We start from the raw sequence: 138,756 nt of genomic DNA on the forward strand, positions 1-138,756 counted from the left end.
TCTAGATGATTCTGTGCTTCCAACTTTGTGGCAACAGTTTGGGGAAGGCCCTTTCCTGTTTCACCATGCCAATGCCCCCATGCACGAAGCGAGATCCATACAGAAATGGTTTGTCGAGATCGGTGTGGAAGAACTTGACTTGCTTGCACAGAGCCCTGACCTCAACCCCATCGAACACCTTTGGGATGAATTGGAACGCCGACTGTGAGCCAGGCCTAATCGCCCAACATCAGTGCCCGACCTCACTAATGCTCTAAGTGGCTGAATGGAAGCAGGTAGCTTAGTGGTTAAGAGCGTTGTGCCAGTAACCGAAAGGTCGCTGGTTCTAATCCCCGAGCCGACTAGGTGAATAATCTGTCGATGTGCCCTTGAGCAAGGCATTTAACCCTAATTGCTCTTGTAAGTCGCTCTGGATAAGAGCGTCTGCTAAATAAATAAAAAAATTAAAAAAAGCAAGTCCCGCTGCAATGTTCCAACATCTAGTGGAAAGCCTTCCCAGAAGAGTGGAGGCTGTTATAGCAGCAAAGGGGGGACCAACTCCATATTAATGCCCATGATTTAGAAATGAGATGTTCGACGAGCAGGTGTCCACATACTTTTGGTCATGTAGTGTAATTGTGATTCAAACCTCTCGGTAGCCACCTGGTGGTAGCAATGCGCGTTGCAGGTCAGCAGGAGGCGTGAGGCGTGAGGTGTTTAGTAATTAACCCGTTGGATGAAGAGAACTACGACTCGAACTGAACTGGAGGGTGAACTTCGGACTGTGTTGTTTTTTCTGCCCACCGCAACTTTCGGTTGAATGACATTTAGGTCACTAAGATTAAGAACATTTTCAGTATTTTGTTCAGTATTTTGCCATTAATTGATTACTAAATTTGGACAACACATGGTGAGTTGCTATGCCTTCTGCATTCATTGTCGAAAGTTTGAGTTTGCAGAGCAGTCCGTACTTCGTATCAGCCAGTCAATCTGTAAACTTGTCTGAATTAATAACCCATCCTAAACGAATAGGGCCTACATAACATAAAACGCAATTTGATAAGTATGCCAATTGTTTAGCGTGATTATTGTATTTGTATGAAAGAAAAGAACACAAGTTTTATTTGGCCAGGAGAGGGGCGAGTTGAGGTTACCAGCGGGAGTGGAGTGGACTGGTCAGTTGATTAAAATTAGGCCTCATTGATTCAGCGGGTTGAAAGTCCACCGGAAGTATTTTCTATTCCATTCTATTCTAATATATTCTATTCTAATCTATTCTGTTCGGTTCTATTATCATTTATTCTATTAAAGTGACATATGTTTTTATGTTTCCCAGGTAGGCATCAGGTAAAAAAAAGTTGGAACCAAGGAAAGTGTATTTCAGACTACAGAAGTGAGGGGTCCTCCTACAACACCGAAGATAGAAGAAGAGGAGGATTAGAAGAAGGTGGAAGAACTTAATCATGATCTCACAGAAGTCACAGTAACTGCAGTTGGATTAGTGACTCTGCCTGGAACATGGATGCGTTTGAGGGTCTCCACAGTGTCCAGCTGCCCTCCTCTCCAACCCCTGCCTCTGCCGCCAACCCGGGGTATGAGATCCTCGTGTCAGCCAGATCTGGTGTCCAGGTATATTCCAACGCCACGTTCTATGGTAAACCCAGTGTTCTGGAGCAGGCTCAGAGGAGAGGGAGAGCCAAACATCACTCCCACCGAGAGGAGACGAGAGAGGAGGGTGTGAGGTTGGATGGTAAGAGACCGTTATGGGTTTGATTTGATACGGTCCTTCACAGCTGTAGGTTGGTTCCAAGCCTGTAGCTTTTAGGATCGTCTTCGTATAACCATAACAAATCTTCATTTGCGCCACATTAATGTCATATGCCAGATATACTCTGAACGCCAATATTCTGTTTTGGTAATAATGTGTTAGAGAAATATTTGGTCACGTTTCCTTTTCAACTGGAAACGCGTTGGGATGGGAGGAAGGGTGTCATCATGTGACCTATGGCAGATTGACGACACACTTCGTCCTTTTCACTATCGGAAAGATCAGGAATGAAAAGAGTCTGTCCTACAGCGCATTGCAAACAACATCGTATACAGCGACTCAAACCTTGAGTAACAAAATAACATTCGACTAACTTTTATCTAGTTTGATTACTCGATGAAACATTGTAGCGCACAGCGTTGTCGTCCGCATTCTTTAATAGTAACACTGTTTTGAAACTATTGTGTCCTTCTAAATTGAACGATATCGTCAGCAAGTAAACGGTTACTGTAACAATTTCTGGAATTCATGGAAACGTGAACTGATGCCATCGAGGTCACGGCGGCGGTACGAGGTGAATCTTCTAGCCGGCTGGTGAGAGGGTAAGGGCGGAGAGCTAGAATGGGAAATCCGGTGAATGTGTGCTGTCCGACTGAAATAATGGCATTAGGAAAAGTTATGCAGAGTTCAGCCCTTTCATGTTGTGACGATTGTTATTGTTTTCAAGTATATTTAGGATAATAATTGATGTGATTTGATGATGATGTGCACTTCAAGACAAACGCGATCAGCACAAATATGCAGACGTTGGGAGTCATGTTATGAATCACATTATGATCACACATACGATATGGGCTGTCAGCCAATCAGCATTCAGGGCTCGAACCACACAGTTTATAATAGAGATATACTGTAGAACATATATCCTGATCCCTAGTCACTTTACCCATATACATATATCTCTCTATGGATCCTCTGTAGCTCAACTGGTAGAGCACGGCGCTTGTAACGCCAGGGTAGTGGGTTCGATCCCCGGGACCACCCATACGTAAAAATGTATGGACACATGACTGTAAGTCGCTTTGGATAAAAGCGTCTGCTAAATGGCATATTATTATTATTTCTTAGTTTTATATCTGGTGTGTTTTTGTTCTACCTTGTTATTTTTTTTTAGAATTACATCGTTATTGATTACTGCATTGTTGGGGTTAGAGCTGCTAAGAAAGGCATTTCACTATACTTATGCATGAAACTTGAGATATACACTGAGCGTACAAAACATTAAAAAACACCTTCCTAATACTTTAGTCAAATATTATATCTGTTTGGGCTTCTTGTGGTCAATTTGCAGTCTACAAATTCTTTGTAATTAGGTTCTGGCCCCCCGACCATCCGCTCAAGAAAAAGAATCGGCCGGCTGAATCTAGTTGATGATCACCGCTTGGTATGGCAAAATAGCCATAAGACCTGCTAAATAGTTAATTCAATGGTTACACAAACTATCTGAATTGATCTTGCACTGACTATTCACACTCACACAACTATATACACACTACACCGACACTCTCACAAAACCCACACACATCCACATACACGCACACACACACACACACACACACACACACACACACACACACACACACACACACACACTCACACGACTATATACACACTACACCGACACTCTCACAAAACCCACACACATCCACATACACGCACACACACGCACGCACACACACACACACACACACACACACACACACACACACACACACACACACACACACGCACACACACTTTCACACTCATCATTTGCTGCTGCTACTCTGTTCTTTATTTTACCCTTATTATTATCTATCCTGATGCCTAGTCACTTTACCCTGCCTTCATGTACATATCTACCTCAAATACCTTATTATTATCTATCCTGATGCCTAGTCACTTTACCCTGCCTTCATGTACATATCTACCTCAACTACCTTATTATTATCTATCCTGATGCCTAGTCACTTTACCCTGCCTTCATGTACATATCTACCTCAAATACCTTATTATTATCTATCCTGATGCCTAGTCACTTTACCCCTGCCTTCATGTACATATCTACCTCAAATACCTTATTATTATCTATCCTGATGCCTAGTCACTTTACCCTGCCTTCATGTACATATCTACCTCAACTACCTTATTATTATCTATCCTGATGCCTAGTCACTTTACCCTGCCTTCATGTACATATCTTCCTCAAATACCTTATTATTATCTATCCTGATGCCTAGTCACTTTACCCTGCCTTCATGTACATATCTACCTCAACTACCTTATTATTATCTATCCTGATGCCTAGTCACTTTACCCTGCCTTCATGTACATATCTACCTCAAATACCTTATTATTATCTATCCTGATGCCTAGTCACTTTACCCTGCCTTCATGTACATATCTACCTCCAAATCCAGGGTAGGGAGGGGAATGGCCGGCAGGGATGTAGCTCAGTTGGTAGAGCATGGCGTTTGCAACGCCAGGGTTGTGGGTTCGATTCCCACGGGGGGCCAGTATGAAAAAATAATAAAAAATAAAATAAAATAATGTATGCACTCACTAACTGTAAGTCGCTCTGGATAAGAGTGTCTGCTAAATGACTAAAATGTAAAATGTAAATGTAGTCACTTTACCCTGCCTTCATGTACATATCTACAGTGCATTCGGAAAGCATTCAGACCCCTTGACTTTTTCCACGTTTTGTTACACTACAGCCTTATTCTAATATTGATTAAATTGTTGTTTTTTCTCATCAATCTACGCACAATAACCCATAATGACAAAGCAAAAACAGATTTGTATACATTTTTGCAAATTTATTATTATTTTTGTTGTTGAAATATCACATTTGCATAAGTATTCAGACCGTTTACTCAGTACTTTGTTGAAGCACCTTTGGCAGTGATTACAGCCTTGAGTCTTCTTGGGTATGACGCTACAAGCTTGGCACACCTGTATTTGGGGAGTTTCTCCCATTCTTCTCTGCAGATCCTCTCAAGCTCTGTCAGGTTGGATGGGGAGCGTCGCTGCACAGCTATTTTCAGGTCTCCAGAGATGTTTGATCGGGTTCAAGTCCGGGCTCTGGCTGGGCCACTCAAGGACATTCAGAGACTTGTCCCGAAGCCACTCCTGCGTTGTCTTGGCTGTGTGCTTAGGGTCGTTGTCCTGTTGGAAGGTGAACCTTCGCCCCAGTCTGAGGTCCTGAGCGCTCTGGAGCAGGTTTTCATCAAGGATCTCTCTATACATTGCTCCGTTCATCTTTCCCTCGATCCTGACTAGTCTCCCAGTCCCTGCCGCTGAAAAACATCGTAGGGATGGTGCAAGGTTTCCTCCAGACGTGACGCTTGGCATTCAGGCCAAAGAGTTCAATCTTGGTTTCATCAGACCAGAGAATCTTGTTTCTCATGGTCAGAGTACTTTAGGTGCCTTTTGGCAAACTCCAAGCAGGCTGTCATGTGCCTTTTACTGAGGAGTGGCTTCTGTCTGGCCACTCTACCATAAAGGCCTGATTGGTGGGGTGCTGCAGAGATGGTTGTCCTTCTGGAAGGTTCTCCCATATTCACAGAGGAACTCTGGAGCTCTGTTAGAGTGACCATCAGGTTCTTGGTCACCTCCCTGACCAAGGCCCTTCTCCCCCGATTGCTCAGTTTGGCCTGGAAGCCAGCTCTAGGAAGAGTCTTGATGGTTCCAAACTTCTTCCATTTAAGAATGATGGCGGCCACTGTGTTCTTGGGGACATTCAATGCTGCAGACATTTGTTGGTACCCTTCCCCAGATCTGTGCCTCAACACAATCTTGTCCCGGAGCTCTACGGACAATTCCTTCGACCTCATGGCTTGGTGTTTGCTCTGACGTGCACTGTCAACTGTGGGACCTTATATAGACAGGTGTGTGCCTTTCCAAATCATGTCCAATCAATTGGATTTACCACAGGTGGACTCCAATCAAGTTGTAGAAACATCTCAAGGATGATCAATGGAAACAGGAAGCACCTGAGCTCAATTTCGAGTCTCATAGCAAAGGGTCTGAATACTTATGTAAATAAGTATTCAAAAATTCTTTTTTAAAATTTCTAAAAACCTGTTTTCGCTTTGTCATTGTGGGGTATTGTGTGTAGATTGATGAGTTTGTTTATTTAATCAATTTTAGAATAAGGCTGTAACGTAAAAAATGTGGAAAAGGGAAGGGGTCTGAATACTTAACGAATGCACTGTATCTCAAATAACTCGTACCTCTGCACATTGATCTAGTACTGGTATATAAACTCAGCAAAAAAAGAAACGTCCCTTTTTCAAGACCCTGTCTTTCAAAGATAATTTGTAAAAATCCAAATAACTACACAGATCTTCATTGTAAAGGGTTTAAAAACTCTTTCCCATGCTTGTTCGATGAACCATAAACAATTAATGAACATGCACCTGTGGAACGGTCGTTAAGACACTAACAGCTTACAGACGGTAGGCAATTAAGGTCACAGTTATGAAAACTTAGGACACTAAAGAGGCCTTTCTACTGACTCTGAAAAACACAAAACGAAAGATGCCCGGGGGTCCCTGCTCATCTGCGTGAACGTGCCTTAGGCATGCTGCAAGGAGGCATGAGGACTGCAGATGTGGCCAGGGCAATAAATTGCAATGTCCGTACTGTGAGACGCCTAAGACAGCCTACAGGGAGACAGGACGGACAGCTGATCGTCCTCGTAGTGGCAGACCATGTGTAACAACACCTGCACAGGATCGGTACATCCGAACATCACACCTGCGGGACAGGTACAGGATGGCAACAACAACTGCCCGAGTTACACCAGGAACGCACAATCCCTCCATCAGTGCTCAGACTGTCCGCATAGGCTGAGAGGCTGGACTGAGGGCTTGTAGGCCTGTTGTAAGGCAGGTCCTCACCTGACATCACCGGCAACAACGTCGCCTATGGGCACAAACCCACCGTCGCTGGACCAGACTAGACTGGCAAAAAGTGTTCTTCACTGACTAGTCGCGGTTTTGTCTCACCAGGGGTGATGGTCGGATTCGCGTTTATTGTCGAAGGAATGAGCGTTACACCGAGGCCTTTACTCTGGAGCGGGATCGATTTTGAGGTGGAGGGTCCGTCATGGTCTGGGGCGGTGTGTCACAGCATCATCGGACTGAGCTTGTTGTCATTGCAGGCAATCTCAACGCTGTGCGTTACAGGGAAGACATCCTCCTCCCTCATGTGGTACCCTTCCTGCAGGCTCATCCTGACATGACCCTCCAGCATGACAATACCACCAGCAATACTGCTCGTTCTGTGCGTGATTTCCTGCAAGACAGGAATGTCAGTGTTTTCCAATGGCCAGCGATGAGCACGGATCTCAATCCCATTGAGCACGTCTGGGACCTGTTGGATCGGAGGGTGAGGGCTAGAGCCATTCCCCCCAGAAATGTCAGGGAACTTGCAGGTGCCTTGGTGGAAGTGTGGGGTAACATCTCACAGCAAGAACTGGCAAATCTGGTGCAGTCCATGAGGAGGAGATGCACTGCAGTACTTAATGCAGCTGGTGGCCACACCAGATACTGACTGTTACTTTTGGCCCCCCTTTGTTCAGGGAAACAGTATTCCATTTCTGTTAGTCACATGTCTGTGGAACTTGTTCAGTTTATGTCTCAGTTGTTGAATCATGTTATGTTCATACAAATATTTACACATGTTAAGTTTGCTGAAAATAAACGCAGTTGACAGTGAGAGGATGTTTCTTTTTTTGCTGAGTTTAGCTCCATTCTGTATATAGCTCCATTCTTGTGTAGTTTATTCCTCTTGTGTTACTATTTGTATTATAATGTTTAACTCTGCATCGTTGGGAAAGGGCTCGTAAGCAAGCATTTCACGGTAAAGTCTACACCCGTTGTATTCTGCGCATGTGACAAATAAAATGTGATTTGACAACCAATTCCTTATTATATCCCTATTAACTCCCTAACTATCTCAGTAGCTCAAACAAGCAGCTGAAGAGGCAAGTTAGCTTACACGTTCATGTATCCATTGCACTTAACAGACACTGCAACTTTTTTAAATCTCGTCTTTTGATGTTTTCTAAAGGTTGGTAGACCTGGAGCCAGGTCCGAGCCCCAGGGTGGAGGGTGGAGGGCAGGGTGACCCCAGTCCCACCTGGCCCCAGGAGCAGTGTACCCAGGCCCGGAGCCAGACCAGGGGCAGAGAGGGCAGCAGGCTGGAGCGTGCTGCCCAGCTTGAGGGTGCCCGGGGCAGGGAGCATGAAGACAATGTGTCCCGCCTCCGGAGCTCTTCCCTGGAGATCAGAGAGAAGGGCACCGAGATACTCAGAGAGCAGCTGGACGCTGCACAGAAGGTGGGTGAGGCCGAACTTGTTATACACCTCTTCTATTCTGCTGTAGTTCTACCCTACACCTCTTCTATCCTGCTGTAGTTCTACCCTTCACCTCTTCTATTCTGCTGTAGTTCTACCCTTCACCTCTTCTATCCTGCTGTAGTTCTACCCTTCACCTCTTCTATTCTGATGCAGTTCTACCCTTCACCTCTTCTATTCTGCTGTAGTTCTACCCTACACCTCTTCTATTCTGCTGTAGTTCTACCCTACACCTCTTCTATTCTGCTGTAGTTCTACCCTTCACCTCTTCTATTCTGCTGCATACTACTGACCCAGTTCTACCCTGCACCTCTTCTATTCTGCTGTAGTTCTACCCTTCACCTCTTCTATTCTGATGCAGTTCTACCCTTCACCTCTTCTATTCTGCTGTAGTTCTACCCTTCACCTCTTCTATCCTGCTGTAGTTCTACCCTTCACCTCTTCTATCCTGCTGTAGTTCTACCCTTCACCTCTTCTATTCTGCTGTAGTTCTACCCTTCACCTCTTCTATTCTGCTGCAGTTCTACCCTTCACCTCTTCTATTCTGATGCAGTTCTACCCTTCACCTCTTCTATTCTGCTGTAGTTCTACCCTACACCTCTTCTATTCTGCTGTAGTTCTACCCTACACCTCTTCTATTCTGCTGTAGTTCTACCCTTCACCTCTTCTATTCTGCTGCATACTACTGACCCAGTTCTACCGTGCACCTCTTCTATTCTGCTGTAGTTCTACCCTTCACCTCTTCTATTCTGATGCAGTTCTACCCTTCACCTCTTCTATTCTGATGCAGTTCTACCCTTCACCTCTTCTATTCTGCTGTAGTTCTACCCTACACCTCTTCTATTCTGCTGTAGTTCTACCCTACACCTCTTCTATTCTGCTGTAGTTCTACCCTTCACCTCTTCTATTCTGCTGTAGTTCTACCCTTCACCTCTTCTATTCTGCTGTAGTTCTACCCTTCACCTCTTATATTCTGCTGTAGTTCTACCCTTCACCTCTTCTATTCTGCTGTAGTTCTACCCTTCACCTCTTCTATTCTGCTGTAGTTCTACCCTTCACCTCTTCTATTCTGCTGTAGTTCTACCCTTCACCTCTTCTATTCTGCTGCAGTTCTACCCTTCACCTCTTCTATTCTGCTGCATACTACTGACCCAGTTCTACCCTTCACCTCTTCTATTCTGCTGCAGTTCTACCCTTCACCTCTTCTATTATGCTGCAGTTCTACCCTTCACCTCTTCTATTCTGATGCAGTTCTATCCTTCACCTCTTCTATTCTGCTGTAGTTCTACCCTTCACCTCTTCTATCCTGCTGCATACTATTGACCTAGTTCTACCCTTCACCTCTTCTATTCTGCTGCAGTTCTACCCTTCACCTCTTCTATTCTGCTGTAGTTCTACCCTTCACCTCTTCTATCCTGCTGCATACTATTGACCCAGTTCTACCCTGCACCTCTTCTATTCTGCTGCAGTTCTAGCCTTCACCTCTTCTATTCTGCTGTAGTTCTACCCTTCACCTCTTCTATTCTGCTGCAGTTCTACCCTTCACCTCTTATATTCTGCTGTAGTTCTACCCTTCACCTCTTCTATTCTGCTGTAGTTCTACCCTTCACCTCTTCTATTCTGCTGTAGTTCTACCATTGACCTCTTCTATTCTGCTGTAGTTCTACCCTTCACCTCTTCTATTCTGCTGCATACTATTGACCCAGTTCTACCCTACACCTCTTCTATTCTGCTGCAGTTCTACCCTTCACCTCTTCTATTCTGCTGCAGTTCTACCCTTCACCTCTTCTATTCTGATTCAGTTCTACCCTTCACCTCTTCTATTCTGCTGCAGTTCTACCCTTCACCTCTTCTATTCTGCTGCAGTTCTACCCTTCACCTCTTCTATTCTGCTGCATACTACTGACCCAGTTCTACCCTACACCTCTTCTATTCTGCTGTAGTTCTACCCTTCACCTCTTCTATTCTGCTGCAGTTCTACCCTTCACCTCTTCTATTCTGATGCAGTTCTACCCTTCACCTCTTCTATTCTGCTGCATACTACTGACCCAGTTCTACCCTACACCTCTTTTATTCTGCTGTAGTTCTACCCTTCCTCTTCTATTCTGCTGCAGTTATACCCTTCACCTCTTCTATTCTGCTGTAGTTCTACCCTTCACCTCTTCTATTCTGCTGCAGTTCTACCCTTCACCTCTTCTATTCTGCTGCAGTTCTACCCTTCACCTCTTCTATTCTGCTGCAGTTCTACCCTTCACCTCTTCTATTCTGCTGCAGTTCTACCCTTCACCTCTTCTATTCTGCTGCAGTTCTACCCTTCACCTCTTCTATTCTGCTGCATACTACTGACCCAGTTCTACCCTTCACCTCTTCTATTCTGCTGTAGTTCTACCCTTCACCTCTTCTATTCTGCTGCAGTTCTACCCTTCACCTCTTCTATTCTGCTGCATACTACTGACCCAGTTCTACCCCTACACCTCTTCTATTCTGCTGTAGTTCTACCCTTCACCTCTTCTATTCTGCTGCAGTTCTACCCTTCACCTCTTCTATTCTGCTGCAGTTCTACCCTTCACCTCTTCTATTCTGCTGTAGTTCTACCCTTCACCTCTTCTATTCTGCTGCAGTTCTACCCTTCACCTCTTCTATTCTGCTGCAGTTCTACCCTTCACCTCTTCTATTCTGCTGCATACTACTGACCCAGTTCTACCCTTCATCTCTTCTATTCTGCTGCAGTTCTACCCTTCACCTCTTCTATTCTGCTGCAGTTCTACCCTTCACCTCTTCTATTCTGCTGCATACTACTGACCCAGTTCTACCCTTCACCTCTTCTATTCTGCTGCAGTTCTACCCTTCACCTCTTCTATTCTGCTGCAGTTCTACCCTCCACCTCTTCTATTCTGCTGCAGTTCTACCCTACACCTCTTCTATTCTGCTGCAGTTCTACCCTTCACCTCTTCTATTCTGCTGCAGTTCTACCCTTCACCTCTTCTATTCTGCTGCAGTTCTACCATTCACCTCTTCTATTCTGCTGTAGTTCTACCCTTCACCTCTTCTATTCTGCTGCATACTATTGACCCAGTTCTACCCTACACCTCTTCTATTCTGCTGCAGTTCTACCCTTCACCTCTTCTATTCTGCTGCAGTTCTACCCTTCACCTCTTCTATTCTGATTCAGTTCTACCCTTCACCTCTTCTATTCTGCTGCAGTTCTACCCTTCACCTCTTCTATTCTGCTGCAGTTCTACCCTTCACCTCTTCTATTCTGCTGCATACTACTGACCCAGTTCTACCCTACACCTCTTCTATTCTGCTGTAGTTCTACCCTTCACCTCTTCTATTCTGCTGCAGTTCTACCCTTCACACTCTTCTATTCTGATGCAGTTCTACCCTTCACCTCTTCTATTCTGCTGCATACTACTGACCCAGTTCTACCCTACACCTCTTTTATTCTGCTGTAGTTCTACCCTTCCTCTTCTATTCTGCTGCAGTTATACCCTTCACCTCTTCTATTCTGCTGTAGTTCTACCCTTCACCTCTTCTATTATGCTGCAGTTCTACCCTTCACCTCTTCTATTCTGCTGCAGTTCTACCCTTCACCTCTTCTATTCTGCTGCAGTTCTACCCTTCACCTCTTCTATTCTGCTGCAGTTCTACCCTTCGCCTCTTCTATTCTGCTGCAGTTCTACCCTTCACCTCTTCTATTCTGCTGCATACTACTGACCCAGTTCTACCCTTCACCTCTTCTATTCTGCTGTAGTTCTACCCTTCACCTCTTCTATTCTGCTGCAGTTCTACCCTTCACCTCTTCTATTCTGCTGCATACTACTGACCCAGTTCTACCCTACACCTCTTCTATTCTGCTGTAGTTCTACCCTTCACCTCTTCTATTCTGCTGCAGTTCTACCCTTCACCTCTTCTATTCTGCTGCAGTTCTACCCTTCACCTTTTCTATTCTGCTGTAGTTCTACCCTTCACCTCTTCTATTCTGCTGCAGTTCTACCCTTCACCTCTTCTATTCTGCTGCAGTTCTACCCTTCACCTCTTCTATTCTGCTGCATACTACTGACCCAGTTCTACCCTTCATCTCTTCTATTCTGCTGCAGTTCTACCCTTCACCTCTTCTATTCTGCTGCAGTTCTACCCTTCACCTCTTCTATTCTGCTGCATACTACTGACCCAGTTCTACCCTTCACCTCTTCTATTCTGCTGCAGTTCTACCCTTCACCTCTTCTATTCTGCTGCAGTTCTACCCTCCACCTCTTCTATTCTGCTGCAGTTCTACCCTACACCTCTTCTATTCTGCTGCAGTTCTACCCTTCACCTCTTCTATTCTGCTGCATACTACTGACCCAGTTCTACCCTGCACCTCTTCTATCCCCTCCCAGGAGCTGAAGCTAAAGGATAAGGAGTGTGAGCGTCTGTCACAGGTCCGGGATAAACTAGAACAGGAGCTGGAGGAGCTCACTGCCAGTCTGTTTGAGGTAGGAAGGAATGACTACTCGGCCTACTACAGCCCACAGCTAGCTGAACTGGTGATGGTACAAATACAGTTGATGTCGGAAGTTTACATACACCTTAGCCAAATACATTTAAACTCAGTTTTTCACAATTCTTGACATTTAATCCTAGTAAGAATTCCCTGTCTTAGGTCAGTTAGGATCCCCACTTTATTTTAAGAATGTGAAATGTCAGAATAATAGCAGAGAGAATGATTTATTTAAGCTTTTATTTCTTTCATCACATTCCCAGTGGGTCAGAAGTTTACATACACTCAATTAGTATTTGGTAGCATTGCCTTTAAATTGTTTAACTTGGGTCAAAAGCTTCCCACAATAAGTTGGGTGAATTTTGGCCCATTCCTCCTCACAGAGTTTCAGTTCTGTCAGGATTTTTCAATTCTCTATAGGATTGAGGTCAGGGCTTTGTGATGGCCACCCCAATACCTTGACTTTGTTGTCCTTAAGCCATTTTGCCACAACCTTGGAAGTATGCTTGGGGTTATTGTCCATTTGGAAGACCCATTTGCGACCAAGCTTTAACTTCCTGACTGATGTCTTGAAATGTTGCTTCAATATATCCACATAATTTTCCTTCCTCATGATGCCATCTATTTTGCAGCAAAGCACCCCCACAGTATGATGCTGCTACCCCCGTGCTTCACGGTTGGGATGGTGTTCTTCAGCTTGCAACGCCCCCTTTTTCCTCCAAACATAACGATGGTCATTATGGCCAAACAGTTCTATTTTTGTTTCATCAGACCAGAGGACATTTCTCCAAAAAGTACGATCTTTATCCCCATGTGCAGTTGTAAACCGTAGTCTGGCTTTTTTATGGCGGTTTTGGAGCAGTGGCTTCTTCCTTGCTGAGCGGCCTTTCAGGTTATGTCGATATAGGACTTGTTTTACTGTGGATATAGATACTTTTGTACCTGTTTCCTCCAGCATCTTCACAAGGTCCTTTGCTGTTGTTCTGGGATTGATTTGCACTTTTTGCACCAAAGTACGTTCACCTCTAGGAGACAGAACGTGTCTCCTTTCTGAGCGGTATGATGGCTGCGTGGTCCCATGGTGTTTATTCTTGCGTACTATTGTTTGTACAGATGAACGTGGTACCTTCAGGCATTTGGAAATTGCTCCCAAGGATGAACCAGACTTCTGGAGGTCTACTTTCTGAGGTCTTGGCTGATTTCTTTTGATTTCCCATGATGTCAAGCAAAGAGGCACTGAGTTTGAAGGCAGGCCTTGAAATACATCCACAGGTACACCTCCAATTGACTCAAATGATGTCAATTAGCCTATCCGAAGCTTCTAAAGCAATGAAATCATTTTCTGGAATTTTCCAAGCTGTTTAAAGGCACAGTCAACTTAGTGTATGTAAACTTTTGACCCACTGGAATTGTGATACAGTGAATTATAAGTGAAATAATCTGTCTGTAAACAATTGTTGGAAAAATTACTTGTGTCATGCACAAAGTAGATGTCCTAACCGACTTGCCAAAACTTTGTGGAGTGGTTGAAAAACGAGTTTTAATGACTCCAACCTAAGTGTATATAAACTTTCCGACTTCAACTGTACACCTGGACTTAGAAAGGTGTGGATCCTGCATGTTAACTTTGTCCTTTTGCTGTTCCCATAGGAAGCTCACAGGATGGTGCGTGAAGCCAACGTGAAACAAGCAGCAGCAGAGAAGCAGCTGAAGGAGGCTCAGGGCAAGGTCAGGTCAGGTCATGACCCCTATTTAATTAAAGACTGTAGCCTTTATGGTTAGAGAGGGTGGGCCAGTGTGTGTGTGTGTCGGGTACAATTCATAACTACTGTCTATAACCACCACTCGTGTTCTTGTATCTCCCCAGATTGATGTCCTGCAGGCCGAGGTGTCAGCCCTGAAGACCATGGTCCTGACCTCCACCCCCTCTTCCCCCAACCGTCAGGCCCACCCTCAGCTCCTCTCCCCGGGCACTAGGTCCAGGGGGGCCAGCCCCCACCATGGAGGGGGACACACACGCAACAAGAGCGCCAGCTGGGCCCTGCCATTGGCCACTGGTGGGCACTTAGACCCGCCCTCTGTCTCCCTGCAGCCAGTCACAGAGGACAAAGAGGTAGGGCCAGCTGCCTTCAGACTACACACCGGCCGTGTCTGAATACCCATACTTCCGTTCTAAATAGTAGGCTTTTTGGTTTTATTGTATGTGATTAAATTTTTTTGGACTGCTTTAAATGCCAGGATGTCATACTCATTTCGGCTTTTCACTATTGAGGAAGATAATTTTCTTCGGCACTAACTCTACTTCTGCTTCCTACTATAACTCTGCTTCCTACTATAACTCTACTACTGCTTCCTACTATAACTCTGCTTCCTACTATAACTCTACTACTGCTTCCTACTATAACTCTACTACTGCTTCCTACTATAACTCTACTACTGCTTCCTACTATAACTCTACTACTGCTTCCTACTATAACTCTACTACTGCTTCCTACTATAACTCTACTACTGCTTCCTACTATAACTCTACTACTGCTTCCTACTATAACTCTACTACTGCTTCCTACTATAACTCTACTACTGCTTCCTACTATAACTCTACTATGCTTCCTACTATAACTCTACTACTGCTTCCCTACTATAACTCTACTACTGCTTCCTACTATAACTCTACTACTGCTTCCTACTATAACTCTACTACTGCTTCCTACTATAACTCTACTACTGCTTCCTACTATAACTCTACTACTGCTTCCTACTATAACTCTACTACTGCTTCCTACTATAACTCTGCTTCCTACTATAACTCTACTACTGCTTCCTACTATAACTCTACTACTGCTTCCTACTATAACTCTGCTACTGCTTCCTACTATAACTCTACTACTGCTTCCTACTATAACTCTACTACTGCTTCCTACTATAACTCTACTACTGCTTCCTACTATAACTCTACTATTGCTTCCTACTATAACTCTACTATAACTCTGTTTCCTACTATAACTCTACTACTGCTTCCTACTATAACTCTACTACTGCTTCCTACTATAACTCTACTATTGCTTCCTACTATAACTCTACTACTGCTTCCTACTATAACTCTACTACTGCTTCCTACTATAACTCTACTACTGCTTCCTACTATAACTCTACTACTGCTTCCTACTATAACTCTACTACTGCTTCCTACTATAACTCTACTATAACTCTGTTTCCTACTATAACTCTACTACTGCTTCCTACTATAACTCTACTACTGCTTCCTACTATAACTCTACTATTGCTTCCTACTATAACTCTACTACTGCTTCCTACTATAACTCTACTATTGCTTCCTACGATAACTCTACTACTGCTTCCTACTATAACTCTACTACTGCTTCCTACTATAACTCTAATATTGCTTCCTACTATAACTCTACTATAACTCTGCTTCCTACTATAACTTACTACTGCTTCCTACTATAACTCTACTACTGCTTCCTACTATAACTCTACTATTGCTTCCTACTATAACTCTACTACTGCTTCCTACTATAACTCTACTACTGCTTCCTACTATAACTCTACTATTGCTTCCTACTATAACTCTACTACTGCTTCCTACTATAACTCTGCTTCCTACTATAACTCTACTACTGCTTCCTACTATAACTCTACTACTGCTTCCTACTATAACTCTACTACTGCTTCCTACTATAACTCTACTACTGCTTCCTACTATAACTCTACTACTGCTTCCTACTATAACTCTACTACTGCTTCCTACTATAACTCTACTATTGCTTCCTACTATAACTCTACTACTGCTTCCTACTATAACTCTACTATTGCTTCCTACTATAACTCTACTACTGCTTCCTACTATAACTCTACTACTGCTTCCTACTATAACTCTACTACTGCTTCCTACTATAACTCTACTACTGCTTCCTACTATAACTCTGCTTCCTACTATAACTCTACTACTGCTTCCTACTATAACTCTGCTTCCTACTATAACTCTACTACTGCTTCCTACTATAACTCTACTACTGCTTCCTACTATAACTCTACTACTGCTTCCTACTATAACTCTACTACTGCTTCCTACTATAACTCTACTACTGCTTCCTACTATAACTCTACTACTGCTTCCTACTATAACTCTACTACTGCTTCCTACTATAACTCTACTACTGCTTCCTACTATAACTCTACTACTGCTTCCTACTATAACTCTGCTTCCATTGGGGCATGGACTCTACAAGGTGTCAAAAGTATTCCACAGGGACGCTGACCCATGTTGACTCCAATGCTTCCCACAGTTGTGTCAAGTTGGCTGGATGTCCTTTGGGTGGTGGACCATTCTTGATACACACTTGGAAACTGTTAAGCGTGAAAAACCCAGCAGCGTTTAAGTTCTTGACACAAACCGGTGCGCCTGGCACCTACTACCATACCCCCGTTCAAAGACACTTAAATATTTTGTCTTGCCCATTCACCCTCTGAATGGCACCCATACACAATCCATGTCTCGATTGTCTCAAGCCTTAAAAATCCTTCTTTAACCTGTCTCCTCCCCTTCATCTACACTGATTTGAAGTGGATTTAACAAGTGACATCAATAATGGATAATAGCTTTCACCTGGATTCACCTGGTCAGTCTGTCATGGAAAGCTTTGTATATACAGGCATTACTGTAGTCGCTATTACTTCCCTACTTTACTGTATGATCAGTGTCTAAGTTATGGTTCATGTGTCAGTTTTATTCAGCCTGACCGAGTAGATTAGATCAACTTTATTTTCCTACCAGGGGGAAAATTCAATTGTTCATGTGCTTTAAAAAGACAAAGTACATTACACATAAAACACAGAATAATACACAGTAAAATGTATGTGTGAGTGAATGTTTCTTTGTCCTCTCTATGGAGTAATGTTATCTGGATCATTTTTATATGGACCTGAGTGACTAAGTGAATGTCCATTATTGTAACGGGAATTCAGGTGAAGAAAGGAGAGCCAATTAAAATCAATTCGGTTTATTACAAGAATTCAGGGAGAACACCTCCAGAGCAGAAGCAAAGAAAATGTCTAACAGGTCTTCTCTGAGTAGGCCCTTATACATGTAACTACCAAAATAAAGGAAACACATGTATATTGAAAGCAAGTGCTTCCACACAGTTGTGGTTTCTGAGTTAATTAAGCAATTAACATCCCATCATGCTTAGGGTCATGTATAAAAATGCCAAGTCGCACCTTATTTTGGCTACCACGGCTAGAGGAAGAGATCTCTGACTTTGAAAGAGGGTATCAAAGGAGCATAGGGTGTTTAAATTGTGGGTGTGTCTCAGTCGCCAGATCTTAACCCAATTGAACACTTATGGGAGTTTCTGGAGCGGCGCCTGAGACAGCGTTTTCCACCACCATCAACAAAACACCAGTTAGGGAATTTCTCGGGGAGGAATGGTGTCACATCCCTCCAGTAGAGTTCCAGACACTTGTAGAATCTATGCCAAGGTGCATTGAATCTGTTCTGGCTCGTGGTGGCCCAACGCCCTATTAAGACACTTTATGTTGGTGTTTCCTCTATTTTGGTAGTTACCTGTATATTAACCACACAGAACCTAATGTTCTGTAAACACCAGTCCGAGAGGCTTATAGGAAGTCACAACATCAGCTTCTACAGAATCACACAGTGTCACAGTGTGTCCTTGAATCCGGCTTAGCGTCAAACTTTAACATTCAACACTGGTACTGACAGTTAAACCGGTTAAAGGTAATAACATCAGTACTTAATTAAACAACAGATAATTATAGACTAACAAGTGACAACTACTTCATCCAATGTGTAAGTCGCTCTGGATAAGAGCGTCTGCTAAATGATGTAAATGTAAATAAATTATGGTACTTAAACATAAATGGTTATCTCCTGTTTCCCAGAATGCATCTGTCTGTGTCTTCCTGCACTTACAATTGTTACTAAACCAATAACTAGCCTGCTAATATTGTTGCACTTATAATAATAATAATAATATGCCATTTAGCAGACGCTTTTATCCAAAGCGACTTAGTCATGCGTGCATACATTTTTTTTTTTTGTGTATGGGTGGTCCCGGGGATCGATCCCACTACCTTGGCGTTACAAGCGCCGTGCTCTACCAGCTGAGCTACAGAGGACCACCTTATGTTGTTGCACTGCTAAGTCTAGGGGTCTTAGGCCTAGTTAACTAGTCTTCAACCTGATTTATGCACCTAGATGTTGAACGTATGTACCCAGGAGGCCGATACCTTACCTTAAGTCCAGGGTCAGCTCCCTCTTGACCTCTTGGTTGGCCATTCCAAGCAGATCGTTATTTGTTCAGATGGTGACATTAACATAAATATGTACTAAAAGTCATGCCCAAACTCAAAAACAAACGAAAAGGCCTTCATGGCCACTAAACGAACCAGCAGCCTCACGGCTCTGCCAGCTGGGACACTGACTGACCATCACCCTAATTGGCAGCACCTGATGTGCTTATCAACCAGGCTCAGCATCTGGACAAGGTTGCTGCTGCCCCCTGGGGGATGGAGTGTGGAAGTGGTAGTGAGCTGTCTACACAATGTTATTAAAACGTTATCACAACATTATTACAATGTTATAAGGTTGTTTATTTCCAACATTGGGACTAATTTTCTCTACTTTTGCATATTTTTGTTACTGAATGTTATCAGATCTTCAACCAAAACCTAATATTAGATAAAGGGAACCTGAGTAAATTTTTTTAAAAGGATACTCATTGATTTCATAAATAATGTTATGCAACACCCAATTCCCCTGTGTGAAAAAGTAATTGCCACCTTACACTCAATAACTGGTTGTGCCACCTTTAGCTGGATTGAATCCAACCAAATGCTTCCTGTAGTTGTTGATCAGTCTTTCATGTCGCTGTGGAGGAATTTTGGCCCACTCTTCCGTTAAAGCAAAACTGCTTTAACTCAGCGACATTTGTGGGTTTTCAAGCATGAACTGCTCGTTTCAAGTCCTGCCACAACAAGTCTGAACTTTGACTAGGCCATTCCAAAACTTCAAATGTGTTGCTTTTTAGCCATTTTCATGTAGACCTGATTGTGTGTTTTGGATCATTGTCTTGCTGCTTGGCCCAGCTGCTGTTCAGCTTCAGCTCACAGACAGCAGTTCTGAATGCAAGAGTGGGCCAAAACTCCTCCACGGCGATGTGAGAGACTGATCAACAACTACAGGAAGTATATGGTTGCAATCATTGCAGCTAAAAGTGGCACAACCAGTTATTGAGTGTAAGGGGGCAATTACTTTTTCACACAGGGGCATTGGGTGTTGCATAACTTTGTTAATTAAATAAATAAAAATCAGTATCCTTTTTTTTGGGGGGGGGGGTCAACTCAGGTTCCCTTTATCTAATATTAGGTTTTGGTTGAAAATCTGATAACATTCAGTATAAAAAATATGCAAAAATAGAGAAAATCATAAAGGGGGCTAATACTTTTCCATGGCTCTGTAAGCTATTCCCTAATACAATCATGTTTATTACATATCAATCCATATCCACAGTAAATCAAATACAGGAAAATGATTAATCAAATAATTTCCCATTACAATTATATCTCCTCTCCTCAGATGGACAACGTTCTGTATGCGGAGTTCCTGACCTGGAGAGACAGACCTAGTCTGGACAGAAGTTCAGCCTTCCTGGGGCGGATATACAGGGAGGACATCGTCCCCTGCCTCTCCTTCACACGATCTGAGGTACCAGTACCTGCATGTTTCTCTGTACATAGAATAGAATACCATAACTATTCTAATAGCATAATAGAATACCATAACTATTCTAATAGCATAATAGAATAGAATACCATAACTATTCTAATAGCATAATATAATACCATAACTATTCTAATAGCATAATATAATACCATAACTATTCTAATAGCATAATAGAATACCATAACTATTCTAATAGCATAATAGAATAGAATACCATAACTATTCTAATAGCATAATAGAATACCATAACTATTCTAATAGCATAATATAATACCATAACTATTCTAATAGCATAATAGAATACCATAACTATTCTAATAGCATAATAGAATAGAATACCATAACTATTCTAATAGCATAATATAATACCATAACTATTCTAATAGCATAATAGAATACCATAGCTATTCTAATAGCATAATAGAATACCATAACTATTCTAATAGCATAATAGAATACCATAACTATTCTAATAGCATAATAGAATACCATAACTATTCTAATAGCATAATAGAATACCATAACTATTCTAATAGCATAATAGAATACCATAACTATTCTAATAGTATAATAGAATAGAATACCATAACTATTCTAATAGCATAATAGAATAGAATACCATAACTATTCTAATAGCATAATAGAATAGAATACCATAACTATTCTAATAGCATAATAGAATAGAATACCATAACTATTCTAATAGCATAATAGAATACCATAACTATTCTAATAGCATAATAGAATACCATAACTATTCTAATAGCATAATAGAATACCATAACTATTCTAATAGCATAATAGAATACCATAACTATTCTAATAGCATAATAGAATACCATAACTATTCTAATAGAATAATATCATTCAAATTAGACAAAAAAAATGCCTAACAGCATAATTGACAGAAGACAGATATAAATACATATGAAATAAACAAAAAGTCACAAGAATAAATGTATATGACTTTTAATTGTTAATAATAATAAATAATAAAAATAATAATAATAATACATATAGATGTGTCGGGGAGAAGGCTTTTGTGCGTATGTATAGTTTGTTGTTGTATTACTTGCATTGTGACTCCTTGTTCCGGCCACAGTTGTCTCAGTCGGTACAGAGTGCAGTGGAGAACAACTCTCTGACCATCGAGCCGGTGGCCATGTCAGCTTTACCCGTGGTCAAAGCCAACGCCATAGAGTGTGGCGGGCCCAAGTGAGTTATCCCTCAATGTTATTAAAGCGTTATCACAAAATTATTACAGTGTTATAAGGTTGTTTATTTCCAACATTGGGACTGTTTCCCTCAGAAAATGTAGTCAGCTTCATGTTTTGTTTCCTTACAACTGGACCACACCCATCACTGCCCACCCATCACTCTCTCTTCCTCTGTCTCTGTTCATTCTCATTCAATGCCTATTCATGCTCAAATCAACACTCCCTCTGCTCTTGGTGATTTATCACAATTACACGTGTCATCTATAATTAATATCATTATTCATGACTCCATGGCAAATTATGCAAACTTGATTGGTGTGACTTTCTATAGATTAGTTTAGTTTTTCTCTTCAAATCTGTTCTGAGTTTCATCCTAATGAGTTGAATCAATGGGCTACACTGCTAATGGGGCACAGCTTCACCTCATGCTTCCTAATCAAATTTTGATTGAATTCTTTTCCCAGCGGCTTGAGGGCAGCAGTAGAGACGTAAGTGACTTCAGGAGCCAATCATTTCATTACCTTACTTTTCCACGAACAACAAAGTGTTCTGTGCTCTATGTTGTTCTCTGTTCTGAATGCTTACCCTTCCACTCTGTTCAGAATACCCTCCAACACTCTGTCCAACCATGCATGTCTTGTTGTTGTTCACTGCCATCTTGTCTGTCCTCCCAGTGTATCTGAAGTCTAATATACACAGCTCTTGTAAAGCATCTTGTCTGTCCTCCCAGTGTATCTGAAGTCTAATATACACAGCTCTTGTAAAGCATCTTGTCTGTCCTCCCAGTATACACAGCTCTTGTAAAGCATCTTGTCTGTCCTCCCAGTGTATCTGAAGTCTAATATACCTCATATTTCTCAGATGTATCTAACTCCATCCAGGGAGGAAGAGTCTCCATATCTGTCCAGTGTTCAGCCACATGTTGTTCGTTCCTTTTCTGATGTTAAACAACTTAACAGTCATGTTCTCATGTCTTCTACATGTAGGGTCGGTTTCCCAGACCCAGGTTAAGACTAGTCCTGGACAAAAAAAAAAACTTGCTCAATGGAGAATCTCCCTTGAAAGTGCTTTTAGGTACATGTTTTAGGCTTAATTTGTGGTCCGGGAAACGTGCACAGTAGAATTACATAAATGAGTGAGTTGGTCGGTGTTTTTTTTTTTCTTCCTCTGCCTCTATATAACAGGAAGTGTGCGTTGAGCGGCGTGTCCCGGTCCTGTAAGCACCACATCAAACTGGGTGACAAAGAGGGTTACTACTACATCTCTCCCTCCAGCAGGGCACGGGTACCTAGCTCTGTTGGTTTTTTTTGAAGAAAAAAATTTGTATTTGAAAAAGTATTGAATAAAATGTATGCATTCACTTATCCTCCTCAACGTCTATAGACATATCAATGACTACCTTTTGTGTTCATAAATACTTTCGTCACGTAGGCCTACGTGAGAAAACGTTTGTTTGAAAGTGTGTGAACCCCTTCCTCATATCCACCCCCTTCCAGATCACGGCTGCGTGTAATTTCTTCACCTACATCCGGTACATCCAGCAGGGTCTGGTCAGACATGACGGTAAGTCTGACGTCCCCCTTCTAACAGATAGACACAGACACAGTGAGATCAACAACAGACACCCATTTTAACAGTCATGGTGACAGTGGCAATGAGTTATCTTTGTTAATGCAGACATTAAATCTGTCTGGCGTTCTGAAACTGACTGAAACCCTTTCAACCCTAATGCTTATGTCTTAGTCTCTGTCCCCCCCAGCGGAGCAGATGTTCTGGGAGGTGACACGTCTACGGAGGGAGATGACTGTGGCCAAGCTGGGCTTCTACCTCACAGACCAGGGGTAGAAGGACAGACGGGAGGAGATGGTCACCATAGACCTGGGTCGTGTTTAGACCAGGGGTAGAAGGACAGACGGGAGGAGATGGTCACCATAGACCTGGGTCGTGTTTATTAAGGCGCGCCGTAGCAAAACGTTTCAAAAATGTTGCGCGACGGACAACGAAAATGAAACTTATTTCTTCCTCTTCGTGCCCAGTGAACACGGCCCAGGGCTAGAAGACAGGAGACACCAATCAACTGTACCCTTTTCACACTGTCGGGACAACCCAAACCGAACTGGGCTGGCTTGGTTTGGCTCGGCCCTCAGGAGAACTATGCTGCTCACTATTCATTCACATGGATGCCATAAAGTACAGGACCCTCCGGTACTGCTGCATTACCCCAAGGTGTTGTCTCTCCTCACCTTTTAGAACCACTGTTGTCTCTCCTCACCTTAGAACCACTGTTGTCTCCTCCCTCCTTAGAACCGCTGTTGTCTCCTCCCTCCTTAGAACCACTGTTGTCTCCTCCCTCCTTAGAACCACTGTTGTCTCCTCCCTCCTTAGAACCACTGTTGTCTCCTCCCTCCTTAGAACCGCTGTTGTCTCCTCCCTCCTTAGAACCGCTGTTGTCTCCTCCCTCCTTAGAACCACTGTTGTCTCCTCCCTCCTTAGAACCACTGTTGTCTCCTCCCTCCTTAGAACCACTGTTGTCTCCTCCCTCCTTAGAACCACTGTTGTCTCCTCCCTCCTTAGAACCACTGCAGAAAACCAGACCACATCTTACTTTTTCCTTTTTTTGTTGTCTTTTTTTTTGTGATCCAAACCAAATCATTAACCTTGATAGATTATTGCACTACATTGTAAATGCTTTGCATGGCTAATACAGGAAAGACAGCTGTAGTTATGATGGGTTATAGAAGGGCAGGGATTCACTCTGCAGCTTTCTGAGTGTGGATAAAAAAATAGCTGCATTTAGTCTGTTTAGTACTAACCAGTTCAGAAGTAGTGTGCGCACGTCCCATTGCGTACAGGGACTTCAGAATCACTTTATTTGCCAAGAACATTTACACATATCCTGCATTTTACTTGGTGAGTAGGAGCTGCCACGCTGTGCTGAAACTTGCAGTTTAAAGTCATGAACGAAAAGCCTATTCATCATCTCAAAAAATCCCCGTGTTCATTCTGGATACTGTGACAGCTTAGCGAGGATATAGAGGCTGCAGTCATTTTTGTTACTGAACGTAATGGAATGATAAAACCAAACATTGCAATAAGTAGTTTCTCCCACTCCAAAAGACTCCCAATGTATTCACAGCTTTAAAATAACTATCTAGTTGGGAAAATAAAATAGCTTTAAAAATGATTGTGTTACTATGCACAGCCTTGCACAGTTGTAGTTGCACTCCTGTAACATGTCATTTGAAAGTTCTCTACTGTTTTGTATAGTACTATATAAGCCATACGTGACCAAATAATGTGTAGCTTTGCATGGATACGTAGCCATATACCGTAGTGTGTACAGGTGTGTATGTATTCAGCTGTGATGTCCTTTTAACTCCCAACACTGTAGTGTTTATATAATAATATAATATGCCATTTAGCACGTACGGGTGGTCCCGGGGATCGAACCCACTACCAATTGAGCTACAGAGGACCACATTTATTAGACATACCTTGCATGAAAAGCCTTATCAAACAAAATGAACAATATTGATGTCTGAAAGCACAATAATAACTGCTTTCCTCTTTTACACGTTTACACAGGCAGCCCAATTCTGATCTTTTTACACTAATTGGTATAGGTATTTATTAGGATCCCCATTAGCCCTGCATAAACATCAGCTACTCTTCCTGGGGGTCCACATGAAACATTACATAATACATAGTACAGAACATTATTAGTCAAGGACTGAAATACATACATTTAAAACTTCACACAGCCTACATATCAGTACATACACACAATATCTAGGTCTAATACATAATACAGTGCAGATTACAATGCAAGATATATAAAATGGCGGTGTCTCTTCACGGTCTTTTATCCGTTTTTGTTAACTGGTTTTATTGCTAGCTTGAGAGTTACCTGGGGTGGCAGAGAATTTCATGTAGTCATGGCTCTATATAATACTGTGTGTTTCCCAGCCTCTGTTCTGGACCTGGCGACTGTGAAGAGACCTCTGGTGGCATGTCTTGTGTTGTACCGATGAGTGTCCGAACTGTGTGCCGACTGCTTGAACAGACAGTTCGGTACCTTCAACACATCAACACCTCGCACAAATACCAATAGTGATGCAGTCAATCTCTCCTCAACTTTGAGCCAGGAGAGACTGACATGCATGTTACTGACACTTTCCCTCCACATCTAAGTGCGATACGTGCTGCTTTGTTCTGCACCAACTGCAATTGACCTATGTCCTTCTTTGCCGCACATGACCACACAGCTGGGCAGTAGTCCAGGTGCAACAAAACTAGGGCCTGTAGGACCTGTCTGGTCAACTGAGATGTCAAGAAGGCAGAGCAACGCCATATCACGGACAGACTTCTTCCCATTTTAGCAACCATTGACTCTATATGTTTTGACCATGAAAGCTTGCTATCTAGGGTTACACCCAGCAGTTTAGTCTCCTCAACTTGCTCAATAGCCACATTATTCAATAATAGACCTAAACAAGGTTTAGCATTGAGTGAGTAATTTGTCCGAAAAATTATGCTTTTAGTTTTTGAGATATTTAGCACCAGCCTATTGCTAGTTTCCCATTCTAAAACTGACTGGAGCTCTATGTTAAGTGCCTCAGTTATTTATTTTACTGTTGCAGCTGACGTGTATACTGTTCAGTTGTCAGCGTACATAGACACACAGGCTTTATTCAAGGTCAGTGGAGGGTCATTTGTAAAAACAGAAATCAATAATGACCCTAGCCGGCTGCCCTGCGGTACACCACACTCAACTGAATTTGCATGAGAGAGGCTTCCATTAACGAAAACCCTCAGTGTTCTATTAGATAGGTAACTCTCAATCCATGATAAGGCAGAGGATGCAAATCCATAACACCTATGTTTTGTCAGCAGGTTATGATCAATGACATCAAAAGCTGCACTGAAGTCTAACAAAACAGCTCCCACAATCTTCTTACTATTAATTTATTTCAGCCAATCATCAGTCATTTGTGTCAGTGCCGAGCATGTTAAGTGCCCTTCCCTATAAGCATGCTAAGAAAATCTGATATGAAAAGATCTGATGTGATTGATCAAAAGACCAATTAGTGGAAAAAAATATCAGAATTGGGCTGCCTGTCTAAACACAGACTTAGGGGCCGATTCAATCAGATCCATTTTAGCCGACATCTGCATAGCTGATATTTCGACGGTGTCGGAGGTGGAAGAACTGCTTTAGAGCTGTCCAATCCACAAGCGGCTCCCGCCGTTATACCTAAAGCAGACATTGCTATTGGCTGCACAGAGTCGCATTAAGAGAAATCCCATGCAGCCTTGTTTACATGTTCCAACACTGGAATGTGAGATGTGATCTACACCTGGATTAGGATGATTATAACTCCTCATTAGTCCGTTAAATGATTTTCTATTTGAGCATCATTATTTCTGTATAGCCTACACTTTCTCCTTCTGAACTTTTAATGCGAGTGGGACGGGTGTGGCTTCATGACAATGATCAAGAGCAGCTGCTCACCGATTTGACAGCTCTAAACGCAGTTCCATCTCAGACACCGCAAAAACAGCAGCAATGTGGGTGTCGGCTATTGGCGGTTAACGCTTGATCTGATTGGCCTTAGAGAGCCATGTTATGAGCTTGGAAATCCTTGCCTTATAATGACAATATAACAACCAGTATGATTGTACTCTCGAAGGTTCACACAGTCACACTCCCATCTGTAGATTGATAGTAATTATAAACTGGGTGGTTCGAGCCCTGAATGCTGATTGGCTGAAAGCCGTGGTATATCCGACCGTATACCACGGGTATGACAAAACATGTATTTTTACTGCTCTAATTACATTGGGTAACCAGTTTATAATAGCAATAAGGCACCTCGGGGTTTTGTGGTATATGGCCAATATACTATGGCGAAGGGCTGTATCCGCATTGCATCGTGCTAAGAACAGCCCTGAGCCATGGTATATTGGCATATACCATACCCCCTCGGGCCTTGTTGCTTAAATGTATAGTGACCTCTGCTGGACCACCAGTGTGTTGTGTCTGGTCTAGTCTGCTGTCTCTTTTATGGTCTCTTGAATCTGCAATGATTAGTCATGGCAAATGATACAGTGCCTTGCAAAAGTATTCATCCCTCTTGGCGTTTTTCCTATTTTGTTGCATTACAACCTGTAATTTAAATTGATTTTTATTTGTATTTCATGTAATGGACATACACAAAATAGTCCAAATAGAAAAAAATAACTTGTTTCAAACAATTCTAAAAAATAAATAATGGAAAAGTGATGCGTGCATATGTATTCACCCCCTTTGCTATGAAGCCCCTAAATAAGATCTGGAGCAACTAATTACCTTCAGAAGTCACATAATTAGTAAAATAAAGTCCACCTGTGTGCAATCTAAGTGTCACATGATCTGTCACATGATCTCAGTATATATACACCTGTTCTGAAAGGCCCCAGAGTCTGCAACACCACTAAGCAAGGGGCACCACCAAGCAAGCGGCACCATGAAGACCAAGGAGCTCTCCAAACAGGTCAGGGACAAAGTTGTGGAGAAGTACAGATCAGGGCACCACAACAAACCTGCCATACAGGGCCACCCACCAAAACTCACGGACCAGGCAAGAAGTGTATTAATCAGAGGCAACAAAGAGACTGAAGATAACCCTGAAGGAGCTGCAAAGCTCCACAGCGGAGATTGGAGTATCTGTCCATAGGACCACTTTAAGCCGTACACTCCACAGAGCTGGGCTTTACGGAAGAGTGGCCAGAAAAAAGCCATTGCTTTAAGAAAAAAATAAGCAAACACGTTTGGTGTTCGCCAAAAGGCATGTGGGAGACTCCCCAAACATATGGAAGAAGGTACTCTGGTCAGATTAGACTAAAATCGAGCTTTCTGGCCATCAAGGAAAACATTATGTCTGACGCAAACCCAACACCTCTCATCACCCCGAAAACACCATCCCCACAATGATGCATGGTGGTGGCAGCATCATGCTGTGGGGATGTTTTTCATTGGCAGGGACTGGGAAACTGGTCAGAATTGAAGGAATGATGGATGGCGCTAAATACAGGGAAATTCTTGCGGGAAACCAGTTTCAGTCTTCTAGAGATTTGAGACTGGGACGGAGGTTCACCTTCCAGCAGCACAATGACCCTAAGCATACTGCTAAAGCAACACTTAAGTGGTTTAAGGGGAAACATTTAAATGTCTTGGAATGGCCTAGTCAAAGCCCAGACCTCCATCCAATTGAGAATCTGTGGTATGACTTAAAGATTGCTGTACACCAGCGGAATCCATCCAACTTGAAGGAGCTGGAGCAGTTTTGCCTTGAAGAATGGGCAAAAATCCCAGTGGCTAGATGTGCCAAGCTTATAGAGACATACCCCAAGAGACTTGCAGCTGTAATTGCTGCAAAAGGTGGCTCTACAAAGTATTGACTTTGGGTGGGTGAATAGTTATGCACGCTCAAGTTTTCTGTTTTTTGGTCTTATTTCTTGTTTGTTTCACAATAAAACATATTTTGCATCTTCAAAGTGGTAGGCTGTTGTGTAAATCAAATGATACAACCCCCCCCCAAAAAAAAAAAAATCCATTTTAATTCCAGGTTGTAAGGCAACAAAATAGGAAAAATGCCAAGGGGGGTAAATACTTTCGCAAGCCACTGTACATCCTCAAATCATGTTTTAGAAAGTAATGTTGCTGATAGATGTATCATAGAAATGAAGGGCTCTATTCAATCCGTATTGCAGAAGTTCAGCATTACAGCGTGATTGAAATGTAAAGGCAACGTTCCCACGATAGTGCATTCATGGTAAACACTGCATATGTCGGCTCAATCGGAAATTACCTTTACATTTCTATCAGGGAATCTGCAACACTTCAGCGATACAGCTTGAATAATTGTTTAATTTTAGTCATTTAGCAGACACTCTTATCCAGAGCGACTTACAGGAGCAATTAGGGTTAAGTGCCTTGCTCAAGGGCACATCGACGGATTTTTCACCTAATCGGCTCGGGGATTAGAACCAGCGACCTTTCGGTTACTGGCACAACGCTCTTAACCACTAAGCTACCTTTCATTTATTTTTATTTTATTAAATACACTATGCATTATGTGGGTTGAATGCTGTAACAACACAGAATTACTTTACTTTAATAAAATATTTCAGTTGCATATTCCATTAGTTTTATTTTATGACTTTATTATTTCATTCCAAGTCCTCATCTCATCTCTATAGAGCTGCTGCCTATGATGTCTGACAAAAATAACTATTTTAGTAGTTCTTCAAAAGTAAATAAGGCCTACTTTTATATGACTGCTGAATACCAACTATCAATCACTTAGATCATGTATTTTCAGGTAGAGACACCTCGCAAAGCAACAGCTGCTCTCTATATCCCCATCATGATCACGCATTATTCTGTCTCTTCTGTAGCAGTCATAAAAGAAACACACAGAACGGACAAGTAGGTGCGCAATGGATTATGGTCATTGTAGTTAATTACCACGTTTTCTGCGATTAAACTATGTAGAATATTGGCCTGTTGGAAACTACAACTCCCTAATACATCACACAGTTCAGGCTGGATCTGATTTATCTCTAGAGAAACTGCGTATTGAGCTCACAGGAAAATAAATGAACGAAATGGAATTAAAATAATTGAACCAACATCTGTCAATTTAGTTGTTTATAAAATGAAAAATAACTGAAATGTAGGTTAAGTGTTGCTTTAGCCTACAGAAGCCCTGCCTGAAGTGACCTACAAATCATGTAATATGGAGTCCTTCCAGTAAAGAGACCTATTAGTCACTAGATTTTGGTTGTTACCAGGAAGTGGCTGGTTTGTTACCTTCTAATACAAAAAGCCTCCACTCGACTCCCTCAGTTGTTGCTAAACAGGTTTGAAGGGAGGGGAATATGGCACAGAGATCCAAGAACACACCGGGAATCATAAATGTTGGCGCTGCATTCCAGACTGACAACGTTGCAGTTGCTTGACTGATCTCACAGCGGCTGGATAGCTGTCACCATATCATATGACATACAGTTGAAGTCGGAAGTTGACCTTAGCCAAATACATTTCAACTCAGTTTTTTACAATTCTTGACATGTATCTCCCGAGTGGCGCAGTGGTCTAAGGCACTGCATCGCAGTGCTAGCTGTGCCACTAGAGATCCTGGTTCGAATCCAGGCTCTGTCGTAGCTGGCCGCGACCGGGAGACCCATGGGGCGGCGCACAATTGGTCCAGGGTAGGGGAGGGAATGGCCGGCATGGATGTAGCTCAGTTGGTAGAGCATGGCGTTTGCAACGCCAGGGTTGTGGGTTCGATTCCCATGGGGGGCCAGTATAAAAAATTATAATGTATGCACTCACTAACTGTAAGTCGCTCTGGATAAGAGCGTCTGCTAAATGATGTAAATGTAATCCTAGTAAGAATTCCCTGTCTTAGGTCAGTTAGGATCACCACTTTTATTTTAATAATGTGAAATGTCAGAATAATAGTAGAGAGAATGATTTATTTCAGCTTTTATTTCTTTCATCACATTCCCAGTGGGTCAGAAGTTTACATACACTCAATTAGTATTTGGTAGCATTGCCTTTCAATTGTTTAACTTGGGTCAAACGTTTCGGCTAGCCTTCCACAAGCTTCCCACAATAAATTGGGTGAATTTTGGCCCATTCCTCCTGACAGAGCTGGTGTAACTGAGTCAGGATTATAGGCCTCCTTGCTCGCACACGCTTTTTCAGTTCTGCCCACAAATGTTCTATAGGATTGAGATCAGGGCTTTGTGATGGCCACTCCAATACCTTGACTTTGTTGTCCTTAAGCCATTTTGCCACAACTTTGGAAGTATGCTTGAGGTCATTGTCCATTTGGAAGACCCATTTGCGACCAAGCTTTAACTTCCTGACTGATGTCTTGAGATGTTGCTGCAATATATCCACATAATTTTCCTTCCTAATGATGCCATCTATTTTGTGAAGTGCACCAGTCCCTCCTGCAGCAAAGCACCCCCACAGCATGATGCTGCCACCCACGTGCTTCACAGTTGGGATGGTGTTCTTCAGCTTGCAAGTCCCCCTTTTTCCTCCAAACATAACGATGGTCATTATGGCCAAACAGTTCTATTTTTGTTTCATCTGACCAGAGGACATTTCTCCAAAAAGTACGATCTTTGTCCCCATGTGCAGTTGCAAACCGTAGTCTGGCTTTTTTATGGCGGTTTTGGAGCAGTGGCTTCTTCCTTGCTGAGCGGCCTTTCAGGTTATGTCGATATAGGACTCGTTTTACTGTGGATATAGATACTTTTGTACCTGTTTCCTCCAGCATCTTCACAAGGACCTTTGCTGTTGTTCTGGGATTGATTTGCACTTTTTGCACCAAAGTACGTTCACCTCTAGGAGACAGAACGAGTCTCCTTCCTGAGCGGTATGACGGCTGCATGGTCCCATGGTGTTTATACTTGCGTACTATTGTTTGTACAGATGAACAAGGTACCTTCAGGCATTTGAAAAGGATGAACCAGACTTGTGGAGGTCTACCATTTTTTTCTGAGGTCTTGGCTTATTTCTTTTGATTTTCCCATGATGTCAAGCAAAGAGGTACTGAGTTTGAAGGTAGGCCTTGAAATACATCCACAGGTACACCTCCAATTGACTCAAATAATGTCAAATAGCCTATCAGAAGCTTCTAAAGCCATCACATCATTTTCTGGAATATTCCAAGCTGTTTAAAGGCACAGTCAATTTAGCGTATGTACATTTCTGACCCACTGGAATTGTGCTACAATGAATTATAAGTGAAATAATCTGTCTGTAAACAATTGGAAAAAATTACTTGTGTCATGCACAAAGTAGATATCCTAACCGACTTGCCAAAAATATAGTTTGTTAACAAGAAATGTGAGTGGTTGAAAAACGAGTTTTAATGACTCCAACCTAAGTGCATGTAAACTTCCGACTTCAACTGTAGCAATCTGACACGCAAACCATTAAATGCTGCTTATAGTCAACCTGGAATGCGACCTGTCGCTCTCAGAATTCCCAGTCAGGAAAGCTGTTATAGGAACTGAACAGGGACATGAGTTCCAAGATTTTTAACAAGTGTTCCGGACAATTGTTTCTTCCGGATACTAACTGGTTCAAATACCTGAGCGGACAAGGTGAAAAATCTGTCTGTGTCCTTGAGCGAGGCACTTAACCCTAATTTGCTCCAGGGACGCCGTACTACTATGGCTGACCCTGTAAAACAACACATTTCACTGCACCTATCCAGTGTACATGACAATAAAATATAAGACAAAAAATAAATAAAAATAATAATAAATAAAACATATACAGTGGGGGAAAAAAGTATTTAATCAGCCACCAATTGTGCAAGTTCTCCCACTTAAAAAGATGAGAGAGGCCTGTAATTTTCATCATAGGTACACGTCAACTATGACAGACAAAATGAGAAAAAATATCCAGAAAATCACATTGTAGGATTTTTTATGAATTTATTTGCAAATTATGGTGGAAAATAAGTATTTGGTCAATAACAAAAGTTTCTCAATACTTTGTTATATACCCTTTGTTGGCAATGACACAGGTCAAACGTTTTCTGTAAGTCTTCACAAGGTTTTCACACACCGTTGCTGGTATTTTGGCCCATTCCGCCATGCAGATCTCCTCTAGAGCAGTGATGTTTTGGGGCTGTCGCTGGGCAACACAGACTTTCAACTCCCTCCAAAGATTTTCTATGGGGTTGAGATCTGGAGACTGGCTAGGCCACTCCAGGACCTTGAAATGCTTCTTACGAAGCCACTCCTTCGTTGCCCGGCGGTGTGTTTGGGATCATTGTCATGCTGAAAGACCCAGCCACGTTTCATCTTCAATGCCCTTGCTGATGGAAGGAGGTTTTCACTCAAAATCTCACGATACATGGCCCCATTCATTCTTTCCTTTACACGGATCAGTCGTCCTGGTCCCTTTGCAGAAAAACAGCTCCAAAGCATGATGTTTCCACCCCCATGCTTCACAGTAGGTATGGTGTTCTTTGGATGCAACTCAGCATTCTTTGTCCTCCAAACACGACGAGTTGAGTTTTTACCAAAAAGTTATATTTTGGTTACATCTGACCATATGACATTCTCCCAACCTCTTCTGGATCATCCAAATGCACTCTAGCAAACTTCAGACGGGCCTGGACATGTACTGGCTTAAGCAGGGGGACACGTCTGGCACTGCAGGATTTGAGTCCCTGGCGGCGTAGTGTGTTACTGATGGTAGGCTTTGTTACTTTGGTCCCAGCTCTCTGCAGGTCATTCACTAGGTCCCCCGTGTGGTTCTGGGATTTTTGCTCACCGTTCTTGTGATCATTTTGACCCCACAGGGTGAGATCTTGCATGGAGCCCCAGATCGAGGGAGATTATCAGTGGTCTTGTATGTCTTCCATTTCCTAATAATTGCTCCCACAGTTGATTTCTTCAAACCAAGCTGCTTACCTATTGCAGATTCAGTCTTCTCAGCCTGGTGCAGGTCTACAATTTTGTTTCTGGTGTCCTTTGATAGCTCTTTGGTCTTGGCCATAGTGGAGTTTGGAGTGTGACTGTTTGAGGTTGTGGACAGGTGTCTTTTATACTGATAACAAGTTCAAACAGGTGCCATTAATACAGGTAACGAGTGGAGGACAGAGGAGCCTCTTAAAGAAGAAGTTACAGGTCTGTGAGAGCCAGAACTCTTGCTTGTTTGTAGGTGACCAAATACTTATTTTCCACCATCATTTGCAAATAAATTCATTAAAAATCCTACAATGTGATTTTCTGGATTTTTTTTCCTCAATTTGTCTGTCATAGTTGACGTGTACCTATGATGAAAATTACAGGCCTCTCTCATCTTTTTAAGTGGGAGAACTTGCACAATTGGTGGCTGACTAAATACTTTTTTCCCCACTGTATATATATATTTTTTAAACTGTAATGCCCTTTAATGCTGTTAGCTTGTTAAAGTTTATGAGCTTCGAACACGTTGACTAGAACAGACAAATACTCTGATGTCCAAAAGGATTTGGACAGCGACACATTTTGTTTTGTTTTGGCTCTGTACTCCAGCACTTTGGATTTGAAAGATAAGGCGCAGACTGTCAGCATTTGAGGGCATTTTCATCCATATCAGGTAAACCGTTAAGAAATTACCAACCAAAAGTATTTTGACAAATTGACTTATGTGTATTAAAGTAGTAAAAAGTTAAGTATTTGGTCCCATATTCATAGCACACAATGATTACATCAAGCTTGTAACTCAAACTTGTTGGATGCATTTGCTGTTTGTTTTGGTTGTGTGGCCAATAGAAATGAATGAGAAATAATGTATTGTGTCATTTTGTCACTAAACAGAACAACAACAAAAATGTGTCACTGTCCAAATAGTTTTGGACCTGTACGGCTTGACATATGCACCAAATAAAAGCTAATTACTTTGTGCACTTTAAGTCAGACCTTTGAGGTTTATATAACGTGACTGTGGGCTAAAACAGACCTTTGAGGTTTATATAACGTGACTGTGGGCTAAAACAGGCCTTTGAGGTTCATAGAACGTGACTGTGGGCTAAAACAGACCTTTGAGGTTCATAGAACGTGACTGTGGGCTAAAACATACCTTTGAGGTTCATAGAACGTGACTGTGGGTTAAAACAGACCTTTGAGGTTCATAGAACGTGACTGTGGGCTAAAACAGACCTTTGAGGTTCATAGAACGTGACTGTGGGCTAAAACAGGCCTTTGAGGTTCATAGAACGTGACTGTGGGCTAAAACAGACCTTTGAGGTTCATAGAACGTGACTGTGGGCTAAAACAGACCTTTGAGGTTCATAGAACGTGACTGTGGGCTAAAACAGACCTTTGAGGTTTATATAACGTGACTGTGGGCTAAAACAGGCCTTTGAGGTTCATAGAACGTGACTGTGGGCTAAAACAGACCTTTGAGGTTTATATAACGTGACTGTGGGCTAAAACAGGCCTTTGAGGTTCATAAAACGTGACTGTGGGCTAAAACAGGCCTTTGAGGTTTATATAACGTGACTGTGGGCTAAAACAGGCCTTTGAGGTTCATATAACGTGACTGTGGGCTAAAACAGACCTTTGAGGTTTATATAACGTGACTGTGGGTTAAAACAGGCCTTTGAGGTTCATATAACGTGACTGTGGGTTAAAACAGACCTTTGAGGTTTATATAACGTGACTGTGGGCTAAAACAGACCTTTGAGGTTCATATAACGTGACTGTGGGTTAAAACAGACCTTTGAGGTTTATATAACGTGACTGTGGGCTAAAACAGACCTTTGAGGTTCATAGAACGTGACTGTGGGCTAAAACAGACCTTTGAGGTTTATATAACGTGACTGTGGGCTAAAACAGACCTTTGAGGTTCATAGAACGTGACTGTGGGCTAAAACAGACCTTTGAGGTTTATATAACGTGACTGTGGGCTAAAACAGACCTTTGAGGTTTATATAACGTGACTGTGGGCTAAAACAGACCTTTGAGGTTCATATAACGTGACTGTGGGTTAAAACAGACCTTTGAGGTTTATATAACGTGACTGTGGGCTAAAACAGACCTTTGAGGTTCATAGAACGTGACTGTGGGCTAAAACAGACCTTTGAGGTTCATAGAACGTGACTGTGGGCTAAAACAGGCCTTTGAGGTTCATAGAACATGACTGTGGGTTAAAACAGGGTTACTTTATTAATCTTAAAACAACATTTATACAATTCAGTTATTTCTTATTTTCAGGTTATTGTCTAACAAATAATCTGAAGTTACGTTTAATATCAACACATTCAAGTGCATACTTTTAGGATATATGTCACATTTTAAAACAAAATACTAAAACGTAATAAAATATGTATGAGGTGTCGCTTGGTTATCTGTCCCTCTTACAGCAACCACTGTTTATCAGTTCTGTTTATCGGTTCTGTTTATCGGTTCTGGCTTCTTTGGAAAATACCTGCAAGAATATTCAAAAAACAGAAATGCTGTTTTTGAAATGTTAATGAACATTTGTTAAGCAACATCTTCCAGGGTTGGGGGTCAATTTCATTTAAATAAAACAATTTTAAATACTTTTCAATTACGTAAATAAGACATTGAATATCAGTTTACTTCCTGAATTGACAAGGAAATGATGAAATTGACCCCAACCCCTGATACATTATAATGACCTTTATCACCTGGACATCATTATGATGACGTACCTTCTGCAACAGGCCAGTATCATAAACATGACGGCCACGCCCCCAACCACAGCTATAACAGCAGAGATGACTGAGACTGCAGAATGGGAGGAGGACAGGTCCAGCTCTGGGACACACAACACACAAACAGAGGCACAATTACACTGGTTCACATGTTTATTAAGGGGGCTCTATTCAATCCGTAGCACTGAAGCGTTACGAAATATAAAAGGTACATTTCCGATTGAGCCGACATATGCAGCATTTACCGTAAATTCAGTCTCGGCTGGACTTCCGTGATACGGATTGAATAGAGCCCTTAGTATCGTCTGTAGATGGTCAGACACATGAACAGATGTATAGAATGTATAGAAGGTATAGAATGTATAGAAAATATAGAATGTATAGAAGGTATAGAAGATATAGAAGGTATAGAATGTATAGAATGTATAGAAGGTATAGAAGATATAGAAGGTATAGAAGGTATAGAATGTATAGAAGGTATAGAATGACTACCTGTACACGTATATGCCCCAGGTGTGTTGAGGCAGTCCATGTTTTGGGGGCACGGGTTTGGCTGATCGGCACACTCATCGACATCTACAGCAAATCAGTCAGAATACTAAAATAAAGACATGCATGTCGCCTGTAGTGACTTAATTAAACTCTCTCTCTCTCTCTCTCTCTCTCTCTCTCTCTCTCTCTCTCTCTCTCTCTCTCTCTCTCTCTCTCTCTCTCTCTCTCTCTCTCTCTCTCTCTCTCTCTCACCACTCACTCACTCACTCACTCACTCACTCACTCACTCACTCACTCACACACACACACACACACAAACACCCCAGCCCACTCCACTCCATACCGTGGCAGGTTGGGGGAGCTGGACTCCACTGATAGTTGTTGGGGTCACAGGTCACAGAGGATGGACCAATCAGCTGATAGCCTGGACCACACTGGTAGTAGATGATGGCGTCACAGAGCAGAGAGTAGCCTGACTGTAACCTGGGGACTGGACCACAACGGGGATCTGGAGGGAGGGAGCAGAGAGTAGCCTGACTGTAACCTGGGGACTGGACCACAACGGGGATCTGGAGGGAGGGAGCAGAGAGTAGCCTGACTGTAACCTGGGGACTGGACCGCAACGGGATCTGGAGGGAGGGGAGCAGAGAGTAGCCTGACTGTAACCTGGGGACTGGACCGCAACGGGGATCTGGAGGGAGGGAGCAGAGAGTAGCCTGACTGTAACCTGGAGACTGGACCGCAACGGGGATCTGGAGGGAGGGAGCAGAGAGTAGCCTGACTGTAACCTGGGGACTGGACCGCAACGGGGATCTGGAGGGAGGGAGCAGAGAGTAGCCTGACTGTAACCTGGGGACTGGACCACAGCTGAGGAGGTCAGATGATAATCAACAGTTTCAGCCTGTTGGAGAGGACCGGCCTGAGCAAGGCTCTGCACAGAATCCCTGATCTACTGAAATACACGTATCTTGCATACCAAGGAGTTGCTCGATTTCTTTACCGACTCCATTAGGGTTAATAGAACAGTACCTGTGTCGGGCTCCTTCCAGGCAGAGAGGTTAAGGTGTGGGATGAGGGGGTGGCTGCAGGCCAGCATGTCTTCTGGGCTGACCGTACGGCTGAAGGGGTCGGAGGGAACACGTGTGATGTGTGTGTTGTCACAGATGATACGGGATAAGGACACGGTGTGGAGGTGAGCTCTCTGGGTGCTGGTGAACACACCATCTCTCTCCCACCAGAACCTGACAGAGGGGGAGAGGTTGCTGGGTAGGCAGACATTCTGTAGGGCCGATTCAAACAGACACATTGGGTGGGCAGATATCTCAGACATACACTTAGTGTACAAAACATTAGGAACACCTTTCTAATATTGAGTTGCACCCCCCTTTTGCCCTCAGAACAGCCTCAATTCGTTGGGGGCATGGACTCTACAAGCTGTTGAAAGCGTTCCACAGGGATGCTGGCCCATGTTGACTCCAATGGTTCCCACATTTGTGTCAAGTTGGCTTGGTGGACCATTCTTGATACACATGGGAAACTGTTGAGCGTGAAAAACCCAGCCGCATTGCAGTTCTTGACACTCAAACCGGTGCGCCTGGCACCAATTACCATACCCCGTTCAAAGGCACTTAAATATTTTGTCTTGCCCATTCAACCTCTGAATGCCACACATACACAATCCATGTCTCAATGGTCTCAAGACTTAAAAATCCTTCTTTAACCTGTCTCCTCCCCTTCATCTACACTGATTGAAGTGGATTTAACAAGCGACATCAATAAGGGATAATAGCATTGACCTGGATTCACTCGGTCATTCTATATCATGGAAAGAGCAGGTGTTCTTATGCTTTGTCCGCTAAGTGTATATGGTACTCCATGTAGTCATGAGATTCGTGTATTTTTGGAAATGATCAATATACAATATATTCATTCAAACAATTTTATATTGCAAACCTGTCTAAGGCCAGGGCTCAATCCGGACCCGCGGACGATCCGCGTTGTAGCGCGGGTGACATTTAAAGGTAATTTCCCGATTGAGCCGGCATTTGCAGCATTTACTTTGAATGTGATCTCTGCGACCGCGGTAACAATGCCTTTAAATGGTGCATAGCCAAAAAAGGGGTGACCGGATTGAATCCCAGCCTAATTGTTATTACATGTTTGCGTTTCACAACCTTGTAACACCTTGACATTGTTTTGCGAGTGTTGCTGTGGGCAGAGGGTCCCTGGTTCGAGCCCAGTTTGGGGTAGAACAGGGATGGAAGATTTACTGTTACACGTGACAAATAGAGTGGAACACCATCTCATCTCACCTGTCTCCGTCTCTCAGTGCTCTGAACTGCCTGGCCAGTAGACAGGCCAGGAGGGGTCCCACCCGGCCCCCAGGTAGAGGAGGCTCTGAGATGGCCCCCACCCATACGTCGATGTTCTGGGACGTACCGTACAACAACAGGAACTTCTCAGCCAGACCAGGGTTACCCAGGATACCTGCCAGGTCAGAGGTCAGACGACCATGATGGAAATACGTTGGAACACATTTTTGTCCTTTATTATCCTTCATGGTTTTAAATGCAGTGTGGTGCAGTGTATACAAACATGAAAACAAGTTGTCAAAACCTAAAAACGGTGTGTTATCCTCAAATAAGTTTGGCTGGAATGTATTTTTTGAATGATCAAATATTCAGTTTATCTATCTACCTGCCAGGTCAGAGGTGGTGTTGGGAACAGAGAGACCACAAAGCCCACGCCACGAGCTGTAACCTGGTAGAGCAGGAGGTAGGGGGAGGAGAGAATGATGGAGGGGTAGAAGAAGAAGAGGAGGGGTAGAAGAAGAAGAGGAGGGGTAGAAGGAGAAGAGGAGGGGTAGAAGAAGAAGAGGAGGGGTAGAAGAAGAAGAGGAGGGGTAAAAGAAGAAGAGGAGGGGTAGAAGAAGAAGAAGAGGAGGGGTAGAAGAAGAAGTAGGAGAAGGAAGAAAAGAAGTGGAGTTAAAACAACAACAAGGATAAGTCCAGTTGGGCCGTCTTCTAACATGTACGTTTGAGAACAAGGATAAGTCCAGTTGGGCTGTCTTCTAACATGCAAGTTTGAGAACAAGGATAAGTCCAGTTGGGCCGTCTTCTAACATGTAAGTTTGAGAACAAGGATAAGTCCAGTTGGGCCGTCTTCTAACATGTACGTTTGAGAACAAGAATAAGTCCAGTTGGGCCGTCTTCTAACATGTACGTTTGAGAACAAGGATAAGTCCAGTTGGGCCATCTTCTAACATGTACTGCTTTGAGAACAAGGATAAGTCCAGTTGGGCCGTCTTCTAACATGTACGTTTGAGAACAAGGATAAGTCCAGTTGGGCCATCTTCTAACATGTAAGTTTGAGAACAAGGATAAGTCCAGTTGGGCCGTCTTCTAACATGTACGTTTGAGAACAAGAATAAGTCCAGTTGGGCCGTCTTCTAACATGTACGTTTGAGAACAAGGATAAGTCCAGTTGGGCCATCTTCTAACATGTACGTTTGAGAACAAGGATAAGTCCAGTTGGGCCGTCTTCTAACATGTACGTTTGAGAACAAGGATAAGTCCAGTTGGGCCATCTTCTAACATGTAAGTTTGAGAACAAGGATAAGTCCAGTTGGGCCGTCTTCTAACATGTAAGTTTGAGAACAAGGATAAGTCCAGTTGGGCCGTCTTCTAACATGTACGTTTGAGAACAAGAATAAGTCCAGTTGGGCCGTCTTCTAACATGTACGTTTGAGAACAAGGATAAGTCCAGTTGGGCCATCTTCTAACATGTACGTTTGAGAACAAGGATAAGTCCAGTTGGGCCGTCTTCTAACATGTACGTTTGAGAACAAGGATAAGTCCAGTTGGGCCATCTTCTAACATGTAAGTTTGAGAACAAGGATAAGTCCAGTTGGGCCGTCTTCTAACATGTAAGTTTGAGAACAAGGATAAGTCCAGTTGGGCCGTCTTCTAACATGTAAGTTTGAGAACAAAGATAAGTCCAGTTGGGCCGTCTTCTAACATGTACGTTTGAGAACAAGGATAAGTCCAGTTGGGCCGTCTTCTAACATGTAAGTTTGAGAACAAGGATAAGTCCAGTTGGGCCGTCTTCTAACATGTACGTTTGAGAACAAGGATAAGTCCAGTTGGGCCGTCTTCTAACATGTAAGTTTAGGTGTATACTATAAGTAAGTCGCTCTGGATAAGAGCGTCTGCTAAATGACAAAAATGTAATGTAAATGTAAGTACTGTTATACTGTTTAATATAACCAGCAGGGACCAGGTAGGCCTGTACTAATATAGTATAGTAGTATATAGTACAGTACTGATATTACCAGGCAGGCTGTGGTGTATATAATATAGTATAGTATAGTAGTATAGTACTAATATTACCAGGCAGGCTGTGGTCTATATAATATAGTATAGTAGAATAGTACTAATATTACCAGGCAGGCTGTGGTCTATATAATATAGTATAGTAGAATAGTACTAATATTACCAGGCAGGCTGTGGTCTATATAATATAGTATAGTAGTATAGTACTAATATTACCAGGCAGGCTGTGGTCTATATAATATAGTATAGTAGAATAGTACTAATATTACCAGGCAGGCTGTGGTCTATATAATATAGTATAGTAGTAGTAATATGTTACTAATATTACCAGGCAGGCTGTGGTCTATATAATATAGTATAGTAGTAGTAATATGTTACTAATATTACCAGGCAGGCTGTGGTCTATATAATATAGTATAGTACTAATATTACCAGGCAGGCTGTGGTCTAAATAATATAGTATAGTAGTATAGTACTAATATTACCAGGCAGGCCGTGGTCTATATAATATAGTATAGTAGTATAGTACTAATATTACCAGGCAGGCTGTGGTCTATATAATATAGTATAGTAGTATAGTACTAATATTACCAGGCAGGCTGTGGTCTATATAATATAGTATAGTAGAATAGTACTAATATTACCAGGCAGGCTGTGGTCTATATAATATAGTATAGTAGTAATATTACCAGGCAGGCTGTGGTCTAAATAATATAGTATAGTAGTAATATTACCAGGCAGGCTGTGGTCTAAATAATATAGTATAGTAGTATAGTACTAATATTACCAGGCAGGCTGTGGTCTAAATAATATAGTATAGTAGTAATATTACCAGGCAGGCTGTGGTCTAAATAATATAGTATAGTAGTATAGTACTAATATTACCAGGCAAGCCGTGGTCTAAATAATATAGTATAGTAGAATAGTACTAATATTACCAGGCAAGCCGTGGTCTCGGCCCCGCTGTAGGTTGAGGGCTCCCAGGTCTAGTGGCATCCCACCCTGGGCCTGGAACAGTCTTTCAGTTAGCTCCTCAACCATCATCTGGCCTGGCATCTGGAGCTTGGCTGGGGAGAGGAGTAGGCCACGCAGCACTGGGTCTATACCACCTGAGAGAGGTGGGAGAGAGGTGGGGGAGAGAGAGGAGAGAGGTGGGAGAGAGGTGGGGGGGAGAGAGGAGAGAGGTGGCCGAGAGAATACCCAAGAAGACTCAAGCCTGTAATCGCTGCCAAAGGTGCTTCAACAAAGTACTGAGTAAAGGGTCTGAATACTTATGTAAATGTCATATTTCGATTTTTTATTTTGAATAAAAAACCTGGTTTTGCTTTGTCATTATGGGTTATTGTGTGTAGATTGATGAGGAAAAAAACAACATTTTAAGACATTTTAGAATAAGACTGTAACGTAACAACATGTGGAAAAAGTCAAGGGGTCTGAATACTTTCCGAATGCACTGTATAACATTCTATTGGCTGCAAGACTTTTGTATAATAATTTAAATTGAAAAGTTTGTGTGTGACCTAACTCCACCAGTCCTATTAATGATATCATTTACAAAGATTATACCGTTGTAATTTTTTTTCGCTCAAAATAATGTTTTTTTTATTTTAAATTAGTATATTGGAGTTTAACTATAATATTTGTTCTAATATTTGTTCTGTCTTTTCTGGTGGATTAAACTGAAATTGAAACCAGCTTTCTATTGCTTGTTTTAAAAATAGCGATATTCTGGAGATTATTTCATTTTCAAATAACCGAAAGTGAGAGGTTGTAATACGAATGAAGGGAACACAGGGTGAGATTCTTCCTAATCTGCTGGAGAACCAGTTTGGATATAAGTATATTTTTTGTATGACTGAAGCCTTTAGTGAGAGGTCCAGTGCTTTAATATTTAATAATTTCTGCCCTTCCGAATACATATTCATTATATAAATAGGCCCGTTCAATTTTGTCTGGCTTGCCGTTCCAAATAAAGTGGAATATACTTTGCTCATATATTTAAAAAACCAAGTTGTTAGGTGTAGGCAGGGCCATAAAGAATTAATCAGGGTGATTTTTTCACAAATAGACAGGTGTTGTCCTTCCAATGGTAGTAAAATCGTATCTAATTTGGCTAACTTTCTATTAAAATGTATTGCAGTGAGGTCATTTCTTTCTTTTGGGATATGAATACCGAGCATGTCCACTTCACCATCGGACCATTTTATTGGTAAACTACACGGTAATGTAAAAGTTAAAGATCCAATACGTAATATGGTGCATTTATCATCATTCGGTTTTAATCCAGAGAGGTAAAAAAATTATCTAAATCCTCTATGAGGCTGTGCAGGGATCCAAATTGGGGATTTTAAAGAAAATATGAATCGTCAGCGTACAATGACACCTTTGTTTTTAAGCCCTCGATTTCTAATCCCTTGATATTATGGAAATTATTGGATCTGATTTTAATACCTAATATTTCCATGGCTATAATAAATAGATATGCCGATAGTGGACAACCTTGTTTTACTCCTCTTGACAGTTTAAAACTTTCTGAGAAGTAGCCATTATTTACTATTTTACACCTGTGGTTACTATACATAACTTTAAACCGTTGTATAAGAGATTCTACAAAATTAAAATAGTCCAGGCATTTATATATAAATTCCAGTCATACTTTATCAAAGGCCAGCTATGAATACCAGGCCTGGTTTCCCAGATTTTTCATAGTGTTCTATTGTTTCCAGTACTTGTCTTATATTATCTCCAATGTATCGTCCATGTAAAAAAAAAACGGTCTAATTAGGATGAATAATATCTCACAATACCTTTTTAATTCTATGCACTATGCATTTTGCTAAGATTTTGGCATTACAACACTAAAGTGTTGTCTCCAGTTTTTTAGGTGGACTGGATCTTTATATTTACCACCTGGGTCCTGTTTCAGTAATAGTTAAATCAGACCTTCTTGCTGAGTATCTGATAGTCTACCATTTTTATATGAGTGGTTGAAACATGTTAATAATCGACCTTTGAGTACATCAAAAAATATTTGATATACCTCAACTGGCATTCCATCCAGCCCTGGAGTTTTCCTGGACTTGAAGGCTTTAATTGCATCTAGAAGTTCCTCCTCTGTAATTAGTCCTTCACATGAGTCATTCTGTATAGCTGTTAATTTTACACTATTAATAGAAAAAAATCCTTACAATTAACTTCAGTTAGTGGAAATGGAGGAGACTGAAATGAAAACATGTGCTTAAAGTACTTTGCTTCCTCTTTCAAAATAGAGTTAGGTGAATCATGGATGACTCCGTCATTTGTAACACGTTTCTGTAAATTCTTTAACGATAGCATTTCTAGCATTTTCCCCCATATTCCATCCAGTTCACTTTATTTTTTATAAAATATTACATTTGATATTTCTTGAAAAAGTTCCTCCATTTATTTTTGTCCTCTAAATTATTCTGTGCCTCTATGGTACAGTTTTTATTGCTATCTATCTAACTGTACTGTTAGTTCTTCTATTTCCTTTTTTAAGATGACCTAAATTGTTTTTGTTTTAAAGATGAGTATTGAATTGCATGGCCTCTTGGAAAAAATCTGTTATAAATTCTTCTGTCTTGGTTAAAAACAATTTGTCATCCAGTAGCCTTTGATAAAATGTCCAATATCCTCGCCCTTGCAGAAATTCTGTAAGAGTAATGTGTATACCAATTATATGATGGTCCGACAGCATTCTGTCCCCTATCAACACACTTTTAACTTTTGGTGCCAGTGAGAATGCCATAAGAAAGTATTCAAGACGATTAGCTTGATTGAGCGTCCGCCATGTATATCTCACTAGGTCAGGATATTTAAGCCTCCATATATCCACTAGTTCCAATATATCCATAATATTAATAATTTCCTTAAGTGCATGAAGGTGATAGTTTGTAGTGTGATTTCCTTTACGGTCCATTGAGGTACTTTAAACCATATTATAATCTCCCAACATAATAATGGAGTCATGTATTGCCTGTAAGCTTGCGTTCACCTTTCTGTCTTGGCTGCATAGGCTATTAAAACGGATAAGGACTTCTCGTTAGTGGGTGGGTCGCTCAGGTCAGTGTCTAGGATATAGGGTTGGCACCGTTCCATCATGATACGACTAAAATAAACAAACTAAATGACAAAAAAATAATATATAATAATAATAATAATAAATAAAAAAATAATAAATAAAAAAAACTCACTTAACTCATCACACTTTTCCAATCACACAAAACACACCCCATCTTCCTACACACCCGCACTCCCCCCACATACAGTTTACACCCGTACCCACATACTGTGCCTTTTTGTGTCCTGGATTTATTATTTCATGAATTGTCCTATCTTTTATCTATTTTTAAATACTAAACATAAAAAATAGAATACAAATTATTTTACAACATTCCATAACTTGAATAGTATAGTGTATTTATAGATTCTTTATTAATTGTTGTATTTCACTATTTCAGTTTATAAATGTTTTATTACAATCCCTACCATTAATAGTTTTGGATGTTCCATCTGACTTAGAATAGCTATGGAGTAGTCTTGGTGTCTCTGAACAGTTGGTTATCAATGTACAGTTTCACGACTACGAGAGCTACACGTCTCCCTTTTAGTCTATTGTCTTTGAAGAGTGGGTACGGCACTTTGCGTCGTTCTGCGATTTCCTTTGGGAACTGATCGTTCATACCTATTTTAAAGCCGGCGAGTCTTTTGCCCATAATTGTATCTTTAACATATTAAACATATTCTATTCTTATTTACAATGAAAGTGACTCCAAAATGACACAATACATTATTTACCATTCATTTCTGGACCAAATACTTAACTTTTTCCTACTTTTAATACACATACAAGCACATTAAGCCTACTGCTGGACTAAAAAACCTATTTCAATGGAGAATCTCTATTGAGAATGCTTTATAGTCCAGGACTAGTCTTAATCTGTGTCCGGGAAACTGGCCCTAATGTAAAATGTCTCACCCTCCTGTACGACCCTCCAGGATGCGAAAAGGGAGTGGTGTAGGGGCAGAGGTGGGTGCTGTGGGGCGAGGCTGTACCCGGGGCCAAGGCGGGCCACCATCGGCTGCACGGTGACGTGGGCAAAGCGGAATGCGGCGGCTGAGAAGACGTTAGCGATGCTGGGGTCAGTCTCAGGGTCGTAGCCCCCGTACGGAGGCATCAGGAGGGAGGTGGTGGTCTCACCCAGGACCCTGGGCAGGTAGTGCTCCCAGGTCAGTATCTGGGGGAGGAGGAGATTGGGGGGGTGAGACTATCGATCCACTGCAATACAATAGAAAGCACGACTGCACCCCCACACCAAAACTCCATCGTCGACCTGAGAACCAACAATGACGAGTCAGCCTATAGGGAGGAGGTAAGTGAACTGGCGTTGTGGTGCCAGGACAACAACCTCTCCCTCAACGTCAGCAAAACAAAGGAGTTGATTATTGACTTCAGGAAAACAGAGGATCCACCCTGATCCACATCAACGTGACTGCAGTAGAGAGAGTCAGCCGTTTTAAGTTCCTCAGCGTTCACATCACAGAGGACATGACGTGGAAGAACAAAACCACGACTCTTGTCAAGAGGCGCAACAGCATCTCTACTTCCTAAGGTGGCTGAATAAATTTGGCATGCCACCCCGGGTCCTCTCCAAATACTACCGCTGCACCATCGAGAGCGTCCTGACCGGTTACATCACGGCCTGGTACAGGAATTGCTCCGTCCACGACAGCAAGGACTTCCAGCGTGTGGTGAAGATGGCCCAGTACATCACTGGGACCATGTTCCCACCCCATCCAGTACATCACTGGGACCATGTTCCCACCCCATCCAGTACATCACTGGGACCATGTTCCCACCCTATCCAGGACATCTCCTAGAAACAGTGCCTGAGGAAGTACCGCAGCATCATCAAGGACCCCCCACACCCCCCAGCCACGAGCTGTTCTCTCCCTTACTGTCAGCCAGACTGTACCGGAGCATGAGGTCTGATACCAACAGGCTCAGAGACAGTTTCTATCTACAAGCCATCAGACTGTACCGGAGCATGAGGTCTGATACCAACAGGCTCAGAGACAGTTTCTATCTACAAGCCATCAGACGGTACCGGAGCATGAGGTCTGATACCAACAGGCTCAGAGACAGTTTCTATCCACAAGCCATCAGACTGTATTGGAGCATGAGGTCTGATACCAACAGGCTCAGAGACAGTTTCTATCCACAAGCCATCAGACTGTACCGGAGCATGAGGTCTGATACCAACAGGCTCAGAGACAGTTTCTATCTACAAGCCATCAGACTGTACCGGAGCATGAGGTCTGATACCAACAGGCTCAGAGACAGTTTCTATCTACAAGCCATCAGACGGTACCGGAGCATGAGGTCTGATACCAACAGGCTCAGAGACAGTTTCTATCTACAAGCCATCAGACTGTATTGGAGCATGAGGTCTGATACCAACAGGCTCAGAGACAGTTTCTATCTACAAGCCATCAGACGGTACCGGAGCATGAGGTCTGATACCAACAGGCTCAGAGACAGTTTCTATCTACAAGCCATCAGACTGTACCGGAGCATGAGGTCTGATACCAACAGGCTCAGAGACAGTTTCTATCTACAAGCCATCAGACGGTACCGAGCATGAGGTCTGATACCAACAGGCTCAGAGACAGTTTCTATCTACAAGCCATCAGACGGTACCGGAGCATGAGGTCTGATACCAACAGGCTCAGAGACAGTTTCTATCTACAAGCCATCAGACGGTACCGGAGCATGAGGTCTGATACCAACAGGCTCAGAGACAGTTTCTATCTACAAGCCATCAGACTGTACCGGAGCATGAGGTCTGATACCAACAGGCTCAGAGACAGTTTCTATCTACAAGCCATCAGACTGCTGAACACTTGAACTGGACTGACCACCTGCTCTGACTCTGACACACACACACACACACACACACACACACACACACACACACCTGCAAGTAAGCATTTCATTGGACGGTGTATCCCGTACATACACAGAAGGAACCTGCAAGTAAGCATTTCATTGGACGGTGTATCCCGTACATACACAGAAGGAACCTGCAAGTAAGCATTTAATTGGACGGTGTATCCCGTACATACAACTAATAAAACTTGAAAGAATAGGAAGCTAAATAAACAGCACCTAGACCCCAGACCCTGGAGGAGGCTTCATCTGTCTGGGAAACAGACCCATAGTGTGTGTACCTGGTGAACAGCCCCCATGATCTTCCTGGCCTCCTGGTACAAGGTGTCTGGGCTCCAGTGAGGGTTGAGGAGGTGCAGCTCTCTGACCAATCTGTTGTGTTCCCTCAGGAACAATGTGTGGAGCGCTATCATCCCCAGGTGCTCATTGGCCCGTGAGTCACCTAGACAACAGAATACAGGAAGTTTGACCCATAGACATACAATTACTAGAAGGAAGAGCTATCAAGGTGCTCATTGGACCGTGAGTCACCTAGACAACAGAATACAGGAAGTTTGACCCATAGACATACAATTACTAGAAGGAAGAGCTATCAAGGTGCTCATTGGCCCGTGAGTCACCTAGACAACAGAATACAGGAAGTTTGACCCATAGACATACAATTACTAGAAGGAAGAGCTATCAAGGTGCTCATTGGACCGTGAGTCACCTAGACAACAGAATACAGGAAGTTTGACCCATAGACATACAATTACTAGAAGGAAGAGCTATCAAGGTGCTCATTGGACCGTGAGTCACCTAGACAACAGAATACAGGAAGTTTGACCCATAGACATACAATTACTAGAAGGGACACTATGTACCTGGTGAGTCAACTGGACAACACTTTACTTAAATTGTTTTAAGAATGTATATGAGCCTTTATAATGTCTTACAATAAGCCTTATTATTAATGGGAACCGCTAGATATTTAACCTGAGGTCTGCTACAGTACATTAGCAACGGTCATATAAATTGTTAAAAGGTTTTTAAAACACTTCTAACAAATACAACTGTTTGACAATGGATGAAGATCCTCCAAACTTTTAGAAATTGTATAATCCATCAGATATTGACTGAATTATAGCACATAAAACATTTTACTGGCATGGACAAATAATGAATGGAGTTCAGGGATTTTGAATAGTTTGTGTTAAAACAAAGAAAATTATGTGTGCCTCATTTGCATAAATGCACTAGATTATTTGCATATATGACTAAATTAACATAAATGGGTGGATCAGGGCTGCAAGCACCAAACACTTGCTCTGTCTACCCTACCATCACTCACCTGCGCTGTCAAGACTGCCTCATTAATTACTGTTGTTGTCACGTTCTCTTGCATAATTCAACAGGTGTGTCAATAGCAGGACACCCTTTGATAAAAAGTCAACGGGCTTGGCTCGAGATGACACCTATCTAAACATCCTTTACATTGTTTGTGAGATGTGACATAATATCACTATAATCCAAGTGTTCATTTTCAGAAGTTTGCTTTCATTTCAGCGCATGTAATTTGTAAAAATGTCAACTGTATTAAATGATTGCTTTTTTCAACTCCACATAAAATGAACACCCATCATAACACATTTATCTTTCTTTTCGTTCTTGTGATGTACTTGTCGAGACGGTGCATTAAATCCTAGACGAAGCTTTAGATTCAAAGGAAAGACAATGCATTCCATAGAGCCCATTTCAGCCATTACCGGCTGAAATACACCTTATGGAACAACGGGGACTGTGAAGAGACACACACAAGGGTATAGACACATGCATATGCACACGTTGTGATATTGTTGTATGGTGGTATTAAACATTTTGTATTGTAGATATGTAGTGGTGTAATAATGTCATATGAAGTACTGTTTTATATTTTGTTTTATATGTAATGTAAGTGCATTAATATGTTTGGACCCCCAGGAAGAGTAGCTGCTGCCTCGGCAGGAACTAATGGGGATCCATAATAAACACAAATACAAAAATACCGGGGTGTGTTTGACAGGTCATTGCGAACATTTCCGCGGTGGTAACGCTAACGGGGAAAAACATCAGGCACAAGCAAGAGTATGAAAGAGTCACAGGAGTAAAATGAAAGCAATCAAATCCAGCGAGATTTAAGTGACAAGTGGATTATGAATCCCTCAAACACAGGAAATAGATTGCTGAAAAAGACAGATCCTCAGGTGGGCGGGGCATACAGGACATACTGTATCTAGGCACATAGTTCAGAGCAGCAGATAACTAGGTTGTTAGTGTAAAACACTTTGTGAGAGTAGTTGATGCAAAAAGGGCTTTATAAAAACATTAGATTGATTAATTGATTAATTGATTGATGGATTGTGCCATACCTGCTTGGAAACAGGATGTAATATTCTCCTGTTCTGTTGGTGCAGTAGCAGATGTCTCAGAGGCACTTGTGGCTCCGGTGGTGTTGGCCCCAGGCCCGCTTCGTGGCCCACAGGGATCCAGGCGTCCCTGCAGGCGAGGCAGGTAGGGCAAGTAGCCGAGGCCCTGGTCTGAGGCCTGGTCATTGAGGGCCAGCAGACCCAGTGGAGAGGAGTGGTTCCTCAGGGCCGCGGCCAGGGGGGAGGAGCTACCGTAAACCATACTGGCATCTACGAATGAGGTGATGGCGTTCAGTTGCTCCCGGTGATGGTGGAGTGTGGCCCCGGGGAAAGCTCCGCTCCCGACACAGCTGGGTGCCGAGCGGAAGAAAGGCATGCAGCTCTGGATACCGGTACGAGGGTCTGACAGCGGGATCTGGGGAGAGGGGAAGAAAGGCATGCAGCTCTGGATACCGGTACGAGGGTCGGACAGGGGGATCTGGGGAGAAGGGGAAGAAAGGCATGCAGCTCTGGATACCGGTACGAGGGTCGGACAGGGGGATCTGGGGAGAAGGGGAAGAAAGGCATGCAGCTCTGGATACCGGTACGAGGGTCTGACAGGGGGATCTGGGGAGAGGGGAAGAAAGGCATGCAGCTTTAACACTAACCAACCCAATGTTACCATGTAATGCTTACAGGACGAAGAACAGTTTCTAAATAACGTAATGTTACCATGTAATGCTTACAGGACGAAGAACAGTTTCTAAATAACGTAATGTTGCCATGTGATGCTTACAGGACGAAGAACAGTTTCTAAATAACGTAATGTTGCCATGTGATGCTTACAGGACGAAGAACAGTTTCTAAATAACGTAATGTTGCCATGTGATGCTTACAGGACGAAGAACAGTTTCTAAATAACGTAATGTTGCCATGTGATGCTTACAGGACGAAGAACAGTTTCTAAATAACGTAATGTTGCCATGTGATGCTTACAGGACGAAGAACAGTTTCTAAATAACGCAATGTTGCCATGTGATGCTTACAGGACGAAGAACAGTTTCTAAATAACGTAATGTTGCCATGTGATGCTTACAGGACGAAGAACAGTTTCTAAATAACGTACACTCCCTTACATTTAGTGTGTTAGGATTGGAAGGTGGGTTAGTGTTAGGATGGGAAGGTGGGTTAGTGTTAGGATGGGAAGGTGGGTTAGTGTTAGGAGGGGAAGGTGGGTTAGTGTTAGGAGGGGAAGGTGGCTTAGTGTTAGGATGGGAAGGTGGGTTAGTGTTAGGATGGGAAGGTGGGTTAGTGTTAGGAGGGGAAGGTGGGTTAGTGTTAGGAGGGGAAATCAAAGGAATATGGACTGCAGTGCTGAGAGAAGATGGATAGAAAGAAACCGACGAGTGAGAGAAAGAAGGAAGGAGCATAAACAGAACCAGCTGGGTCACATGACAGTGCGGGGCCGGACAGGTGTACCTCACCTGTAAAGGGAAGCAGGTAGTGTTGTGGCCAGGGAAGATAATTGCACTCATATAGCGCTTGGCTTTTCCACCAGGTGCTCAAAGCACTTTCCATAGTAAGGGAGAAGTGCACCTGCTTAATGGCTTTTGTCAATGTACTGTCAGTATGTATGCTGTTTCTCTGTTGCTCTGTTCTGGACTTCTCTGTTGCTAATTTGTTATTCATTTTTTTACTAGGAGTGTCTCACCTGTATAGGGAAGCAGGGAGTGTCTCACCTGTATAGGGAAGCAGGGATGTCACACCTGTATAGGGAAGCAGGGAGTGTCTCACCTGTATAGGGAAGCAGGGAGTGTCTCACCTGTATAGGGAAGCAGGGAGTGTCTCACCTGTATAGGGAAGCAGGGAGTGTCTCACCTGTATAGGGAAGCAGGGAGTGTCTCACCTGTATAGGGAAGCAGGGAGTGTCTCACCTGTATAGGGAAGCAGGGAGTGTCTCACCTGTATAGGGAAGCAGGGAGTGTCTCACCTGTATAGCGTAGCAGAGAGTGTCTCACCTGTATAGGGAAGCAGGGAGTGTCTCACCTGTCTAGGGAAGCAGGGAGTGTCTCACCTGTATAGGGAAGCAGGGAGTGTCTCACCTGTATAGGGAAGCAGGGAGTGTCTCACCTGTATAGGGAAGCAGGGAGTGTCTCACCTGTCTAGGGAAGCAGGGAGTGTCTCACCTGTATAGGGAAGCAGGGAGTGTCTCACCTGTCTAGGGAAGCAGGGAGTGTCTCACCTGTATAGGGAAGCAGGGAGTGTCCCGGCTGCAGGTGCGGGTGCAGTCGGCCCCGGTCCTGAAGGCAGCTGTACTAGGACTCTGAGGGGTCAGAGCGAAGTCATGGTCTATCCACTGACCCCACTCCACCAGCAGGTGGGACAGAGATGAGTCCAGAGAGATGTTCTCATTGTGGGTGTATAGAACATCCTGGGATACCAGGCGCACCTGGAGAGAGGTGGGAGGAGAGAGGGAGAAGGAGGTAGAGAGGGAGAAGGAAGGAGAGAGGGAGGTGGGAGGAGAGAGGGAGAAGGAGGTAGAGAGGGAGAAGGAAGGAGAGAGGGTGGTGGGAGGAGGATTGAGGAGGGAGGAGGAAAGAGAGAGGGAGGAGGAGAGGAGGGAGGAGGAGAGAAGAGGGAAGAGGAAGGAGAGAGGGAGGAGGAGAGAGGAGGGAGGAGGAGAGAGGGAGGAGAGAGGGAGAAGGAAGGAGAGAGGGAGGTGGGAGGAGAGAGGGAGAAGGAGATAGAGAGGGAGAAGGAAGGAGAGAGGGAGGTGGGAGGAGAGAGGGAGAAGGAGGTAGAGAGGGAGAAGGAAGGAGAGAGGGAGGTGGGAGGAGGATTGAGGAGGGAGGAGGAAAGAGAGAGGGAGGAGGAGAGGAGGGAGGAGGAGAGAAGAGGGAAGAGGAAGGAGAGAGGGAGGAGGAGAGAGGGAGGAGAGAGGGAGGAGGAGGAGAGAGGAAGGAGGAAGGAGAGATGGAGGAGGGAGGAGAGAGGGTGAGGGAAGAGGGAGGAGGAAGGAAAGATGGAGATGGGAGGAGAGAGGGGGAGGGAGGAGAGAGGGAGCAGGGTGTAATTATAGGACTCTAACCGGGGGCAGGGTGTAGTAGATAGGATAGGACTCTTACCTGGAGCAGGGTGTAATTATAGGACTCTTACCAGTGCAGGGTATAGTAGTTGGATAGGACTCTTACCGGGGGCAGGGTGTAGTAGACAGGATAGGACTCTTACCTGGGGCAGGGTGTAATTATAGGACTCTTACCAGTGCAGGGTATAGTAGTTGGATAGGACTCTTACCGGGGGCAGGGTGTAGTAGATAGGATAGGACTCTTACCTGGGGCAGGGTGTAATTATAGGACTCTTACCGGGGGCAGGGCATAGTAGTTGGATAGGACTCTTACCGGGGGCAGGGTGTAGTAGATAGGATAGGACTCTTACCTGGAGCAGGGTGTAATTATAGGACTCTTACCAGTGCAGGGTATAGTAGTTGGATAGGACTCTTACCGGGGGCAGGGTGTAGTAGATAGGATAGGACTCCTTACCTGGGGCAGGGTGTAATTATAGGACTCTTACCAGTGCAGGGTATAGTAGTTGGATAGGACTCTTACCGGGGGCAGGGTGTAGTAGATAGGATAGGACTCTTACCTGGGGCAGGGTGTAATTATAGGACTCTTACCAGTGCAGGGTATAGTAGTTGGATAGGACTCTTACAGGGGGCAGGGTGTAGTAGATAGGATAGGACTCTTACCTGGGGCAGGGTGTAATTATAGGACTCTTACCAGTGCAGGGTATAGTAGTTGGATAGGACTCTTACCGGGGGCAGGGTGTAGTAGATAGGATAGGACTCTTACCTGGGGCAGGGTGTAATTATAGGACTCTTACCGGGGGCAGGGTATAGTAGTTGGATAGGACTCTTACCGGGGGCAGGGTGTAGTAGATAGGATAGGACTCTTACCTGGGGCAGGGTGTAATTATAGGACTCTTACCAGTGCAGGGTATAGTAGTTGGATAGGACTCTTACCGGGGCAGGGTGTAGTAGATAGGATAGGACTCTTACCTGGGGCAGGGTGTAATTATAGGACTCTTACCAGTGCAGGGTATAGTACTTGGATAGGACTCTTACCGGGGGCAGGGTGTAGTAGATAGGATAGGACTCTTACCTGGGGCGGGGTGTAATTATAGGACTCTTACCAGTGCAGGGTATAGTAGTTGGATAGGACTCTTACCGGGGGCAGGGTGTAGTAGATAGGATAGGACTCTTACCTGGGGCAGGGTGTAATTATAGGACTCTTACCAGTGCAGGGTATAGTAGTTGGAAAGGACTCTTACCGGGGGGCAGGGTGTAGTAGATAGGATATGACTCTTACCTGGGGCAGGGGTGTAATTATAGGACTCTTACCAGTGCAGGGTATAGTAGTTGGATAGGACTCTTACCGGGGCAGGGTGTAGTAGATAGGATAGGACTCTTACCTGGGGCAAGGTGTAATTATAGGACTCTTACCAGTGCAGGGTATAATAGTTGGATAGGACTCTTACCGGGGGCAGGGTGTAGTAGATAGGATAGGACTCCTACCGGGGGCAGGGTGTAATTATAGGACTCTTACCAGTGCAGGGTATAGTAGTTGGATAGGACTCTTACCGGGGGCAGGGTGTAGTAGATAGGATAGGACTCTTACCGGGGGCAGGGTATAGTTATAGGACTCTTAACGGGGGCAGGGTGTAGTTATAGGACTCTTACCGGGGGCAGGGTGTAGTAGATAGGATAGGACTCTTACCTGGGGCAGGGTGTAGTAGATAGGACTCTTACCGGGGACAGGGTGTAGTAGATATGACTCTTACCGGGGGCAGGGTATAGTTATAGGACTCTTAACGGGGGCAGGGTGTAGTTATAGGACTCTTACCGGGGGCAGGGTGTAGTTATAGGACTCTTACCGGGGGCAGGGTGTAGTTATAGGACTCTTACCGGGGCAGGGTGTAGTTATAGGACTCTTACCGGGGGCAGGGTGTAGTTATAGGACTCTTACCGGGGGCAGGGTGTAGTAGATAGGATAGGACTCTTACCTGGGGCAGGGTGTAGTAGATAGGATAGGACTCTTACATGGGGCAGGGTGTAGTAGATAGGACTCTTACCGGGGGCAGGGTATAGTTATAGGACTCTTAACGGGGGCAGGGTGTAGTTATAGGACTCTTACCGGGGGCAGGGTGTAGTAGATAGGATAGGACTCTTACCTGGGGCAGGGTGTAGTAGATAGGACTCTTACCGGGGACAGGGTGTAGTAGATATGACTCTTACCGGGGGCAGGGTATAGTTATAGGACTCTTAACGGGGGCAGGGTGTAGTTATAGGACTCTTACCGGGGGCAGGGTGTAGTTATAGGACTCTTACCGGGGGCAGGGTGTAGTTATAGGACTCTTACCGGGGCAGGGTGTAGTTATAGGACTCTTACCGGGGGCAGGGTGTAGTTATAGGACTCTTACCGGGGGCAGGGTGTAGTAGATAGGATAGGACTCTTACCTGGGGCAGGGTGTAGTAGATAGGACTCTTACCGGGGACAGGGTGTAGTAGATAGGACTCTTACCGGGGGCAGGGTATAGTTATAGGACTCTTAACGGGGGCAGGGTGTAGTTATAGGACTCTTACCGGGGGCAGGGTGTAGTTATAGGACTCTTACCGGGGGCAGCGTGTAGTTATAGGACTCTTACCGGGGCAGGGTGTAGTTATAGGACTCTTACCGGGGGCAGGGTGTAGTTATAGGACTCTTACCGGGGGCAGGGTGTAGTTATAGGACTCTTACCGGGGGCAGGGTGTAGTTATAGGACTCTTACCGGGGACAGGGTGTAGTAGATAGGACTCTTACCGGGGGCAGGGTGTAGTTATAGGACTCTTACCGGGGGCAGGGTGTAGTTATAGGACTCTTACCGGGGGCAGGGTGTAGTTATAGTAGGTGTGTTCAGGGTCCCAGCCCCTAGGGACCCCTCTGACGTCCTCGTACTCTGGGGGGAGCCAGCGGGAGTACGGGGTGTTGGCTGCACCCCACTTAGGGTGCTGTCTGGAGAGGGGTGACAACGTGGGTGACATACACAAACTACAAATCATGTCAAATCAAACACTCATTTCCTTTTCACACTGTAGTTTCAACCTGAACCCTACTAGCTGGATGTTGTCTTTTCACACTGTAGTTTCAATCTGAACCCTACTAGCTGGATGTTGTCTTTTCACACTGTAGTTTCAACCTGAACCCTACTAGCTGGATGTTGTCTTTTCACACTGTAGTTTCAATCTGAACCCTACTAGCTGGATGTTGTCTTTTCACACTGTAGTTTCAATCTGAACCCTACTAGCTGGATGTTGTCTTTTCACACTGTAGTTTCAACCTGAACCCTACTAGCTGGATGTTGTCTTTTCACACTGTAGTTTCAATCTGAACCCTACTAGCTGGATGTTGTCTTTTCACACTGTAGTTTCAACCTGAACCCTACTAGCTGGATGTTGTCTTTTCACACTGTAGTTTCAATCTGAACCCTACTAGCTGGATGTTGTCTTTTCACACTGTAGTTTCAACCTGAACCCTACTAGCTGGATGTTGTCTTTTCACACTGTAGTTTCAACCTGAACCCTACTAGCTGGATGTTGTCTTTTCACATCGTCCTTTCCAGCATGTGTAACCAGACCAGCAGAGTACAGCTCTGCACTCAGACAGACAGACAGGCAGACAGACAGACAGACAGACAGGAAGACAGGCAGACACGCAGACAGACAGGCAGTCAGTCAGGCAGACAGACAGACAGACAGACAGACAGACAGACAGACAGACATACAGACAGACAGGCAGACAGGCAGATGGATAGACAGACACAGATCAAATCAAATGGTATTGGGCACATGCACCGAATACAACAGTTGTAGACTTTACCGTGAAATGCTTACTTGCGAGCCCTTAACCAACAATGCAGAGTTAAAAAGTACATTTTTAAAAAAGCAACAAAAAATTTGGAAATAGTAACACAATAAAATAACAATATCGAGGCTATATACAAGTAGTACCAGTACCGAGTCAATGTGCAGGGGTACGACAGATAAGACAGACAGACCTGTTGTTGCACTCCCCGGTGAATGAGCGGTAGCGTTCAGACAGACAGCCAGTCTTACAGAGAGGTCTCTGCATCTCAGAGGAACAGCCTGTAGCCTGCAGTAGAACCTGCATGTCCTCCTCACTCAAAAGGTCTGTTGGGGGACGGAGGGAGGGAGGGAGGAACAGAGAGAGGGAGGGAGGGAGGGATGGTGGAAGGAAGGGACGGAGGGAAGGAGCGAGGGAGGGAGGGAGAAGAAGGGAGGGAGGGAGGGAGGGAGGGAGGGAGGGATGGTGGGAGGGAGGGAGGGACGGAGGGAGGGAGGGATGGAGGGAGGGAGGAACAAAGAGAGGGAGGGATGGTGGGAGGAAGGGACGGAGGGAAGGAGCGAGGGAGGGAGGGAGGGAGGGAGGGAGGGAGGAGGGAGGGAGGGAGGAGGAGGGAGGGAGGGAGGGAGGGACAAAGAGAGGGAGGGATGGTGGGAGGAAGGGACGGAGGGAAGGAGCGAGGAGGGAGGGAGGGAGGAGGGAGGGAGGGAGGGAGGGAGGGAGGAACAAAGAGAGGGAGGGATGGTGGGAGGAAGGGACGGAGGGAAGGAGCGAGGAGGGAGGGAGGGAGGGAGGGAGGGGAAGAGGGAGGGAGGAGGGAGGGGAGGGAGGGACAGAGGGAGGAGGAAGAGAGGAGGGAGGGACAGAGGGAGGGAGGGATGGTGGGAGGAAGGGACGGAGGGAAGGAGCGAGGGAGGGAGGGACAGAGGGAGGGAGGGAGGGGGGGACGGAGGGACGGAGGGACGGAGGGACGGAGGGACAGAGGGAGGGAGGAAGAGAGGGAGGGAGGGAGGGAGGGAAGGAGGGAGGAAGGAGAGGGAGAGAGGAAGGAGAGGGAGAGAGGGAGGAGGGAGGAGGGAGGAGGGAGGAGGGAGGAAGGAGGAGGGAGAAAGGAGGGACAGAGGGAGGAGGGAGGAGGGAGGAAGGAGGGACAGAGAGAGGGAGGGATGGAGGGAGGGAAGAAGGGAGGAGGGACAGGGGAGAGACAGACAGCCAGTCTTAAAGAGCGTTCACACTATGCAAGCGGCCTCTCCTAGCCATGCTAGCCTCGCCCTCATATGGGTGCTAACAAGCTAGCAAGCAACGTATCAACAGCCATTAACAGCCAATCCAGTAGGGGTTGGAAGCTATGGTGAGCTTCGATTGGTCACTCGCGTTGCGATATCGCAGAGAATTTTCATAAAGTTTAGTCCCGCCCTGTTCAGCTCCTTCGCCCAACTCGCATCGCTCAACGGTTCCCCCGCCCACTCCGCTTCTCTCTCTTTACTTCCATCGAAAGTGAATGGCTTCCGATGTTTCACCGCGCGATGCCGTTGTATAGTGTGAACGAATTGTTACAGAGAGGTCTCTGCATCTCAGAGGAACAGCTTGAAGCCTGCAGGAGAACCTGCATGTCCTCCTCACTCAACAGGTCTGTTGGGGGGAGATTGACACACAATCCAAACCCGTACCGCTCAGTCTAACCATACTGTGTTTTCCGACATAGTTACAGCAACTATGATGAGTAACAAGGCCAACACAGCGCGGCTCGGATCAGGTCGGCTCTGTAGTATATGTGTAATATGATAGTTCAGTACCAGGTGGGCTGGACTGGGCCATGGGTTAGACAGTACCAGGTAGACTGGACTGGGCCATGGGTTAGACAGTACCAGGTAGACTGGACTGGGGAATGGGTTAGACAGTACCAGGTAGACTGGACTGGGCCATGGGTTAGACAGTACCAGGTAGACTGGACTGGGCCATGGGTTAGACAGTACCAGGTAGACTGGACTGGGCCATGGGTTAGACAGTACCAGGTAGACTGGACTGGGCCATGGGTTAGACAGTACCAGGTAGACTGGACTGGGCCATGGGTTAGACAGTACCAGGTAGGCTGGACTGGGCCATGGGTTAGACAGTACCAGGTAGACTGGACTGGGGCATGGGTTAGACAGTACCAGGTAGACTGGACTGGGCCATGGGTTAGACAGTACCAGGTAGACTGGACTGGGCCATGGGTTAGACAGTACCAGGTAGACTGGACTGGGGCATGGGTTAGACAGTACCAGGTAGACTGGACTGGGGAATGGGTTAGACAGTACCAGGTAGACTGGACTGGACCATGGGTTAGACAGTACCAGGTAGACTGGACTGGGGCATGGGTTAGACAGTACCAGGTAGACTGGACTGGGCCATGGGTTAGGGTTAGACAGTACCAGGTAGACTGGACTGGGGCATTGTACTGGTGTAGACCATCTCTCTGATCAGTTCCACTGTATTGTCCAGCAGCTCGGCAGCCTTGATGTGGCTCCTGGTCTGGGGGCCGATCTGTTTGAACTGGGCTAGTAGGTCGCTGGGTCTCACAGCACCCTCCGATAGAGATGCCTTCACTCTGGAAGGACAGAGGATAGTACCCATATTATCAGACAGACAGACAAGCAGATGGACAGACAGGCAGGCCAAGACCATAATTGGTAAATAGCATTTCTCTTTTCATAGACATCGAAATGGCTTTTCATAAATAATCTGAGCAATTGACTGAGGATAGTCTTCTTCTATTGACTCACCTCTCGTTGGTGTGGGCGTAGGCAGCATTAGTTCGTTCTAAAGCCCTTTTCAGAGCCTCCTCTACCAACGTAGAGCTCAGGTATGGAACCCCTGGAGATTATACAATACACGTCACTTTTATCCAAAATTACTTATTGTAATAACCCGTGGAACTCTTTATGCATTGGAATGAGTGAGGGAGTAGCACTTTATAATCTGAGTACTTTATTACTAACCCAGAGCGTGGTGTAACAGGCAGGCAGCTGCGCTCAACGTGTGTTCGTTTGTGCATTCCAATACTCTTAACAATGATAGCGATTGGTACTCAAGTGCTACACCACCTGGCCGGCGCATATGTGTAATGACGTTATTAGCATATCGCCACACTTATAGTATAGTGAGTGCATACATTTTTTTAAGATACAAAATGTTCCAGAAAACTCTCTCTAACCAGGTTTCCATCCAACCTTTTTAATGCGCGGCAAAGTACACATTTGGAGTCACGCATTGACATGTGTGGCAGCCAGCTGTGTGGTCCTCTTACTGCTTCTCAGGGTGGTGAAAGTGCAAGGTTGTGAGCTTGATGCCCCTTTCCAATAAATATCGAGGGTTTTATTTTGGTGACGTGGTGATCGATGCTTGACAAATACAATTTTATTGTCGCTCTTATCCATAACAATATCATGTAAACTAGCCGAGCGCATGTGCCAAAACCAGAGCGGGGGCTCATTTTCTCTTTAACTCAACAGTTTCGGTGTCCGTAGAGTGGAAAATGCAATGCAAACACACATTGAATTTTAGATTTTTATTCCGTACTTGAAAACTTAAGCGGAAAATGAGTTTGTGTGCAATATGTTACCACACAATAATTTTTTTTAAATCAGCATTAAGTCCATTTGGTCCACTGGTGGGAAAATGCATATTTTCTTCATGTGGATTTTAGAATATTCGCATGAAAATCTGTCGCTATTTGGATGGAAACCTAGTTTACGACACTGATCAATGATAACTGATGTGAAACAGGACACTACCCTTTATCATGTTGGACAACATCATCGGTTCCCAACAATTCCTTTAATAATACAACAGGTAATCCAATATGATCCAACGATAATAAACACGGATGACCCCCTTTTAAATGTATAATAATCTCATGACAATAGAAAGTGTTCTTAACAGGTCATTTAACACACAGGACAGTGTACCTGAGCCGTTGTGCGCTAGCCCGGTCGGTGTGGCTGGGTGAGGTAGACAGCAGAGCAGGGATAGAGCCAGAATAAGCAAGAGACCCTACAACAAGACATTTATTTTATTTTTTTATTTCACCTTTATTTAACCAGGTAAGCCAGTTGAGAACAAGTTCTCATTCACAACTGCGACCTGGCCAAGATAAAGCAAAGCAGTGAGATAAAAACAACAACAACAACAACAACAACACACAGTTACATATGGAATAAACAAAAACGTACAGTCAAAAACACAATAGAAAATAGAAAATCTATACACAGTGTGTGCAAATGTAGTAAGTTACTACATGTAACGCAAACAATGACATAGAGGTCATCTGGGAACCCAGAACCACATCTTACACTCTGTCATAAGATCAACATAGAGATGGTACACTGTCACATCCATTTATATTGGGCGGGTGACCTCCAGCCATATAAAAAAGGAATCCTTACCATGGGTGGCGTGTCCATCTATCTGTGAGTCCAGGTCTCCAAAAGAAGTAAGGTAAGAATTAGGTATCAACCAGTGTTCATTTGAAGGTGCTGGTGATTTGAAACGGCTGTCATTTATTACAATAAAGACTTAAAAGGCATGTTTATGAGAGCCCAAATTAATAATTGTCCCTTATAGGGTGCTGCTAAGCATCTTGAGTGGTAATCAACGGTGTGTGTGTGTGGGGCAATGTCTGCCCTACGCAGGTGAGGTTGACTCTTTTATACCCTGGCAGCACAGTCAACAGGTGTGTGTGTGTGTGTGTGTGCGTTTGTGGTCAGCAGGGTCATTAGGAATGTGCAGAATCCAACTTATCAGTGTGTCTGGTGACAGCCTGTCAACATCAAACACACACACAACTCTCTCTCGGTCTTGTTGACCTCATAACCTTTCATATCAAACCTCGTTCGGAACCATTTGAAACTCTCATTGCAATCCGAGAGCGTATATAGATTCTTCTCAGCATCAACCATTTTTCTATTGAGTAAATAGTTAGAATTAATCTACTGTACTTTTTGAAAAATCGTTACCATCCATAAAAAATGGAGTTTCTTTATGTCATGAACAACACTGACATTACGTACTGAAGGACCAGTTGTTAAAGATGCCTGCATTAAAAACAAATCCTCATAAAGTTTCCTCAAGCACCAGTATTTGTCCTCCAGATTATACAGGTCCCACAGATCTGTCAGATGAAGGCACCAAAGCCATGTGTTCATTTAGAGGCTATAAAGATATTTTGTCTCTGGATTCATTAATGGGGTATGAATGACATTCTTGTCTTAAGAGAATGACTTAAAATGGCCAAAGGAGCAGTAGTCTGCTTATACATCATCTGGTCCTCTGGTCCTCTGTAGCTCAGCTGGTAGAGCACGGCGCTTGTAACGCCAAGGTAGTGGGTTCGATCCCCGGGACCACCCATACACAAAAATGTATGCACGCACGACTGTAAGTCGCTTTGGATAAAAGCGTCTGCTAAATGGCATATTATTATTATTATCTGCATGTAATAGCTAGCTATGAATCCCACATACTATAACAAAGAATCATGAAGCAATAATTCTAGAGGCTGATTTGACTCTCTGAAAAAGGCAGCTGTAGTTCCAATCAGGATAAACAGCATGGAATGTAAAACGGTGACATCATCCATATTATTCCACAGTTTTCAATTAAAAAGGCCCATCTGTCCGTCTCGCTGTTCTAACACTGTCAGTTTCTTCAGTGGCTCTGCCCCGTGCCGAATCCTTTGAATCTGATTGTCACTAAGCCAGGGGCGTCCAATGACACGACCAGGTGGGCAAGAAAGGACCGGAGGAGATAGGAGATGAGCGAGGGGAGATAATATGAGGAGGAAGGAGGGGAGAAATACGAGGACTGTTTTTGGAAGAGCTAGCTCATTTTTGAGGCAATCAAATTTGTTCAGTTGAAAATGGAATGTTTTATTTTTGAGACATTTTTTTTTTTTGTAATGTTAATTTTGGCTCTTTTAGAAGCACATCAAGACACACCAACAACTTTTCTGTACTTTCTCTCTCGCTCGTTCCTCCCAGTTGTATCTCTTTTTGATGTTCCAGGTGTGAATGTATCACGCACCGTCTCAGGAGAAAAACTAAGGCTCATTTCATTCCAGCGTTATTAATACTATCTCTAATGACAGCACTAGCAACACAACAACTTCACCCGCTTGCACGAGAGACACGCTGCATGCGTCCCTTCACTTGTTCCACACACAGCAACATGAAAACACCCATTTATCCTGGAGGGAGTAAGCCTTTCTCCCATTATTAAGCGCTCTTTAAATAAAGTTTGATTTGTAATAATAACAGTCCGTTGATCAGATCATCATCATATTTTTTTATTATTCACATTAAATATTATATTAATAGATTAGAGCATTTTTAATAAAATAATATTTTTCACAATTATCTTCACACGATTCATTCTGGTGCTCTATAGCCATGTTGCAGTACAGTTTTGACCCAAGGAGGAATTGGCGTTAATAACAAAGTTAATCAGATACACCATCATCAGGATTGAGACGCATCCGAGGACATTACATTCAAAAAAACAATACTTTTAGGTCATTTATAGATGAATCCCATATTTCTTCTGTGAGGCAGGGTTTTTGGCAACCTATAAAATATGACAACTTAAATACAGTGGTCTTTCTTGACTGTATCAGGGCATTCTAGAATGTTGGTGCGGAGTGGAACTCTCAGGAATGGTTCAACATAAATGATTAGGGCCCAGTTTAAAAAGTAGTCAGGAATGGTTCAACATAAATAATTAGTAAGTTAGTAAGCATTATTGTCACATTAAGGGTAATTTAACTTGTTTCAGATGGCTCTGGATCAGATCAGGGCTGGGGTCAATTGCATTTCAATTCAGTCAATTAAAATTGCTTTTCAATGTGGATAACTGGAATTTGAATTTCCGTTTTCTGAATTGAAATTGACCCTAACACTGCTCCCCATAGCAGTTGTCCATACTAGTTATGCTGAATGCCGTTGGTTGACTAACCGGTACCGCCTGTGTATATAGCCTCGCTACTGTTATTTCACATTGACTCTGTACCGGTACCCTCTGTATATAGCCTCCCTACTGTTATTTTACTGCTGCTCTTTAATAATTATTTTTATTTTTTTATTTATCTATTTTTTACTTAACACTTATTTTTCTTAAAACTGCATTGTTTGTTAAGGGCTTGTAAGTAAGCGTTTCACTGTTGTATTCGGCGCATGTGACAAATACAATTTGATTTGATGAGCCGCTAGGCGCGTTGGTTGGTGTTGTCTTGCTAAGCATGCTGGGACCAGAGGAAGCGATCACAGCGCTCCAGCATGGTCTGGATCAGAGCCCTGGGGTAGACAGGAGAAAGAGAGGAACATTAGTATCATACGTGTTCAAATATTGTAATATCTACACTACCGTTCAAAAGTTTGGGGTCACTTAGAAATGTCCTTGTTTTCGAAAGAAAATCAATTTTTTCGTTCATTAAAATAACATCAAATTGTTCAGAAATACAGTGTAGACATTGTTAATATTGTAAATGGCTATTGTAGCTGGAAACGGCTGATTTTTAATGGAATATCTACATAGGCGTACAGAGGCCCATTATCAGCAACCATCAGTCCTGTGTTCCAATGGCACGTTGTGTTTGCTAATCCAAGTTTATCATTTTAAAAGGCTAATTGATCATTAGAAAACCCTTTTGCAATTATGTTAGCACAGCTGAAAACTGTTGTGCTGATTAAATAAGCAATACAACTGGCCTTCTTGAGACTAGTTGAGTATCTGGAGCATCAGCAATTGTGGGTTCGATTACAGGCTCAAAATGGCCAGAAACAAATAACTGTCTTCTGAAACTCGTCAGTCTATTCTTGTTCTGAGAAATGAAGGCTATTCAATGAGAAATTTCTGACCGCCTCACAGGTCCTCAACTGGCAGCTTCATTAAATAGTACCCACAAAACACCAGTCTCAACATCAACAGTGAAGAGGCGACTCCGGAATGCTGACCTTCTAGGCAGAGTTGCAAAGAAAAAGCCATATCTCAGACTGCCCATCTTAATATTTTCCTTTTTTGGGCCAGTCTGAGATATGGCTTTTTCTTTGCAACTCTGCCTAGAAGGTCAGCATCCCGGAGTCGCCTCTTCACTGTTGACGTTGAGACTGGTGTTTTGAGGGTACTATTTAATGAAGCTGCCAGTTGAGGACCTGTGGGGCGTCTGTTTCTCAAACTAGACACTAATGTATTTGTCCTCTTGCTCAGTTGTGCACCGTGGCCTACCAATCCTCTTTCTAAAAAAACGTTATTTTAAATGGACAAAAAAAATGGCTTTTCTTTCGAAAACAAGGACATTTCTAAGTGACCACAAACTTTTGAACGGTAGTGTATATATATAGTGTATTGTCTAGGGGATGATTGTTATGATATCAATCAATGACATTGCCTTTTTAACTAGTTGAACTTAGTCCCTGGTATCATAGTCCCTGGTATCTGGTATCATAGTATCATAATCCCTGGTATCTGGTATCATAGTCCCTGGTATCTGGTATCATAGTCCCTGGTATCTGGTATCATAGTCCCTGGTATCTGGTATCATAGTCCCTGGTATCATCCATCACCTCTGTCTCTTCTCAGCCACACGGAGCAGCTCACAGACCAGGGTGGAGTGTGGCCCCAGCTCCATGTCCGACTGCAGCCCCACCTCGTGTAGGGCCCCCAGGGCCCGGTCGGGGCCCACAGCCCTGGCCAGACACAGGACCAGGTTCTCTGGAGTCACCTCTGTCTGGATACGGTCGGCTGCAGAGCCACCGTTGGTCAGGCTGGGGCTGGTCCCGTTGGAGGCTAGGGCCAGGGAGGGGGTAGGAGCCGGGGAGGGGGTAGGAGTCGGCGAGGGGGTAGGAGTCTGGGAGGGGGTAGGAGTCTGGGAGGGGGTAGGAGCCGGGGATGTGGTAGGAGCCAGGGATGGGGTAGGAGCCGGGGATGGGGTAGGAGCCAGGGATGGGGTAGGAGCCGGGGATGGGGTAGGAGCCGGGGCTGGGGTTAGGGTCAGGTTGGTTGTGTTGGGGGAAGGAGCCGGGGAGGGGGTAGGAGCCGGGGCTGGAATATGGTTAGACGGTCTGCTGTTACTACACTGCTGAGACAGCTGGAGAAGCATCTTCCACTCATCCATGGTCTGAGGCACCATGCCTGAGAATCACACAAGGAGAGAGTTAGAGAGAGAAAGAGTTAGAGAGAGAGAGAAATAAGAGCATTCAGGGTTGTGATCATGTGGACCAGTATTTATTAAACCGTAGTAGTGGCACATTGAGAGGCTAATCCCTTCTTCATTCAAATGATTACTATGACAGTCATTACCATTGGGTTCCTCCAGCAGACTCATGTCATCCAGTCTACAGATGGTAGAGAAAGCCTCTGTACGACGCTGGAGCTCACAGCACAGGTACACATAGCCAGTCCAGTAGCTGCACAGAGAACACAGTCATTATAACAGTCCTAACAACACAGGTACACATGACAAACATTAGCCTGTATTAATGGTGACATGATATCGCCCCCCTCTGGCAGAAATCAAGTATACACACATGAGATATATATATATATATATATATACAGTACCAGTCAAAAGTTTGGACACACCTACTAATTCCAGGGTTTTTCTTTATTTTTACTATTTTCTACATTGTAGAATAATAGTGAATACATCAAAACTATGAAATAACACATATGGAATCATGTAGTAACCAAAAAAAGTGTTAAACAAATCAAAATATATTTTATATTTGAGATTCTTCAAATAGCCACCCTTTGCCTTGATGACAGCTTTGCACACGCTTGGCATTCTCAATCCAATTGAGATGGTTTGGGCTGAGTTGGACCGCAGATTGAAGGAAAAGCAGCCAACAAGTGCTCAGCATATGTGGGAACTCCTTCAAGACTGTTGGAAAAGCATTCCAGATGAAGCTGGTTGAGAGAATGCCAAGAGTGTGCAAAGCTGTCACCAAGGCAAAGGGTGGCTAATTGAAGAATTTCAAATATAAAATATATTTTGATTTGTTTAACACTTTTTTGGTTACTACATGATTCCATATGTGTTATTTCATAGTTTTGATGTCTTCACTATTATTCTACAATGTAGAAAATAGTAAAAATAAAGGAAAAACCCTTGAATGAGTAGGAGTGTCCAAACTTTTGACTGGTAGTGTATATATATATATATATCTGGTCTTTACCCGTGGCTCCTGCATGTCTCAGCCATCTTCTGTTTGGAGGCCAGGTCAGCTGGAAGGCGGATCAGTAGGGATAAGAGACGACCATAACCCCAGCTGAAGAAATGGGAGTGCCATCTTGGTTGTCCATCTGTGGTCAGTGTGTCACTCTGTTGAGGTGCATCGTGGGTAAGGGCCAGCTCCAGCCAATCCTGTCGCAGAGTCTCTGGTTGGAGGAGGGACCCCAGGAACGACAGTCTAAGGGAGAGAAGGTACCAAATGGGAGAATGGACTGATGCACATTTTACATTTACATTTTAGTCATTTAGCAGACGCTCTTATCCAGAGCGACTTACAGTTAGTGAGTGCATACATTATTTTATTTTATTTTTCATACTGGCCCCCCGTGGGAATCGAACCCACAACCCTACATCCCTGCCGGCCATTCCCTCCCCTACCCTGGGCCAATTGTGCGCCGCCCCATGGGTCTCCCGGTCGCGGCCGGCTACGACAGAGCCTGGATTCGAACCAGGATCTAGTGGCACAGCTAGCCTTAGACCACTGCGCCACTCGGGAGACTCAAAAGCACAGAGGGATAACCTGGATTTGACTAGTTCAAGAAATAATTTCCTGTTGTAAAACGTTATAAAATGTTTTCTGTTTTGTACCCTAATGAACACGACCTACATGTATTCATATTGATACATTCATTACCTCTTTAAATGGAGAGAAGGATCTAGAAAACATTGTACTTCATGGTTTAGTGTAAACCTACCTTTGTTCCTCGGCCCGTGATTGGACAAGGTTGTCCAGGTAAGCCAGGAAGTGGCTACGTTTGGCCATGGCTGTGATGTCAGAGGGGAGGATTGTGGGATAGAACTGGGTGAAGGAGCGAACCGCCAGCTCTCCATGCTTCTCATACAACCTATAGAAAAAGAGGAGAGGAAGGTGATCAGAGAATGTTATTGTGAACTAGAGACGAGCGAGACGTACTGTAGGACATTATGATGCTAAGGAAGCTTAAGAGATTTCTAGATGAAGCTAGGTGAAGCTGTGGTTGACTGTTAAAAGCTAGGTAAAGCTGTGGTTGACTGTTAAAAGCTAGGTAAAGCTGTGGTTGACTGTTAAAAGCTAGGTGAAGCTGTGGTTGACTGTTAAAGCTAGGTGAAGCTGTGGTTGACTGTTGAAGCTAGGTGAAGCTGTGGTTGACTGTTGAAGCTAGGTGATTGAGGTGAGTGTACCTGTGCAGGTGAGCTAGGAGCTGTGAGGTGTGAGGAAGGGGAGGAGAGAGGAGGGCGGGGGGAGAGGGGAGAGAGGAGAGAGGAGAGGGGGAGAGAGAGAGAGAGAGAGAGAGAGAGAGAGAGAGAGAGAGAGAGAGGAGGGAGAGAGGAGAGGGGTAGAGATAGAAGGGAGATATGAGGGAGGATAGAGGGGTGGAGAGAGAGGGAGAGAGAGAGAGAGAGAGAGAGAGAGAGAGAGAGAGAGAGAGAGAGAGAGAGAGAGAGAGAGAGAGAGAGAGAGAGAGAGAGAGAGAGAGAGAGAGAGAGAGAGAGAGAGAGAGAGAGAGGAGAGAGAGAGGAAGAGGAGAGAGGAGAGGAGAGGAGAGGAGAGGAGAGGAGAGGAGAGGAGAGGAGAGGAGAGGGAGAGAGAGGGAGAGGAGAGGAGAGGAGAGGAGAGGAGAGGAGAGGAGAGAGGAGAATGTAGAAGGAGGGTTTATCTACCTGTGCAGGTGAGCGAGGAGCATCGGAGCGCTCCAGGGTTGTAGTTCTCTGAGACAGCGTAGAGATTTGAGCAGCTCTCCTTTCTGGATAACCTCCACCACCTTACTTGACTGGGTTAGGGTTAGCTCTGTCAGGTGAGAAAAGGCCTTTTAATAGTGTGTGTGTGTGCGTGTGAGTGTGTGTGTGTGAGAGTGTGCGTGAGTGTGTCAGTACCATGGAAACGGTCCTACACACCTAGCATGGCCTCCATGAAGGAGGTGTGGACCTCAGGCTGGTCCCCATAGCGGAGTAGGCACATCCTCCTCACCCGCTCCTGGTCCAGCAGGAAGAAGAACCGTCTCAAGAATGCATTGACCCCTACTACACCCCTGTCTTTCTGGACGACAGGGTCCCCAAAATAGCTCATCTCCAGGTACAGAGTGGCCAGCTGGGTAAGGTGGGCCTGGAGGTCTGAGGGGAGGGGTTTGGGGTACCGCACCCTCAGGTTCTCTTCAGTGGAGGCCTCGTCGGGTCTGTGGTGGTCCCGGTCTTCGCTCAGGTCCACTTGTCCTCCATTCTGCTGTGGGGAATCCTCTCCTCTCCTCCCCTCCTCCTGGCCGTCCTCTGTCGGTTCCTCAGGAGAGCTCGAAGGGGTCTCGGACTGAACGTCCTCTGGATGGTTGTTTGCAGCATGTTCTGTCTCCTCCCCTCTCTTCTCCTCCACACTGGGGTGACCCTCACCAGCTGAACCCTGCTTTTCCAGACCTAGAACCAGCTCGGGGCCTAGAACCCTCTCCAACACAGGGATCCACTCCTGTAGAGTTTCTTTTAGACAGGCTGGGTCCAACAGAACCAAGGGATCCTGGATCTGAGAGCTAAGATGGGTACCACACATGGAACATTAAAAACCCTGTTCACTTAAAAGGGTATTACATATAAGATTAGCTATACATCTTTGATTTGTAAGACATTAAAATAGAAACAGCAGTCCTAGAGGGTTATATGTCTAGGGTTACCATGTCCTAGAGGGTTATATGTCTAGGGTTACCATGTCCTAGAGGGGTATATGTCTAGGGTTACCATGTCCTAGAGGGTTATATGTCTAGGGTTACCATGTCCTAGAGGGTTATATGTCTAGGGTTACCATGTCCTAGAGGGGTATATGTCTAGGGTTACCATGTCCTAGAGGGTTATATGTCTAGGGTTACCATGTCCTAGAGGGGTATATGTCTAGGGTTACCATGTCCTAGAGGGGTATATGTCTAGGCTTACCATGTCCTAGAGGGGTATATGTCTAGGGTTACCATGTCCTAGAGGGGTATATGTCTAGGGTTACCATGTCCTAGAGGGGTATATGTCTAGGGTTACCATGTCCTAGAGGGTTATATGTCTAGGGTTACCATGTCCTAGAGGGTTATATGTCTAGGGTTACCATGTCCTAGAGGGTTATATGTCTAGGCTTACCATGTCCTAGAGGGTTATATGTCTAGGGTTACCATGTCCTGTACAGTCATGATGTTTGACAATCCGTAGACATACATGTATAATAAACAGGTTAGTAGTGTTGCTCTGTACTCACAGTGCTCTCTCTGTACTCACAGTGCTCTCTCTGTACTCACCGTGCTCTCTCTGTACTCACCGTGCTCTCTCTGTACTCACCGTGCTCTCTCTGTACTCACCGTGCTCTCTCTGTACTCACAGTGCTCTCTCTGTACTCACAGTGCTCTCTCTGTACTCACAGTGCTCTCTCTGTACTCACAGTGCTCTCTCTGTACTCACAGTGCTCTCTCTGTACTCACAGTGCTCTCTCTGTACTCACAGTGCTCTCTCTGTAGCTGTTACCAGATCCTGTAGTTCAGTCTCTGCGTTCGCTTGGTCCAGACACTCCCTGGGTAAAACACAACAGGATCGGGGAAGACTATCATTTGGTCTGGCAGCACGTCCATTTCATTGCTTCCTACTGAACAGAAATATCTAAAGCTGTCCAAGACAGACTATAGAATATAGACTATAGAATCAATGGTACATAGAATCAATAGTACAGTGCCTTCGGAAAGTATTCAGACCCCTTGACTTTTTCCACATTTTGTTACGTTACAGCCTTATTCTAAAATTGATAAAATTGTTGTTTTTTTCTCATCAAGCTACACTCAATACCCCATAATGAAAAAGCAAAAACTGGATTTTTAATTTTTTAAATCAATTTTAGAATAAGGCTGTAACGTAAAATAAAATGTGGAAAAAGTCAAGGGGTCTGAATACTTTCTGAATGCACTGTATATAGAATCAATAGCATAGATCAGTACAAGAACAGGAAAGCAAGCCAATCTCTCAACTCACTCGTGGTCAATGTCCTCTGGGAACGGTGCGGTGGTAGCTAGGGCCTCCACATGTCCGTGACCCCCCTCCTTAGGGTCAGGGGGGCGTGGCCAAAGGTCAGAGTTCATCTGGAGAGTGTTGATCTTCTCAGTCGTCTTCTTCACGAAACTAGAGACACTGAGGATCAACACACAAAAAAATATAAACAGTTTTGATAGAAAGCTCAGCGGTGACACCAGGGCCCGTCTGAAATGCCACCATCCTCTGGTCTGAAGTAGTGCCTTATCTAAGTAATGGGGAGCCACTTACCACACTGACCCGGTAAACATTTTAGAAAACAAATATAGCTCTTTATCTCCGTACAGGACACGTCATAAAAACTAGAGTCTAGAGAATAAACAGACAAAAACCATATGACAGATTTTAAGGTGAGCAACAGTCTTTCCCACTGAGACATGGCAACACCGTTTTAGAAAAAGAAACCCTGGTACGGTCAGTGGGACACAATCACATGTAACTACAGACACTACGAACAGAGTAACTCTGAATACCACCTCAGACACTAACAGAGTAACTCTAAATACCACCTCAGACACTAACAGAGTAACTCTGAATACCACCTCAGACACTAAGAACAGAGTAACTCTGAATACCACCTCAGACACTAAGAACAGAGTAACTCTAAATACCACCTCAGACACTAACAGAGTAACTCTAAATACCACCTCAGACACTAAGAACAGAGTAACTCTAAATACCACCTCAGACACTAACAGAGTAACTCTAAATACCACCTCAGACACTAACAGAGTAACTCTAAATACCACCTCAGACACTAAGAACAGAGTAACTCTAAATACCACCTCAGACACTAACAGAGTAACTCTAAATACCACCTCAGACACTAACAGAGTAACTCTAAATACCACCTCAGACACTAACAGAGTAACTCTAAATACCACCTCAGACACTAACAGAGTAACTCTAAATACCACCTCAGACACTAACAGAGTAACTCTAAATACCACCTCAGACACTAACAGAGTAACTCTAAATACCACCTCAGACACTAAGAACAGAGTAACTCTAAATACCACCTCAGACACTAACAGAGTAACTCTGAATACCACCTCAGACACTAACAGGGTAACTCTAAATACCACCTCAGACACTAACAGAGTAACTCTAAATACCACCTCAGACACTAAGAACAGAGTAACTCTAAATACCACCTCAGACACTAACAGGGTAACTCTAAATACCACCTCAGACACTACGAACAGAGTAACTCTAAATACCACCTCAGACACTAACAGAGTAACTCTAAATACCACCTCAGACACTAACAGAGTAACTCTAAATACCAACTCAGACACTAAGAACAGAGTAACTCTAAATACCACCTCAGACACTAAGAACAGAGTAACTCTAAATACCACCTCAGACACTAACAGAGTAACTCTAAACACCACCTCAGACACTAACAGAGTAACTCTGAATACCACCTCAGACACTAACAGAGTAACTCTGAATACCACCTCAGACACTACGAACAGAGTAACTCTAAATACCACCTCAGACACTAACAGGGTAACTCTAAATACCACCTCAGACACTAACAGAGTAACTCTAAATACCACCTCAGACACTAAGAACAGAGTAACTCTAAATACCACCTCAGACACTAAACAGGGTAACTCTAAATACCACCTCAGACACTAACAGAGTAACTCTAAATACCACCTCAGACACTAACAGAGTAACTCTAAATACAAAATCAGACACTAACTGAGTAACTCTAAATACCACCTCAGACACTAAGAACAGAGTAACTCTAAATACCACCTCAGACACTAACAGAGTAACTCTCAATACCACCTCAGACACTAACAGAGTAACTCTCAATACCACCTCAGACACTAACAGAGTAACTCTAAATACCACCTCAGACACTAACAGAATAACTCTGAATACCACCTCAGACACTAACAGAGTAACTCTCAATACCACCTCAGACACTAACAGAGTAACTCTAAATACCACCTCAGACACTAACAGAGTAACTCTAAATACCACCTCAGACACTAACAGAGTAACTCTAAATACCACCTCAGACACTAAGAACAGAGTAACTCTAAATACCACCTCAGACACTAACAGAGTAACTCTAAATACCACCTCAGACACTAAGAACAGAGTAACTCTAAATACCACCTCAGACACTAACAGAGTAACTCTAAATACCACCTCAGACACTAACAGAGTAACTCTAAATACCACCTCAGACACTAAGAACAGAGTAACTCTAAATACCACCTCAGACACTAACAGAGTAACTCTAAATACCACCTCAGACACTAACAGAGTAACTCTAAATACCACCTCAGACACTAACAGAGTAACTCTAAATACCACCTCAGACACTAACAGAGTAACTCTAAATACCACCTCAGACACTAACAGAGTAACTCTAAATACCACCTCAGACACTAACAGAGTAACTCTAAATACCACCTCAGACACTAAGAACAGAGTAACTCTAAATACCACCTCAGACACTAACAGAGTAACTCTGAATACCACCTCAGACACTAACAGGGTAACTCTAAATACCACCTCAGACACTAACAGAGTAACTCTAAATACCACCTCAGACACTAAGAACAGAGTAACTCTAAATACCACCTCAGACACTAACAGAGTAACTCTAAATACCACCTCAGACACTAACAGAGTAACTCTAAATACCACCTCGGACACTAACAGAGTAACTCTAAATACCACCTCAGACACTAACAGAGTAACTCTAAATACCACCTCAGACACTAAGAACAGAGTAACTCTAAATACCACCTCAGACACTAAGAACAGAGTAACTCTAAATACCACCTCAGACACTAACAGAGTAACTCTAAATACCACCTCAGACACTAAGAACTGAGTAACTCTAAATACCACCTCAGACACTAACAGAGTAACTCTAAATACCACCTCAGACACTAACAGGGTAACTCTAAATACCACCTCAGACACTAACAGGGTAACTCTAAATACCACCTCAGACACTAACAGGGTAACTCTAAATACCACCTCAGACACTAACAGGGTAACTCTAAATACCACCTCAGACACTAACAGAGTAACTCTGAATACCACCTCAGACACTAAGAACAGAGTAACTCTAAATACCACCTCAGACACTAAGAACAGAGTAACTCTAAATACCACCTCAGACACTAACAGAGTAACTCTGAATACCACCTCAGACACTAACAGAGTAACTCTGAATACCACCTCAGACACTAACAGAGTAACTCTAAATACCACCTCAGACACTAACAGAGTAACTCTGAATACCACCTCAGACACTAACAGAGTAACTCTAAATACCACCTCAGACACTAACAGAGTAACTCTAAATACCACCTCAGACACTAACAGAGTAACTCTGAATACCACCTCAGACACTAAGAACAGAGTAACTCTAAATACCAAATTCAGACACTAACAGAGTAACTCTAAATACCACCTCAGACACTAAGAACAGAGTAACTCTAAATACCACCTCAGACACTAACAGAGTAACTCTGAATACCACCTCAGACACTAACAGAGTAACTCTAAATACCACCTCAGACACTAACAGAGTAACTCTGAATACCACCTCAGACACTAAGAACAGAGTAACTCTAAATACCACCTCAGACACTAAGAACAGAGTAACTCTAAATACCACCTCAGACACTAACAGAGTAACTCTAAATACCACCTCAGACACTAACAGAGTAACTCTGAATACCACCTCAGACACTAACAGAGTAACTCTGAATACCACCTCAGACACTAACAGAGTAACTCTAAATACCACCTCAGACACTAACAGAGTAACTCTAAATACCACCTCAGACACTAACAGAGTAACTCTAAATACCACCTCAGACACTAACAGAGTAACTCTGAATACCACCTCAGACACTAACAGATTAACTCTAAATACCACCTCAGACACTAAGAACAGAGTAACTCTAAATACCACCTCAGACACTAACAGAGTAACTCTAAATACCACCTCAGACACTAAGAACAGAGTAACTCTAAATACCACCTCAGACACTAAGAACAGAGTAACTCTAAATACCACCTCAGACACTAACAGAGTAACTCTAAATACCACCTCAGACACTAACAGAGTAACTCTGAATACCACCTCAGACACTAACAGAGTAACTCTGAATACCACCTCAGACACTAACAGAGTAACTCTAAATACCACCTCAGACACTAACAGAGTAACTCTAAATACCACCTCAGACACTAACAGAGTAACTCTAAATACCACCTCAGACACTAACAGAGTAACTCTGAATACCACCTCAGACACTAACAGATTAACTCTAAATACCACCTCAGACACTAAGAACAGAGTAACTCTAAATACCACCTCAGACACTAACAGAGTAACTCTAAATACCACCTCAGACACTAAGAACAGAGTAACTCTAAATACCACCTCAGACACTAACAGAGTAACTCTAAATACCACCTCAGACACTAACAGGGTAACTCTAAATACCACCTCAGACACTAACAGGGTAACTCTAAATACCACCTCAGACACTAACAGATTAACTCTAAACACCACCTCAGACACTAAGAACAGAGTAACTCTAAATACCACCTCAGACACTAAGAACAGAGTAACTCTAAATACCACCTCAGACACTAACAGAGTAACTCTGAATACCACCTCAGACACTAACAGAGTAACTCTAAATACCACCTCAGACACTAACAGAGTAACTCTAAATACCACCTCAGACACTAAGAACAGAGTAACTCTAAATACCACCTCAGACACTAACAGAGTAACTCTGAATACCACCTCAGACACTAAGAACAGAGTAACTCTGAATACCACCTCAGACACTAAGAACAGAGTAACTCTGAATACCACCTCAGACACTAAGAACAGAGTAACTCTAAATACCACCTCAGACACTAAGAACAGAGTAACTCTAAATACCACCTCAGACACTAAGAACAGAGTAACTCTAAATACCACCTCAGACACTAACAGAGTAACTCTGAATACCACCTCAGACACTAACAGAGTAACTCTAAATACCACCTCAGACACTAACAGAGTAACTCTGAATACCACCTCAGACACTAACAGAGTAACTCTAAATACCACCTCAGACACTAACAGAGTAACTCTAAATAACACCTCAGACACTAACAGAGTAACTCTGAATACCACCTCAGACACTAACAGAGTAACTCTAAATACCACCTCAGACACTAACAGAGTAACTCTAAATACCACCTCAGACACTAACAGAGTAACTCTGAATACCACCTCAGACACTAAGAACAGAGTAACTCTAAATACCACCTCAGACACTAACAGAGTAACTCTGAATACCACCTCAGACACTAAGAACAGAGTAACTCTAAATACCACCTCAGACACTAACAGAGTAACTCTAAATACCACCTCAGACACTAACAGAGTAACTCTAAATACCACCTCAGACACTAACAGAGTAACTCTGAATACCACCTCAGACACTAACAGAGTAACTCTGAATACCACCTCAGACACTAACAGAGTAACTCTAAATACCACCTCAGACACTAACAGAGTAACTCTAAATACCACCTCAGACACTAACAGAGTAACTCTAAATACCACCTCAGACACTAACAGAGTAACTCTAAATACCACCTCAGACACTAACAGAGTAACTCTAAATACCACCTCAGACACTAAGAACAGAGTAACTCTAAATACCACCTCAGACACTAACAGAGTAACTCTAAATACCACCTCAGACACTAACAGAGTAACTCTAAATACCACCTCAGACACTAACAGGGTAACTCTAAATACCACCTCAGACACTAACAGGGTAACTCTAAATACCACCTCAGACACTAACAGGGTAACTCTGAATACCACCTCAGACACTAAGAACAGAGTAACTCTAAATACCACCTCAGACACTAAGAACAGAGTAACTCTAAATACCACCTCAGACACTAAGAACAGAGTAACTCTAAATACCACCTCAGACACTAACAGAGTAACTCTGAATACCACCTCAGACACTAACAGAGTAACTCTGAATACCACCTCAGACACTAACAGAGTAACTCTAAATACCACCTCAGACACTAACAGAGTAACTCTGAATACCACCTCAGACACTAAGAACAGAGTAACTCTAAATACCACCTCAGACACTAAGCAGAGTAACTCTGAATACCACCTCAGACACTAACAGAGTAACTCTGAATACCACCTCAGACACTAACAGAGTAACTCCTAAATACCACCTCAGACACTAACAGAGTAACTCTGAATACCACCTCAGACACTAAAACAGAGTAACTCTGAATACCACCTCAGACACTAACAGAGTAACTCTAAATACCACCTCAGACACTAACAGAGTAACTCTGAATACCACCTCAGACACTAAGAACAGAGTAACTCTAAATACCACCTCAGACACTAACAGAGTAACTCTGAATACCACCTCAGACACTAACAGAGTAACTCTAAATACCACCTTAGACACTAACAGAGTAACTCTAAATACCACCTCAGACACTAACAGAGTAACTCTGAATACCACCTCAGACACTAACAGAGTAACTCTAAATAACACCTCAGACACTAACAGAGTAACTCTAAACACCACCTCAGACACTAAGAACAGAGTAACTCTAAATACCACCTCAGACACTAAGAACAGAGTAACTCTAAATACCACCTCAGACACTAACAGAGTAACTCTGAATACCACCTCAGACACTAACAGAGTAACTCTAAATACCACCTCAGACACTAACAGAGTAACTCTAAATACCACCTCAGACACTAAGAACAGAGTAACTCTAAATACCACCTCAGACACTAACAGAGTAACTCTGAATACCACCTCAGACACTAAGAACAGAGTAACTCTGAATACCACCTCAGACACTAAGAACAGAGTAACTCTGAATACCACCTCAGACACTAAGAACAGAGTAACTCTAAATACCACCTCAGACACTAAGAACAGAGTAACTCTAAATACCACCTCAGACACTAAGAACAGAGTAACTCTAAATACCACCTCAGACACTAAGAACAGAGTAACTCTGAATACCACCTCAGACACTAAGAACAGAGTAACTCTAAATACCACCTCAGACACTAACAGAGTAACTCTAAATACCACCTCAGACACTAACAGAGTAACTCTGAATACCACCTCAGACACTAACAGAGTAACTCTAAATACCACCTCAGACACTAAACAGAGTAACTCTAAATAACACCTCAGACACTAACAGAGTAACTCTAAATACCACCTCAGACACTAAGAACAGAGTAACTCTAAATACCACCTCAGACACTAAGAACAGAGTAACTCTAAATACCACCTCAGACACTAACAGAGTAACTCTAAATACCACCTCAGACACTAATAGAGTAACTCTGAATACCACCTCAGACACTAAGCAGAGTAACTCTAAATACCACCTCAGACACTAACAGAGTAACTCTAAATACCACCTCAGACACTAACAGAGTAACTCTGAATACCACCTCAGACACTAAGAACAGAGTAACTCTAAATACCACCTCAGACACTAACAGAGTAACTCTAAATACCACCTCAGACACTAAGAACAGAGTAACTCTAAATACCACCTCAGACACTAACAGAGTAACTCTAAATACCACCTCAGACACTAACAGAGTAACTCTAAATACCACCTCAGACACTAAGAACAGAGTAACTCTAAATACCACCTCAGACACTAACAGAGTAACTCTAAATACCACCTCAGACACTAAGAACAGAGTAACTCTAAATACCACCTCAGACACTAACAGAGTAACTCTGAATACCACCTCAGACACTAACAGAGTAACTCTAAATACCACCTCAGACACTAACAGAGTAACTCTAAATACCACCTCAGACACTAACAGAGTAACTCTGAATACCACCTCAGACACTAACAGAGTAACTCTAAATACCACCTCAGACACTAACAGAGTAACTCTAAATAACACCTCAGACACTAACAGAGTAACTCTAAACACCACCTCAGACACTAAGAACAGAGTAACTCTAAATACCACCTCAGACACTAAGAACAGAGTAACTCTAAATACCACCTCAGACACTAACAGAGTAACTCTGAATACCACCTCAGACACTAACAGAGTAACTCTAAATACCACCTCAGACACTAACAGAGTAACTCTAAATACCACCTCAGACACTAAGAACAGAGTAACTCTAAATACCACCTCAGACACTAACAGAGTAACTCTGAATACCACCTCAGACACTAAGAACAGAGTAACTCTGAATACCACCTCAGACACTAAGAACAGAGTAACTCTAAATACCACCTCAGACACTAAGAACAGAGTAACTCTAAATACCACCTCAGACACTAAGAACAGAGTAACTCTAAATACCACCTCAGACACTAAGAACAGAGTAACTCTAAATACCACCTCAGACACTAACAGAGTAACTCTAAATACCACCTCAGACACTAACAGAGTAACTCTAAATACCACCTCAGACACTAAGAACAGAGAAACTCTGAATACCACCTCAGACACTAAGAACAGAGTAACTCTAAATACCACCTCAGACACTAAGAACAGAGTAACTCTAAATACCACCTCAGACACTAACAGAGTAACTCTAAATACCACCTCAGACACTAAGAACAGAGTAACTCTAAATACCACCTCAGACACTAACAGAGTAACTCTCAATACCACCTCAGACACTAAGAACAGAGTAACTCTAAATACCACCTCAGACACTAACAGAGTAACTCTAAATACCACCTCAGACACTAACAGAGTAACTCTAAATACCACCTCAGACACTAACAGAGTAACTCTAAATACCACCTCAGACACTAACAGAGTAACTCTAAATACCACCTCAGACACTAACAGAGTAACTCTAAATACCACCTCAGACACTAAGAACAGAGTAACTCTAAATACCACCTCAGACACTAAGAACAGAGTAACTCTAAATACCACCTCAGACACTAACAGAGTAACTCTAAATACCACCTCAGACACTAACAGAGTAACTCTAAATACCACCTCAGACACTAACAGGGTAACTCTAAATACCACCTCAGACACTAAGAACAGAGTAACTCTAAATACCACCTCAGACACTAACAGAGTAACTCTAAATACCACCTCAGACACTAAGAACAGAGTAACTCTAAATACCACCTCAGACACTAAGAACAGAGTATCTCTAAATACCACCTCAGACACTAACAGAGTAACTCTGAATACCACCTCAGACACTAACAGAGTAACTCTGAATACCACCTCAGACACTAACAGAGTAACTCTAAATACCACCTCAGACACTAACAGAGTAACTCTGAATACCACCTCAGACACTAAGAACAGAGTAACTCTAAATACCACCTCAGACACTAACAGAGTAACTCTGAATACCACCTCAGACACTAACAGAGTAACTCTAAATACCACCTCAGACACTAACAGAGTAACTCTAAATACCACCTCAGACACTAACAGAGTAACTCTGAATACCACCTCAGACACTAACAGAGTAACTCTAAATACCACCTCAGACACTAACAGAGTAACTCTAAATACCACCTCAGACACTAACAGAGTAACTCTGAATACCACCTCAGACACTAAGAACAGAGTAACTCTAAATACCACCTCAGACACTAACAGAGTAACTCTAAATACCACCTCAGACACTAAGAACAGAGTAACTCTAAATACCACCTCAGACACTAACAGAGTAACTCTAAATACCACCTCAGACACTAACAGAGTAACTCTGAATACCACCTCAGACACTAAGAACAGAGTAACTCTAAATACCACCTCAGACACTAACAGAGTAACTCTGAATACCACCTCAGACACTAACAGAGTAACTCTGAATACCACCTCAGACACTAACAAAGTAACTCTGAATACCACCTCAGACACTAACAGAGTAACTCTGAATACCACCTCAGACACTAACAGAGTAACTCTAAATACCACCTCAGACACTAACAGAGTAACTCTGAATACCACCTCAGACACTAAGAACAGAGTAACTCTAAATACCACCTCAGACACTAACAGAGTAACTCTAAATACCACCTCAGACACTAACAGAGTAACTCTAAATACCACCTCAGACACTAACAGAGTAACTCTGAATACCGCCTCAGACACTAACAGAGTAACTCTAAATACCACCTCAGACACTAACAGAGTAACTCTAAATACCACCTCAGACACTAACAGAGTAACTCTAAATACCACCTCAGACACTAACAGAGTAACTCTGAATACCACCTCAGACACTAACAGATTAACTCTAAATACCACCTCAGACACTAAGAACAGAGTAACTCTAAATACCACCTCAGACACTAACAGAGTAACTCTAAATACCACCTCAGACACTAAGAACAGAGTAACTCTAAATACCACCTCAGACACTAACAGAGTAACTCTAAATACCACCTCAGACACTAACAGAGTAACTCTGAATACCACCTCAGACACTAACAGAGTAACTCTAAATACCACCTCAGACACTAACAGAGTAACTCTGAATACCACCTCAGACACTAACAGATTAACTCTAAATACCACCTCAGACACTAAGAACAGAGTAACTCTAAATACCACCTCAGACACTAACAGAGTAACTCTAAATACCACCTCAGACACTAAGAACAGAGTAACTCTAAATACCACCTCAGACACTAACAGAGTAACTCTAAATACCACCTCAGACACTAACAGGGTAACTCTAAATACCACCTCAGACACTAACAGGGTAACTCTAAATACCACCTCAGACACTAACAGGGTAACTCTAAGTACCACCTCAGACACTAACAGAGTAACTCTAAATACCACCTCAGACACTAAGAACAGAGTAACTCTAAATACCACCTCAGACACTAAGAACAGAGTAACTCTAAATACCACCTCAGACACTAACAGAGTAACTCTGAATACCACCTCAGACACTAACAGAGTAACTCTGAATACCACCTCAGACACTAAGAACAGAGTAACTCTAAACACCACCTCAGACACTAAGAACAGAGTAACTCTAAATACCACCTCAGACACTAAGAACAGAGTAACTCTAAATACCACCTCAGACACTAACAGAGTAACTCTGAATACCACCTCAGACACTAACAGAGTAACTCTAAATACCACCTCAGACACTAACAGAGTAACTCTAAATACCACCTCAGACACTAACAGAGTAACTCTGAATACCACCTCAGACACTAACAGAGTAACTCTAAATACCACCTCAGACACTAACAGAGTAACTCTAAATACCACCTCAGACACTAAGAACAGAGTAACTCTAAATACCACCTCAGACACTAACAGAGTAACTCTAAATACCACCTCAGACACTAACAGAGTAACTCTAAATACCACCTCAGACACTAACAGAGTAACTCTGAATACCACCTCAGACACTAACAGAGTAACTCTAAATACCACCTCAGACACTAACAGAGTAACTCTAAATACCACCTCAGACACTAAGAACAGAGTAACTCTAAATACCACCTCAGACACTAACAGAGTAACTCTGAATACCACCTCAGACACTAAGAACAGAGTAACTCTGAATACCACCTCAGACACTAAGAACAGAGTAACTCTAAATACCACCTCAGACACTAAGAACAGAGTAACTCTAAATACCACCTCAGACACTAAGAACAGAGTAACTCTAAATACCACCTCAGACACTAACAGAGTAACTCTAAATACCACCTCAGACACTAACAGAGTAACTCTAAATACCACCTCAGACACTAAGAACAGAGAAACTCTGAATACCACCTCAGACACTAAGAACAGAGTAACTCTAAATACCACCTCAGACACTAAGAACAGAGTAACTCTAAATACCACCTCAGACACTAACAGAGTAACTCTAAATACCACCTCAGACACTAAGAACAGAGTAACTCTAAATACCACCTCAGACACTAACAGAGTAACTCTCAATACCACCTCAGACACTAAGAACAGAGTAACTCTAAATACCACCTCAGACACTAACAGAGTAACTCTAAATACCACCTCAGACACTAACAGAGTAACTCTGAATACCACCTCAGACACTAAGAACAGAAACAGCATGAATCTGAATTGAAATCATAAGTGAAGTGAAACGTACCGAATGCATCTGTAGTGGAGATGAAAGTCAGTGAATGTAAGGCTTGAATAAAAACTCTGTTATTTAATGTGGTTGTTAGGTAGAACAGGGAAGTAACCCCCTATCAGAGGGAACAGCTGCACTTTCAATGGTTTCACCTTGAAGCTAAGTTATTTTAAATCACGGCTTTCACTTCTCTTTCAGTCTACATACAACCTGTTAGTAAAGGACTTAGTTTCACAAAGGACTAACTAGAGATGTTTATTTTGATTATGTTCATTCCTAGCCACCCAAGATTTCCACACAAAGAATGATGCATCAAGAACATGTCTAGCGGGCTATCAGTTGATCATTCAATAAGTCTCTCCTTCGGGCCTCAGAAAACAGGTTTTTTTTTACCTCAAAGGATTTCCATCCTGGTTAAATAAAGGCTAAGCTAAATGAATATACCATAGCGTTGGAATAAAAATGATAATTTCAGTATCACGACACAAAGGCTTCTTTAGGCTCTGTAGATGGATGCTTCACCTGTCTCTGACGGCCTTCAGGGCAATGCGGGAGTGTTTGGGGCGGAATGACATGGGGAGGTGGAACTGGTGGTTACCGCTGGGTTCAGTACCCTTCAAACCATCACCGCTCAGGGGATCTGGAGGAAGAAGGGATGGAGGGAGGGAGGGAGGGAGGGATGGATGGATGGATGGGGAGGAGGATGAGAGGAGAGAATGCAAGCAGCCAAAGCTGCACAAAACCACTGCAAAAAAATATTTAAAAAAAACTAATATATATATAAAATAACAATAACACCCAACAAAAAACCCTGATGAGGTAATGTGCACAGGATGATCCCACAGAGGTAACTTACAGGGTTTTTCTCTCTAGTGTTAATGCTATTAGGGTTTTATTATACAGTAGTTTCATTCACATTTGACTTCCCATACAAAATGACATCAAGCCACTGTAACGCCACTCCCACCACTACAAAACATGATAATTTCTCTTCCTCATTTTAGTCAGAGAACTTCCTCAGGGCTGGTAACGGTGGGTTATTTAAAATGAAACCCTGCACCTGTCTCTTTACCATGCTCCGCCCCCTGCTGTCGCTCCTCCTCATCCTCCTCCTCTTCCTCCTGAACCAAGCTAAACTCCTTCAGCCGCTCCTCCTCAAGCATCGATTGGCTGACCAGGGAGCTGGTCTCCTCGTCCGATTGGCTGCCTCGCCGGCTAATGACACGGTAGATGCCACAGTCCAGGACGTTGAAGCTCTCCTGAATAAAGAACAGATTGAGGGTTACCAACATAAGGACTTCATAACACATTCGTTATAAAATCACATAAAGCCTTATGTCATGCACTGCTTAAAAAATGTGTTATGCATGTATGTGTTGTGTATGGGTTATAAATGTGTCTTTATGTAGACACTATACAAGTTATACTGAACATCTTGTAAAACCTGAGATACCAATATAACATCTCTACACAGCATAGTTTAATAGTTCAGAACTACTGTGTCCTGTCAGGGACAAACAGGACCTCCAGACAGACTCACATGAGAGGAGATGCTGCTCCTGCGACTGCTGGAGGCGGAGTCTAGAGGCTCCAGTTTGGCGCCCACTTCCTCCAGCTGGCCAATCAGATCCAGGTGGGTGGAGACACTGAGCTGTGACCTTAGGTGATCCAGTCGGTCGATGGGAATCGACTTCCTGGCCTGGGAACGATAATCAGATTAGCACGGAGGATACACAAATCATTCCCTAAGTTCTAGACCTCAGCTGAATCTGGTAGTGAATGGTGTGGCTGTTGAACAAGTTGAGGAGACTAAATTACTTGGTGTTACCTTAGATTGTAAACCGTCATGGTCAAAACATATAGATTCAATGGATGTAAAGATGGGGAGAGGTCTGTCCGTAATAAAGAGATGCTCTGCTTTTTTGACACCGCACTCCACAAAGCAAGTCCTGCAGGCTCTAGTTTGATCTTATCTTGATTATTGTTCAGTCATTTGGTCAAAGAAAGACGTAGTTAAGCTGCAGCTGGCCCAGAACAGAGCGGCACGTCTTCATTGTAATCAGAGGGCTAATATAAATACTATGCATGCCAGTCTCTCTTGGCTAAGAGTTGAGGAAAGACTGACTGCGTCACTTTTTGTTTTTATAAGAAACATTAATGTGTTGGAAATTCCAAACTGTTTGCGTAGTCAACTTCCACACAGCACTGACACACACACTTACCCCACCAGACATGCCACCAGGGGTCTTTTCACAGTCCCCAGGTCCAGAACAAATTCAAGGAAACGTACAGTACTATACAGAGCCATGAGTGCATGGATCTCCCTTCCATCTCATATAGACCAAGTGAACAGAAAACCTGGTTTCAAAAAACAAATAAAGCAACACCTCACGGCACAACGCCTCTCCCCCATGTGACATACTTGTTGTGTCTATGTACTGACATGTATGTGTAACTGATAGATGCACATTCACACTACATGTTAATGTTTTTAAATGTATGTAAATTGTAAATTACTTTGTCTATAATGTATTTTTCGTTATGTGTCAGACTCCATTAATAATAATATGCCATTTAGCAGACGCTTTTATCCAAAGCGACTTACAGTCATGCGTGCATACATTTATTTTTATTTTTTTTGTGTATGGGTGGTCCCGGGGATCGAACCCACTACCCTGGCGTTACAAGCGCCGTGCTCTACCAGCTGAGCTACAGAGGACCACATCGAGACTATCTGTCTCCATTGGCGTCGGCTAATGGGAATCCTAATAAATCAAATCAAATCATAATACACGTCTTCTTCCGATTTTCAGCACACACATTTGCAGTTAGCTAACATGATACTTGAGAATATGATATGATTTGGGTTAGGGTTAGAAGGGATTCCAGCTTTTGTCAAATTAATGTCAGGATTTGACTTTTTAGAGCAGGTTAGGAGAACTTATGCAGCACGTTAGGAGAATTAACGTAGCAGGTTAATTGCTCTGCTGCCAATGACTGGAACGAATTGCAAAAATCTCTGAAGCTGGAGACTCTTAGCTCCCTCACTAACTTTAAGCATCAGTTGTCAGAGCACCTTACCGATCACTGCACCTGTACACAGCCTTTCTGAAATTAGCCCACCCAACTACCTCATCCCTATATTGTTATTTATTTTGCTAATTTGCACCCCAGTATCTCTATTTGCACATCATCTCTTGCACATATATCATTCTAGTGTTAATACTAATTGTAATTATTTTGCACTATAGCCTATTTATTGCATTACCTCCATAACTTGCTACATTTGCACACACTGTATATATATATTTTCTGTTGTATTTTTGACTTTATGTTTCGTTTTACCCCATATGTAACTCTGTGTTGTTGTTTTTATCACACTGCTTTGCTTTATCTTGGCCAGGTCGCAGTTGTAAATGAGAACTTGTTCTCAACTGGCTTACCTGGTTAAATAAAGGTGAAATAAAAATAAAAAATAAAAAATAAATTTAAGTTAAGGTTAAGAAAAGGGTTAGGGTTATCTTAAATGCCCCAAATTTCCAGACCGGACCAAAAATCTACGTCTGTGGAAATCAAGGTCCGGACTGCACCCAAAAAAAAAGAAGGCCAGTCCAAACAGGACCAAAAAAAGACGTACAAAAGTTGTCGGCCCGTGCTTACTGGGCTGTAGCCTAGTGTCTGCCAGCAATGGAGTTTTATGAATGCCCATCCATGTGGTAGGCCTACCGGTGGTAAAACAGGCCATTACATTGGCTTTTTTTAACCCTGATTCCTGTGACTAATCGATTTGGCTATTTGAGCTCTGAAAATCAGATACCCAACTTTATCAAGAGTTATACTGAGCCTATTTGCAATGAGAATCAAAATGTGTTTACACAAGTGGGAAATGCAGAAGTAGGATATTTTCAATTTTCGCTATTATCAGCCGACATACAAACTTGAAACCACTGATCGTGATAATTTAGCCCATGGGGTGAACCTCTTGGACAGCAGTTGTGAGTATCCCATCCCATTATTGTCAAGTTAGGGGGCTAAACCTGGGGCGGCAGGTAGCTTAGTGGTTAAGAGCGTTGTGCCAGTAACTGAAAGGTCGCTGGTTCTAATCCCCGAGCAACACTAGGTGAAAAAAATCTGTCAATGTGCCCTTGAGCAAGGCACTTAACCCTAATTGCTCCTGTAAGTCGCTCTGGATAAGAGCATCTGCTAAATGACTTAAAATGTAAACGTAAGTTTACTTTGACCTGCCCTGTTTTTAGGATTACGTTGTCTGTTAACACGTTTTATTTGATTTGATTGAGCGCCATTTAGGTGAGGCTATTTGATCGGAGAAACCTGCATGATGTGAAAAGTGTCCGTTTCATTACATCGTCACACGTTTTTATCTCCAGCCTGTAGGCTACAGAAAAGGCCACATACTGGTTCTACCATATCCTATATCTGATACATGGGCGGCAGGTAGCTTAGTGGTTAAGAGCGTTGTGCCAGTAACCGAAAGGTCGCTGGTTCTAATCCCCGAGCCGACTAGATGAAAAATCTGTCGATGTGCCCTTGAGCAAGGCACTTAACCCTAATTGCTCCTGTAAGTCGCTCTGGATAAGAGCGTCTGCTAAATGACCAATTATTTAATTATTTATACATTGAGTCTCCCCAGCAGCAGCTGGGAATGGACGAGCTAAACTATGTAGCGCCTTTCGCCTTTGACAAAGTAGGCATTGCTTACCATCAGCACTCACTTAAAAAAAAATGCCTATATGCCACTAGTTGAGAGCATTTGTCATTGTTTTTTTTTTTGGCAGAATTATTTGGCAGGTTGTGTGTGTTGTTGGAGGTGCGTCTTGGTCAGTGTAGCTGGGAAAATGCCACCCTCGGCAATCTGCCACCATAGGCCTAACCTAGCTCTCTAGAAACCCTAGGTGGCATTCTGCCTTCTCTGTACAGTTCATCCATTCTGCCTTCTCTGTACAGTTCATCCATTCTGCCTTCTGCCTACAGTTCATCCATTCTGCCTTCTCCGTACAGTTCATCCATTCTGCCTTCTCCGTACAGTTCATCCATTCTGCCTTCTCCGTACAGTTCATCCATTCTGCCTTCTCCGTACAGTTCATCCATTCTGCCTTCTCCGTACAGTTCATCCATTCTGCCTTCTCCCTACAGTTCATCCATTCTGCCTTCTCCCTACAGTTCATCCATTCTGCCTTCTCCCTACAGTTCATCCATTCTGCCTTCTCCCTACAGTTCATCCATTCTGCCTTCTCTGTACAGTTCATCCATTCTGCCTTCTCCGTACAGTTCATCCATTCTGCCTTCTCCGTACAGTTCATCCATTCTGCCTTCTCCGTACAGTTCATCCATTCTGCCTTCTCCCTACAGTTCATCCATTCTGCCTTCTCCCTACAGTTCATCCATTCTGCCTTCTCCGTACAGTTCATCCATTCTGCCTTCTCCCTACAGTTCATCCATTCTGCCTTCTCCCTACAGTTCATCCATTCTGCCTTCTCCCTACAGTTCATCCATTCTGCCTTCTGCCTACAGTTCATCCATTCTGCCTTCTCCGTACAGTTCATCCATTCTGCCTTCTCCGTACAGTTCATCCATTCTGCCTTCTGCCTACAGTTAATCCATTCTGCCTTCTGCCTACAGTTCAGCCATTCTGCCTTCTCCGTACAGTTCATCCATTCTGCCTTCTCCGTACAGTTCATCCATTCTGCCTTCTTCCTACAGTTCATCCATTCTGCCTTCTCCCTACAGTTCATCCATTCTGCCTTCTGCCTACAGTTAATCCATTCTGCCTTCTCCCTACAGTTCATCCATTCTGCCTTCTGCCTACAGTTCATCCATTCTGCCTTCTGCCTACAGTTCATCCATTCTGCCTTCTCCCTACAGTTCATCCATTCTGCCTACAGTTCATCCATTCTGCCTTCTGCCTACAGTTCATCCATTCTGCCTTCTCCCTACAGTTCATCCATTCTGCCTTCTGCCTACAGTTCATCCATTCTGCCTTCTCCCTACAGTTCATCCATTCTGCCTTCTCCGTACAGTTCATCCATTCTGCCTTCTCCGTACAGTTCATCCATTCTGCCTTCTGCCTACAGTTCATCCATTCTGCCTTCTCCCTCCAGTTCATCCATTCTGCCTTCTCCCTACAGTTCATCCATTCTGCCTTCTCCCTCCAGTTCATCCATTCTGCCTTCTGCCTACAGTTCATCCATTCTGCCTTCTCCATACAGTTCATCCATTCTGCCTTCTGCCTACAGTTCATCCATTCTGCCTTCTCCCTACAGTTAATCCATTCTGCCTTCTCCCTACAGTTCATCCATTCTGCCTTCTCCCTACAGTTCATCCATTCTGCCTTCTCCCTACAGTTCATCCATTCTGCCTTCTCCCTACAGTTCTCAGCCATTAGCTTCACCCATGACTGGCTCATGTCAACTACAATCCCGATGCTGTGTTTTAAGGTTTCGAAACTTCAATAATCATTGCTTACTAATACTGTTTTTGTAACATATGGCCTTTATCTTTCATCAGCGAGAAAGAATCCTTCAAATAAAAAAATACACTGACTGTAGTTTATGCACAGATCCACACAGCTGTGGGGCCTCCAGCTGACAAACTACACTTCCTGAGTTACACTTCCTGAGTTACACTTCCTGAGTTACGCTTCCACACAGGTGTTCAGAGCACGCTAGATTAGATCATTAGCACAGGTGGTCGCCTCTGTCTTCCTTCTGGAAGCAAACGCTGTAACATGGAGATATGACCGTGTGGGAATGTGTATCAATTTAACCTTTTGTATTTTTGAAAATTATTTCCTCGCTGATATGAAAGATAAAGGTCCCTATGTTTCCAAAACAGTACCGCAAGCGATGCGTGTTAACTTTCAGACTGAGCGCCAGGGCTCTTAACAAAAAGCCCCCCCCGTCAGAAGATACTATCGTCAATAGGTGCTAAAGCAGTTAGCGTCTATGAATGGGGTAGATCAAGGCCTAATTCTGCCTAATGGTCGGGCCGGCCCTGAGTTTCCTCCTGCATGTTGTTGGAAGACCAAAGCGAAAAGTAATATGAAGACTGGGACACACAAGTGATGCTTCATGATAATCATAAATGGATTTAACGTGAGCATTTTTTTTTGTCCAATAAACAAATGACTTGCATGGATACGTGGTTTTTGTTTAGGAATTTTTGTTAGTTTGACATTTGGCAATGTGAAACCAACTGAACCAGATGAAAAAGAAATACAATGTAACAAACAGTCGAACTCTGATTCGAACTACAGCTCAAAACGCCCTAAGAGCACTTTGAGGAGATGTTTGGGAAAAACTGCAGTAATATGAGTCTCACCCTGCTGGGGGCGATAGCATGCTGGAACATCACACAGACCGTGGCCGCTAGAGGCCACGCCTCCCTGCGCAGCAACCTCTCGACACACCGCTCCACAGACAACAGCGAGAGGTGGGACAAGTGGCCGTCACCATGGAGACAGAACAGCTCGTTGCGGTACACCGCTATCTCAACCAGATCTGCAGAAGGAAAATAAAAAATGATTGGAGTGTCCATTTTCTTTTCAGATCATGAATTAATATTTTGGCCTTTTTTAACCGAAGGCTAGTAGAGAAACCACTCAAATACTACATATACTGAACTAAATGATAAAAACGCAACAACTCCTAAGATTTTACTGACTTACAGTTCATATAAAGGAAATCAGTCAATTGAAATAAATGCATCAGACACTAATCTAGCGATCCCACAGGTGAAGAAGCCGGACGTGGAGGTCCTGGACATTCAATTATCTGGCAACAGCTCTGGATGGACATTCCTGCAGTCAGCATGCCAACTGCACGCTCCCTCAAAACTTGAGACATCAGTGGCATTGTGTTGTGTGACAAAACTGCACATTTTAGAGTGGCCTTTTATTGTCCCCCAGCACAAGGTGCACCTGTGTAATGATCATGCTTTTTAATCAGCTTCTTGATATACCACATCTGTCAGGTGGATGGATTATCTTGACAAAAGAAAAATGCTCACTAACAGGGATGTCAACAAATGTGTGCACAACATGTGAGAGAAATAAGCTTTTTGTGCGTATGGACATTTCTGGGATCTTTTATTTCAGCTCATGAAACATGGGACCAGCACTTTAGATGTTGCGTTGATATTTTAGTTCCGTGTAGTTAGTTTGTTGTTATGGGATAATGCTGAAGTCCTACCTAAAGCTACTGCTACTGACCTTTGACCTCGGTCCACAGCAGCACCTGGCCACTCTGAGGAGTGAAGACATAGATAGCCGAGTCTGTCCAGGTCAGCAGGTTCTGATCCCCAAAGTATAACAGTCTGGGGAAGGCTATGGACTGGGAACTCTTCTGGGCTGGGTTGTAATGGGGCTCACTTCTGCAGATAAAAAAAAAACAGTATTAGTGTAAAAGGACGTCACGCTGCTTGCTTAGGGAGTACAGATTCCTTCTGCTCATACAGAGGCTCGAACCCAGGACCTCTGCCACACAAACACACGTGACTCCCTCCTGAAGCGTCTTACCCAGTCGTGCTACAGAAAAGCTAGCTATGTGGCAGCGCAAGTGGAGACACTTCAGGCTGAGGAGTGAGTTTTACAGATCTCCATCTGCTACGTTGGCTTCTAAAGTACAGTCAACTGCCCCCTTCCTGGTAGAGACATACAGAAGAAGAAAAAAAACTATACTGAACAAAAATATAAAAACGCAACATGAATTCGAATGATTTTATAGTTCATATAAGGAAATCAGTCCATTGAAATACATTCATTAGGTCCTAATCTACGGGTTTCACATGACTGGGCAGGGGCGCAGCCATGGGTTGGCCTGGGAGGGAATAGGCCCACCCACTGTGGAGCAAGGCCCAGCCAATCAGAATTAGATTTTCCCCACAAAAGGGCTTTATTACAGACAGAAATACTCCTCAGTTTCATCAGCTGTCCGGGTGGCTGGTCTCAGACGATCCCGCAGGTGAAGAATCCAGATGTGGAGGTCCTGGGCTGGCGTGGTTACACGTGGTCTGCAGTTGTGAGGTCGGTTTGACATAGAGCCAAATTCTCTAAAACAACGTTGGAGGCGGCTTATGGTAGAGAAATGAACATTCAACAGCTCTGGATGGACATTCCTGCAGTTAGCATGCCAATTGCACGCTCCCTCAAAACTTGAGACATCTGTGGCATTGTGTTGTGTGACAAAACTGCACATTTTAGAGTGGCCTTTTATTGTCTCCAGCACAAGGTGCACCTGTGTAATGATTATGCTGGTTAACCAGCTTCTTGATATGCCACACCTGTCAGGTGGATGGATTATCTTGGCAAAGGAAAAGGCTCACTAACAGGAACGTAAACAAATTTGTTCACAACATTTGAGAGAAATAAGCTTTTTTGTGTGTATGGGACATTTCTGGGATCTTTTATTTCAGTTTGACATGTGTTTTTCTGGATTTTGTTGTTGTTATTCTGTCTCTCACTGTTCAAATAAACCTACCATTAAAATTATAGACTGATCATTTCTTTGTCAGTGGGCAAACGTACAAAATCAGCAGGGGATCAAAAACTTTTTCCCCCCTCACCTAGAAGGCCTAGAAGCACACACACACACAGTGCCCCCTGACTTTCTGCATATTATATTTCTGCACAGCCTGATTTTAAAATTGACTAAAATTGAGATTTTTGTCACTGATCTACACACAATACCCCCATAATGTCAAAGTCGAATTATGCTTTTAGATTATTTAAAAAAAATAAAAAATGAAAAGCTGAAATGTCAATAAGCATTCAACTCCTTGTTTTTATGGCATGCCTAAATATGTTCAGGAGTAAAAATGTGCTTAACAAGTCACATAGGTTACATGGACTCACTCTGTGTGCAATAATAGTGTTTAACATGATTTTTGAATGACTTCCTCATCTCTGTACCGTACACAAACAATTATCTGTAAGGTCCCTTAGTCGAGCAGTGAATTTCAAGCACAGATTCAACCACAAAGACCAGGGAGGTTTTCCAATGCCTCGCAAAGCAGTACTACTGCAAAAAAATGTGGCAAAGTAATTCACTTTTTGTCCTGAATACAAAAGTGCTATGTTTGGGGCAAATCCAAGACAACACATTACATTACTGAGTACCACTCTCCATATTTTCAAGCATAGTGGTGGCCGCATCATGTTATGGGTATGCTTGTAAAAAATAAACGGAATGGAGCTAAGCACAGGCAAAATCCTAGAGGAAAACCTGGTTCAGTCTGCTTTCCACCAGACACTGGGAGATTAATTCACCTTACAGCAGGACAATAACCTAAAACACAAGGCCAAATCTACACTGGAGTTGCTTACCAAGACGACATGGAATGTTCCAGAGTGGCCAAGTTACAGTTTTGACTTAAATCTACTTGAAAATCTATGGCAAGACCTGAAAATGGTTGTCTAGCAATGATCAACAACCAATTTGACACAGCTTTTATTTTGAAAAGAATAAATGGGCAAATGTTGCACAATCCAGGTGTAGAAAACTCTTAGACTTACCCAGAAAGACTCACAGCTGTAATCGCTGCCGAAGGTGCTTCTACAAAGTATTGACTCAGGGGGGTGTGAATACTTATGTAAATTAGATATTTCTGTATAAAATGTTCAATGCATTTGCAAAAATTTCTAAAAACATGTGTTCACTTTGTCATTATGGGGTATTGTGTGTAGATGGGGTAAAACTATTTTTATCCACTTTGAATTCAGGCAGTTAACAAAACAAAACGTGGAATAAGTCAAGGGGTGTGTGTACTTTCTGAAGGCGCTGTTCACACACACCTGTAGGTGATGAGGGGTACAGGTGGAACGGCCAGCAGCTGTTTAAACTGGTGTGTGCTGAGGACCTCTCCACTGAAGCTGGCTTCCCAGACTCTAGACCCAGGCCTAGCGCAGTACAGCAGGGGGGGCTGGCCAGCGGTCGCACCACGGCTCAGAGGGAAGAAACACGCTCCATACTCCCCGTCACGCTCCTTGTTACCGACACGCCAGAACTTCTCCCTGTGGATCGGGAGGAGGAGGAGGAACTGGGTCGTACCTTTAACCTTATAGACAAAAAAACCTTAGAGACATTGACCAGATAATATTACACGCTAAAAACAAAAACACTGGGCAGCCTACCACACCCGGTTACGTCCTGGGCAGCCTACCACACCCGGTTACGTCCTGGGCAGCCTACCACACCCGGTTACGTCCTGGGCAGCCTACCACACCCGGTTACGTCCTGGGCAGCCTACCACACCCGGTTACGTCCTGGGCAGCCTACCACACCCGGTTACGTCCTGGGCAGCCTACCACACCCGGTTACGTCCTGGGCAGCCTACCACACCCGGTTACGTCCTGGGCAGCCTACCACACCCGGTTACGTCCTGGGCAGCCTACCACACCCGGTTACGTCCTGGGCAGCCTACCACACCCGGTTACGTCCTGGGCAGCCTACCACACCCGGTTACGTCCCCACACGTACCTCTCCGTATCACAGAGGTAGCAGCGACTGAGAGAGGACACCAGTAGCCGTCCGTCCAGGTAACCCAGCTGAACCACCCTGGAATCCACAGTAGTGATGGTCTGGACGGGGAAGATGACAAATGCTGAGCCCTGGACGACGCAGAACAAAGGATCATGTGAATAGACAGGACACGTAAGATGGAGATTGTAATAGAACGTGGAAAAAACCTATGCTTCATATCAACTCATATTCCTGGCTTGGTGCCAGATGTTTGCTGTTTAGCCAACAATTAGCAGTGTTCTCATGCCATACATTTGGCATGACATCAACCATATGTTTGGCATGACAAAGACCATAGGAGTTGGAAAGACAGCACAAATAGAGCTGGGACCAGGCTAATATCTTTCACCTCCCCAAAAAGAAAACCCAACGGTTAGTTCCCACTACCTTTCCAAGTTTGGAGGATCCAGCGCGGAGGAAGGACACCTTGCCCCCCATGTCCCCAGCGAACACCCTGAGGGCTGCGGTGTCCCAGCAGAGAGAGGTGACCGCCTGGCCACGGTGCTCCCAGGAAACACTGACCCTCTCTGGTCTGCCACGGCGCTCCAGCTGCAGCTCCCAGATCACCACCAGGCCCTGGCTGAGAGGTGACAGACAGACAGACAGACCCAGATCACCACCAGGCCCTGGCTGAGAGGTGACAGACAGACCCAGATCACCACCAGGCCCCGACTGAGAGGTGACAGACAGACAGACAGACCCAGATCACCACCAGGCCCCGACTGAGAGGTGACAGACAGACAGACAGACCCAGATCACCACCAGGCCCTGGCTGAGAGGTGACAGACAGACAGACAGACAGACAGACCCAGATCACCACCAGGCCCTGACTGAGAGGTGACAGACAGACAGACAGACAGACCCAGATCACCACCAGGCCCTGGCTGAGAGGTGACAGACAGACCCAGATCACCACCAGGCCCCGGCTGAGAGGTGACAGACAGACACAGACCCAGATCACCACCAGGCCCCGACTGAGAGGTGACAGACAGACAGACAGACCCAGATCACCACCAGGCCCTGGCTGAGAGGTGACAGACAGACAGACAGACCCACATCACCACCAGGCCCTGACTGAGAGGTGACAGACAGACAGACAGACCCAGATCACCACCAGGCCCTGACTGAGAGGTGACAGACAGACAGACAGACAGACCCACATCACCACCAGGCCCTGACTGAGCGGTGACAGACAGACAGACAGACCCACATCACCACCAGGCCCTGACTGAGACACAGAGAGAGACAGAGAGAGACAGAGAGAGAGACACAGACAGAGAGAGACAGAGACAGAGACAGAGACAGAGAGAGAGAGAGAGAGAGAGAGAGAGAGACACAGAGACAGAGACAGAGACAGAGAGACATTTCACTTGCTTTGGCAATGTAAACATATGTTTCCCATGCCAATAAAGCCCATTGAATTGAATTGAGACAGGGAGGCAGCCAGACAGGGAGGGAGGCAGACAGACAGGGAGGGAGGCAGACAGACAGGGAGGGAGGCAGACCGGGAAGCAGACAGACAGGGAAGCAAACTGAAAGAGCCGTAGTCGAAGTCACTGAACAACGTAAGTAAACATGTGAACTTCAAATGAATGTCCATGCTTTGAGTTGATTTACCTTGTCGCCACAGCAATAAAGTCTTCATCATGTGGACAACATGACACCTGAGTGATAGATCCCTCCTGAAAGAGAGGAAATACTAAACTTATTGATTAACCCATATCTGACCAACTCAGTGGCCTTGAGGTTAGAGCGTCGGCCCTGAGATTGGAAAGTTGGGAGTTCAATCCCTGGCAGAGTCATACCAAAGACTGTAAAAATGGGACCCGATGCGTCTCCGCTTGGCACTGAGCATTAAGGAGATAGATTGGGGGTAAGGCCCAGCGATAGACTAGCAATAGACTAGCGTATCTATCTAATAACAACCAACTGGTCATATATCCTGTCAGACCAGATTTTTTTTACCAGGAAGAAGAAGACAACATACGCTACCTTGTGTGTGAGGATGAGCCTCTGCTTCCATCCTTCCCTCTGGATGAAGTGCAGCCCTCCTGCGGATGTTCCTAAAGCTAGCCACTTCCTGGATGCTGCCAGGCAGGTGCACTGACAGACAAGAAAGGAGAGGGTTTTCAACACACATCCAAACGGTCTGATGAAATCAGGCTGCAATAAACAATTAATTGATATACAGTACCAGTCAAATGTTTGGACACACCTACTCAACTTTACTACATTGTAGAATAATAGTGAAGACATCAAAACTATGAAATAACACACATGGAATCATGTAGTAACCAAAAAAAAGTTTTTAAAAATCAAAATATATTTTATACTTCAGATTCTTCAAATAGCCACCCTTTGCCTTGATGACAGCTTTGCACCCTCTTGGCATTCTCTCAACCAGCTTCATGAGGTAGTCACCTGGAATGCATTTCAATTAACAGATGTGCTTTCTTAAAAGTTAATTTGTGGAATTTCTTTCTTTCTTAATGCGTTTGAGCCAATCAGTTGTGTTGTGACAAGGTAGGGGGGGTATACAGAAGATAGCCCTATTTGGTAAAAGACCAAGTCCATATTATGGCAAGAACAGCTCAAATAAGCAAAGAGAAACGACAGTCCATCATTACTTTAAGACATGAAGGTCAGTCAATACGGAACATTTCAAGAACTTTGAAAATGTATTCAAGTGCAGTCGCAAAAACCATCAAGCGCTATGATGAAACTGGCTCTCATGAGGACCCCGACAGGAATGGAAGACCCAGAGTTAACTCTACTGCAGAGGATAAGTTCATTAGAGTTACCAGCCTCAGAAATTGCAGCCCAAAAAACTGCTTCACAGAGTTCAAGTAACAGACACATCTTAACATCAACTGTTCAGAGGGGACTGTGTGAATCAGGCCTTCATGGTCAAATTGCTGCAAAGAAACCACTACTAAAGGACACCAATAAGAAGAAGAGACCTGATTGGGCCAAGAAACATGAGCAATGGACATTAGATTGGTGGAAATTTGTCCTTTGGTCTGGAATCCAAATTGGAGATTTTTGGTTCTAACCGCCGTGTCTTTGTGAGACGCGGTGTGGGTGAACAGATGATCTCCGCATGTGTATTTCCCACCGTAAAGCATGGAGGAGGAGGTGTTATGGTGTGGGGGTGCTTTGCTGGTGACACTGTCTGTGATTTAATTAGAATTCAAGGCACACTTAACCAGCATGGCTACCACAACATTCTGTAGCGATACGCCATCCCATCTGGTTTGGGCTTAGTGGGGCTATCATTTGTTTTTCAACGGGACAATGACTCAACACACCTCCAGGCTGTATAAGGGCTATTTTACCAAGAAGGAGAGTGGTGGAGTGCTGCATCAGATGACCTGGCCTCCACAATCCCCCAAACTCAACCCAATTGAGATGGTTTGGGATGAGTCGGACCGCAGAGTGAAGGAAAAGCAGCCAATAAGTGCTCAGCATATGTGGGAACTCCTTCAAGACTGTTGTAAAAGCATTCCAGGTGAAGCTGGTTGAGAGAATGCCAAGAGTGTGCAAAGCTGTCATCAAGGCAACGGGGTGGCTATTTGAAGATTCTCAAATATAAAATATACTTTGATTTGTTTAACACTTTTTTTGTTTACTACATGATTCCATATGTGTTATTTCATAGTTTTAATTTCTTCAATATAACAAAACCTTGAATGAGTAGGTGTGTCCAAACGTTTGACTGGTAGTGTATATAGCCTGGCACATTGGAGAGTAAAACTGTGTAAATGTTCCTTAAAAGTTGGAATGTTGAATAAAATTACATTTAAACTTACTCTATCGGTTGTCTGTGTGGTTTGTCCTCCAGCTGTTTGAAATTTGAGACAAAATATCCGCAGGAAGGTATTATTTGCAAAACTTTTTAGAGAGCCGGTAGGTTTGCCACTGCCAGCTGAATGCGAGCAACTTTCGGTCTGTGGTTGGGTTACACTCGGCTATCGTTTAATAATATTAATAATATGCCATTTAGAAGACGCTTTTATCCAAAGCGACTTACAGTCATGCGTGCATACATTTTTGTGTATGGGTGGTCCCGGGGGTCGAACCCACTACCTTGGCGTTACAAGCGCCGTGCTCTACCAGCTGAGCTACAGAGGACCACATGCGTCAGTAGATTGCAAATACACACCGGAAATGCAAGCCGACAGAACCATAAACCTACCGGCTGTCTAAAAACATTCCTGTGGATATTTTGTCTCAAATTTCGAGAAGCTGAAGGACAAACCGCACAGACAACCGGTAGAGTAAGTTTAAATTGTAAATTCAACATTCTGGCTTGTAACGAACATTTACACGATTTTGCACTCCAATGTGCCAGGCTGTATATATCAATTAATTGTGTATTACAGACTGATTAATCAGACTAATCCAAACTATTCACAGGAGCTGGAAAACATTTTTTTTTGTTTGTTTATTCAATACAAACCCTTACAATCCACTTGATATCTCTTCCTTCAACAAATAAATAAATTGTGAATTGAATTTTGTGTCTAACCTCTAACTTTTCTCAACGAATGATAATGGGCATGCATGGCCTACCTTGAGCCTGCCAGAGTCCAGGCGGAGTGCAGACAGCAGGGGGTCCAGACAGTCAAACTCAGCCAGCACATGACTCTGGACTTCAGGTACTACAGCTAACATGGGCATGGATACGGTCCTGACCAGCTTAGAGAGGGACAGAGAGAAGGGGATAGAGGGAGGGAGGAGGGAGGGAGGGAGGAGGGGGAGGGGGAGGGGGAGGGAGGAGGGATAGAGGGAGGAGGGATAGAGGGAGGAGGGATAGAGGGAGGGAGGGAGGGAGGGAGGAGGGAGGGAGGGAGGGAGGGAATGAGAGAGAGAGAAGGGGATAGATGGAGGGGAGGAGGGAGGGAGGGAGGAGGGGGGAGGGGGGGAGGGAGGAGGGATAGAGGGAGGAGGGATAGAGGGAGGGAGGGAGGGAGGGAGGGAGGGAGGGAGGGGGGGAGGGGGAGGAGGAGGGATAGAGGGGGAGGGAGGAGGGAGGGAATGAGACAGAGAGAAGGGGATAGAGGGAGGGAATGAGAGAGAGAGAAGGGGATAGTGGGAGTGAGAAGGAGGGAGGGAATGAGAGAGAGAAGGGGGATAGAGGGAGGGAGGAGGGAGGGAGGAGGGAGGGGGGAGGGAGGGAGGGAGAGAGAGAAGGGGATAGAGGGAGGGAGGAGGGAGGGAATGGGACAGAGAGAAGGGGATAGAGGGAGGGAGGAGGGAGGGAGGGAATGAGAGACAGAGAAGGGGATAGAGGGAGGGAGGGAATGAGAGAGAGAGAAGGGGATAGTGGGAGTGAGGAGGGAGGGAGGGAATGAGAGAGAGAGAAGGGGATAGAGAGAGTGTGATGGAGGGAGGGAATGAGAGAGAGAGAAGGGGATAGAGAGAGTGTGATGGAGGGAGGGAATGAGAGAGAGAGAAGGGGATAGAGAGAGTGTGATGGAGGGAGGGAATGAGAGAGAGAGAAGGGGATAGAGAGAGTGTGATGGAGGGAGGGAATGAGAGAGAGAGAAGGGGATAGAGAGAGTGTGATGGAGGGAGGGAATGAGAGAGAGAGAAGGGGATAGAGAGAGTGTGATGGAGGGAGGGAATGAGAGAGAGAGAAGGGGATAGAGAGAGTGAGAAGGAGGGAGGGAATGAGAGAGAGAAGGGGATAGAGGGAGGGAGGAGGGAGGGAGGAGGGAGCGGGGGGGGGGAGGGAGGGAGAGAGAGAAGGGGATAGAGGGAGGGAGGAGGGAGGGAATGGGACAGAGAGAAGGGGATAGAGGGAGGGAGGAGGGAGGGAGGGAATGAGAGACAGAGAAGGGGATAGAGGGAGGGAGGGAATGAGAGAGAGAGAAGGGGATAGTGGGAGTGAGGAGGGAGGGAGGGAATGAGAGAGAGAGAAGGGGATAGAGAGAGTGTGATGGAGGGAGGGAATGAGAGAGAGAGAAGGGGGATAGAGAGAGTGTGATGGAGGGAGGGAATGAGAGAGAGAGAAGGGGATAGAGAGAGTGTGATGGAGGGAGGGAATGAGAGAGAGAGAAGGGGATAGAGAGAGTGTGATGGAGGGAGGGAATGAGAGAGAGAGAAGGGGATAGAGAGAGTGTGATGGAGGGAGGGAATGAGAGAGAGAGAAGGGGATAGAGAGAGTGTGATGGAGGGAGGGAATGAGAGAGAGAGAAGGGGATAGAGAGAGTGTGATGGAGGGAGGGAATGAGAGAGAGAGAAGGGGATAGAGAGAGTGTGATGGAGGGAGGGAATGAGAGAGAGAGAAGGGGATAGAGAGAGTGAGGAGGGAGGGAGGGAATGAGAGAGAGAGAAGAGGATAGAGGGAGGGAGGAGGGAGGGAGGGAATGAGAGAGAGAGAAGGGGATAGAGGGAGTGAGGAGGAGGGAGGGAATGAGAGAGAGAGAGAAGGGGATAGATGGAGGGAGGAGGGAGGGAGGGAATGAGAGAGAGAGAAGGGGATAGAGAGAGGGAGGAAATGAGAGAGAGAGAATGGCATTTCTAGAAGACTGACTATCAGGGTCTAATCAAACCAAAATGTAATTATGTCATACAGAATGCAGAGACAAAACACTGTTTTGTTGTAGCTAGGCCCATTTAATCTGAGAAATGTATCATCCTGTATAAATTGTAAAGATGCAGCTCAGCTAGCCTGCTGTCTGCTCCTCATTCATTAGTTGCGTAGAGTTGGCTAACCCTCAGCTACCTAGTGTTGGCTAACCCTCAGCTACCCTCAGCTACCTCGTGTTGGCTAACCCTCAGCTACCCTCAGCTACCTCGTGTTGGCTAACCCTCAGCTAGCCTCAGCTATCTCGTGTTGGCTAACACTCAGCTACCTAGTGTTGGCTAACCCTCAGCTACCTTGTGTTGGCTAACCCTCAGCTAGCCTCAGCTATCTCGTGTTGGCTAACCCTCAGCTACCTCGTGTTGGTTAACCCTCAGCTACCCTCAGCTACCTAGTGTTGGCTAACCCTCAGCTACCTAGTGTTGGCTAACCCTCAGCTACCCTCAGCTACCTCGTGTTGGCTAACCCTCAGCTACCTAGTGTGGGCTAACCCTCAGCTACCTAGTGTTGGCTAACCCTCAGCTACCTAGTGTTGGCTAACCCTCAGCTACCTAGTGTGGGCTAACCCTCAGCTAGCCTCAGCTACCTCGTGTTGGCTAAAAAAACAAACATTGAGAGCTATGACATGACATAATAAAGGAATTTGAATATGTCGCAAGAGAAAATATAATTTGATCTAATTAAACTTGCTAGATCATTTTCCATAAATGGATTTCGATTTAACTTATTTGACTGCTATGATTAAGCAATAAGGCACAAGGGAGTATGGTATATGGCCAATATACCACGGCTAAGGGCTGTTCTTAAGCATGAGGCAACACAGAGTGCCTGGACACAGCCCTTAGCCGTGGTCCACAATCCCCCGGGGTGCCTTATTGCTATTACAAACTGGTTACCAACGTAATTAGAACAGTAAAAAGTATTTTTTGTCATACCCATGGTATATGGTCTGATATACCACGGCTTTCAGCCAAATCAGCATTCGGGGCTTAGAAGGAGGTTTATAATTGTAAATAAATCCCCTCTGCGCATGTGCATAACTATACAGGAGAGTTTGAGTGATGAAAGTAGGACAGAGGATCTCGAAATCTCTGAGCAAGAAACACTTGGATGAACATAAAAAAAACTAACGTTAGGCTATTTTCTGGCAATTGTGCTGTTATTATGTGCCGTTATTATGTGCCAGATGTTAAGACCACAAACCGTTATAAATGGCTCATTTGCGCCAGGTATTACAGCCCAAAGCCCTATTCACACGGGGCTAGAATTTCTATGGAACGTCAGTTATGTCATTATTACCCCAGTAATAAGCAGGTAGCTTAGTGGTTAAGAGCGTTGTGCCAGTAACCGAAAGGTCGCTGGTTCTAATCCCCGAGCCGACTAGGTGAAAAATCTGTCGATGTGCCCTTAAGCAAGGCACTTAACCCTAATTGCTCCTGTATGTCGCTCTGGATAAGAGCGTCTGCTAAATGACTAAAATGTAAAAAAAATTTAAATGTTTTTCCAGTGGACGATTCGGACGGGATTAGTTTTATCAAACTGCCCCTGTAAATGTTTTTTTCTCCCCTCATTCAAAATGGACCTTTATGAAACCTGGAGGCTCTCCTAGGCGTGAAAATATTTAAAATGTCTAGGGATAGCCTAATATTGGCATAATGGCCTTCAGTTCGGAGAAAGTCTAAATAATGCATATCAATAAGAACCATGAACTGTAACGTATGCAGACATTTAAATAACTCACGCATTTGGCAATTTATCAATTCATTGGCACAATATCGTCCACTTCATCTTTTAAAAAGAGAAGTATGGCTCTAGATATGTGACAAAACAAATCATTCAGCTGTAGGCTACCTGCATAACACTTTGTTTTAAGTATCAATTTGTTCCCCATGTTCTTACCCAAACTGGGTGAAGCACCTGTTAAACTCTGTAATATCCCTTAAAAACACAGGGGTGACGATTCGCACGGGATAAGTATTATCAGAGGACCTGGGAGTTTGCCGAAAAACGGTAGGTTTTTAGGGCTGGGATAATAGTAAAAAGTTACTGCCATGGCAGATTCAACGGGACTAAAATGACGGATGTGGTTTTATTCGCGCACATATCTACATTACCTGCCCAGTAAAATGTATCCCATCCCGGGATTAGTTTTACTGGGGGAGGTCGGGTAATGTAATTATGTGCACGACCACAAAACACCACATCTCTAATTTAAATCCCGTCCGAATCTGCCACGGCAGTAATTCTTACATGGCAGGAGACTAACAATTCCAGCCAGAATAACCTACATTTTTTTTTTTTTGGCGAACTCCCAAATTCCTCTGATAATATTAGTCCCGTGCGAATCGACGTCCCTGTGTTTTGAGAGATATGTCAGAGATTGACAGGTGTTGCTCTCGTTTGAGAAAGAAAACAATAACTGATTTTCTAAATTGAACGAAGTGCTGCGCATAAACTAGATATGAACGGCCTACATGTATCAACTTTCACAGTGAAGGCTTGTGTTTCTATGTTTTGTGCGTATTAATTGAATATCGCAAATGCACCATAAAAAAATACTGCGCATATTTAAATCAACCCTTGCTGTTAATAGATCGCAAAGCAGCATACAACTGACCTAAACTTTTAGAAAACAAAAAAAATAAAGATTTCCAAGGGGCAGTTTGGGAAAAAACTCATCCCGTCCGAATTGTCTTCTGGAATAACAGACATTCTGGGGTAATAATTACATAACCAACGTTCTCTAGTAATACTAGTCACGTACAAATAGGCTACTTTCAAGTTAACATGAATTGAGAAGGTTTTTGGGGAAGCCATTCCATCTACCAGCAGACGGACGAGACGGTTATCATTAGTATCATTATAGCTAACGGCCACACAAGGTGTAGACTAGACATACACACACATACAGAATGGGGCATTCCTGAGCCGTTTCAGAAAGTTGCAAGAAAATGTTAAATACATTGTTTATTTCCTACTAAATTCCAATACATTTTTGAATATTGTTTAATTCCGTTTTAATGTCTGGATTCCGTCCGCGTTTTTGCAACAGAGATTTTATAGGGCCCTACCAGTGTCTGCCAAACCTCAGTTGCCTTGTTTTGTCATATGACTCTCACCACCTTACTCTCAAATTGAAACATCATGACTTCACTTTCCCCCACTACCTACCAAGAGTAAAAAGGGTAACTGTAAAAAAGGACGAATGCATATTAGGGCACACCTTTTTGAGAAATGTATCATCAGCCAAAACAGTTTCATCTCTGAAAAACTAAGCTAAAGGTTTTTTTGCTGTAAATCACGTTGAATCACCATCTTGACAGCTCACTGCAAATAACTTGACAACAAACTTTCACATTCCAACAATGCAGGCAGTTGCCGCAGCTAGATAATGAAAGTAAAACTTGTAGACTAAGTTAGGTTTGTTCACTGTACATGGTATCTTAGTCAACCGCGCTTGGATTTAGTTGGCCATCTGAAAGTAACTAATTTTGTCTCGATGTGAAAGCGTTTGTAAACTTTGGTGTCGGTAGGTGGTATGAATAGATGACTGGGCATCACGGGACCCTGCGTAGGGGGAAAGTGCCTCCAGATACAATGGAAAATCGCATAACTTCGCGATCTAATGTGAAAAACGCAAACTAAGCTCAGTTTATTTGTTTTTTGACTAGTCCGCTTTGTGTCTGACTGACCATCGTCGATTATCAAATGTGATTGTTTTTAGATAGGTAACGTTAATCAGCGAGCTAGCCAGCTCTCTCGCTTGCATAGGTAGGGAAAGTTAACGAGCTAACGTTAGCGGCTAGGCAATCGTTTGTTTAGTTTTGTGACAAACTTACCAGGCATTACAGTCCCGCAGTTTGAATCGCGATCCAATCTTCGTGATACACAGTTGCTATCCGTGCATGTCCTTATATCCGTTCATGTCCTTAGCTGTGTATCTAACTAGTTGTTTACTTTCTAGCTAGAATGAACTGTCGACTCCTCCGCCTGGGACACTTCCTGAAAAGTCTCTATTTACTGGTACTATTTTATTTTTAGTCTTTCAATGAGGTTTGTCCCTACTACACTACAGACTGTTCAGTACCAAAAAAAATTACTTGACATGAAACATGAATCCCCGAGTTATTAAATTAATGTAACCATGGCAATTAGTTTGTCAGCTAAAATAAAAAAGGAAAAATCCCTGCGTGATGCATTGTCAGTGTGTAGAATAAGACATGGGTGATTAGTTCACTATGTGTAAGCATATATGTAGACCTTTATAATAAATCAGTGTTCTAGGCTCATGGGAATAGAATTAAAGCCCCTGCATTTTATTTCTGGTGAGTGTGCACTATTTCCAGTGGCGCAGGCACACTTCACGGGCCAGTGTTGGGTAGTGGTGCAGTCCATTAGCAACCCTCTATTGATTGAAACATGAGAAGATGCCCAAGACATCCTCTGCAACGCACACCAAAATAGCCCACTAACAAGAGATGAGGATAGGCGTGCATCCCAAACGGCACTATATTCCCCATGTAGTGCACTATTTCTGACCAGGGCCCATAGGACTCTGGTCAAAAGTAGTGCACTGTGTAGGGAATAGGGTGCCATTTGGGATAAACCCCCTAATCATTAGCCACACTAGGGATTTAAGTGATCCCATACTGAGGCATGTAGCACAGATAAGAAGTCTAAAGGTTGAGGTGATAGTGATCTCTAGCATGAAATCCAGAACCTGGTTTGTTCTGGATAAGAGCTTCTGCTAAATGACGTAAATGTAAATGTTCTAACATTCCACTCCTCCAGGGGGAGTGGAATGACAGCACAGACTGGATTCCTCCACGCTAGGTGATGTCACCGAGATTAAACATTGCTCCATCTCTATGACAAAGAGGCTGTCAAGCGTTAACCCAAACTAAGCGCTGTGTAAACTCAAACCACCATGAGAGAAACACTACTTTACAGAGCTTTTCTTCTTCTTCTCTCATTTTTACATTTTAGTCATTTAGCAGACGCTCTTATTTTTTTTTTTGTTATACCCCCCGTGGGAAACGAACCCACAACCCTGGCGTTGCAAACACCATGCTCTACGAACTGAGCTACATCTCGATTCATAAAACCTCCCAGAGTAGTACTGCAGATCTAGGATCAGTTTGCATTTTAGGTCATAATGAATCAAAATTCAAAAAGGCACTCGCACATCTGAGCTATATTTGTTGCAGGCGCCTGGTAACAATCGAATAACATGAGGGGGAAAAAAGAAACCCGCACACTGTTCCGACGAAGGCCGATACGTAAAGCTTAATCAAGAGCAGTGTGCAGGTTACTTGTTTTTTTTCCCTCTCAGATCATAATACATCCGATCCTAGATCAGCACTCCTACTCTGAGACAGTTGGTGAATACGGGCCCTGATAAGAGCCTATAGCCTGGTTAACCCACCAGACGGAACACAACACATTCACTCTGGTGCCGAGAGCCTATAGCCTGGTTAACCCACCAGACTGAACAACACAACACATTCACTCTGGTGCCGGAGAGCCTATAGCCTGGTTAACCCACCAGACTGAACACAACACATTCACTCTGGTGCCGGAGAGCCTATAGCCTGGTTAACCCACCAGACTGAACACAACACATTCACTCTGGTGCCGAGAGCCTATAGCCTGGTTAACCCACCAGACTGAACACAACACATTCACTCTGGTGCCGAGAGCCTATAGCCTGGTTAACCCACCAGACTGAACACAACACATTCACTCTGGTGCCGGAGAGCCTATAGCCTGGTTAACCCACCAGACTGAACACAACACATTCACTCTGGTGCCGAGAGCCTATAGCCTGGTTAACCCACCAGACTGAACACAACACATTCACTCTGGTGCCGGAGAGCCTATAGCCTGGTTAACCCACCAGACGGAACACAACACATTCACTCTGGTGCCGAGAGCCTATAGCCTGGTTAACCCACCAGACTGAACACAACACATTCACTCTGGTGCCGAGAGCCTATAGCCTGGTTAACCCACCAGACTGAACAACACAACACATTCACTCTGGTGCCGGAGAGCCTATAGCCTGGTTAACCCACCAGACTGAACACAACACATTCACTCTGGTGCCGGAGAGCCTATAGCCTGGTTAACCCACCAGACTGAACAACACAACACATTCACTCTGGTGCCGGAGAGCCTATAGCCTGGTTAACCCACCAGACTGAACAACACAACACATTCACTCTGGTGCCGAGAGCCTATAGCCTGGTTAACCCACCAGACGGAACACAACACATTCACTCTGGTGTAACCAGGCTAGGCTATAGAGCCTAGTCTTCATTCTGACGGTTGTGGATTTCTGAAGAATTTAGACGACAACAACTACATGGAATCCTTCAGGTTGAACACAGCTCTGGGGTGTAGTTTCCCCTTCCCAAATCCTAACCTTAACCACTAGTGGGGAAAAAGCAAATATGACCTCAGATCGGTGTCTAGGGGCAACTTCATCCCACACTTTCCACCCATAATAGATCATATATAAAAAAAACAGCCTCACAAACTACTGAACACACATTAAAAGAAACGAGCTAAAACCAGTCAGACAGAATAAACAAAAAAAGCATGAATATTTCACTTTAATGTTTGAGTAACATCCAGACACTTTGTCTTCAGTGCAGCTGTAAACAGAACAGACATTACATACCAGTGCAGTTTTAAAGTGTGATTGGGGCAGAGTCATGGTCTCCCTCCCGAATAGCACCCTATTCCCTGTACAGTGCACTACTTTCGACCAGAGCCAATCAGGCCCTAGTCAAAAGTTGTGCACTATATAGGGAATAGTATCTGTATTGAGCTCTCCATCGCCACCCTTAAATCTCTGTACTACGAGTGTGTACTGATAAAAGCATCCCACATTAGGTCTTTAGCTTCACATCACAGTCCCTTTTGCTTATAAAATGTATTATTATTTGACATTGTCTGTTCAGTTCCTGAGTTCCTTTCGACTTCCCGTCTGAAGTTTGGTCGTTCTATACAATTTAAAACGTTTGTCTATGTTCGTTCAACCCTTATAAATCGGAGAGTCATGATCCCGCGACATCTTCCCATTCATTGAGGAAAATGCAAAAACAAAAAAGAAACTAATTAAGAGTAATTTGTGATTGAGATCCAGTGAGTTAGTCTGTCTTTCTGCCGGAACTGTGGGGTTTTTAGCAGGCTAGCAGCAGCACCGCCTGGATCTTCATCCCACCACACAGACACAGTGACACCCCCTGGGACTCTCTCCTCTGTCACAGCAGCCTGGTAGGTTAGGCTAAGGGCCATCTATCTTGTACTCGTTCATTCATTCATTCATTCTTTCTTTCTTTTGTCATCCTTCCATTCTCTCTGACAAGCCATCCGTTCGTTTCTCTCCTCTCAGGTTTTCCTCATCATCCGACGTGTTTGCCAGGCGTGGAATTTATTGTAGGCCATCTGAAACATGTCCTCCAGGTGACCAGTAAGCTGTGGGAGAGATTTAAAACAAAAGGCATCTTATTCTGAGCGGAAGAAGAGATAATATGCTGGAGCTATCTCAAGGGTTACAGTCTTTAAAAATAAAATAAAAACTCTGTATGCAAGGTGCTCTTTGAAAAAGGTAGTCTATAGTATTATTTTTAACATATGCCATTTAGCAGACACTTTTATCCAAAGCGACTTACAGTCATGAACGCATACATTTTTCATATGGGTGCAGCAGATTTGGGAATCAAACCCACAACCCTGCCGTGCTCTACCAACTAATCCAGACAGGACCTCCCTATAGCACTTGGAGAAATTGTATTCTTAAAAAAAAAAGGTCTCATACTATTAGTATTAACACTATTAGATACCCGATTAGAAAAAATGATGAGTCTCTAGGCTGGGGCCTTACGTTAGTACTCAAGTATTGACGCTGGATCTTCTCCTGGAAGGGGCGGAGCTTGGTCATCTGGAATCTCTCCAGGTTGGCCCTCATCTTCACCACCTGATACACACAGGAGAAAAGACGTGCAAGAGTTACCGGCAACAGAGTTACATTTTTGTCATTTTAGCAGACGCTCTTATCCAGAGCGACTTACAGTTTAGTGAGTGCGTACATTTTCCATACTGGTCCCCCGTGGGAATCGAACCCACAACCCTGGCGTTGCAAGCGCCATGCTCTACCCACTGAGCTACATGGGGGCCCAGCGTTACCGGCTCTATTGTCATGAGTTTTTCCTGCCCTGGCCTTCACTTCCTGCTTTGAAAGGTCATAGAAAGGGAAGTAAGAATGAAATCAAATTCATAGATTGACCCATGGATGCAATGACCGACAGCAAGGGATGTGCATATTTTCCCTCCAAGATGATTCAATGCGTATCTAGACACACAGGCTCCGATACGATACAGGAACGATAAATATGACTTTTAAACAAGTCGGTGCAATTCGGTTTGATTAGAGAACGGATTGATGTGATACGATTTGACGCACTAACGTTTGTTGCATAAACACACATTTTCCATTTGTTGCATAAACACATACATTTTCCGTTTGTTGCATAAACACATTTTCCATTCTACATTACAATCTGCTGCTGATGGAGCTCATGAGCCGTCTGAGCCTCTGGGCTGGAGCCGCCTGAGCCTCTGGGCTGGAGCCGCCTGAGCCTCTGGGCTGGAGCCGCCTGAGCCTCTGGGCTGGAGCCGCCTGAGCCTCTGGGCTGGAGCCGCCTGAGCCTCTGGGCTGGAGCCGCCTGAGCCTCTGGGCTGGAGCCGCCTGAGCCTCTGGGCTGGAGCCGCCTGAGCCTCTGGGCTGGAGCCGCCTGAGCCTCTGGGCTGGAGCCGCCTGAGCCTCTGGGCTGGAGCCGCCTGAGCCTCTGGGCTGGAGCCGCCTGAGCCTCTGGGCTGGAGCCGCCTGAGCCTCTGGGCTGGAGCCGCCTGAGCCTCTGGGCTGGAGCCGCCTGAGCCTCTGGGCTGGAGCCTCTCTGGATCCTCTTTTGAGGTTTAGGCTTAGTTTCTGTATAAGCACTTTCTGACATATGGGGATGTAAAAAGGAGCTATATAAATGCATTTGATTGGCTGTGTGTGTGTGTGTGGCCTGGATCTGTCCGAGCGGACTGTGAGTGTGTAAATTATGTATGTACACCTGATCTGAGCCATAAGGGAGACTAGACATCTACCACCCCACTATCAGATTAGAGTCATAATGGAGACTGGACATCTACCCCCCTCCTGATCCGAGCCATAATGGAGACTGGACATCTACCACCCCACTACCAGATTAGAGCCATAATGGAGACTAGACATCTACCACCCCACTACCAGATTAGAGCCATAATGGAGACTAGACATCTACCACCCCACTACCAGATTAGAGCCATAATGGAGACTAGACATCTACCACCCCACTACCAGATTAGAGCCATAATGGAGACTAGACATCTACCCCCCCCACTACCAGATTAGAGCCATAATGGAGACTAGACATCTACCACCTCACTACCAGATTAGAGCCATAATGGAGACTAGACATCTACCACCCCACTACCAGATTAGAGCCATAATGGAGACTAGACATCTACCACCCCACTACCAGATTAGAGCCATAATGGAGACTAGACATCTACCACCCCACTACCAGATTAGAGCCATAATGGAGACTAGACATCTACCCCCCCACTACCAGATTAGAGTCATAATGGAGACTAGACATCTACCACCCCACTACCAGATTAGAGCCATAATGGAGACTAGACATCTAATACCCCACTACCACTACCAGATTAGAGCCATAATGGAGACTAGACATCTACCACCCCACTACCAGATTAGAGCCATAATGGAGACTAGACATCTACCCCCCCCACTACCAGATTAGAGTCATAATGGAGACTAGACATCTACCACCCCACTACCAGATTAGAGCCATAATGGAGACTAGACATCTACCACCCCACTACCAGATTAGAGCCATAATGGAGACTAGACATCTAATACCCCCACTACCAGATTAGAGCCATAATGGAGACTAGACATCTACCACCCCACTACCAGATTAGAGCCATAATGGAGACTAGACATCTACCACCCCACTACCAGATTAGAGTCATAATGGAGACTAGACATCTACCACCCCCACTACCAGATTAGAGTCATAATGGAGACTAGACATCTACCACCCCACTACCAGATTAGAGCCATAATGGAGACTAGACATCTAATACCCCACTACCAGATTAGAGCCATAATGGAGACTAGACATCTACCACACCACTACCAGATTAGAGCCATAATGGAGACTAGACCTCTAATACCCCACTACCAGATTAGAGCCATAATGGAGACTAGACATCTACCACACCACTACCAGATTAGAGCCATAATGGAGACTAGACATCTACCACCCCACTACCAGATTAGAGCCATAATGGAGACTAGACCTCTAATACCCCACTACCACAGATTAGAGCCATAATGGAGACTAGACATCTACCCCCCCACTACCAGATTAGAGCCATAATGGAGACTAGACATCTACCCCCCACTACCAGATTAGAGCCATAATGGAGACTAGACATCTACCCCCCACTACCAGATTAGAGCCATAATGGAGACTAGACATCTACTACCCCACTACCAGATTAGAGCCATAATGGAGACTAGACATCTAATACCCCACTACCAGATTAGAGCCATAATGGAGACTAGACATCTAACACCCCACTACCAGATTAGAGTCATAATGGAGACTAGACATCTAATACCCCACTACCAGATTAGAGCCATAATGGAGACTAGACATCTAATACCCCACTACCAGATTAGAGCCATAATGGAGACTAGACATCTACCACCCCACTACCAGATTAGAGCCATAATGGAGACTAGACATCTAATACCCCACTACCAGATTAGAGCCATAATGGAGACTAGACATCTACCACCCCACTACCAGATTAGAGTCATAATGGAGACTAGACATCTACCCCCCCACTACCAGATTAGAGCCATAATGGAGACTAGACATCTACCACCCCACTACCAGATTAGAGCCATAATGGAGACTAGACATCTAATACCCCACTACCAGATTAGAGCCATAATGGAGACTAGACATCTACCACCCCACTACCAGATTAGAGCCATAATGGAGACTAGACATCTACCCCCCCCACTACCAGATTAGAGCCATAATGGAGACTAGACATCTACCACCCCACTACACTATCAGATTAGAGCCATAATGGAGACTAGACATCTACCCCCCCACTACCAGATTAGAGCCATAATGGAGACTAGACATCTACCCCCCCACTACCAGATTAGAGCCATAATGGAGACTAGACATCTACCACCCCACTACCAGATTAGAGCCATAATGGAGACTAGACATCTACCACCCCACTACCAGATTAGAGCCATAATGGAGACTAGACATCTACCCCCCCACTACCAGATTAGAGTCATAATGGAGACTAGACATCTACCCCCACCAGATCAGAGACACCCCACAGGGGACGCACCAGTTGTCACAAAATACATTTTTCAAAAGTTACAAAAAAAGTAATATGAACAGAACATTTTCGTGAATCAGCAATTCCTAATGTTTGAATCGATTTTCTGACCAATGCATGCTACATTTGGATCGTTTGGGGTCCGCGGACCGAAGCACTACCATCTTAAACTTTTGAATCGGGGACCGATGCGTATCGGTGAATCATTACATCTGTACTGACAGCCCACACGATTATAGACCTAGGGTTGCAGTAGGCAGTAGATGGATGGTAAAAGGATTTGAGAGTGGTTAACATTTCTCCAGCGATATTCCTCAACTGTTTATCAAAACAGTGGTGGGGTAGCAGCTTTGTTATTGTTTGAACTGCAGATTGCCCCTTCAAGCAGTAGTCACCTTCTCTTCCAGGAAGGGTGTGTTGACAGGAAAACAGGACCAGAAGTGTCTCAGCAGCTCCCCAGCAGCCGTGTACAGATGCTTCAGCTCCCCCTGGACGTCACTGGGCACCATCTCTGTAACCAAGAAACAAGCAATAACACAACATAAGAGAACATCTGTGTTGATGACTGACTGACGGACGACCGGCGGATGTAACGATTCACCGATACGCATCAGTCCCCAATTAAAATGTTTCAGTTAAGACTGCGTCGGTCTGCGGACCCCAAACCGATCCAAATGTAGCATGCATTAGTCAGAAATCGATCCAAATGTAGCATGCATTGGTCAGAAAATCGATTCATGATGACCGGCTGACGGCTGGCGGACAACTGACGGTTGACTTACGGATGACTGACCGCTGGCTGATGTATGGCTGGCTGACGGATGGCTGACTGACGGCTGACCGACGAATGAGTGACGGCTGACCGACTGACTGATGACAGATAACTGACTGACAAATGGCCGACGCCTGACTGACTGGGTGGGTGCATTTACAAAACTAACGTCTTCCAACCTCTTCATCAGATGATGAAGCACAATCCTAATAGGCGAGCCAGATTTTAAATCTACTCATTAGGTAAATAAATGAACAAATGGCATCAGTAAACTCACGGTTAATGGCTTGCTGTGCTAACGCCTGCATGAGAATACCCCCTGGGGAGAGGGCAGCGATGGCACAACTGGCTGTACTGCTGGACATCACCTGTAATGGAGGATCACAACTGGTAAAAATACCTTTCGAACAAATAAACAGAATTCAACAAACAAACATACTTTAGTATCTTTCTCTCAACCTCTCCTCCCTAGAACCTAAATCGAGCCTCTGACGCAATAACGCAAGATTTTAGTTCTGGATTTCAGAGATTAGTGGAGAAACAGAGTGGTATCTAACCTGAGTAAGGCAGGGCTTGTAGCTGGCTAGCAGAGTGGTATCTAACCTGAGTAAGGCAGGGCTTGTAGCTGGCTAGCAGAGTGATATCTAACCTGAGTAAGGCAGGGCTTGTAGCTGGCTAGCAGAGTGATATCTAACCTGAGTAAGGCAGGGCTTGAAGCTGGCTAGCAGAGTGGTATCTAACCTGAGTAAGACAGGGCTTGTAGCTGGCTAGCAGAGTGGTATCTAACCTGAGTAAGGCAGGGCTTGTAGCTGGCTAGCAGAGTGATATCTAACCTGAGTAAGGCAGGGCTTGTAGCTGGCTAGCAGAGTGGTATCTAACCTGAGTAAGACAGGGCTTGTAGCTGGCTAGCAGAGTGGTATCTAACCTGAGTAAGGCAGGGCTTGTAGCTGGCTAGCAGAGTGATATCTAACCTGAGTAAGACAGGGCTTGTAGCTGGCTAGCAGAGTGATATCTAACCTGAGTAAGACAGGGCTTGTAGCTGGCTAGCAGAGTGGTATCTAACCTGAGTAAGGCAGGGCTTGTAGCTGGCTAGCAGAGTGGTATCTAACCTGAGTAAGACAGGGCTTGTAGCTGGCTAGCAGAGTGATATCTAACCTGAGTAAGGCAGGGCTTGTAGCTGGCTAGCAGAGTGGTATCTAACCTGAGTAAGGCAGGGCTTGTAGCTGGTTAGCAGAGTGGTATCTAACCTGAGTAAGACAGGGCTTGTAGCTGGCTAGCAGAGTGATATCTAACCCGAGTAAGGCAGGGCTTGTAGCTGGCTAGCAGAGTGGTATCTAACCTGAGTAAGACAGGGCTTGTAGCTGGCTAGCAGAGTGGTATCTAACCTGAGTAAGACAGGGCTTGTAGCTGGCTAGCAGAGTGGTATCTAACCTGAGTAAGGCAGGGCTTGTAGCTGGCTAGCAGAGTGGTATCTAACCTGAGTAAGGCAGGGCTTGTAGCTGGCTAGCGGAGTGGTTTCTAACCTGAGTAAGACAGGGCTTGTAGCTGGCTAGCGGAGTGGTTTCTAACCTGAGTAAGACAGGGCTTGTAGCTGGCTAGCAGAGTGGTATCTAACCTGAGTAAGACAGGGCTTGTAGCTGGCTAGCAGAGTGATATCTAACCTGAGTAAGACAGGGCTTGTAGCTGGCTAGCAGAGTGGTATCTAACCTGAGTAAGGCAGGGCTTGTAGCTGGCTAGCAGAGTGATATCTAACCTGAGTAAGGCAGGGCTTGTAGCTGGCTAGCAGAGTGGTATCTAACCTGAGTAAGGCAGGGCTTGTAGCTGGCTAGCAGAGTGGTATCTAACCTGAGTAAGGCAGGGCTTGTAGCTGGCTAGCGGAGTGGTATCTAACCTGAGTAAGGCAGGGCTTGTAGCTGGCTATTTCATGCTTTATACAGTTGACAGAGTTGATGATGTCTTGACTGGTGGTGTACTGTTGGGGCAGGAGAGGCACAGGACCATGAGAGTACCTGGAAGAACAGAGACGTAATTTACAGACATTACCATGAGAGTACCTGGAAGAACAGAGACGTAATTTACAGACATTACCATGAGAGTACCTGGAAGAACAGAGACGTAATTTACAGACATTACCATGAGAGTACCTGGAAGAACAGAGACGTAATTTACAGACATTACCATGAGAGTACCTGGAAGAACAGAGACGTAATTTACAGACATTACCATGAGAGTACCTGGAAGAACAGAGACGTAATTTACAGACATTACCATGAGAGTACCTGGAAGAACAGAGACGTAATTTACAGACATTACCATGAGAGTATTAGTGATGTGCAGTTGGCGAACAAGTCATTCTATTTTAACTACTCTTTTTACTGACTCCAGTCATGATTTCCTTTTTCCCCAGTGACTTGTTCATTTTAGTTGTTTGTTTGACATGCTGGCCGCAACGAATTCTACAGCGGGATTAAATACGTACTCAAGAGGCTCTGGAGACGTACCGTAACCAGCAACTGGCGCGAGGGGAAATAGATCATGTGGCAGGAGAAGAAAAATACTTGTTTAGAACTGATAAGTGATCGCATGGTGCAATGAACGCAACTAATTGATTACTGAATGTTATGATGGACGCAGCTTTGTAGAACCGAAACATACACAGCCTCTGCTCAACAAACTCAAGCACGAATCATTTGGGTGGGGGGGGGGGGCTGCAGTTCGCGAACGATATTGTGCTCATCACTCTCACAGCAGTCAAGCAATGCATTCCGCCAAGAGTTGTTCACAATCTAGTCTTGTTGCGGCCACAACTAGACCTTGTTTCAAATGTATCAATAAATAATCATCTCTCAGTCACAAATGACAGCTCCAGTAAGCCCCTTATGGTGAAGGCCATGTGAACGAGAGGCTTTTAGAATCATGACTCAAAGTTTTATCGTTCACCGGTGGGGCATCCTGCGTGCTCTCTGGGCATTAACTGACTCAAATGAACGAAATTAGTCGAACAATTCGTTTTTTGGGACTGAACGACGGGTGGTGGGGGGGGTAATCTGTAAAAAGAGCCGAACTTCCCATCACTAGAGAGTATGTGAGAGAACCAGGGTTGGGGTCAATTCAAATTGAAGGCAGTCAGTTCAGGAAGTGATTAGAATTGAAGGCAGTCAGTTCAGGAAGTGATTTTAAAAAAGAATTGCACAAATTTAGAATTAAATAGCTTCTACTTTTCAGTTTGAGAAAATCGTTGAAAATATATGTCATTTTTTAAATTATTGAATGGAAATTTAAATTAACTTCCTGAATTGACTGACTTCAATTCGACTCCAACCATGGAGAGAACACAGTCGACTATTTGGATGCATTCAGTTAAAAACGAGGGGTAGAGAAAGAACCAGGGGTAGAGAAAGAACCAGGGGGTAGAGAAAGAACCAGGGGGTAGAGAAAGAACCAGGGGGTAGAGAAAGAACCAGGGGTAGAGAAAGAACCAGGGGGTAGAGAAAGAACCAGGGGGTAGAGAAAGAACCAGGGGGTAGAGAAAGAACCAGGGGGTAGAGAAAGAACCAGGGGGAGTAGAGAAAGAACCGGGGGTAGAGAAAGAACCGGGGTAGAGAAAGAACCAGGGGGTAGAGAAAGAACCAGGGGGTAGAGAAAGAACCAGGGGGTAGAGAACGAACCAGGGGGTAGAGAACGAACCAGGGGTAGAGAAAGAACCAGGGGTAGAGAAAGAACCAGAGCATACTAGTTCCAAAGTATGATGTCCATGAACAACCACACCAGACAGAGCAGAGCACCCACTCAGTGATATACAACCCACCTGTCAGACTTCTTGAGGTTCAGAGCGACTGTCTTCCTCCCGTTCTCCTTGTGAAGGTCCTCGTACTCTACGACGTCTTGTATTTTCACCTGAAATATCCCACCACAGCTTTAACAACTTCACCTGAAATATCTCACCACAGCTTTAATAACAAAAGTGCCAACTCATCTTGGAAAGCAAGCACATTGTATGGTTCTCTGTACCATCATAAAGGGTGAGTGCCTATAGCAGAGGCATAGCAGTGAGATGAATGCTTTTACTGTGTCAATGCTCATAATGTACACTGAACAAAAATATAAAAAACGTAAAGTGTTGGTCCCATGTTTCGTGAGCTGAAATAAAAGATCCCAGAAATGTTTCATACGTACAAAAAGGCTTATTTCTCTCAAATTTTGTGCACAAATTTGTTTACATCCCTGTTTGCGAACATTTCTCCTTTGCCAAGATAATACATCCACCTGACAGGTGTGGCATATCAAGAAACTGATTAAACAGCATGGTCATTACACAGGTGCACCTTGTGCTGGGGACAATAAAAAGCCACTCTAAAATGTGCAGTTTTGTCACACAACACAATGCCACAAATGTCTCAAATGTTGAGGGAGCGTGCAATTGGCATGCTGTTTGCAGGAATGTCCGCCAGAGCTATTGCCAGAGAATTTCATGTTAATTTCTCTACCTTAAGCCGCCTCCAATGTCATTTTAGAGAATTTGGCAGTACGTCTAATCGGCCTCACAACTGCAGACCACGTGTATGGAGTCGTGTGGGTAAGCAGTTTTCTGATGTCAACATTGTGAACAGAGTGTCCCATGGTGGCGGTGGGGTTATGGTATGGGCAGGCATAAGCTACGGACAACGAACAATTCCATTTGATTGATTCCAATTTGAATGCACACAGATACCAATACGAAATCCTGAGGCCCGTTGTCGTGCCATTCATCCGCCGCCATCAACTCATGTTTCAGCATGATAATGCACGGCCCCATGTCGCAAGGATCGGTACACAATTCCTGGAAGCTGAAAATGTCCCAGTTCTTCCATGACCTGCATACTCACCAGACATGTCACCTATTGAGCATGTTTGGGATGCTCTGGATCGACGTGTACGACAGCGTGTTCCAGTTCCCGCCAATATCCAGCAACTTCGCCCAGCCATTGAAGAGGAGTGGGACAACATTCCACAATCAACAGCCTGATCAATCTATGCGAAGGAGATATGATGCACTGCATGAGGCAAATGGTGGTCACACCAGAGACTGGTTCTGATCCACGCCCCTACTTTTTAAAGGTATCTGTGACCAATTGATTCTTATCTGTATTCCCAGTCAAGTGAAATCAATAGATTGGGCCTAATGAATTTATTTCAATTGACTGATTTCCATATATTGCATTTACATTTTAGTCATTTAGCAGACGCTCTTATCCAGAGCGACTTACACAGTTAGTGAGTGCATACATTATTTTATTTATTTTTCATACCCCCCGTGTAACTCAGTAAAATCGTTGAAATTGTTGCGTTTTATATTTTTGTTCAGTATATTTATAAAGCTCAGCGCTAAGCGAGCCTTTACCTTGAATGATTTGCCTTCACAATAACAGAGATATTACCATACCTTCTTAATAGGTGGTTGGAAGAAGTCTGAGTCCCTAGAGTTTCCATCAGTACTGCTAGTCTCACAGGCCTGATCGTTAGGAGCATCCCTATGAAGACCGAACAGACAGACCACTAGGTTAGCACACGGGTCCGCAGTGAAGATCACTTTTGAGAAAGAAAGTACTTAAAATCATCAACTCACGCCTTCTTTCCGGAACCTGCTGCCAGCACCATGGTACTGTGGTGGTTGAACCGCTTGATGATGGCGGAGTTACTGTTCTCCTTCACGGTCTTGTTAGTGTTGGACGTAGACGGTGCTGTGGCATTAGACCCATAACCCTGGAGAGAGGACAGTGATGAGTGTTGGACATAGAAGGTGGAGTTAGACCCATAACCCTGGACAGAGACATACTGAATAATATAATAAGCCATTAGCAGACGCTTTTATCCAAAGCCACCTGGTCATGTGTGCATACATTTTACATACGGGTGGCCCCAGCGGGAATCAAACCCACGACCCTTGCTCTACCAACTGAGCCACAGAGGACCAACTGTATTCCCACCTTATGGTTAAGGTTAAGAATTGGGGATGGTAAGCTGGCAGGCAGCATTAGAATGTGAATGAATGCTCACAACCTCTCCAACAAAATACCACATGCGTTTTGTCCGAAGATTATAAACTTTGGTTGTGAAACAGGCAACAAAAAAAAAAAAGGAGTGAAACAGTGAGGTATTATCTGAACCAAAAGGATCTGTGTTCTGTTGCTGTTTCTCTTCTGTTGATCTGTGTTCTTGTTATGGCTTTACACCCCCTGCTATATTGTGGATAAAGAGTTACCTGTCTAACAGAACACACAGGGTGTTCTTTAATGGAAGCCTCTCCAACATAATCCAGGTAGAGTCAGGCATTCCCCAGGGCAGATGTCTAGGCCCCTTTACTAAATGACCTGCCACTGGCTCTGAGTAAAGCGTGTGTGTCTATGTATGCCGATGACTCAACACTATACATATCAGCTACCACAGCAAGTGAATTCATTGCAACAATTAACAAAGAGCTGCAGTCGGGTGGCAAGAAATAAGTTAGTCCTAAATATTTCAAAAACGAAAAAGCTTTGTATTTGAGACAAATCATTAACTAAACCTCAACTAAAGGCAGGTCCTACAGGCCCTAGTTTTGTCGCACCTGGACTACTGTCCAGTCGTGTGGTCAGCTGCCACAAAGAGGAACTTAAGAAAATTACAATTGGCCCAGAACAGGGCAACACGGCTGGTCGTTAAATGTACATGAGAGCTAACAATAATATTCATGTCAATCTCTCCTGGCTCAAAGTAGAGGAGATTGACTTCATCACCACTTGTATTTGTGAGACATATTGACATGTTGAATGCACCGTGCTGTCTGTTTAAACCACTAGCATACAGCTCAGACGCCCATGCATACCCCACAAGACATGCCACCAGAGGTCTCTTCACATTCCCCAAGTCCAGAACAGAATATGGGAGGCGCACAGTCCTACATAGAGCCATGACTACATGGAACTCTATTCCACATCAAGTAACTCATGCAAGCAGTAAAATCAGATTTTTTATTTTTTTTTAAACAGATAAAAGTACACCTTATGGAAGAGCGGGGACTGAAGAGACACACGCAGGATTGTGTGCTGTAGATCCAGTATGTTGTAGTAGAGGAGTGACCTGGTGGCTTAACGCCATACTGTATTCACTCACACTTAAAGGAAAACTACATCCCAAAACTTTATTTTGGTATTTGTTTCATTAGTCCATTGTTGACATAGTCCCCCAAATATTTTGCTTGTCAGCAATCAAGTTTTCAAGATATGTTACTTTAAAAAACAAATACAGAAATGATCCCCGGATTATACATTTAGCCAAGAAACGCAAAGGACAAAGTCTCACTTCATTTAGACTTTTGTGGTGTTTCAAGTAAATTTCCAACTTTTATGCCTGTGGCACAGCACTTCTAAAAATGAATCTTTCCTCAGGTCTTCACACAGCCCCCAGCCAGGCAGTGCTGCAGCGCGAGGTGGGATGGGCTATAGGATTTGTAGTTCTTTTGACTTTGTGGATCAATTTACCAGCTATGAAACAAAAAAACGTCAGAAACACTTTGAAAACAGCTAGTGCAGCATTTATTCTCCTATAAATGTGAAAGTGAAATGCGAGCACCAAGGAGTCCTCACCAACACCGCCAACATGGCTGGTGAAATATCTTACCCACCAATGCATTTGGCAGGTGTTACATTTTAGGCACTGCTACAGTGCATCCTAATGAACACAACCCAGGGATGTATCCATTAGCAAAAACAGTTGTAACAAAATCAAGAATTTCTATTGGGACAAATTCAGGTAGATCCTGTTTGGTTCCTAATGGTGTAAGGTACCCAATAACGTAACGTCACCTCATCTAACGACTTGTCCTCCAGTGACAGCAGGTCCACCATTGGGTTCTTCACTCCTTGGACCACCATGGACTTCAGTCCTGCAGAATATGCAAATGCACATCATTAAAAAAAACAGACACTAATCATTACAGCATCAACATGTAGGTATCACTCCCTTCAGGTGTAGAAGATGGAGGCTTTACCAATAAGATAACATTGTGAATACGGTTTTTATAAGCCCAGTGTCTGTACCCTTCTCGTCCTGCTTGGCACACTCGGAGAAGATGTCCTGAAGGCCCGTGTTGATGCGGTCTCGGTGGAAGTAGTGGGACTGGAAGAACCGCGTCCAGAACTCCTTCTCTGTCATGTTATGAGGAACGTTCTCGCCGTACTTCTGTTTCACTGGGAGGAAACGGTAAGTTTGTCAACGACAAGATAGGACACTGGTGTGATGCTAAAAACAAACAAAAAACATGGCCCTGTTTGAATACGTAAAAAAAAAAAATACATCTTATGTAATCACTGATCTGATTGGATACCTTCCCTTATCCAATAATGTACAGATCAGGAATAACCTAGTGAGGATGAAAGACTGAGTGGACAAAACATTAGGAACACCTGCATTTTCCATGACAGACTGACCAGGTGAAAGCTATTATCCCTTATTGATGTCACTTGTTAAATCCACTTCAAATCAGTGTGGATGAAGGGGAGGAGACAGGTTAAAGAAGGATTTTTAAGCCTTGAGACAATTGAGACATGGATTGTGTGTGTGTATTTGTGCCATTCAGAGGGTGAATGGGCAAGACAAAATATTTAAGTGCCTTTGAACGGGGTATGGTAGTAGGTGCCAGGCGCACCGGTTTGTGTCAAGAACTTCAACGCTGCTGGGTTTTTCCATGCTCAACAGTTTGGAGTCAACATGGGCCAGCATCCCTGTGGAACGCTTTCGACAACTTCGAATCCCATGCCCCGACGAATTGAGGCTGTTCTGAGGGCAAAATGGGGTGCAACTCAATATTAGGAAGGTGTTCCTAATGTTTTGTACACTCAGTGTATATAATTTAAATGATATATGCCACTTAGCAGACGCTTTTATCCAAAGCGACTTAGTCATGCATGCATACATTTATTGGAAAGGTATTCAAACAGGGCCCAAAGTCCCATCTAGCATGCACGGCCAATCATTACGGGTCGATCACCAAGTAGGTGAAGTGACAACGTCGTGTCAACTCTTCCCATTGGTTTCCATGACAGAGAAGGGGAGGTATCTTACCTGCAGGGTACGTCCTGAAGATTGACTCGATAATGTCAGAGGTAAGGTTGTATCTCAGGCCGTTACAGCCATCTGTCTGGGGCCGGATGTCCGCCTGAAATAACACACAGATATCACCATTTTATCCATCCTCCACCATTCACACTCCCTGTGTCCCAAAACAATCTGTTTTCTCCAGAATTGTGCAATAGTGCAGCAGTCCCTGCACATTTGAAAGCATCGGACTGGTGTCAGCATGGGCTGGACAGAAAGACAGGATAAACGGGACACGGGGACAGTTTGACCGTTTTGGGAAACATTGGTTTTGTCCCCAAATGGCACCCCATTCCTTTTATAGTGCACTGCTTTTGACCATTTTGGGGACACAGTCACTATTATTGCCGAGCTCACCAGGAAGGCTGCCGAGATGCCCACTTCCTGCTTGTTGTTGGAGAGGGAGTGGTCCACGTTGTTTACGCTCAGCCGATTGGCCCAGAACTCCTCAGCGCTGATCACCTGACACACCACCAGATCCTTGTAAAGCTGAAACAGAGCCGGATCTTCCTGTAACATTCTAGAGAGGGAGGGAAAAACAATACATCACAAACAGCCTTTGGTTGATAACATATTGTAGTCAGAAATGATCCAAGTTATAAGAGCATGTAAGCAAAAGTAAATATTAGCGCCGGATCTTCCTGTAACATTCTAGAGAGGGAGGGAAAAACAATACATCACAAACAGCCTTTGGTTGATAACATATTGTAGTCAGAAATTATCCAAGTTATAAGAGCATGTAAGCAAAAGTAAATATTAGCTGGCTATTTTTGTTGTTGTTGCAATCTAGTTAAGGCTAAGCGGTATTGCTCTGGAATCATTCCGTTATGTTGAAACGATGGAGATCTGGGGTGTATTCATTAGTCGCAAAACATCGCAAAACGTTTCGCATCGAACAGAAGTCTTTCTAATGGACAAATTCAGGTAAGTCTCTCCCTGTTTGGTTCCGTTTAGTTTCTGGTGAATACTACCCACCTGTTCTTCTCCTCCAGTTCCTTGTTGGCCCGCTTCTTGAACTTGGGCAGCAGCTGCTGGAGGAGGTCCTTGGCTGCATCGCGGTCCTTCAGGGCAGTGCTCTCGTTGGAGAAGTGGAAGTTGGTGCTCTCCCCCGTGTGGAGGACCAACTGCAGCTGAATCTTGGCCTTGCCGTCTGGGCTGATCTTCTGACCTGAACAGGGAAAAGGCCTAGGTCTTACAACTATCATCAACCAATCATAGCAATGAACCTCTATTACCCTTTTCACAGCACCGTGCTTGAAAATGTTCACATTGTCCTTTCCAGCATGGCTTCAGAGACTATGGGGGGGGGGGTGTAGCCAGACCAGCGCAGTACAGATAGACTACCCTTTCACAACACAGAGCCAAGCCAAAGTGTTGTGTGAGCTGTTCTGCCGGTAGCCTGGTACTCAGTACTTACAGCGTATGTCAGCATACAGGTGGCTGACTGTGAAACGGTCTTTCCCCTCTGGTCCCCAGGCTATCCTCTCTGCCATCAGGTAGAGTGTCCCATCCTGCTTCCTCTGTCGGACCCTCTTCACCACCAGCAGCACTTCCTCCGACAACGCTGCCATGGCTGTGAGGGAGAGAAGAGGGGTAGAATATGCTTATTATTGGTAAGGTAGAGAGCTACATATACTGAATAAAAATATGAACGCAACATGCAAAGTGTTGGTCCCATGTTTCGTGGGCTGAAATAAAAGATCCCCGAAATTTTTCATACGCACAAAAATCGTATTTCTCTAAAATGTTGTGCACAAATTTGTTTACATGTCTGTTAGTGAGCATTACTCCTTTGGCAAGATAATCCATCCACCTAACAGGTGTGGAATATCAAGAAGCTGATTAAACAGCCTCATCATTACACAGGTGCACCTTGTGCTGGGGACAATAAAAGGCCACTAAAATGTGCAGTTTTGTAACACAACACAATGCCACAGATGTCTCAAGTTGAGGGAGCGTGCAATTGGCATGTTGACTTCAGGGATATCCACCAAAGCAGTTGCCAGATAATTTAATGTTAATTTCTCTACCATAAGTCATTTGAGAGAATTTGGCAGTACGTCCAACCGGCCTCAAGCGCAGACCACGTGTAACCACGCCAACCCAGGACCTCCACATCTGGCTTTTCCACCGGCGGGATGGTCTGAGACCGGCCACCCGGACGGCTGATGAAACTGTGGGTTTGCACAACCGAAGAATATCAGCACAAACTGTCTCAGGGAAGCTCATCTGCTCGTCGTCCTCACCAGGGTCTTGACCTGACTGGCTCATCTGCGTGCTCGTCGTCCTCACCAGGGTCTTGACCTGACTGGCTCATCTGCGTGCTCGTCGTCCTCACCGGGGTCTTGACCTGACTGGCTCATCTGCGTGCTCGTCGTCCTCACCAGGGTCTTGACCTGACTGGCTCATCTGCGTGCTCGTCGTCCTCACCAGGGTCTTGACCTGACTGAGGCTCGGCGTCGTAACCGACTTCAGTGGGCAAATGCCCACCTTTGATGGACACAAGAACGCTGGAGAAGTGTTCTCTTCACGGATGAACCCCGGTTTCAACTGTACCGTCAATTTGATTGACACTTAAGCCATTGGCTCGAATCTAGGTTGTGCCTTTAGATTGAGAAAATTAACTACTAAAGGGAAAAAACGCTTATATAATTTACTTCTCAATTCCCGGCCTGGTCTGTTTGATCTGTTTTGCAAGCGTTCCCGGTTCTCGGGATGTTGCGCCGCTGGGTTTAGAAAGTATGTGCTAACACTATATGGTGTCCAGTGGGTGAAAACACGCTTTGGTGATGAAATGTCACTTCCTTATGTTACAAAATACATTTTACCAAGACAGATATTATCATTAAATTTTCTGAATCGTTCAGTGGGGTCTCTCTCTAACATATCATTAGCACTATATCCAAAAAGTCAGATTTCGTAACCTAATACATCCGTAACTCTTGCCATCGATGCAGGTTTCTCATCGTTGTAGGTTTCTCGTAAAAACTTGAGGATTTTCCATCTTGTGGTTGTCGTCTTCAAAGTTGTTTCCGCGAGTCGCAAACACCTAAATTAGCATCACACGAGCTGAATTAAATATAAAAGGCTTTGAAATAAAACGCTCAGTGCTCCGCTGACATTTCACAAATACGATTGTTTTTGAGTAATCTTCGGAAAAAGAACAAGAATTTCGAATTAATATGAAAACCGTATACTAAAATATATAAATACTACCCGTCATGTCTAAATTAATATCAATTTGACCTCCATATCGTTTTATGTCCTGCGGATTCGATTAGAAAGATGACGGGAAAGTGAGCCTGCCAGTCACCCTAATTACTGTAAATCTTGCACAGAATCCAGATTTTTGACCACTTTTTTCCTCTAGCCTCCATTGATGTAGTCACCCTAATTCTAGTCATCCTACCAGCGTAAAAACAAAACTTTTGAAAAGATTTTGATAGACATGAGGTTTTGGACCATTGGTTCTTAGCGTTATCTACACAATTATCATATTATTTGACCCATTGGTCAAAAGATGCGTGTTTGATTGGACACTCTACACTATGTTGCAAACGCACCCACACTAACAACCAGCTGTTAGTTACAAATACTTAGCATTATTGCACATTTTAACACACCAAAACCGGACAGAGGATCTCGACTGTTGAGCTTGGTAATGCTAACAGCTAGGTAGCGAGCTGGGAAAAGTCGCAGAGAAAAGTCCATGTAACGTTAGCTAAAACAATCATAATTACCTCAAACTACAACGCTGTTGCAGTTGATATATTGGTTTCGTGTTGTGCCGATGTGAAGCATACAATTTATTTAAGGGCAATTGTTATTTAAACGCGATATTTATGATAAAACTGTGCCCACTTGTACTTCGTGCTCCTCCATCGACACGGCTGCCAAGTTGTGCAACATTCAAATTCCTCCGGTGGAACAACAAGCGAAGTCAAGGTCCGGCTGAAAATACTGTCTATAGTTTCAATATATTTAGGTGAATATTGGCTACATCTTGAAATGACAGACACATTCATGAAAATATAATTGGCAAAACAAAATATAGATTTATTTTATTTCTGTCAGTGAGAGGATCTCTGGAAATGACAGGTAGGTAGCCAGTTTGTTGCATTCAATAACATCCGTATAGAAACAGCTCATAATAAAACGTTGGCGAGTGAGTGAGTGCATATCTATTGTCTACATTTTACATTTACGTCATTTAGCAGACGCTCTTATCCAGCCTAATTTTGTTTCTAATAATATACTATGGTTCTTGTGACATTTTGACATCAATGTATCGGAATAGGTAATCAATATTGCAGATTTCAGTGCGTAATCTGTGATTGCTACACCCATTTTTGGATTTTTAAATGGATGATATACCCATTGATTCTTGAAGAATATAACTGTCATAGCCCATCAAAAGCGAAATATAAACTTGTTTTATTCCATTGTTTGTGAATAACGTAATTGTAAACTAAAACTGTATAGCCGTCTATACATTTGAGAGTGGTTTAATTTCTCTCTTCTTGTTATTGTTTGAATTGCATATTGCCCCTTTAATAGTAGCAGTTTATATAATTGGCCGTTGCGGATTCGTAGGTAACCGCTCTGTCTGGCCCCGTCCCGCCCCCCTGGATCCCTTTTCACCAGAACTGAAGTTCCGCATCACATTCTGCGCATGTGTGACTTTTTTTTCCTCAACATTATGTACAAATGTTTGTAACTCACATTTCTCACTGTGAATCATGAATGATAATGAGTCAAATTTGACCGGTGACACGTCATGCATGATCTGCATATATTTTACCTGGTGGTGCGCGCTGTTGAGTTTTCCCCACATGAGAGAAATGGTGTGGTGTTTTTTTTTCTTCTTACAGTAACGTTACACTATGCCATTGCATCGGGTTCTGTTATGTAGAATGCTATCACTATGTGATCTTGCAGACATTGATTCAACTTTGATCTAACTTTATTAAACAAACACCATTCGCCAGAGTAGCCTGTTCACTGAGCAGCCGAAGGAGTAGAGCAGAGAGAGTGTATACCGAAGCTTCAGGACCATTAGCAGCTACATTTTACATTTTAGTCATTTAGCAGACGCTCTTATCCAGAGCAACTTACAGGAGCAATTAGGGTTAAGTGCCTTGCTCAAGGGCACATCGACAGATTTTTCACCTAGTCGGCTCGGGGATTAGAACCAGCGACCTTTCGGTTACTGGCACAACGCTCTTAACCAGGAGTGCATCAAGGTGTTTTTCTCTGCAGAGTACCTAGCAACCGGGAGACACACAAACAACACTGTTAGAAACAGTACCAATTCATTCTGCCATAGGTCAACAGGGTTGGGGTCAATTTAAATCAGCAGGCTCCTCCCAGCAGAGAACAAGGTTCCGGGTCAATTCCAAAAATGTAACTGCCATTGAGTTATTCCCCTTCAATCCAATTCCAGCCGTTCATTTAATTACTTCATTTAAAAACAACCACATTTCTGTAAGCCCTAAAGTGGAACATTTAGTTTTTTGCTCTTACCTGAAACTTTACATTTGGTCCCTAGATATACATTTTAGTCATTTATCAGACACTCTTATCCAGAGCGACTTACAGGAGCAATTAGGGTTAAGTGCCCGGCTCAAGGGCACATCGACAGATTTTTCACCTAGTCGGCTCGGGGATTAGAACCAGCGACCTTTCGGTTACTGGCACAACGCACTTAACCACTAAGCTACTGATCGATAGGCCTAGTGTCCTGTAAAAGGGGGTGTACTGTACATCAAGCTGACTCACACAACAGAAACAATAGATTGACTCCTGCCCTATGTCTCATTCTGGCTACGTCAAGCCTAAGCAGTTATGTAAAGGTAGTGTGTGTGTGTGTGTGTGTGTGTGTGTGTGTGTGTGTGTGCTTATTTAGAGTTTCTACTCACATAGACAACGTTTCACAGGATCTCCCGCAGGCTGCGATCTCCACTTGACCTGCAGTCCTTAACCTGAAGTTAGGTGGTGTTCTTCCTCACATCACAGTGATTGAATAAAGTGCCTGGGAGGGAGACAGAGTTAGTGAGGACATTTTAAAGAGGTGAGTTTCCCCCTTCGACTTTGAGCTACTGGAAAAAGCAGCCTGGGTTGAGCTATAATTCCACTCTATCCATCTCCATCCTTGTCCTCAAATCAAATCAAATTGTATTTGTCACATGCGCCGAATACAACAGGTGTAGACCTTACAGTGAAATAATAACTTACAAGCCCTTAACCAACAATGCAGTTCAAGAAATAGAGTTAAGAAAATATTTACTAAATAAACGAAATAAAAAATTAAATAAAAAGCAACACAATAAAATAACAATACCGAGGCTATATACAGGAGGGTACCGGTACCGAGTCAATATGTGGGGGTACAGGTTAGTCAAGGTAATTTGTACATGTAGGTAGGGGTAAAGTGACTATGCATAGATAATAAACAGCGAGTAGCAGCAGTGTAAAAACAAAGGGGGGGATCAATGTAAATAGTTCGGGTGGCCATTTGATTAATTGTTCAGCAGTCTTATAGCTTGGGGGTAGAAGCTGTTAAGGAGCCTTTTGGACCTAGACTTGGTGCTCTGGTGCCGCTTGCCATGCGGTAGCAGAGAGAACAGTCTATGACTAGGGTGGCTGGAGTCTTTGACAATTTTTTGGGCCTTTCTCTGACACCGCCTGGTATAGAGGTCCTGGATGGCAGGAAGCTTGGCCCCAGTGATGTACTGGGCCGTACGCATTGCCCTCTGTAGTGCCTTGCGGTCGGAGGCCAAGCAGTTGCCATACCAGGCGGTGATGCAACCAGTCAGGATGCTCTCGATGGTGCAGCTGTATAACTTTTTGAGGATCTGGAGACCCATGTTCCTTCTGTCCAAGTGGGAAACGGCAGTGTGGAGTGAGTTTGAGATTGTGATGCATGTTTGGCAATGACACGGCGTACAAGGAATGGAATGTCCGCACAAAACAGGTTCTGAATTTCAGGCTATGGAAATATAAATAAATCCAGTAAATTATAATACATTCAAAAAAAATCATCGCTCACATAATATCTACAGTAACTCAAAATTGATTTATTGTGTCATAATCTCATAAAAGGTTATGTTTGACTGGTAGATCTGATTAATAAACAAAAATGACACAAATCATGAATATTTATCAATACATCAAATCAGCCACACAACATCACACATCATGAATATTTATCAATACATCAAAACAGCCACACAAATCATGAACATTTATCAATATATAAAAAAAATACTGTCAGGTTGCGGAACAGCCATTTGGCATTAGTTTTCTCAATTCCCTGTGATGTCAAAAAGCCTACAGCTCAATTCGTATTTTACTAGTTAGTCTTTAGAAAGCTACAGAACACAATATGAATAGATGTAATACTGTAAAACTATGATAAAATATGAATATGTTACTAGGGTGTAAATTCAATATAACTTACAAGTTACAGTGATATGAAGTACCATGTTAGTCCCCTGTTACTACCATAAGAAGCACACTGTCACGTCTACTCCAGCAGTCTATTAACCACAGGTCCTGGCAACCCGTCGTCAGTCACACCTGGACTTCATTACGCCCTGATTACTTACCCTTTATATAGCACTCTTTAGTTATCAGTTATCAGGTAGTATTGGTTATGTTTCCTTGTCAGACGTTTTGTTTTGTTTTGTTTTGTTTTGTTTTGTTTTGTTTTGTTTTGTTTTGTTGTCTTGTCTTGTCTTGTCTTGTCTTGTCTTGTCTTGTCTTGTATCGTTATATATCCGTTATTGTTAACTTCGCTTAACTGCACCAGCTTCCTGACTCCCTGCGTCGACGTTACACACATGGCGTATTTAGTTACTTTACTTTAAACAAACACGTTCAACCAGTTCTGTCTGGCGTCTACATACAGGGACAGGTCTTCTGGATGGAACGGAGGACATTCCAATTTGGATTCCACAATGATTAACTGGTTGTTTCTCTTTGTGCATTCATACTTCACACAGCGATCACTAGGGGGCGACAAAACTGCTTTAATAGGCCGTCTCCCAGGCTGGGCTCCAATGAGCAGAGGGAGATTGGTGAAAATCCACTTTGACTGAGGATGACAGAGAATTAGTGTAGGAGGAATTTGATCATAATGTAATATTCAATCTGACTCCATTATCATGTGAATGCTATAGGCCCAAAAGCGTATCCAATGGGTCTAGTCAAGGTAGTGAGCCTCGCATCACCACTCAGAATAATATATGTGTCTAGGTCTACCATTATGCAGTTATTCAGAGGGTAAGAGACGAAAGAGCTAATATCTTGAAAGCAATGTCCTAGCATTACATTATTGAGTTAACCTTAGCTCAGAGATGCACAGTTAGAGTCCAAGCATATATGCTATGGGTAGTGTGAATAACATTTACCGTTAGACCATTCACCAAAATAATAATTCAAGGAATATTACTCAGAATATGACGACTATCGTTCGTATCCATTTAACAATAATCAAAAGTTACTGTTAGAGGAATGAGTACTGTGCTAAACAATGACTGGTTATAGTTCAGAATACATAATGCAATTATTTACTCAATTATTTAAGTGTTTACAACCTTAAAAAGATAACCAAATGGGTGCTGATGTCTCTTTATTACTTGAAGTTTTGAACACAGCTATACTTTGAGTTGGGTTACTCAAATGGTTCTAGGAAACTGGTATACACAAAAAAAAATGGTTAGCTGAAGTTATGACTTTTTACGGTGTGGGATTTTGACTCACAACCTCTGGATTTGGGGTATGCTGACCTTTCTGCTGGGCCACAAAGTCTGTAGCATTCTCAGAAGTCCCCTACACATTCATTACCTATAATACATCTCTGCACTTCTGCACTGCTGTTTTAGTTATCAGTTAATCTGACTATTCTCTCATCATTGACTTCATTAACTTATCTCAGCAATTTGAGGGTTTTCTGTATAGTTGTCTAATGTTGCTTGGTCATATTGTTCTGTTTTAATAATTCAACAGGTTTCTACTAAAGGGGGAAAGTCCTACACCCGAGGATTTTCCAAAAATTGGTACAAACGAAAAACCTGGCTAGCAGGCTGCGATGTAGCTAATGCAGTCTTCTGCTACCCCTGCTTACTCTTTCACCCTGAAGGCGGCACGGCAGACAGCACCGCTTGGACAGCGACTGGTGTAACGGACATGCACCATCTTTCAGAAAAGATTAAGAAACATGAGCTGTCAAAGACCCACATGGATAGCTGTTTGAGATTGTCTGCTTTGGGGAGAGTGAACATTGCCACTCAACTGGATGAGGGATACAGGCTAGCTGTCCGCCGCCACAACGATGAGGTTAGCAAGAACCGCCACATCCTCAGCCGGCTAATCCAGTGTGTGAAGTTTTGCGGAGTGTTTGAGTTAGCTTTGCGAGGCAAAGATGAAACTGAGGGCTCCACCAACCCTGGTATTTTTCTTGGACTTGTCAACTTTGTGGCACAATTAGATGAGGTGTTTGATGACCATCTTAAAAATGCTAAAGTTTTCAAGGGCACATCAAAGACCATTCAAAACGAGCTACTGGAGTGTATGCTAGCGGTCATGAGGGAACATATTGTGGAGGAGGTGAAGTCGGCGAACTTCGTGAGCTATCCAAGCTGACGAGACCACGGACGTTTCTACACAGACACAGCTGGTGCTTGTGCTGAGGTACATAGATAGCAACCACAAAGTGCAGGAGCGCTTTTTTGAGTTCCTTCCCATCTCGGAATCAACCTCAGTCTCAATCGCCAGTGTGCTTTTGGAGAGACTGAACGGTCTTTTGCCGACTGCGAGAAAGTCAAACTCATTGCGCAAGCTTACGATGGAGCCAGTGTGATGAGGGGAGAGAAGGCTGGTGTGCAGCAAAAGGTGCATGAGCATTTCAAGAATGCCCATTACGTGCATTGCTATGCGCATCAGCTGAATTTGATCATGCAGCAAGCTACTTCTCGCATCAAAAAAGTGAACATTTTCTTTTCCGATCTGAGCGGGATTGCAACCTTTTTCCGGGTCACCCAAACGCACCGGAATTCTTGACCAGACTGTTGCACCGAAGACTGCCCAGACCTTCATCCACACGGTGGAACTTCAACAGCAGAGTCGTAAACACTGTCTACGAGAATCGAGATGACCTCATAGAATGTTTTGAAGCCATCCGGACGGGTTCATTGGGTTCATTTGACCAGCCCACCGTGAGAGAGGCATCTGGCTACGTGAGGATGCTACATGATGAAGATTTTATTTTTTTCCTGGGGCTTTTCACAAAAATCATGCCCCACGTCGACATTCTGTACCAGAAGCTACAGAAGAAGGACATCGATGCTGTCTTCATCAAACGTGCCCTCGACAGCTTCACAAGCAGTGTGCAGGCCATAAGGTAAGATTAAACAATATCATTCGATCTTTCTCAAAGCAGAGCTTTATTTGAAAATGTATGCATGAAAGGAGACTGCATTTGTGTTTGAAATTACATTATTCTCATTATATATGGCCAGTGGTGTAATCTAGCTTATTTTATATACTATGTGTACTGTACAGTGGTGCTCATAAGTGTATGAACACATTCTAAAGTTGACTAAAAGAGGAATAAAAAATAAAAAAATCATCTTTTGGAAATTGATCTTAATGACTTAATTAAAAAAGTTGGAAAATCCAACCTTTAAGGACACCAATTTTCTTTTCTTTTTTATTCCTCTTTTTAGTCAACTTTAGCATGGGCTCATAAGCTTATGAGCACCACTGTATATATACTGTGCTGAACATCCAGGCTATGTGAGACACAAAGGCTAACTTAAACACTAAATACTTTATGCATCCCTGCCCATTTTAAGTGGAACTGAAGTATTTGTACTATACATGGATACATTGCATATACCTGTGCATCACATAGACAACAATACTGTACAAAGCCAACAAACACATTGGTCTGTTTGCCTTCAGGGACTCCTCTCAACAGCAGCTGCAAGAAGCAACAGGAGCCAAAAGACCCAGAACAGCTTTGAGAGAAGAGGAGAAGCAGAGGCTGTCTGAAGAGGTCTGCAACACCATCCTGGATCACACCAAAGAAAGGTTCTCTTTCTCTGGCCACCTTGTGAGTGCTACCTTACTGCAAGCAGACATGTTTGAAAGGTACTGCCATTCATTTCCTGATGAGGCTCTGAATGCCACTGTGAATGCATACCCCATGCTGAGCAAGGCAAAGCTCAAGACAGAACTATCTCTGATCTATGAGAATCCTGAATTCAAGGGCTGCTGTGGTGCACTGGCACTGTACCAGGTTCTCATGAGCTACAACCTCCAGGAGACGTTCTCTGAGACTGTGACTCTGTTGAACATCCTCATAACTACTCCCATGACAACAGCTGGAAGCTGAGAGATGTTTCTCAAATTTGACACGAGTTAAGACATTCCTGCGAAATTCAATGGGCCAGGAACGTCTGAATGCACTGGCCATGCTTTCCATGGAGAGGGAACTAGTCCTCAGCATGCCTGATTTCAATGAGAAAGTCATTGACCGCTTTGCTGCATTGAAAGAGAGAAGAGAACAGTTTCAGTACAAGTAATGTAGCCTCTCTCTCTCTTTGTTCCTCCCTGTCTGTCTCTTTAACACACACACGCCCAAATCAGTTCACAGTTGATGTTGTTTAAAATAGTTATTTTTCATTTTAAAAAAAGTAAAAAAATAAATAAAAATCTGTTCATGTTCATTTTGACAAATCTATACAATTGGCCAGAATATGGTTGTTCATATTTACAAATCTATACAATTGGCCAGAATATGGTTGTTCATTTTTACAAAGCCATACAGATAGCTGTGTTTACCTTTTCTAGAAATTATTTTCAAATTCTGTTTTCAGGCAAAATGTCTATCACTGTTCATTTTCACAAATCTATACAAGAGGGCAGAATATGGAAGTCTATAAAAATTTCTTATTACCAATAACTTGCATCAATGTTTTCAGTAGCCTCTATCAAAAGCTCCTGCTTGCTTGTTGTGAATTATACTCAGGTGCACATATTTCCAATTCAACCATGAGGCCTTTTTTGAAGCAAGTAATGTGTATATCAGAATTCTTTAGTTAAACTTAGCAGCACCTCATCATTCTGGTTTGGTCTTCAATGTAAAGCCAAGATGCCCAGACCACACTAGGTCAAGCCTCACTTGTTCATTCCCCTATTTGGGACAACGTTACTTTGCTTTTATTAAGTAGCACTTTGGTCATATCCTACATTCCACAAAATGTAGTTCTAAAGATCCACTTCAGTGTTGCCAGATCTCGCGAGACAAATAAGCAACCAGGCCTGTGAAAAAAAGCCCAAAACAAGCAACTTTTTCTACGGAGCCCCCCTAGGTTCTGGGTGTAGGTCACCTAAATCATCAGAAAAATTGCCCCCCCTGAGAATTTTTTCAGGAGCCGCCACTGCTCCTGACTCACTATGATAAATATTATATTTGTTCTTGAGTGTATTTTTAACAAAGCTGATATTTACTTTGAAGTGCAAAGTGTAGGAATACAGTTGAAATCAGTCAATGACACTGACATGGTGGCGTAACAGGATGATCGGAATGCCGTGAAACCAAGAGGTTGTCAGTTCAAATCCCAAGTGAGGAAGTGTTGAATAATAATTACTGAATAAACAAACATACACAATGTAAACATGTACAGTGGGGAAAAAAAGTATTTAGTCAGCCACCAATTGTGCAAGTTCTCCCACTTAAAAAGATGAGAGAGGCCTGTAATTTTCATCATAGGTACACGTCAACTATGACAGACAAATTGAGGAAAAAAAATCCAGAAAATCACATTGTAGGATTGTTAATGAATTTATTTGCAAATTATGGTGGAAAATAAGTATTTGGTCACCTACAAACAAGCAAGATTTCTGGCTCTCACAGACCTGTAACTTCTTCTTTAAGAGGCTCCTCTGTCCAACACTCGTTACCTGTATTAATGGCACCTGTTTGAACTTGTTATCAGTATAAAAGACACCTGTCCACAACCTCAAACAGTCACACTCCAAACTCCACTATGGCCAAGACCAAAGAGCTGTCAAAGGACACCAGAAACAAAATTGTAGACCTGCACCAGGCTGGGAAGACTGAATCTGCAATGGGTAAAGCAGCTTGGTTTGAAGAAATCAACTGTGGGAGCAATTATTAGGAAATGGAAGACATACAAGACCACTGATAATCTCCCTCGATCTGGGGCTCCACGCAAGATCTCACCCCGTGGGAGTCAAAATGATCACAAGAACGGTGAGCAAAAATCCCAGAACCACACGGGGGACCTAGTGAATGACCTGCAGAGAGCTGGGACCAAAGTAACAAAGCCTACCATCAGTAACACACTACGCCGCAAGGGACTCAAATCCTGCAGTGCCAGACGTGTCCCCCTGCTTAAGCCAGGTACATGTCCAGGCCCATCTGAAGTTTGCTAGAGTGCATTTGGATGATCCTGAAGAGGATTGGGAGAATGTCATATGGTCAGATGAAACCAAAATAGAACTTTTTGGTAAAACTCAACTCGTCGTGTTTGGAGGATAAAGAATGCTGAGTTGCATCCAAAGAACACTATGCCTACTGTGAAGCATGGGGTGGAAACATCATGCTTTGGGGCTGTTTTTCTGCAAAGGGACCAGGACGACTGATCTGTGTAAAGGAAAGAATGAATGGGGCCATGTATCGTGAGATTTTGAGTGAAAACCTCCTTCCATCAGCAAGGGCATTGAATATGAAACGTGGCTGGGTCTTTCAGCATGACAATGATCCCAAACACACCGCCCGGGCAACGAAGGTGGCTTCGTAAGCATTTCAAGGTCCTGGAGTGGTCTAGCCAGTCTCCAGATCTCAACCCCATAGAAAATCTTTGGAGGGAGTTGAAAGTCTGTGTTGCCCAGCGACAGCCCCAAAACATCACTGCTCTAGAGGAGATCTGCATGGAGGAATGGGCCAAAATACCAGCAACAGTGTGTGAAAACCTTGTGAAGACTTACAGAAAAAGTTTGACCTGTGTCATTGCCAAAAAAGGGATATATAACAAAGTATTGAGAAACTTTTTGTTATTGACCAAATACTTATTTTCCACCATAATTTGCAAATAAATTCATTAAAAATCCTACAATGTGATTTTCTGGATTTTTTTTTCTCATTTTGTCTGTCATAGTTGACGTGTACCTATGATGAAAATTACAGGCCTCTCTCATCTTTTTAAGTGGGAGAACTTGCACAATTGGTGGCTGACTAAATACTTTTTTTCCCCACTGTATATCAAAGTGTGTCAAATATGTAAGTTGAAAACACTACGTTAAAAGCACTGTTTGTGTGTGTGGGGGTCCCAAACATTGTCAAAAGACAAAGATCTGTGAACGGATCAGTGGGTCACCAATCCGGGCCTTGATGGGCTTGGCAACAGTAAATAGAGGTGGTGTGTTTCTTTTCAACCATCAGGTGACGGCCCTGGAACAAGCCGGGAACTAGACAAAAACATCCAGGGGACCATGACAGAATGTTCTAAAATTGTCCTTGGGGACATCCCCGGAACAAGCCGGGAACTAGACAAAAACATCCAGGGGACCATGACAGAATGTTCTAAAATTGTCCTTGGGGACATCCCCGGAACAAACTGGGAACTAGACAAAACCTCCACTGGACCATGGACACCATCCTGTAGGTGACCATATCGTGATGTTAATTTTTGTTTGCAGGGTTAATCCTAACCTCATGTAAAAATAGTGCTGCTTTACTACTGTATGATAAAACATGAAACACCAAATATATATTTCTGTACTGTAATGTCAGGGATTACTCTCTAACAGACATCCACGAAAGCTTGAAAGCTTTGCTTACACTGCAGGCCTTAACGCTCAAA

The 138,756-nt window shown here is 43.8% G+C and overlaps 4 protein-coding genes across 5 annotated transcripts; 1 reads left to right on the forward strand and 3 right to left on the reverse strand.

The window, feature by feature from the left end:
- Window positions 1-1,696: 1,696 nt before the first annotated feature.
- On the forward strand, window positions 1,697-23,970 carry LOC121539995 (guanine nucleotide exchange factor for Rab-3A). Its single transcript, XM_041848647.2, has 10 exons — window positions 1,697-1,729; window positions 7,865-8,132; window positions 12,533-12,628; window positions 14,284-14,361; window positions 14,501-14,746; window positions 20,252-20,380; window positions 21,501-21,613; window positions 22,800-22,899; window positions 23,112-23,178; window positions 23,375-23,970. Exons 4-10 carry the CDS (start codon window positions 14,296-14,298, stop codon window positions 23,458-23,460), a joined length of 807 nt encoding a protein of 268 aa, XP_041704581.2. The 5' UTR covers window positions 1,697-1,729; window positions 7,865-8,132; window positions 12,533-12,628; window positions 14,284-14,295; the 3' UTR covers window positions 23,461-23,970.
- Window positions 23,971-36,333: 12,363 nt separating this feature from the next.
- On the reverse strand, window positions 36,334-63,231 carry epx (eosinophil peroxidase). Its single transcript, XM_041849827.1, has 18 exons — window positions 62,340-63,231; window positions 61,863-61,947; window positions 60,678-60,768; window positions 60,327-60,502; window positions 58,106-58,238; window positions 56,934-57,063; window positions 53,259-53,465; window positions 51,041-51,452; window positions 48,935-49,095; window positions 46,683-46,941; window positions 42,622-42,792; window positions 40,050-40,112; window positions 39,665-39,839; window positions 38,382-38,593; window positions 37,696-37,860; window positions 37,353-37,436; window positions 36,858-36,963; window positions 36,334-36,610 (listed from the first exon to the last, which is right to left on the reverse strand). Exons 1-18 carry the CDS (start codon window positions 62,355-62,357, stop codon window positions 36,559-36,561), a joined length of 2,700 nt encoding a protein of 899 aa, XP_041705761.1. The 5' UTR covers window positions 62,358-63,231; the 3' UTR covers window positions 36,334-36,558.
- Window positions 63,232-65,069: 1,838 nt separating this feature from the next.
- Window positions 65,070-106,548, reverse strand: hps5 (HPS5 biogenesis of lysosomal organelles complex 2 subunit 2). The gene is made up of 21 exons (XM_041849824.2): window positions 106,323-106,548; window positions 100,467-100,592; window positions 97,887-97,997; window positions 97,512-97,576; window positions 96,282-96,474; window positions 95,853-95,983; window positions 95,168-95,386; window positions 92,588-92,748; window positions 91,699-91,877; window positions 85,901-86,059; window positions 85,433-85,619; window positions 84,883-85,000; window positions 72,134-72,289; window positions 71,613-71,681; window positions 70,049-70,668; window positions 69,815-69,941; window positions 68,869-69,018; window positions 68,118-68,351; window positions 67,243-67,349; window positions 66,507-67,074; window positions 65,070-65,237 (listed from the first exon to the last, which is right to left on the reverse strand). Exons 2-21 carry the CDS (start codon window positions 100,572-100,574, stop codon window positions 65,177-65,179), a joined length of 3,723 nt encoding a protein of 1,240 aa, XP_041705758.2. The 5' UTR covers window positions 100,575-100,592; window positions 106,323-106,548; the 3' UTR covers window positions 65,070-65,176.
- A 2,534-nt stretch (window positions 106,549-109,082) lies between these two features.
- On the reverse strand, window positions 109,083-127,759 carry gtf2h1 (general transcription factor IIH, polypeptide 1). 2 transcript variants are annotated; one of them, XM_041849822.2, is made up of 15 exons: window positions 127,603-127,759; window positions 125,280-125,435; window positions 124,838-125,030; window positions 124,220-124,382; window positions 123,830-123,923; window positions 122,806-122,955; window positions 122,572-122,651; window positions 120,354-120,490; window positions 120,171-120,258; window positions 118,557-118,645; window positions 116,640-116,757; window positions 115,026-115,116; window positions 114,372-114,487; window positions 110,375-110,467; window positions 109,083-109,965 (listed from the first exon to the last, which is right to left on the reverse strand). In XM_041849822.2, exons 2-15 carry the CDS (start codon window positions 125,431-125,433, stop codon window positions 109,879-109,881), a joined length of 1,653 nt encoding a protein of 550 aa, XP_041705756.2. In that variant the 5' UTR covers window positions 125,434-125,435; window positions 127,603-127,759; the 3' UTR covers window positions 109,083-109,878. The 2 variants fall into 2 exon arrangements, with proteins under 2 accessions (XP_041705756.2, XP_041705757.1); XM_041849823.1 differs by lacking the exon at window positions 114,372-114,487 and having other exon boundaries at window positions 109,876-109,965.
- Between the last annotated feature and the right edge of the window lie 10,997 nt (window positions 127,760-138,756).

Source organism: Coregonus clupeaformis, chromosome 26 (assembly GCF_020615455.1).
Source record: "Coregonus clupeaformis isolate EN_2021a chromosome 26, ASM2061545v1, whole genome shotgun sequence".
Classification (NCBI taxonomy): domain Eukaryota; kingdom Metazoa; phylum Chordata; class Actinopteri; order Salmoniformes; family Salmonidae; genus Coregonus; species Coregonus clupeaformis.

Bases quoted from the DNA above. Each gene is read 5' to 3' on its own strand.
- LOC121539995 (XM_041848647.2), top strand. From the start codon at position 14,296: ATGGTGCGTGAAGCCAACGTGAAACAAGCAGCAGCAGAGAAGCAGCTG. The intron at 14,747-20,251 runs GTAGGGCCAGCT...TCCTCTCCTCAG, and splicing joins CAGTCACAGAGGACAAAGAG to ATGGACAACGTTCTGTATGC. The intron at 21,614-22,799 runs GTGAGTTATCCC...TCTATATAACAG, and splicing joins ATAGAGTGTGGCGGGCCCAA to GAAGTGTGCGTTGAGCGGCG.
- epx (XM_041849827.1), bottom strand. The intron at 39,840-40,049 runs GTAGATAGATAA...CTGACCTGGCAG, and splicing joins CACCACCTCTGACCTGGCAG to GTATCCTGGGTAACCCTGGT. The intron at 36,964-37,352 runs GTAGTCATTCTA...TGTGTGTCCCAG, and splicing joins TGGGGCATATACGTGTACAG to AGCTGGACCTGTCCTCCTCC.
- hps5 (XM_041849824.2), bottom strand. From the start codon at position 100,574: ATGCCCATGTTAGCTGTAGTACCTGAAGTCCAGAGTCATGTGCTGGCT. The intron at 97,998-100,466 runs GTAGGCCATGCA...CTTGTCTGTCAG, and splicing joins TGGACTCTGGCAGGCTCAAG to TGCACCTGCCTGGCAGCATC. The intron at 68,352-68,868 runs GTAGGTTTACAC...TCTCTCCCTTAG, and splicing joins TCACGGGCCGAGGAACAAAG to ACTGTCGTTCCTGGGGTCCC.
- gtf2h1 (XM_041849822.2), bottom strand. From the start codon at position 125,433: ATGGCAGCGTTGTCGGAGGAAGTGCTGCTGGTGGTGAAGAGGGTCCGA. The intron at 123,924-124,219 runs GTGAGCTCGGCA...GTGTTATTTCAG, and splicing joins GCATCTCGGCAGCCTTCCTG to GCGGACATCCGGCCCCAGAC. The intron at 114,488-115,025 runs GTGAGTTTACTG...TCTTGGTTACAG, and splicing joins AGCACAGCAAGCCATTAACC to AGATGGTGCCCAGTGACGTC.